The 121,896-nt window shown below is 40.4% G+C and overlaps 1 protein-coding gene and 1 pseudogene across 4 annotated transcripts; one reads left to right on the top strand and one right to left on the bottom strand.

Annotated features, from left to right (window-relative positions):
• The first annotated feature begins 11,261 nt into the window (after positions 1 to 11,261).
• On the top strand, positions 11,262 to 35,416 carry LOC128786521 (centromere protein J-like; annotated as a pseudogene).
• A 4,304-nt stretch (positions 35,417 to 39,720) lies between these two features.
• On the bottom strand, positions 39,721 to 58,125 carry UNC93A (unc-93 homolog A). 4 transcript variants are annotated; one of them, XM_053938375.1, is made up of 9 exons: positions 57,848 to 58,125; positions 55,817 to 55,998; positions 54,791 to 55,020; positions 51,642 to 51,767; positions 49,074 to 49,291; positions 47,807 to 47,942; positions 46,097 to 46,228; positions 41,455 to 41,744; positions 39,721 to 40,769 (listed from the first exon to the last, which is right to left on the bottom strand). In XM_053938375.1, exons 1-8 carry the CDS (start codon positions 57,932 to 57,934, stop codon positions 41,479 to 41,481), a joined length of 1,377 nt encoding a protein of 458 aa, XP_053794350.1. In that variant the 5' UTR covers positions 57,935 to 58,125; the 3' UTR covers positions 39,721 to 40,769; positions 41,455 to 41,478. The 4 variants fall into 4 exon arrangements, with proteins under 4 accessions (XP_053794350.1, XP_053794349.1, XP_053794348.1 ...); XM_053938374.1 differs by lacking the exon at positions 39,721 to 40,769 and adding an exon at positions 40,776 to 40,848; XM_053938373.1 differs by lacking the exon at positions 39,721 to 40,769 and having other exon boundaries at positions 41,227 to 41,744.
• Between the last annotated feature and the right edge of the window lie 63,771 nt (positions 58,126 to 121,896).

The following is a 121,896-nucleotide window of genomic DNA, read 5'->3' as shown; positions in this document are numbered from 1 at the left end:
AGCTCCATTGCCTAACCTGAGTCAAAAGGCATCTAAGTTTTATTTACTCTAGAAAACAAAATCTAGTAATAAAAAAGCTATTTTGAAGGTAAAAATTCTTACCCACCAAATCAAGGCTGCTTTCCCTACAAACTGAAAAACCCATTGCCTGTGCAAATATCTAGCTGATATTCATAGTCAGTTTTCTTTGAATTGATGATATCATGTAACCCTACTGTAAATACTGATGTGCCTTTCATATTTCTAATGAAATCTTCATCTTTCATTTACATTTACTCCCTTTCTGTTGGAAATATATATTGAATTATTATCAATTATATTATCAATTTGGCCTATATATATAGGCTTAGCTAAACAAGTCAAATTAATATTCTTCTACCAAAAGTCTTTGAAGCTCTTATTTCATTTTACTGTAGCTTCATCATTCCCAGATATTTATTAAAGTTAATACAAATTGTTATAATAATACATATAATATGTATTTAATGTATTTAGTCTATAACAACTGGAATTAATTTATGAATTTGTGATTCACTCAGGATTAGAGGAAGTAGAGAACAACCGCTTCTTCGACAAGAAGCAGTGGCTGAACACAGAAATTAAAGGTTTTTTTTCAAAATAGAAACAATGTGATCTGGATTCATGCCAACCACAGACAGTTGCGATGCTTCAGGACAAAACATGGTGGTATTATTTCTGAAGTATTTGTACTTAGTCCTTTCTAGTGGTTAGGAATGATAAAGTAAAAACCTATCTAATTACCAGAAAATTGGTCATTTTTTCATTTTTTTTCTTATTCGGGATTAGATCATCCAGGTACTGTTTTTATTGTGATTTGTGGTTCCATTTTTGAAAAACTTTTACAAAAATATGGAGCCATTAAAGGAATTACTATTGGAACTCTAATTGCTGTTCTTGATTTTCTTTGCTCATCTTTTTGCTATTCAGATTTAAACCTATGAATTTCTTGCAGGTATCAGACCAAGTTTTGCTTCTAGTCCATGTAACTTTTTTTTTTTTTGGCTAGATCAAGAATATTTTTATAAAAGCAATTTCTAGGTACTGTATTCAATTATAAAAATACAGAATGGAAAAAATAATACTAAGATACAGAAAATGTACTGTTGGGAAGAATGCATGAATTATGTGTATTTATGGTTGATAGTCTGATTTCTAAGAGAAGCTTATTTATGAAAAGTAAAATCATCTTATTAATGTATTTCAGGTGAATTATAATATATTTTAACAATCTTTCTCATAAGATTATAATAGAAAACTATAATAGCTTTGTATTTTTTTTTCTGATTCAAATTCAAACTGGATTCAGCTCATAACAACGGTGGTAAAAATACTGCTGTTTTCAGAAGCTTTTTGCAATCTATGTTATTTTCAGGCCAGTGGATAGATATGTTTGGTTTACATTTCAAAAACAACTTCTTATAAGAAAGAACAATATCAGCAAACATACTAATAGTGAAAGCAGAGATCGAAGAACCTGATGTACTTTTTACATTGGAGTTAATTTGGCATGAGCACAGTGTTTGTTATTGAAAGTATTGTGTGCTCTGGGATTTTCATAAAAACAGGGGTTTTTTTAACAGACTTGTCAATGCAGGAAATATTTTCTACTTTGTTTTCATTAACCTCTTGTTCTTGTCTTGGGCTGCATGAGGCAGCATTCATTAAAAATAATTTCTAATTGCTGTTGTTCTCTAAACAATTTTCATCCCTCTCAAGTTTTCTATAAATATCTGTTGATTTGTAATTTGACTTTAAAACATGATACTGAAGAAAGACATGGAAATCATGGTTTTAAGATGGCTTTATTACTCAAACTAGAGGATTTAACTCCTATTCACTTTTTCTGTTCTTTCTGTTTATTTTCATAAAGGTACACCTTTTTTTTTTTTTTTGTCATAATGATACAACTCTACAAAAACTCATTAAACTTATGCAGATAAACATAAGCATTGTGTGAAAAGTATGTTAGGGTGAGATTCTAAAATATCTTTACCTAATTAAGAACCAAGGATCTAGCTGTCAAAGTAGTACTGCTCATGGAAATCCATGTTGCAAAGGAAGTAGGGGTTAGTGATAAGTGGCAGAAAGTCAGTTTTGTTGCTGTGAGCTGTACCCACATTATTACTGTTGTTGTCTGCTACGGCCAGTGTAGGTGCAAAGGCAAAGAATTCATCTTGGGAACTTCGCTCGAGGTGAGCTTCACTCAAGATGGAAAAGCAGAGGCCATGGTATAAAACAACTGAGTCAATTACGTGTTATCACCTAGATCAGAAACAGAAAAGTGCTCCAATTTAAAAACTGTCTACAAATCTTTGTTGCTGTCTTCTTGACACAAGTGTGGATGCTTGGATGTATTCGGAAACCATTAGGGCTTTTTAGCCCCAAACTCATCCCAAACTCAGGATTCATTTTGAGTTTAGAAGGTAGTGTTCCTTGAGTACAAACTCATTGAACTCAATGTTCCTCGAGTACAAACTTTTGAAATTTCACATCTAATATTATAACTTGTTGTGAGACACTGCTACTTTCTTAAGAATCCTTTCAGATTTGTTCAGAGAGTACACGTTTCTTTTAGGCCTAAAATTATTTTCATTGCTTCATTTTAAAAAAGCCTATGTGTGTTTCCAGCTTAATTTATTTGCACACTCAGAGTGGTACAAGATTTCCCTCTGGTGGTTACAACATGCACAAAGTGTCGTATCTGTACTATCTTAGAGTTTCGTCATTTTACACCAAAAAGGATGCACACATCAGACCTTAAATAGATGTTAGTACTTTGTAGATGTAATCGAAGTTTCTGGCAGCTTATATAAGAGAATCATATCACAGAGCACAATGTAGTCATGTGTTTTACTTTTGCCCCAAGTCAGATCTTTTTTCATTGTGGGCTGGAGTTGTCTTTGTCTAACAGAGGATCTGAACCCAGTTATATCAGCACACATTAGCAGTTACTTCAGCTTTCTCCATCAGATGTGAGAGTATTGTCCAGTAAGCATAAATAATTTTTCTTCCTCACAGTAGATAGTAGTGTCTCCAGAGAATTAAATCTCTGCCTCTTTTTCACTTTACCTATACATTTCTGTTATTCTAAGACTCAGCAACATATAACAAAAGGGACAAAACATCACAGGTCCATTTCAGGCTCATATGCTGGCAGGTTTTTGGTGAAGTCCTCTTTTGTTTAGGATTAATTTATAGAAATTAACAATAAGGGAGGAAGTTTGAAATCCATTCTCAAGCTGCTTTTAATTACTATTCTCTTTTGGGGTTAAATTATTACAGAGTCATAGAATGGGTAAAGATGGAAGGGACCACAGTGGGTCAGGGTCCAACCTCCCTGCTTGTACTCAGTTAACAATGCCTATTTGTTTTGTCTTAGAGAGTTACGGGTTTTACTACACTGGCCAACATGTAAATTGATCCTCATTCCACCCAGAAAATTGCACATAAACTTTATTGCCAGGGATTAAGCAGAACCATTGGAAAGAATTGCACTCACCTTGTGGCAGTCCACTGCAGAGGCAAGTGTCTCTATACGTAGAGCTTTCTCTCCAGATTTATTTCTACATGGTACTGATGGCTTCTTCATGGACTCTGTGTAACCAAGAAGTGTATTTATGTATATATTTATATATGTATTTATATATTAGGTATATATTTGTAGACTTGTGTATTGTTTCCTTATTTGTGAACTTCCAGGTCTCATTTTCATCCAGCTTTTATCTTCCTTAAATTTCTTTGTCAGAGGTCTTAAGCATCCTGCTGTTTCTGCTTTGCAGATCACTTCAGGATCACTTCCACTGCTAGACAGCCCCTGACTAACTGTACAGCAGGGTAGACTTCATGAGGCTTGTGACTGAATTTTACTCCCATTATATTAGCACTCATTATATTTTCTTCTTGAATATGAATGTATTTGGATACCAGAGGATTGCTAACATCTCACCATGTTAGTCTCATGGATACTAAGGATGAGCCACTGCTCCACTCTGGGGCAAAAAGTTGATATCAGAAGCTTGGATAAGAAATGGGCAGTGAGAGAAATATAGCACATATATCTGACAGGAGACTATAGGAAAAATGTAGGGTGCTTTTTCATTTCCGGAGAAACCTTTACTAAGACATGCTGACTGATGTTCTTTAGCTTCATGCAATCTGGGACATTTTCAGAATGTTGATCATATTTAACTTTAACAGGTAGCTAAACCATCCTACAATTAATAGAGGCATGGTGTAGAAATGAGGAAAAAAGAAGTTCCAAACCAAACTGATTTGGAAGTTTGCCACTGTTACAATAACTCTGCTGTGGTGAAACTTGAATGGGCAGCATGCAAAACAACAAAAATCTCTCCATGGGAGCTTTTACAGAGGCCAAGATAAATTACATGTAATTCAAGCACCCTGGAGTATTCTAAATGGTAGACAGTAAATGAGCCGTGCTTAAATGAGAGTAGCTCATGTCAACTGAATTATTATACTGCATTGTGGATACTAAGTTGTTAGCAGTGTACATTCAAAACTAGTAAACAAATCACAGTAACAAGTACTAATGCAGGAAGAGCAAGACCTCAAGCTGTGCTGTTGCAGACAGAGGAAGTAGTGAGCTCAGTCTGAAACTGCTTATCCAAAAATCCAGAAGGAAGTACTGGATAAACTACTGAGTTTACTCAGTTTATCCTACTTTACTCAGGATATAGCTGAGTTTGGAGGTCACACCACTGTTACATGCTTGAGCAGGCTGTTTGGGGCAGACAGCTGTCCATGCTACCAGCAGCTGGGTGAAAAAGAGGGATTTAAAAAAAATAAAGGAAAAAAACTAGTCTGTGCTCTACTTTGTGGCTGCTTCTAAAGACTCCAGCTTGCTAGTTAAGCAGCTGGCAGCATCCTGCCACGAGGGGACCTGCCATCCACTTGGAGAAAGAATAAAAAATGTTAGGAACATCAATGTTAAGGTGCTCACACTTTGCAGAAAAATGTTGCAGCAGGCCAAGTCCAGCCAAGCTGCTCTCAGCTAGGAGTGAGGAACAGTGTCACTCCACCACACAGGAAGGGCTCCAGTGCTGCTCCTCTTCACTCCAGTGGCATGATGGATATTCTAGTAGCAAATACTGAGACAAATAACACATGCAGAACTGGGCATAGATTAGAAGTAATTTGCCACTCTTTGATATCAGTGGTCACAGTATCACAGTAATGAATTTTATCAGTTATCAAATGCACGAGCCACTGAGGTCACATGAATCAAATAATAACTTTATACAAATAAATGGCTGTGTTCCTCACCTTAAATAAATTTGTAATTTCTTATTATGTAATCAAAAAATTACGTATTGTATAATAAAACTGAATCCCAAAGTATAATGAAAAAATGGCAAATATAAACACATCACAAACCCATTAAAAACTTTAAAAAGCACGATCAATCTATACACTTTCTAAATGCATTTGTCAGTCCATCTCTTATGACAAAAGACTTGAAGATTATAATTAAATCCTAAATTTAATTAATTCTAGGAACCATCTGGAACTCCCTTTTGCTTAGTTGATACCAGTCTTGCTTTTCACTAAAATCACTGTGAGGTGTGAAATGTTAGATATTGCTCTGATATTACTGATAGTTCTGTTTTTCTCTATAAAAGCAGTTGGCTAGCTAAGTATTTTTGGGAATTATTCAGTACTATTAAAAGAAAATATTTAATGGGATTTTTGTGTTTGTGAATGGTATTTTTCATTGTGTCGGTTTAGACATGTTCCACGGCATACATAAGTTAATACAAATTAATGCCAGATTTCATCCGTTTCATGTTATTGTTGGCATTTATATTGTATGGAATCATAGAATGGGTTGGGCTGGAAGGGACCTTAAAGTTCTAAACGTCCTGCCATGGGCTGGGATGCCAGCCACCAGACCAAGTTTTTCAAATTTGCATCCAACCTGGCCCTGAACACTTCCAGGGATGGGGCATCCATAGCTTCTCTGGGCAACCTGTCCCAGTGCCTCACCAAACTTAAAAGTAAACGATTTCTTAATAATATATTATCTAAACCTTTCAAACCTTTTTATCTTAAGACAGATTCCCCTTCTCTTATCACTATGTGCCCTTGTCCTTCTCCAGCTCCCATGCAGGCTCCTTTAAGGCACTGGAAGGCTGCTGTAAGGCCTCCCCTGGGAGCCTTCTCCAGGCTGAACAGCCCCATCCTTGTCAGTCTGCCTTCACAGCAGAGGTGCTCCAGCCCTGTAATCATCTTTGTGACCTTTCTCTGGACTTGCTCCAAAAGTCCATGTTTGTCCATGTTTACAGAAGGGCAATATAACACATAAAGCATACTTACTTGCTTAAGTAGATAAAATAAAGTGTAATTTTGTTTTGGGGTTCTCTGATTTTCAACACAGAAGGATCAAGATCTGTACCTGGATTGTTAGGTATCACAGCAGTGAAGATGAAGAACGATGAATCATTCATCAGATTTTGGAGAATGCAGTGAGTGCAGGATAAGTCCAGCACTTCAGTGCTTGTTGAATATTTTATATTCTGTGCTACTTACAAGAAAATTGCCACCACTGATTTATGTCTCTTTTTTTTCTGTTTATCTATATGCCTTAAGTTTACTGCTACTTCACTGTTAATAATATGATTTTAAAAAGCAAAAGAGCAATTTACAAATTATAACTTCTCATTGCTATCTCCAGTAGGGAGAAACTTGTGCAACTGCTTCAGAGTTTAGGAAAATTCTTCTCCCCTAAGTCCTTCAGAGAGTGGGCTGGGGAGGGGATTCCCCTGGGTGCCCCTGTCACTGGCAGTTCTTTTGCAGGGCTACGAGTCTGGCTGTGAGGCTTCTGCTGAGGTCTGCAAGCCTTGGTACATGGGGTTAACTTCCTAATGCTGTTTTGGGGACCTGATTAAAAATGTTAGGGCATTCAATTCGGTTTATGCTTTTTTTTTTTTTTTTCAGGGGAATTTGTGAGGTTTCAGCAGTATTAAAAGATCAGGCATTCATAGACATACTGACTTGGTTAACACTTCCAGTTAACACATCAAATGTTTTAAAATTACCAGGGTGGAAGACCTGTGAAAGTGTAAAGTTATTTACTTTGTCTAATATTTATTAGGCAACTGCCTGAGATAAAACATGTTGCTCTTTATGATAGTTTTTAAATGAAAAAAAAAGTCTGTTAAAGCAGAGATTCCTCACAAGCACTTCACAAGCCAATCATCATACCACCATTCCTTGCTTGTTCCTGCTGGCTGCCAAGGCAGTGGTGCCAAGTACAATTTCAGTGCCATGCAGAAGTGGTACTTCTGCCTCACAGGGAGCAGTTGGACTTATTTGGCCATATTTGCTGAAGAACTACTCTGTTGCCAGGAGCATGAGTGGCTTCATGTGGTTTTGACTGAGAGGTGCAGATCAGGAAGAACTGCAGGGATCAGGGCTTTAGAGAACTTCTGTTTATTCAATAATTCCCTGACAACCAGCAACAATGAGAAAGCAAACATTGAAAAGGTTCATCATAGAGCCAGCTTTCCTGTTCAGTTTCTTATACAGACTGAAGTCAGCTACCAGCCTAGGCAGTTTCCAGCATAAACAATTCCTTAGGTATGAAACCTTGTGTGTTAAGAATACATCCTCTGCTTTCCTGAACTTAAAATACATTAAACGGATGAAGAAGGTAAATTATGATGGACAGTTACTGGAATTTCTTTTATTTTTGCTGGAATAAAAGCTGAGAGTGTCACATTTGCCACTCAGACACCTCCCTATCAATGTCAAGGTTGGAATATCTTTTCCTTGATGATCATGTCAAGAAAGCTGCCTCACAAAATCCAGTTCTTCATAATGCCTTACTTGAGGTGCCTAAAGAGAAGTATTTGTTGAGAGAGACTCTTGGCAAATGTTCCCTCTTTCCAGAATGCACCATTCCCAGTCTTAAGACTGTATTTCCTTCATTTATACTTTGGAGAAAGCATGACCAGGACATGGAGTCTCCATGCAGCTGGTACAAAATGTGACAAGCCACGAACATGTTTTTTATTTGTACCTTATTGCAGACCATGACCTTTATGCTGGCAGCTGACAGCTCACCATTTGAACTTGGAGCCTGTGAACAGTTTAGTGGTTTTTTTGTGGACAAGTGTTGTTTTCTATTTAAAAAAAAAAAAAGTGAAAATACCCAAAACAAAACAAACACCAAAAGTTCCCCCCAAAATCACAACCAGCTTGCATACAGTTTCTGGAGTCTGATGATACTCTGCATTCAGCCTGGGCTAAAACAAAACCTGTCTTGGATAAAGACAGAAAAGAAACAACAGTATTTGCTACACCAGTATGACACATTTGTTCATGGTGATTTTTGTCACACTTCCCTAGAATGGATTTTGAAAATGAGGGCATGGAAGCAGACACTATTAAGGAGGAAGACCATCCATCACAGCAGACTGCCAGTGATCTGACAAGCAGGGCACCATTTTCCAGTATGAGAAGATTGTATCTTCTTTGCACCAAGGTTGGGTTGAAAATATGAGTGAGTCCTCCAGCAAGAGCTTTTTAGAATTGAAAATCTACATGTTTTTCAAACTTTTTTTCCTGTGTTCTAATCATAAAGGGTGTGACTAAGTCATCTTGGACAGCCATATCTTTTGTTGTTCCCCCATGCACATATAAAAATACTTCATAGAACATCTAGTTTGACCAGTTTGGATTGAATAATTTATAATCAAAATTCTATTTATTTCAGTTGACATATGAGGAATATCTTCTAACAAATGTTCACTCAAGACAATAGGCATAACTTTAGGCACAGTTAAAGATAACAATAAAAACTAAGACTGTATGGCCATCCCCTTGTCCCCTATCCTGGAAACTCTTGGAGCTGGCACTGTTTTAGGGAAATATGACCTTACATTATTGCTTTCATAAAGGAAAATTAAATTTTAGCAAGTTTCATCTACATCACTCATGAGTATAATACCTGTTGTTAGCTAGCAAAATAAAAGGGACTTAGCTTCATTCCTTCTCAGCTTCATGGGTTCAGAGAACCTTCTGTAGGAATGACAAAATATTGGGCTGGATAAACAATGGACAAGCAGATCATTGCACCATTGGGGTGCAGCAGGTGCTGTCACTGAACATGTTCCCAGCAGCTGGAAAAGCCGTGTGTCTGTCAGAGCTGTGGAGCACGCGTGCAGGCAGGAGGTGTATGCTGGGGTAGGTGCACCAGGTGGGAAGCAAGGGCCAACTACCACCCCAACAGAGACCACCAAAACCCAGGCTTTCTGCAGCTTGGGTTTTCTGCTTGCATTGTGGGGCCCTTTCTGAGCTTCCTGATGATGCCAGCAGTGCAAAGAAGTATGAGACTGAAGGGAACGAGAAACTTGAGGAAGAACACAGCGTCAGATCTGTTTGGAGGTCTTGTTTTCAAATGAGATGGTGTGTGACAATCAGAGTTTTTGGGGTGGGATAAACAGGATTTCAGCCATTGACCCCACAGGCAGAAGCTAAACCACAGCAGCAGTGGGACAAACAGGCCTGGCTGTCATTTTACCAGATTTCCTGATGTGATGCCACTGTGAATTAGCTGTCAAGAGCCACTGCTGTCCACTAGGGAGACAGCCTGAGAAAGAGAGAGGATGGAGACTATGGCTGACTAAATGAAACCTTCATCATCCTGTTCTTTTTACCTGAGAGAAAAGTCTGGTTGAAATGGCAAGCAAAAGCCATTTATTTGTCTGGGGTGACCAGGTGGAACAAGTACACAGTCTGTGGCTTCCAAGTTTTCTATTCAAAGCAGAACCTCCAAGGAGTAATTATGTTGCTCATTAATCTCTGCCCAAATGCCACAATTAGCAAGGTGTTTGTTGTTACTGCCAGCAGTTCATTGGGAGCAGAACTGTTCTGTGGCTGTGCCACTTTTTTTGGGTTCTCAGGAAAGGCTGAAGCATGAGAAGGAAAGCGTCTTAAATCTGCTATGCTTCAACATACAAATTTCTCTTCCCCTGCCCCAGTGCTGTGAATCCTTTAATGCTTTTCTGAAGAAAGCAAGTAATACTATGAACTCAGGACAAAGCTCATACAGTGAGAAATATATTTATAGGATTCTCTTTGGGTGTATTTACATAGCTTTAGCTAACACATAAGGCCACAGACAGAATGCTGACTTGAATTAAAAGGAGGAAAAGCCTGCACTCAAAGTCCTCTTTTGTTACTGGAGGCCAGTATCCTAAACCAGTGTAAGTTTAGGATAGTAAAGGACATTGTATTAATTTGGTCCCATTAAGCTTTAAAGACATAAACCATGAAGAACTAGTGGGGCTATGATGTATCTTATTATGGTAAAGGTAGTTGCTTTGATATTGCCATACGTTTAAAGAAGTAACACAGCATTCAGGAGTAATGAGCTGGGATCTTCCTGAGGTTTCAAATCCACAGGTCAGCCTTCTTCCAAAAAATGCCTTAACTGAGGGGTGAGGCATTTTCAGTCTCAGCCATTCTCTTTCTACTTGTTGAAGTTAGCTCACAGAACAGAGAGGATTCATGGTATAAAGAAAGAAAATAAAAAGCCAGCCTAATTTATAAAGGGCTTTTTTTTTTTTTTTTTTTTCCTGGAAGGAGTAAATGTGGACTTTGGTCACCATGCAGAACTGCTTATGTTTTTTCCACTGGTAAGTCTTCTAATAGAATGTGTAACCATCCAGAGGTAAAAGGAAAACCTTCCCCACTTCTGCATTAATGTGTGCCTCAGAAATATTTTGAGATACCTAACTTTTACCTACTAGTGGACTTGAGGAGTCCCAGGGTAAATGGGGGTTTTTTGCATGCTCAGGAGTACTTTGTAAGTTCTCTTTAATTCAAAATCCCTGTATCATATAATAACTTTTGTTACAATTTATGATTGTGGCAAGAAGTTTTTGCAATTTAAATAAAATAACAAAAGCAAATTTTGATTATTTCATTCTGAACACGCAAACCACCAGGAAACATGAAAGCAACATTGTTGTCATGTCTTAACAGTTTAGCAAGAGATTTCTAGTTCAATGCAAAAGTACTTGTCTTAAGCTTCTCTAGTTTTTCTTCCCTGGTGATTTTTTTTAGGCTTTTCTGTTTCTCCTGGGATTCTTTCTCACCTGGCAGCCACGATGCCAACCCTTTCATGCTTTCCAGCTACTTTCATTCCTGTCCAGTTCCCATCACAAACTTGTTCCCAAGTTGGGAGCCTGGAATTCTCACAGACGTCTCCCTTAGCAATGTGCTCTGCTTGGCGAAGCAGATCCCTGGAGTTCACGCCAAACAACAGCAGTTCAGAAATCTCAGGACAACACGTGCAGCTTTCAGATTCAGGTGGGCAAAAGGTGCTGGAAAGGAAATCTGAACCTAAGTCTATTGTGCAACTCCTGTGAATTTTTGCCTTGGATAGTGATTCTAACTGATTTTATTGCAGGTCAGGGGAAGGTGCTTGGGTTTTATGGTGGCTTGTAATAAAAGCTTTTAAAGTATTGTAAACTTGATTTTTTTTTTTTTTTTTTTTTTTTTTTTACTTCTTGAATCATAGTCATCCTGCCTCTCATACTGAGAGAAGTTCCACCTTGTAGATAAAAATGAAGAAGTCCTTAAGTTAGGAAAGCTAAGTTATAGGAAGCAGGGAATATGTTATATTTAGGGGGAAAAACATAAGTAAGATATAACACAAGTGGCTATAGCTTCCCAAGGTGTGAGAACATGTTTCTGTAGCTAAGAAGGCCTGCTCTCTGTCAGCAGTCTTGGTTTTTCTCACACTGATATATAGTTGCATCACTGAGAGTAAGCAACTACTTGTAAGCTGCTACTTGGCATCTTCTCTTGGCTATACTTGGCCAGCCTTGTCTTCTGTGGGAAAACACCAAAGGGTAAGAAAGAATAAAAGAGCAATTTGCAAGAAATCAAAAGTTGATTTCCAAATGGGGGAGAGGAGCAAAAAGAAGTGGGAATAAACAGTTTTAAAGGGAAGAGAATATAAATGTAATCCAGACATGCATCCTGGATTCCTTTGAACTTCTATAGTGAGACCTGACTGTGATACTGTGAGCCACTCCCATAGTACAATTGAAATTCTAATCTCATATTCTTCAAGCTAGGTCAGGGCAGGTACTCTCACTGAAAGAGTCTGGTCTCCTTCTTGTCCCTGGAACTCTTATTTTCTTGCTGGTTTACACTGGAAACTGTACTGCCCAGTGAAGAGTACAGTAGAGCTTCAGAAATACTTCTGACAGTACAAATGAGGGGAATTGTGAGGCAGCCTGTGGGTGGACGAATCACTGAATCACAGAATGACAGATCCACAAAACATTTAGGGTTGAACCCCCTGCCAAGGCAGGGTCATTTTAAGCAGGTGACACAGAAACTCATCCAGATGTCTTTTGAATGTCTCTAGAGAGGGAGACCTCACGACCTCCCTGGGCAGCCTGTTCCAGTGTTCTGCCATACTTAGTCGAAAGAAGTGTTAAGGTGGAACTTTTTGTGTTTATGTCCATTACTCCCTGTCCTGACTCTGGGCACCATGGAAAAGAGTCTGGCACCTTCGTCTCAGCACTTGCCTATGAGATACCTGTATGCATTGGTGAGGCTCCTCCCAGTCTTCTCCAGACTAAACAGGCCCAGCTTCTGCAGTCTCTCCTCGTAAGAGAGATTCTCCAGACCCCTCATCACCTTGGTGACCACCCTACTGCACCCTCACCATTTAACCCTTGTTTTTCTTAAACTGTGGAGACCAGAATTGAACACAATACCCCAGATGTGGCCTCACAAGGGCTAAAGCTGCTGACGCTGTTCCCGATGTCCTCCAGGATCTCATTGGCTCTCCTGACTGCAAGGGCACTTCTGACTCATGGTCAGCTTGCCATCCACCAGTGTCTTGTCACCCACCTGTCCTCCCAGGTCCTCCTCAGCAGAGCTGCTCTCTAGGTCAGTCCCCAGCCTGTGCTGGTTCTTAGGGTCATTCCAGGACCCTGCACTTGTCCTTGTTGAACCTCATTAGGTTTTTCTCTGTCCGACTTTCCAGCCTATCCAGGTCCCACTGAATGGCAGCAGAGCCTTCAGGTGGATCAGCCTTTCCCCCCCAGTTTTGGGTCATCAGCAAACTTGCTTAGGGTGATTCCTATCCCTTCATCCAGGTTGTTGACAAACAGGTGGAATAAGACTGGACAGCAGAAATCTGACAGCAAGAGCACACTAGGACAGGGGCAGGTATGACTGCTTTTTATTGAAACTGACTTCAACCTGCCTTGTGTGTAAAACTAAGGCTTGAAAGTGCAGAGGCACTGTAATATCAGGGTAATTTCCAGCTGGATCTGGTCAGTGCACTGTCTTTGAAATATGCTTCAGTTGAATTTGCACTAGAGGACTGGGCTAGCTGACACTTCTCTACCTGTTGTGATGAGTCTGGATTTTTATTGCTGGAAACACAAACATGAACATATCAACAGTTTGCTTAACATTTCACATTCTTATTTAAAGGGATAAACACTGAGCCATTGCTTCAGTCTACAGAGAGCCCCACAAAAAACCTTTCCAGACAAGATGCTCAAGAAGAGAAAAAGAAAAAGAAAAAGAAAAAGAAAAAGAAAAAGAAAAAGAAAAAGAAAAAGAAAAAGAAAAAGAAAAAGAAAAAGAAAAAGGAAAAAGGAAAAGGGGGGTGGGAAGGGGAGGGGAGGGGAGGGGAGGGGAGGGGAAGGGAAGGGAAGGGAAGGGAAGGGAAGGGAAGGGAAGGGAAGGGAAGGGAAGGGAAGGGAAGGGAAGGGAAGGGAAGGGAAGGGAAGGGAAGGGAAGGGAAGGGAAGGGAAGGGAAGGGAAGGGAAGGGAAGGGAAGGGAAGGGAAGGGAAGGGAAGGGAAGGGAAGGGAAGGGAAGGGAAGGGAAGGGAAGGGAAGGGAAGGGAAGGGGGAAGGTAAATTACACAGCTGCTTTGACACATTGCTCTTGCCTTTCACTGGGAAGCACTAGTTGAAAATTAAAGAACTTGGGCACCTCTCCTATTAAAGCATTCTGGAGGTGGCATAGCCCCACATGTGAGACCTGTGAGAAGGGACAGGTGGGTTCTGCATCCCTTGCTGCTGTCAACCTACTGTGTCACCTCTGCCTCCTCAGCCATGTTCTGGTGCAAGGCAGGTGGGAAGGTTGCAGAAACAGCATTGCTTTACAAACTTTGGTATTACTGTTTTTGGACCAGAAAGTCCTTCCAGTGTGTTGCAAATTACTCTAGTAGCACTGTCTGTATTTACATGATGAAGTGAGTTATATAGTTCCTGCTTCAGCAACAATGTGTGTTATGAATGAGCAAGTAAAGGCTTTTTGCTCCAGTTGTCAGTCATAACTTGACCTAAAAGAGCAACTTACCACTAGTTGGCACTCAGAAGAAAAATTAATTGAAGTAGAAGCTGCCTTCTACTAGCCAGTAAGCTTAAACAGGAAGGTACACACATTTCCAATTTTGTGAAATAGAACAGAAAATGCCTTGTTAGAAATTCTCATGTGTACAAATACTGCTTATTAAACTGTTTAATGAACTGGCTCACAAGTCATATAATTATAAGTGCACAAGTTGTTCAGAGCTGTCTAGCAGTGCCTTCACTGCCACGTTCTGTAGTGAACAAATTAAGCAAGCACTACAAATCTCTATAGGCAGGGAACATGCATCTTACCATTTATCCTTTCCATGATTCCAGCACTAGATTTGAGGAACAAACCCCTATTTTTTCCCACAGATTGCATCCTTCCACCTACTTAATTCAATTGTATGTTGTAAAATGTTTTCAAAAATCAAAACCTTGTGTATATTGTTGAAAACAAACATTTATAATTATTTTAGGTTGTTTGTTTTTCATTTATTCATTCTGTAAAGGCTTTGTTTACATTGCCCTTTTTCCTGCTGCTTAGAGAGCAGTCAACTAAAAGAAAGGGGCTTCTCTGAAACTTTTCTTGCTGCTAAAGAAGAAGAAGAAAAACCAAAGGAGGAGATGTCACCATTGAGCAGGACGGGACCAAGGAGATTTCTTCATCCTACTTTGGCATAAAGGGGAAGATGAAGACTGGAAATATAGAAGCCAGGTGAGAAATTATCTTAGTCAGTCAGTCAAACTGCAAATACATGTTTTCCATTGGCCACTCTTTGTGTTATATATGCAACACAACAGCTCTTTCCTTTGCTTGAGAGTGGCAAGTGTGCATGGGCAAAAAATGGGCAGGTCTATGGCCTGGCAGCTGATGTACTTCTGTATAATGGAATGCTGATCTAACCATATGGATGAACTGGTTTTGTTCAAGCATAGAAGTAAGGCAAAAGTTGGCAGGGAGAGGTAAAATCTACTGATATGCCATCACTTCTGCAGTGGCCATCAGTTTATGATGGCAGCTCATTCATCCCTGTCTTTCTTCTTCCTCTTCAGCTGTGCCAAGGCCAATTTTTATATGCCTATATATTGAACAGGGCAGTGAAGTAACCCTTGTTAAAATTATCTGGAGAGAAGTGTAACATTTAACTTGGATCACTTTTCTGATCTGGTTCATCACTACACTGCAAAAGGACACTGGGGGGCTCCTCACAATGGGCAAGAAAGGCTGGGCTGGCACTGGTGATGGAAAAAATGCTCAAAGTTGTTCTCTTTCCTCAGCTGATGCAGATAGAAGCAGCAGGTGTTTGGCATGCTGAACCTTTCATCAAGTATAAAAAAGAAGCAGCAAACTTGTAGAAAAGCACAGACTGAGAGCAAATGTCATGAGAATTTTCGTGTGTTAACCATATGGGAGTTGGACAGAGAAGGAAGATAGGGACCTCCAGAGCAGAAGGCTGGGAAGATGTGGCAGGACCATATCCATGTCTGGGCAAGTGGCCCTGTCCATGAATGCATTTTTGGATCAGCAGTGAGCTTCTGAAATCTGTCTCCCAGTCACCCCTACTTGTTGTGCTTTGGTTCACATTGTGATGTTACCGTGAGCCGGATGAAACTAAAGCACAGAATGTTCTCCAGCTCTTCATGACATTTTCACTATGGCACAAGGCTATATTTGGTTTGAAGCAATCCTCTCTGAAATGAGTATTGCCTAATGTTGAGTCCTCTTTAGCAAGAGTTTTCCCTACAAATCTAATACTATTAGCTCATGGTGTGGTAACAGAGACAGACTGACAAATCAAAAGGTTTCCACGGTAACACAGTGGTGCTGGGTTGAGATGGAGTGTAGGAAGGACAGTGCTGCACAACCAGCACTTCTATTAACCCTAGAATTTTTTTAATATTTAGTAGAAATTGTGAATAAGTGACTAAATCAAGGCTCAAGCACATTTCCTTTGAAAAATGTATGCTGTACTATGCTTCATTTTGAGCCAGCTTTCATTTTGGCCCTCTGCAACATTATAGGCATTACTTTTTTCTACTCTATCACTCTTCATCATCTAATTCAAGCCACTCTATCAGAAAGATAGTGAGTTCTTTGTGATTATCATCAACTGTATTCTGAAGAAAATGACTGAAATGTTTTTCCTTTTGAATATTTTTTACCTATTTCTAAGGACCAACTGATACCAGCCAAAAAATGTTGCTTGCTGAAAGTATAATTAATGCTTGGTCTGGACAGGATGTTTTAAAGTGAGAGTTGGATTCACACAATAGGGACATTTTACTAACAAGCTTCACATTTTAAAAGAATTTCAGGGACCGCTTACAGTTCTAAGCTCCGTGTCACCTCCACACAAATTATCAAAAGAAAACTAACTAGAATGTTACAAATAAGTACCTTCTTGTTCCTTGCCTAGGCAAGTCACACCAGCAATTGGTATTAGACAGAAGACTTCTGGAAAATTTGTTGAACTGTTGAAGAGCAACTTAAAACTTTTATCATATAAAAACAACAGAAGGAGCAACAGGTACTGTTGCCATCGGTGTATTCACTTTGTTTTTTAACAAATTCTCATGGACAGAGATATTGTGTGGGCTCTGATTTGGTTCATTACATAGTAGCACATTTTTCCACTGATCTTTGATGTCATAATGGAAGACTTTTCCCCAAAGTAAAAAAGAGAAGGGCTATATTATTAACTCATGATCCATTCATCCATGATTTCCCACTGGATTCCTCTGTTTCCACCTATTTTCTGGGTCATAGTTTGTGCCCAGGTCTTGAGACACTTAGTTAAATGAGACATCAAGGTTGACTCCATTTGCTCCATAATAACTGGTCTCTTGTGTGCCACTGCTGTGAGAATGGGGGCATTTCCAAATACAGGTCTTGTACAAAGGTCAAGTATAGTGAGAGTGTTCTGCTTTTTGCCATGGGTACAGTTTGAGATGAACTTATGCCTGACACCTCTAGGTGTCAGACTCAGCATTTGGTTCGGTTTGGTGACTCGGAAGTTTCATCACTTGTGTGTTTCATCACTCAGAAATTTTCTCTATATCTCCCTGGCCAAATAACATCTCAAAATGACGTATTTCTGTAAAAACTATTATAAAAAACTACTGGAAAAACTACTGTAAAAATTGTTGTAAAAACTACTGGAACTTCCTCTGAAAACAAAGAAGGACAGAACTTTTCTTATCTTCTATCATAGAGATATTTAGCACCCTTTGACTCTACAGAGTGAATGGAGGCATCACATAGCGACAGCTTCTAAAAAGGTGCTTCTCACACCTTCCCTGGAATGTCAGGGCTGCTTCTTATGTACTCAGTTATCCATACCATACCCAGGGTCTTTCAGACTTCTGGTGTCTCATTTTTTTCAGTTATTGCATCCTAAATCCATTGGCTTTCTCTTTATGTAAGATCAGTCAGAATAAGTTTTCCTGTCTGCAATAATCACCAGGGCAGAAATATTCACTTCTGATGCCTCTCAAATGCTCTGTCACAATCCACTGAGCACACTATCCTCTGTGTCAGACTGCTGTTAAGAAAGGGGTCCTGAGGCCTCTTTGAAAGTTACATTCGTAATAAAGTTGAATCATCATGTGGCATCCACATTCCTAAAAAGGAGTTCAGCTACTGACACTGATATACCCCCAAATCTGTTTCACTTGCTGAATTTGTAGGGCTTGGATTGCACTACTAAGACCTATGGGAATGGAATACTTGCATAAACAGGCAAAATATATTAATTCTTTTTGATAGATTAAGCAATAAAGCTTACTGCACTTCTGAAGTCTGTGGTTTTAAAAACATAGCAAGGGTTCATAAATATTCACAAGGTTCTGTGTATTATCATAGATAGCTGTCCAGAAGAAACCTGGAACATCCTTAGCAGAGGATTAGTGACTGATATATACCACAGAAGAACCCCTTCACTGACCATGGTGAGAGAAAAACATGAGGAAGCAACGCATTTTTGCAGGTAAATCTGTATACACAAGAAACTGATTTGTGTGTGCAGTGAGAAAAAGATTTCTTTTAGAATCCTTAAAATCGGGTTGCTAAATTCTTACTTATCAGCTAGCTTCTTTCCAGGGGTATCTGTGTTGCTTTTGAACTGAAACACTTATTTAGCCATCTAGATTAAAAGTAAAGCACCTCACTGAGGGAGGCCAGCTCTCAAAACACTTCTGCAGTTAGGGTCTTAAACTGAGTAATGCCAAATGCTTCCCATAATTTGCTGAATATCTTTGGATTACAGTGAAAGCAATAAGAACTCATGTTAATTTTTTTTTTTTTAATAAGGTCAGGCTGCTGATAGAGTAAAGAATATACTCCTCACATTCACATCAGGGTAGCACATATTTCTGAGGTTAACAAAAAGTGTAGAGGACACATCAATGCCAACAGCATTCTTATTTCAGGAATACTAATCTTTAGATCAGACTGAGGATGTGTTTGATACAATATAAATTTAAGAAGTTGGAAATTCAAGAGAGTAAGAGAGTTGTTTTTGTTATTTGTAATTACTAAATGCTGTAAAAGTTTTAGTTTAGTTTGTTTTTTGTTTATATCTTCACAGAAGAAAAATAATTTCTTAACACAAAATCCCTGCAATTAATAATTTTGGAACAATGGGGTTTGTAATGGAACTAACTAATTGTAGGCTATGCAAATGCCTCTAATAAAAATTGAGCTTGTTTTCAATCAAATCAAATAAGAATCTTTAATGTGATGAAATCTGTTAGAATTAGTAGGTGCCATCTACTATAAACACAGGAGAGATTATTTTCCTCTTTGCATTTCAAAACTAGTTCTTAATTGATACAAAATTAGCATAATTTATTGATTTTTATTTTTTGGTATATTATGCAAAGTAAAAAAATTATTTTTCAGATCTACTTGTCCATTCTTCTTCATTTCAAAGATGATGGTAATAGTGCAAAAGGCTATTTTGTATTTATTAGTTTGTATAATTTTCTCCTACACCTGCCTTTCAGCAAAGCGCTTTCACTGTCTTAAAAATTAATGTTTTCATTAAAGATCCTTCTTTGATCTCTAGTTGACCGTGATACATGTTCCAGATGTGAGTGTTTGTGGGATTTGGCAGTTCATGAAACTACTAATGAAATTAAGTGCTGCTTTTACCTTTACTGCTGTAAATTTTGACTGTGGGGTGACGTGCTGGTGCAGAATTACTGCAGTGCCAAATTCTGCCAGCACTGTATTCTCTGCCTGCTGACCGTGCTGCCTTACCGAGGCAATTACTTTGACTTTTTCATAATAATGCATATTTTTAAAAGAACTTGCATGGATTTGTTAATGTCATTAGCCATAGTAGCCCCTAGCATTTCCACACAGATGTTTATCCAAAAATGCCTGCCCAGTATAATGTGTGCATCTTTTCACTCACTTTTTCTAATTTATGAGCTAAAACTAATTGCAAAAGGCAGCTTGTCCTCCCTGGCTATGTTGGCCCTGTGCTGATTTATGCAATCCAAGAATCTGCTTTGCATTTTAAAATCAGTAACCCTGTTAGGAACACAAGATGACTGCCCACTGATAACAGTTCACTTGTGCTGCGTGACAACTTGCGCTCGCTGGAAGCAATGAAAGTCCTTTTCAGAGCAGCACGACATGCCCAAACCTGCCCAAACCTATCCATTCCTTTCTTTCCAAGCACTTTGTTTTCACACCTTTCCAGGCACAAATCTTATAAGCAAGAGGGTAAAACCAATTGGGATGTAGTGTGCTGTGTGTATCTGGTGCCTAAGAGAGCCTGGACAGTGCTCAAGGCATCAGCCTGTGGCTCCACCCCTGCAGCACTGAGGTTGTTCTGCTGGCACTTGGTGTCAGCCAGAGGATTCTGTGATGGTTATTTGTTTGTTCCTTCAAAAAGTGCAGCTTGTTTGCCATTTTTAATGCACAATTTCCTTATAGGATAGAATTTGCACACTTTCTGGACCAATGGCAGCAGCCAACGTGTTGGTGGTTGGTTTATTTTTTCCTACCTGCATCTTGCTGAAAAACCTTGTCTTGGAAAAAAGACTCTTGCTTCATGCATGTTCTTGCCTCACAGGCAGCCCTGCCTCAATTTGCCTCACGCAGAGGTGTGCCTGGCACGCAAGCAAGAGTTTCAGTTTGTGCAAAGTGCTTAGCCATTTCTAATGTATTTCCTATCTGTGTTCTGCACCTAACTCCTATTTGTAATTTACAGCTGGGTTATGAACTGTTTGGCAGCAGCTCCAAAGAAGTGTCACAGGTGCCCCTGGTAGCCTTGGATATTGCATTTCCTCAGGGCAGGGCCTGTTTTCTAGCCTTGACTTAACACAGTACTGTTCAGTCTGCAGTGGAAAATGCTATACATAGATCTTGCATCTTACTTTTGTTCTAGTGCATTTTATTTCAGAGTAACTGGTCTGGATATGGAGGAGTGGTAGGCTGGACATAACCACACAGGGGCTCTATTTGCTCATTCAATTTGATTATTTTGAGAAGAATTAATACTTATATTGACTGTTGCTGAGCCTTTCTCCATCATGCTTTTAACCAGAATATTAGTCAAGCTTATTTAGAATAGAAAACAGCAACAGCAACAACATTAGGTAATTAATTACAAAGAGCAGCAGGATATAGGGAGTTTGTTTTTCTCTTAGTATTTGTGAGAACTTTCACATTTTAGTCCTGAGGTGCTAAACTCTGTTACTGAGAGGGAAACATGAGGTCACAGCTGCCTCATGGCTGAGGTTATATGCCTGTAATTCATGTTTCTTTTCGAGTAATAGCAAAGGACAGATGGTGGCTGTACGTCATGAAGGGAACTGGAAGCTCAGGTTTTTTTTGTTAGGCAGGAAGCTCACAAATAATTTCATGTCAGATTAAAAATTAACCAAAAGTTAGATCACAGTCATATAAATAAGCTCTGCTTGAGGATATGTAAAGTTTTGTATTCTTCCCATATTTCTGAGTGCATTTCCAGATCAGTCATGTCTTGAGCCATTGAGTTCATAGGCAAAATCTCTTCTGAACACCCACATTTAACCCTTGGAGCATATTTACCTGTGGAAAGTAAGTACTTTATCCCATTTCTTTCAGGTCCATGGCTAATCTGACTTGTAGTAATGACTGGGCAGATGAAAATACAGCCCAGTCCTCAGCTTTGCATGATTGCAAGGCTTCACAGATACATTGGCAGGTAACAAGCTGTGCCTTCTACAGGTCTGCCCTAATTTAGCTCTCTAAATACAAAACATGTTTTAAAGCCTCTAAATTAATGGTCATTACGTTGTCAAAAATTTAAATTGGAATTCTTTCAAGCTGCTAAATATAACAAATTTTGCAGGTGAACGGATGCATGAGTGTTCCCAGGGAGGAAGTACCTTAATTTTGACAAGTGCTGATAACTGCTTGCCACTCCCAGCAGTATCAGCATATGAGGGACATGCCCAAGCCCTCCAAAGATCATGCCCAAAGAAGATACATTTGAAGACAGTCCTTCATTGCAGTCTTGTATGCCAATTTCATACTCTTTGTTTATCTTGTGAACAGAACATGAATAGACCAGCCCGAGACTGTCAGGAGCCAGGAGTTGACTCACCCTTTGGAATACAATAGACATCAAGCTCGCTTACTGCAGAAAGAAAAAATTGCCCAGAGCAACTTCAAAGGAGCAGCTAGAATCACTGGAGAACATGTGAAATCAGCAGAAATGCAAGTAAGCTGTCTTCTGTAGAATAAATACGTAGTTCTTATCAATTAATATCCTTCCATAAAAACATCCTGTGTTTTTACCTGTATCTTTCAATTTTCTACACAAGGCAAATTATTCATGCCACTTCTTTAGGATGGTTAGATATATGGTGAAGATTTTAATTTTAATAAGATACTGCTTTGGTTTGTGTTTTAAATGCACATAAAAAAGAAAGTGTTCTTTTGTATTAAAAAAAAATTAGGTTGTGCCTACCATTTTTTAAGGATGTTAAAATGTTCCCATATTCCTCATACTTCTTTGTACTGATTTGCTCAGCTGAGCTGACTCTAGAAAAATTTCCAACTCCTGCGTAGTGAACTTTCCTGCTTGTAAATATTAGGGCTCATTGTGCCACGTACAACACAGTTAATGGCCATCATTCTCATTCCTGTGCTATTTGTTATTATTTTTTCTTTAAACTATCCTGATCTTTGGCTTTGAGGTATTTTTATGATATCTAGCCCTGTGTCTAACAATCTAACCTGCCTAATAACATCCCCAAGTCATTTATTATGGTTTCTTCTAAATTCCTTCTAATTCCTATTATGGTTTCTTCAAAAGGGATTCTATCTTTTCAAAGATTTTATTTCAGACTTCTTTGTGATAAAATCATCTCTGATTATCTGTGGCTATTATCCCTATTAAAAACAGCTGGACATAATATGACTTAAGGGGCAATTTTCTAAAAGAATTGTTGGTAATCAGAGAAAAAAATGGTAAGCCATGAAAAACCAATAACAGAGATGAGGCAGCTGAAAGATATATTTTTACAAAATAAAAGAACGGGCAATGGTAAAGCTCCGAAATGTCTGGAACAATGTTCTGCTGCAAAAGGACGTCTAAACCAAACTGATATATTTGATAGCAAATTGACAATTTAAATTACTCATGATCAAAGAAGTTTCAGAACCATTAAAACTGGCAACATAGTACTTTTGTTCAAAATTTCTATACTTTATTTTTCATTTGTACATTTTTGAGATACATATTTTTGGACTATACATATAGGGAATGTTTTTTCTCCTTATGTTGCATATTTGTCTACAAGTATCATTTTCAATAGGAAGTGTTTCAGTGAGGCCATTTTAATATTTTGATTAAAAATATTTTGAATGTGCTCTCTGCACGCTATTTTAAAATATCAGTTTTCATTCCACCTGGGTTTAGAAAAAAAATTTAGAATTTTTGCCAGGGAATAGTTGTGTTTCTTGACTATGCCTAGCTCTAGAGATGGAATTTGATAGAATTAATTTAATTTTATGTTCCCACCTGAAATACCTAATGAGTGCAGATTCAAAAATTCCATTTTCCACAAAACAAAACCAAAATACTTTTGGGGTTATTTATCTCTATAATTCCCAACTTCAGAAGTCTGCTGCTTCTAGAAAATGGTTGGATGTGCCAAATTCAGAGCAGGCAGCTCACAGCTAAGAAAGGGATGTGATCAGGAAACAAATGGGAAGACACACAAATGAAGGGAAAGTGAGAAAGGGTTGCATTTGACAGTTGGTTGACTACAGAGCAAACTGCACATTTCTAGCTCAACTCCACCAGTATTCTCTTTGCACTATCCAGCATTAGTGCCCTGAAGGAAAAGGACTCAGTGTTTGCATCAGCATGGGTGAAGGAAGAAGGCAAAAATAATGGAGATGGATGCATATGGAAATGTTGTCTCCAAATTTCATTACTTTCATTTTCTTTTCATTTGAAAATTATGTCTTTGCAATGCCCTGCTCTTTGTAAGACGGATCTAACTATTCCTGTGCCCTTTTAGCCACATGAAGATCTGATTACTTGACATTCTTGTAATTAAAATCTACCTTGTATTCTAGCCTTTTCTTAAAGACGTTGACATTTAATGCTGATTATTTGCATGATTAGCTGAATTTCATTATTTTCATCAGCATGGACTTGTCTCTGCTCATTTTGTAACAATTGGTTTGTTTTAAATATAAGAGTTTGCAAAGTAATATTTTTTATTGTTTAGGGGAGGTTTTTTTCTTTGTTGAAAAAATTTCAAACGTGATTTCTTTTTTTTTTAATTGCATACCTTAATACTGTAGACCTTTAAGCAGAACAAAAGGCTCCATGCTTGCTTCTGGATATGTAAGGTGGGCTATGCCTAGCTCAGAGCAGGCAATGGCACAGCACACTTCTATTTTTTCACTGATAGATATTAAAACAGCAGATTGCTGGACTGCAGGAGGAGCTCAAGAGAACTGAGCCCTGCTGGCGTGCTGCCTGCAGCAAACTGAGAGACCAGGCTGAGTTGCTGACAAGGCAGAACATGGAGCTTCAAGATGAGCTCAGAGTTTCAGAACATCAGAGAGGGGAAGCAGAAAAAAACCTAACTAGGAAGGAAGTCTAGGTAACTAATTTACTTTCAGTGCCTAAATTAAAGCCTCCTAAAAAGCGTGCTAAAAATAATTCTACTCTTCATATATATAATGCCATTTAGCTTTTTGATAAAACATCTCTTCAACATGGAAAAAATATAGTTGGACCTTCTATTAAATCTTAGATCTTATTTTATGCTGTAAACTTTCTGGAAGGAAACACCATCAGTGGTCTGCCTTACAGAGGCACAAGTTGGATTCTTGAATAGGAGTTATACTGGCATGAAGCAGGAGGGATAAACAGGGTGGAAAATATAGCTGGCTAATGTAAATGTCTTTGCTAAGCTCTGGAAATCAAAATGATTTAATCATATGTTTACAGAATGTCTTGTAATTTTTTAATTCAATATTCCACTTGTTTAATGTACTTGTAGGATTTTACTTACTTCATTAGTATATAACTGAGTAACTTCTTGTAAGAGAGTTAAAGGAAATTAAAGTTACTCTACACAGGAGAGAACAAGTCTTGATGAAATTAAATGGTTCAGACTAGAATTCAAAAAACCCTGAAATGTGGGTTGAGTGGATAATTTCTTTTCCTTGTGTGTATTCAAGGGAGAAAAATACATGCTTTGAGGGATCAGTTTCATCCTATGTTTGTCAAGGAAACTAGAAAAAATAATTATCTCCTAAATGGTATAGGCTGATGAGATGAACCCTACACTTCCCTAGAATGGCTGAACCTAGAAGAAAATGAAATTGAGCCATTTTCTCTTAGGCATTTCTCTAATTTTCAAATCTAATTTCTAGTGAGGTATCTTTTAAAAATGATAGAACCACCAATGAACTTGACCTTTGCTTTATTGGAGTAAGGAAGTTCTGTGTCTCTTTTTTTATTTGATTGTAATGTACTTGTTAATGAAAATTTTCACCTGACACTTAAATTTCATTGAAAATGTAATTTGAAGTTAAATTTCACTCTATTTTTACCTTTCCCAAACTGAATTGCTCTTATGACTCATCCTTTTATAGACTGTGAAGGTCAGAAAAAAATATCTGTATTAGTCACAGGTACAAAATTAAAATAGATATAAATTCCAAAACAAGGAAGGATAAGAAAGAGCTAATTGACTTCTGCTGTTGGCCAGATTTCTGTTTGATTTGTACCACTTTGTTGATGTAAAACTACTACTCAAGACACTGAATATTTTTGTTGTGTGAAAGTAATACTAGGATAGTGTATATGGAGATGCTAGGACAGTACCTACAAAGTTTTTGTCTAATACTGGGGACTTTCAGACCCTAGCAGAAAAACATGTGGAATGTCATTCATTGTGTTTAAATATCTTAATCTTTATGAAAAGAAAATGGCTTAAAATTTGTATCAGATGGCTTTGAAGGCTGTTTGATTCTACTAGGTGTGACTTGAACTTAAAATTACATATTTATAACAAATTCTCCACTAGGTTTCAGAAGTTATTCTGCGAGGGACAGCATCTTCATCCAAACCAGAAGAAAGTTCATGGAGAGATAATCACAAGAGCCACAGCATCTCTCATGTGGTGCTGAAGATATCTTTGCCAAAACACTTCCTTAGAGATGTGAATAATAAGGTATGTATCTCTACTGCCAGTAGTCACTTTTCCAGAGTTTCAAATATGTATTTAAGAGGATGTTCTTTGGAATCAAAATTTCCACAAATGAAAGTGTATATAAGCATGATCATGTTTTCTTGCTTCTGCATAATTCTACATGAATTGTCGATTTTCTTCTGGTTTTGCAGTAGCAGGGGAAAAAACTTCTTTTTCCCCTCTTTTCTAGACCTAACTGAATTGTGTCTTGCTCTCAATGAGTTTTCCAAACTTGTTGCACCTGCTACTCCACAGGCTGACTTTACAGAGAATCTCCTTGCCTTGGCAAACCATAAATCTAGTATTTTGCCATTCTAGGCTTTACTTGCCAATATGTAGTAGTGTCCTTCTCCCAGGTCATCTCAGTGGGAAAACCACTCCGATTTTTACAAGTTATGACAAGTTAGCTCAGTATGTCAAGTGAGATGCTGATTTCTGCCTGGTGTGCCGATGACTGCTCCTCCACAGCCATCTTATCACATTTCTAACACATCTCAATGTTTAGAATTTAGATATCTAACTATCTCTTTATGCTTTTCTTTCTCTTTGCTTTGTATTTCTTGCTTCCTATTATGGACACCTTGGATATTACAAGTCCCTTTTCTCACTTTTGGTCAGATTTGGTTGAAATTTATGCTTTGTACAAGTGTACAATCTCTCTGAAATTCATCTTCTCTACTGGAAACTATCCCTTTGGCTAAAGGAAAACTTAGATTAGCCAACACACTCTGCTCTCTGCCTGTTTAGGGACTGAATTAAAATGTAAAAGATATCAGATGAGAAGGGAGGCAACCGTTCCACTATAGTGAGCATGACAGCGTGTGTTTGAAAGTCACTAGACAGTAAATTCAGCAAATTCTATACAGTTCCAGATATGAAAAGAGATATTGATAATTTCCTCCTATGGTACACAGCCACGGGCAATAGATATTGTGACTTCAGCGACAGTTTTGAGAAGGGGGAAGTTGAGGACAGCAGACTTTTGGGCTCACTGCTCTCTAGGCTTTCACCATCCAGCCAGGACTGGATCCAGTCCAACTGGAATCCAGCACAAGCATGAGTTAGACTGGTGGGCATAGTGCCCAGATGTCCTGAGTGAACTCTAAAATGCTTGACAGAGACAGATGCTCTTTATCTGATCTGATGGCACAGAAAGGCTTTACAGTGAATAGAGTGGCTGCCAATTATTTGACTCTAGAATTGAATTCTCAGGTAAATGGAACGTTAAACAGAAGCCCAAAATCCATGTCATAGTAGTAGATCTGCATACGGTGACTCACTTGTATTTTCTTTGCATTTGAGCTCTTTTGATAGCAGGTAGATGCTTTCCCTCACAGATCCTGTGAATCTGGATAATTCCGAATTTTGGATACAGATGAAACAAACTATTTCTATCCAAAATTTAGAAACAACACATCAAAGTGAATGGATAAACAGCTGAAGAGTTGTCAGGCATTGGAATGGGCTGAACAGGGAAGTGGTGGAATCACTTGGCATTGTTGAAAAAATGTGTGGATGTGGCACTTTGGGACATGGTTTAGTGGTGGACTTGACAGCTCTGTGTCAGTGGTTGGAACTGATGATCTGAGAGTCTTTTGCAACGTAAAATATTTCATGGTTCTAGGATTGGAAGAAGACATGCATGTCTTCTATAACATATGTAAAACTAGCTTGGACTGATGAGTTTAGTCAGCTGTAACCAAGAACAAATTGCCATCTGACTTTTTTTTGTCAAATCTAATAGAATTTGAGGATATGCACAAAAAGAGTTGGCGAGCAAATCTGAGTAACGATCAACACAAGTTAAAGATACAAATTTTTTGTAGACGTGATTTTATGAAGTAAAAAAAAACCAAAAAAACATAACCAAGACATGATCCACATCTCTGGAAAAGATGTATTCTGGTTGTCTATAATACTTTAATACTTTTAAGGATGATCTCTATTTGTGCTGTAACATGACCTAGCTAGTGAGGAATGGTCCAGTTCAAGTTGTGCTTTAGTGAGACAAGAAAAATGTCCATTTTAACTGCACATCATTAGTGATTCTTTCAGACTATGAAAGAATGAACAGATGAGCCAGAATAGTTATTATTTATTAGTTATTAATATTTACTAACATGGATCCTCTGAAAACAATTTGATTTCTGAATGCAGCTCATTAGCTAGAACACGTTGCCAGTTTCCTGCCCAACGTGCACCTATGAATAGATATTCATTATTTCTATGAATAAAGATGAATTCATTTGCCTGGCAGGGTTGGAAATGGGAGGAGGGGAGGGGAATTCCACTGAAAGGTATACTGGTAGCATTTCTTAATGTTTCAGCCAAGGTCAAATATGCTTACTTCCAATCTTGATGACCTTTTGGGCATGTTTTTGGGAAATCCCAAACCTTTTGGGATTTTGATGACCTTTGAGCATGTTATTTCTTTACCTATGAATGTTCTTCCTGACAAATTACTATCTCTGAAGCAGGGAAGGTCTGTGACTATGTGAACAGACTTTCATAGCATTTGAACTTCATTGCTTTATCCATGAGTCCTTGTTGCTTTTTCTCGACTTTTTGATTTGTTAGGGGGAATATGTACCCTACATGACACAAACTGTGGTATTTGAAGGTAATAAGAAATCCTTATTTATGGGAATTGACAAATGAGAGATTTCTGGGAGAATTTGATGAAGAACTGAAGGTATTAACAACTGGGAGGCAAAAGCTCATTAGAAAATATAGCTGATTCTTGTTGAGCATGACGATCTAGGAGAATGTATTTTTAGAATTCCTGTAACACTCAGTAACAATATCTCCTCCCGTCCTCCACTGCCTTCCTGATAGCACAGATCTGTAGGGCTAGAGAAATTTCAAGAGGTCCCTGCTTTTGCCAAGAGCAGGATCAGTGTCACTGATGGCGATTCAAACTGCATTTCATTAGCTCCCACGACAAAGATACAGAATGAACTGCCTACATGTTCTTTTATGAAGTCGAGTTTCATAACTAAACTACACATCTTTAGTTGTCACCAGCTGATCTGGTGATTAAATGTTTATGTTTTCAGTGAAGACTGGAAAAAAATTATCTATCTTGTGCATGTTGGGACGCTGCTTCTTCCTCTAATCCTGTAGCCCCTTTGCACCAAGGGTCTGCATTTACTGATCATCCACATATTTCCAATGAAGAAAATTGAGATAATTTGATGGCTTTGTTTATGAAAGTGATAGAATTGAGAGACTCTTTATCAAGAACCCAGTCATGTGTGATTAGTCCAAATGCTTAGCATTTGAGTGTCTTAAAAAATGCAGAGCAAAGTTGTAGTGGTTGCCTGGGATACACTGATGGCTCTGAATTTTCAAATGATCTCTTAGAATGACATTCCTCTGAATGAAAACAGAGACTGCATGTGATTCATGTAAGCTTGTCTGGTTTCCTTTGACATTATTGCTTTAAAAATAGATATGCTAGTGTAAGCAATGCATATAAAATGAAATCTGGCTTTTACAATGGCATGTGTAACAAGCTGGAGTACTAGCACTACTCTTCATGGATGCTCCTTCAGCTGAATTGGCTGATACTTCTCATCATGTTCATGGAAACAGAGCTACTTTCTCTGACTCCATCTTGCCATAAAATATCTTCTATTTACAAGTCTTATGTAAAGTTTTTAAAAGCTTGAATTGCAACATTATTTCTATAATAAACCACAAGGAAAACAAATGCTGCCACATGCTTGTGTCTCACTGAAGCTGATGAATATTTGAGCTGCTGTGGCCCTATTGGCACTTTCTGAAGATGGTGAGCCAGCTGGCTCAAAACTAACCAGGCAGCAAGAAAATAGTTCATCTCTGCCTGATTCTACTCAGTGAACAAGGTTAATTCCCCTCTGTAGCTGCTGATGGGAGGGACTGGAAACATGTGGCTGCGTTCAGAAGACAAGGAGTGAGAGTCCAGCAGTCTGGGCTGAAATTGGTTTGAGCTGCTGTGAAACTGATCCAATGGCTTTTCAAGTTCTTTTAAATTATTTGGCAGTTTCAGTCTTGAGATATTTAGCAATGAAATGATGGATTGCGTGCTCTTTCCTTCTATCTCTCTGCAATATCTTAGCTAATATCTCTTCATCAGAAATAGTCTTAAAGGTCCTTAGGTCTATACCATTTATCTCAAGCTGAAGTCCCAGGCATATTTTGACAGTTTGCCCATCCATTTTTATTTGAAAACCTGATTATGTTTGAAGAACTCAGGCATATCCATGGACTCTCCCTGCAGAAAATATCACCAAATGTAAAATATATTCCTTTTAATAATAAATTCTATTAATTTATGTACTTTTTAGCAACCTTGACTGAAAGAGCTAATCAGTTGACTTTCTCCTGCTGAGAACTGTTTTATGCTTGAAGGAAAAATTTAGCCTTTTAAAATCCTGCAGTTTTCTGGTGTTGCAATAGGATTGCTTTCTTAGCTCCTTCCTTGTAAGCATACATTAAATTATAATGTCATTTATTAATATGAATAAGGCATCACCAACCACAGCAGCAGCAGATACCCTGATCACATGGAGAAAATTTTACAGCTGTCAAACATTGACCACAGCTATCAGAGAAGGAGCAGTGCAGTCTTCCTGTCTGTGCTTTGCTAGTCCCATGTTCACTGAGCAATAGCTCATGGACTTGAGTAAATTAAGCTGATGGCAAATATATTCTTTTCATTAATAGCTTACACACATCTTCTCAAGCAGCCACTCTTCAGTGTGTGAGACATTTCAAAATGAGAGTTATTGGTGCGATTTCCAACTTTTTTTGGATTGTTTCTTTGTTTCTTACCATCATGTACTTGGGAGCTGTAAACACCTGAGAGTCTTTGTGTAAATCCTGTAAATCCCAAGTATCTCATGGTGGTCATGCAGGAATATTTTATGTTTTCTCTGTGCTCTGCTCTAAGATCTGCATTAAAAATTGGGGTAGTGCTTTTGAGTCTCCTTGATCTTTCCAGTCCAAATAACTTCTATAGTTTGGTTGAAAATTTTTGCATCTCATTTCCCTTCTGTGGCTCACACATCCCTCAGGGTCCTACAAGTCTTGTGTCAGCCTTGATTGATGGAGATGTATGAGATCAAAACATAGAAAGGTTGGACATCCAGCAAGTAAAAATGAACTGTCATACAATATATTTTACTGGACTCAGCTCAGTTGTGATAACCTAGAGAGAGCTGGCAAGGTGGTGGGACTGAGGGATGAGAGCCTTTCAGCAGCTGCTGGCCTCACCTCTGCCCCTTGGATTAACCTTGGCTTACATTGTTCCAAGCACAGAGAAATGTGGGAAGCAAAATCAGACTCCAAATGTAGAGTTATGTATAAAATGTGTGTGTGTGCTTGAGTGTGTCTTTTGGATATGCCCACACACACAATTAAATATCCTCCTAAAGTTTTATCCACTTAATGATGCACCCGTTGTAGGAGGATTTTTTTAACGCTATTTGAAGATATTTATATTAACTTAATACAAATGTATTTACACTTTTTAGGACACAAATAGCTCTGTGCAAAAAGCTGATCCTTTGAGATTAGTGACCAAGGAACATCAAGAAGAAGAAGCATCTGACTGTTCCAGAAGCACAACACCAGCTGGCAGGAGGACCCTTCATCACATCACAACACCAGCTGGCAGGAAGACTGACACCTTTTGAACTAGACAAAGTAAGCCAGCAGCAAGGTCTATTTAAACTGACTTTATTTTATTTTTATGATATTGTTCAGAATCTGTATTGGGATCCTGATCCCCACTACTTGGCCTTTTTTCCCTGGAACTGCAGATTTTTTTTGTCACTAATTATCTAAGAGGCTGTTCATACATGCTCTGCAACAGTCTGAACCAAGCTTAGACACCTGTACAGTATCCATACACAGACAGCTAAACTCCTAGGAAGGAGAAGTGTATGGCACACTCTTGCCATATCACTGATAGCTCCCATACTGAAGTGAAGCATGACTGTAAGCCAGGGCCTCTCCAATTTCCTTCAGGTTGTACATCAGCCCTCTCCTACTGGAAGAAGGTATAATGGTAGGAAGTCACCTGGAGCTGTCTCACATCAAGTGGTTGTTTTAAGGAGACCAGCTCACCCTCCTGTGTAAAAGGTAAGTTCTGTGGAAACCTCCTGCCTGCTTAAAGTGGTCTGCAAATGCCTTGGAGAAACTGGTCCCCACCTATTGATTAATAAAAAATGTGAGTCACTAAAACACATCTATGATTCTTAGAAGTATTGTCAAGTTCATATTTTACAAGAGAGGGAAAGCATATTGTGCTGCCACCTACTTACTCACTGAGTTTGTTGTCCCAGAGGTTCAGGAGGTGGGAGAATGGATGTGGACTGCATTTCATTTTGGTGCAGGACAAAGCACCTTTGGGAGGATGGACAAGCTGTTAGCAAACATTATCAGTGTAAGAAGCAATGTACTGCAAGACTCTGAGAGCTAGCATCTTCAAAAAGCCTGAGATAGGTATGGAAATGTTATTCAGCAATTTTCATGTGCTTTCAATGATCCCTTTTTCTTTAATTTTTCTTACAGGGACCCTTTTGCCCATTTCATATAGCTCAGAAGACACTTTCCTCTCACATAACTACAGGAAAGACACTTGCAGCTTTGCACCCTGCAAGAACAATGAAGAAGCAGAGGTATTTTGCCATATAACTCTATAAAATATAGTTACAGTGAGTCTGTGGTCTTAGTTTTCATAAACAGCGTGCTAACTCCCATTCATTTGACAACAATACTCTCCTGGCTTTATTATTTTTCCTTTACTCCTTATATAAGTGCAGTCTTTAAAACAATATTGCAATGGCTTCAAATAATAGGCTAGATTCCCTTGTCAATGTAATTCTGCACAGATGTTGAACATTTATGTTGTTAGTTAGCATTTTAATTTTGTCTCAGGAAGAAGAAGCTCTTAAAAAGACAGGAAAATTGTTAAGAGCTCAGAATAAAGTGGCTTTTGTGACCACACACAAGAGAAATGGCATAACTGCATATGACAACAAAGTACCTACAGACAGTTCTCCTGCTTTTCTGGATGATGAAGTAAAGGTTTGAGCTACTTAAAATTCCAGTTCTTACATGAGCAGCAACTGTGTTCTTTCCATCTGTGAGGAGAAATAAAACACACTAAGAAAAAGAAAGTATTCTGTTCCCACTTCCTATGCTATGCAGTAGACAGATTTAGAGATGGATCTGGCAACTTTAAGCATGGTGTTTATAGTTATTTAGTGAAGCATATCATTGCCCTGTGGGGAGCAGTTCTTCCTATTCCTTCAGATGCCATAATTCAAAATTCACCACATCTTCAAACTGTAATTAACATCAGCTCATAACTGCCCTGGACGCTGTGTGCCAGATGTCTCTTGACTTAAGGCTCCTTTACACACTGCCAGATGGCAAAGAGCATTTATGATAATGGTAAACTGGAATTGTAACATCAGAATAGCCCTTAGTTACATAGATAGCACCACCTAACAGCTAAGAGCTGTGTAATTTGTTTAGGAAGAGTGACTCTAGCTAATACAAATACCTTTCTTTGTAAATCAGTAACTCGACACTCAGAGATAGTTCTGCTCTCTGTTCCTGTGCTTATTCTCTCCATTTTGCACAGCATAATTTTGCCAGAATGCACTTTTATCACCTCATTTTTGGACTTCCATTTTGCTATCTTTTGCTTTGCAAATGGAAGAAAACTGGAATTAATGTGCAACATTTCTAGTTACAAATAAAATAGGAAAATTCATTGCAAATACAAGGCAATACCAGAAAGAAGGTAATCTTTCCTCTGTGTGTGAAAGTAATTAAATTTTTTGCACCATTGTTTTAAGTTAGGGAATATATTTTAAAAACATTTCTGTTTATATAACACTGACTTTGAGGTTTTTATAATATAACCTCCAAAATCAATATTATCTAGAAGGTCAAAGTTACATCAAGAAAGGAGAAAGCAAGGGGAAGAGGTGCAGAAGAAAATAGAGTATCATGATGGAAAGGTAAAAGAAAATAGCTTTATTTATTTTTTTTTTTTTTTTTTTTGGTTGGGAGATATTCCATTTTTGTGAAAATTCTGATAAGATTAGAACAATATGACAAAGATGTAGTGCATCTTCTGGTTAGTGTAGTGCCTTCTTCTTTAATGTTACCAAAAGAATTATACCATGGTATTTGATATATCCTGAGTAGAAACAACTGCTACAGTTAACACCAGGCAAAATTATTAACCAGAGGCTATGCTGGGTATGAAGTCTTCTCTAGTGACTCTTCTCTAGTCTCTTACAGACTAGTGCCCTTTCTGTAGAAGAGCATATTAATGACATTATTGTCTGCTCTCAATAAGAAGTCTCAAGCAAATTTTTAGGTCTGTGCATGCAGCCAAAATGAATTCTGTAGTACTGAAAGTCCATGCAGAGTTACTTGGAAATAAATGGTTCTTTACCTACCACATCAGCAATCTGTGTTAATACATCAAGTTCAATCATTTTGATTCACACAGTCCAGAACCAGGCATCTCTCAACTGGCCTGTGCAGAAGATGTGTAAGCATATATGAAATGAATCTGGTCAATAATTCACTAAAGTTGGTCAAGAAGAAACCTGACTGTCTTCCCTACTGCTGCAGGGATGTGCACCTTATTTTGCTTAACATTAAAACAAAGTGGTGGGGTGAGAACTTGGAACATGTTTCTTGTGAAAAGAAAATTTCTTTTGTCCTCTTTTACACACAAATGAGGCAAAAATAATGCCTGTGCTGCAGAGATATCTTTAGAAATAGAAAGATGTAGCATGACTTCTTTCAAGATCCAATTGAATTGGAAGGCAGTGAAGTGCTGCTCATCTCCTTTGACTTCATCTGCATTGGATGCTCTGTGTGTTTGAAGGTAGAAGAGGTGCTTTCTGATGGACTCTAAATCCTCACTTTCCACAATGGTACTAAAAAGGAGATTGGTGCTGATGAAAGGATGACATTGATCAGCTTTTCCAATGGAGATGTAAAGAAGATCATGCCACATCAGAGGGTGGTGGGTAACTTTTTGTTTTGTTTAAGGAAAATAAAATGATTAACTGATTATAGCAAGGTTCTATAATTTATCTTTAGCTATCAATTCTGAGAGAAACTGATGAGGAAGGGTGTTGGTTTAACAACCCTGAACAATGAAAGTTCAGGAGGGGGGAGTACCTGGATGGCACTGTGAAAACTGTGTTCTGGAACGGCAGACAGGAAACCAAGTGCTCCACTGGACAACTCCAAATCAAGGATGAGGAGGGAAATCTCATCCTAGGTAAAAGGTGATTCCTCCCTGCAGAAGGCTGCGCTGTACGTATGTAGTTCAAAGCATTTTTGTGGCAGGTCAGAATTGTTAGGAATATCTAACTTGTGAAAGTGAATGGAGGGATCTGTAGGGCTGAAATCACTTTGGCTCAGCAACTGGTGCTTAGATTGGAAAAACATTACCTGAATGAAATGAAGACTGAAGGAGATGCAGTCATGCCCTTTTTCTGTATTCAACATTAAAACAAATACCCACAGTACTTCTCACCAAAGTGTTTCTTTCATGGTACTGATCACACTTTCTCTAGTTTTTCTGCAATTTGTTGTGAAAATGACTACAATTAATAACTATAAGAACCCCAAATATACAGTTCAGTGTTGTCTTATGCTGGCTAAAATAAATCTACATGGGTATTTATTTTCTGAGTTAATCATCAAAAAATGTGTGGAAGTGATTAATGTTTTCACTTTTTTTGGATTTTTTGGAGCAGAATTTCCCAGCATGTATCAAGACTTATCATGAGCTGGATATTAGACCAAAACCTGAGCAGGAGTGAAAAGAACAGTCACAGCTCTGGATGTTCCTTCTGACCAAATTTATTCAAAATTTATATAACCATAATTTAAAAACTCTGCCTTATGCATTTGAAAATAAAATGCAATGTTTATTCCATCCTAGTGATTATTCTGGATCACAGATCTGGATCTTCTGAATCTTTCTTTTTCCTCCAGCAGTCTTTCCTCTGTGTTGCTTTGTCTTTGAAATAACCTTTCCCACTATTGCTTTTATTGCTCCAGTAGTGCAAAAATATTTCTGGTCAGTGAATCTCTCCATCTGTAAGGTTCTTTGGATGACACTTGATACTTAGAGGGATTAATAATTTATCAGATGTTGCTTTCAGCTGTCTTCCCCATAGACTGCCTGTCAGAAAACCATAGAATACTTCGGGTTGGAAAGGACCTTAAAGATCATCCAGTTCCAACTCCCCCTGCCATGGGCAGGGACACTTTTCACTGGACCAGGTTGCTCAAAGCCCCATCCAACCTGGCCTTGAATATTTCCAGTGAATTTTTCCAAATCACTGAAACTCTTCTCTTGTAGAGCTCAGCTCATTACCTGCCCACTGACTGAGATACCCAATTATCTCCTTTTGCCCTTCAAATTCCTGTAGTAACAAATACACTCTCATAGCATGCTGCTTGAGCCTTTTCTCACACCTAAGTACAAAAATTGCAGCATTTTGGAATTGCTCCCTCTACTCTTCTGTTTCCAGGGGCTCAGACAAACAGCAAATCACCACACAAATTGCAGAGCATCTTTCAAAGAAAGGGCAAGATGCACTGCTGGTATTGATCATACACATACTTCAGTTTATCAATTTAATTATGAAGATGTGATCAGTTTGATATCAGCTGGTGTAATGATAAAATTGTATTGTTTTCCCTTTACTGCTTCATAACACTCCTGCTTTCAACTACAGAAATGGTTAATATATTTTATTTGTTTTTAAAAAGAAAACTCTAACTAAAATAAAATCAAGACATTATTCTTTTCCATGTGTTTCAGTAGGAATTTCAGTTAGTGCTACCTTATGCTGACCAAAATAGATCTATGGTGCTTTTTTTTCCTCAACTAAGCATCATAAATAAAGTGAATGTTGCTAGTGTTTTCAGTTTGGCTGAGAAATTAGATATGATACCAATGTTTTATAAAGAACCATTGTTTTTATTCCCAAGAATTCCTCTAACAAAAGGTCCCTGTTCTCCAGTTAAAATGCTGACATTCTTTTTGTTTCTGTAGTTAATCAGAAAACAGGCTTTGCTCACAGCTTTTAGCCTTAAATCACTGTTTACTATTCAATAACCTGTCACTGAATCACAGAATCCTGTGGATAAGTAATCCCTCCTAATTATAAGCTAAATAGGGAGCAATTTTGTTATCATGCTGCTTGCTCCTTGCTTCATTCATTAAGCACTCTTGACTCTAATTTCAGGAAACATTTTGGAATAATTTGGCCCTGCACAATGTGTGGCACATGGGGAATATGTGCAAGGCACTCCCTAGAGCTGTGCACAAGGGTGACCCTACTGAAGATTTTGTAGCACTTTTGCCAGCCTGTGTCTGACCATTGTTTTACCAAGACTCATTTTTTTCAGGTGATATTTTATAGTATAATAATAAATGCATTTTTGACATAAAGGGCACACATTGGATTTGGAAACAAGGAGTCAGGAAATTCACCCACATGAATGACAGTCTCTGTCAGGTGTGTTATAACTGAGAGTCCTTCATAGATGAGCTCTGACACATCCCACTTTGTTTTTCACAGGCTGATTCTCACACCCTCTCCTCCACCTTCCATTTGCCTCAGTTAACCAGAAGCATGGCTCTATCATTTATAGTTCATAGCTGTAGGAACAAAAATAACCCAAAAATAATCCAAATTAAGTGTGACTGCATATTGTGCTTAAACTGTAGCAAGACACATAGCTGCTTTTTGATGTTTTTTGCCCTGGAGGATTTACAATGAAATTTTCATTAATCCTTCAGGGAGATGGAACACATTTGGGAATTACCACTTTTGTATTTTCACAGGTTTTCCTCATATTAGCAAAAACATGCTACAGCCAGGATTTGGCCTCAGTTTTTTTTTCACATTTAGAATATGCTGTGACTTGGGAACAGAGCTAGTTCCATTCAGACAGCCAGGGGTGTGGGCCTCTGGTCTTTGTCAGAGGAAATATATGTGTGGTTAGCTCATAGCTGCAGAAGTCAGGTGTAGGTAACCACCAACTGAGTTGGGCAGACTTGTGTGGAGAATACCCAGCCTCCTGGGATTTGTTTATTTTTAGCTTCACCTTTTGCTTGGAAGGGTATTCTGGGCACGCTACGTTTTCCTGCATCTGGGAAGTCAGTGTTTTTCTTGGAAGTGCTCTGGCAGTTTTCTTAGTTAGGACAGCCACCTCAGGAATCGATCCTCTTGCAGCCTGCAGGGCAGGTTGTGGAGAAGAAACAGAAGTACATTTGGCCACTTTTTCATAAGCAAGTAAGCCAGGCACGCTCACCAGCTTCGCTCCAGGGCACACGTCTTCTGCCAGCCTTCATCCCAGCTACTTGGTTTGGCCTGGAAGTGTCAATCTGCTTGTAGTTCAGCAGTTCAGCAGTACTGTGGAAAAGCTTTCTTCCCACAGTGTCATCCATGGAATAGCCTAAACACAAGGCTGGATTTTGGTTGAGTTCTAAAAGCCAGGGTTTGAATTTGTCATAAACATTCTCATGGAGATGGAGCTCCCACAGCTTCAAGATATCTCTTGTATCATAATCACCTGCGTTCACTTCCATCTTACTTTAAGAAGTGGCTACACCTGCTCTTGTTAACCTCACGCAGTCATAGTCAGACTGATAAAAGTTACTGTTTCACTGCAAAATGAACACTGTTTTTGGGGGTGAGGTAAGAGCTTGTCTGGTAGTGAAATGTGGTGAAGCAGGGTGAGTCTGCCTGCACCCCGCAGCACAGACAGACCTGTGCTATTTGCTGCCTGCTAGACTGAAGCAGGGCTCGTGGAGTCTTTCTTGGCCATGAGAGAGCAGATGTCTCATGCCACAGCAACCTCAACTATCATTTATTTTCGTGCATTTCAGTGAATATATGTTGCTAGCTGCCTAAATATTTTTTATATATCCTATGCAGCAAAATCCCTATGGTCTTTCCAATATACAAAACCATATAAGTTTTATAACTGTGTATTGGCCATGCATAACAATGTAAGTAGCAATTTTTGTTTAAGTCATATCCAAGACTGATGGCACCTTTATATTCATCCTGTCCCAGGCAAAAGCACGTTCATTGCATTGCTGCCTGGAGCTGTGGCTTTCATTCCCAAGGTAACAGAGTTTTTCCTCATGGTCCCTGTGCAATGGAAGAGTTGTCATTCAGGAAATGACTACATAAAGTCCTGTGAAAAATCAAGAGTGAAAACCAGCTCTTTAAACCACAGGCCATAATGTCCTATCTCCTGTGCTTATTCAATGTCAGTGATACTGAGGTCCTCAACAAGGTCAGAACACCTTTTCCTGCTCCTTTGCCCCAAACTTTTATTGCTGAGTATGGCTTCATGTGGCATGGGATATCCCTGTCATCACTCCGTCTCAGCTGTCCTGGTTTTGCCACCTCCCAATTTCTTGGGCACCTGCAACCTACTCACTGAGGGGGAAGAGTGGAGAAATAAAGAAAACCTGGATGTTATGCAAACACTACTCAGCAATAGCCAAAACACTGGTGTGTTATCAACACTGTTTTAGTTATAAAAATCTGAAACACAGCACCATATGGGCTGCTACAAAGAAAATTAACTCCATCCCAACCAGACTCAGTACAGAAGTAAAAAGAGAAAGTACATTTAAAAAAAGCTATATAGTGTCTAGGTAGGGGTCATCTTTTTGTTCTGAGGTTGTAGAGCATCTCATGTAGCAGGATCCTGACTTCTTTGTTGTTACAAATAAAAAGTTATTACATTCACACAGATGAGTTTTCCATCATGACATTGACCTCAGAAATCCTCTTTGCTTCACTTGCCATTGAACATCACTTTGTAACAGAGAATCAGAGGAGGATTCAGAGATGCAATGAAACACGATGCTCTGTTTCTTTACGAGAGGGAAGCAGTGTGGGGTGAAAATCAGCAGCAGCCTAGAATATCCATCTGTGCATGCTGGGCAGAAAGGAGGCTGTCAGGATCCTTCAGCCGCAATAGTTTTGCCATTTGTATTTCCAACAGAGAGATCAACAGCATGTCTTTGAGCTGACAAGGCAAAGGTGTAAGAGAAAGCTACACACGTGAGGCAGCCCACCTGTCACCTTCTTTTCTGTAGGACGTAATGATTTTTACTTTATTGTATGAGACCTGGAAAAAAGCTCATCATGTGAAAAGCCATGAATCAACACCAGTGAAGTCTGAAGGGGAGTCCAGATGGCTGGGAACAGAAATATAAGAAAGACAGCAAAGTAGCATGAAGTTTGTTGCTGTTCAAAAGACATAACAATTTGGGGATTTTTGTCACACAAATTGTGTTATTGTTGTCACACCGTGTGGTGTCTCATCCTCCTGCTGTGGTGAGTAACTGAGAGGAAGTAGTTTCAAGTTATCTCCATGGCAGGCAACAACTTAGCTAGCTATATGTAGTTTATTTCCAGAGGCAGCACTAGTCTTGGACATGAAGAGCATTTGTCTGCAATTCCTTTGGTGCTGTCTGCCTCACACAGAGAATCTGAATGTGCTATTACCAGTAATGAGGTCTGTACATTGTACCTGCTCTCTTCTCATGGTGAGGTTCCCCATGGTCTGGCTGCTCCTCTTGAAAACAGCTCTTTCCCTGGATGGGAAAGTGGGGCAAGGTCATAATCACTGAAGTATTTTGTCTTGTAGAAGGCATCTCTTTTAGGATGAAGTTGCTGTAAGTGGTGACAGAAATTTTTAAGACAGGAAAATCAAAAGAGAAAGAGTTAGAGAAATGACATGGGCAGATTCACAGCTGTCTGCTGACCTAAGACAGGTTGGTGGACTTGGTGGTTAATTGATTCTGTGGTGTGCAGGTATGAACTGCAGATATAGCCAGTCTATAGGCTGACATAATTTACAGCAGGTGTTAAAGAATGCAACATAAAAACTACATAAATTTTTATAATTAATAGTTCCACGAAATTATGTGTGTTAATTGCAATCAACTGAGCAACCCCAGTTGCTTCTTTCATTCTGCATGTGATTTGACTGTAAAGCTAGCTGACTACCAGGTCTTATCTACAGAAACAAAAAGGTGAGGACTTAAGGAATCTTGTTTACATTTATTAAAACTTTATTAATTAGTTGGTCATCTGCATGAAAGGGTAAAGTCAGATAATCTTCCCTTATAAAGGTGAAATGTCAAAGGAGGTTTTTACTCTTGAGACATTTGCATTATAATGGCCTTGAAATCTGTTCCTTTACCATCTTTCTGGGTACAGTACACACTGGAACACCCTCGGACACATGCCTGTAAGGAGCTGGCCAATTTGCTTTACCTCCATCACTCTGACCCTGTTGGATCACATGTGTGTTTCCTGGGAGTGGGGTCCTCTGTTTTCCTTCTTTGTAGCAGCAGGTGTCCCAGGGGAGCTCTTAGCCTCGAGGTATTCCACCGCTCCGTAGGTCACCATGGACAGCACAAGCACAGACAGGACAATGTACGTTTTGACGTAGACTCGCAATTTGGTGCTGTAAGCAAAGGCGATGACAAATCCAACTGATTCCCAGAGACGGTAATTTGCAAAGGCAGCCTCCTTGTTTTTCTCAAATAAAATGCCATAAAGTGCTGGAAGGAAGGAAGGAAGGAAGAAAGGAAGCAAAAACATGCCTTGTGAAGATTAAATCTGAAACCACATATTTTCTGCAAAGGGAATAAATAGAGCACAATGGGGAAGACAGACACTCCCTCATAAATGTCAGAGAAAGGAAAATACAAGCATTGTCTTGAAAAAATTGTTGTGCTTCTGTGCATTGTAACAAGTGAAATAACAAAACAAACATGACAAAATATCAAACATGGAAGAAAAGGGGAATAAAATGTGAGGAAGAAAGGATGTGATCTATTGAAGTAAGATGGCAGGACTTCTTTTTCAAACTTTTAGCTACAAAAGTCAAGGGTTTTGCACACATGAACAAGTAAGTAAGGAGAAAAAGGAGGCCTTGACATTGTAGAGTCTCTATGTATAACTATTGATAAGCTCATACCAATTCCTTACAGGTTTTCACAACATGGGCCCAGATGAAGTATGCAGGTAAGACATGTCTCTCTTAATCAACCATGTTTTCAAATTTTCAGCTCATGGATGGGTTAGCAAAGAAAATATCCTTGATGCATACAGGCAGCAACTGGAAAACTTACTTGACATAGAGACTCACTTCAGCTGATCATCCTAATGCAGTTGTGTTCACTGGGAAGCTCCCAATGAGCTCAGTCAGTTGCCCACCCACCACTGGGATCCAGGGAGGGGTTCCAGCCTCCAGGTCTGACTAGTGAAGCACACAGGGAAGGGGAGAGAGCTTGCTTTCCTCTGGGTGATGAGCTAGCACCAGCAGTGATAAAGAATAGGGCATTTACTCTGACTCAGATGTGGTGTGGGCAGAGGGAAGCAGAAGAATATAATAAACTTTGACTCTTTTCATCCACTTGTCTAACAACACATCTGTTTGAAATATGTACATTCAGCCAAAAGGCAAAGAGGAATGCAAAGTTCTCTGGAAATCTGAGTAGACTCAACTACCCCTTCAGTTTTGTTAAGCAGGGGGAGACTTCATCTGTATGAAAAAGCTTATGTGTCCTGATGACTGCAAGAGGACATTTACTGAATTGTTTCAATTTAGGCATGATGGAAAATCTGGACAAGTGCAGAACAAGATGTACTTGGTTCATTAAACTGGCTGAGTGGAGTGTAGATATGATAGTCCTTCATAGTTTTACGTAATAAATGAAAAAGTAAATGTTGTTCATACTAATTCCCTGATATGCCCAGTGTTATCTTCTGGAAAGATATTAGGAAGGTTTCTGATGCCATGGCAGTTCCGTGTCTAAAGGGGTTGTCTGGTTTTCAGCTAGTACATGTTTGGTATTTTGAAACAAATTGCCTGGATGAGCTTCAGCAGAATCTGCTGGGCTGAGTGAGTGGAGAGGCTGCTAGTTCTGAAATTTCACAGTTCACTTCCATGGAAATTATCCTGGATTTTGCCAATGCCTGTTTTCCTACTTGTTCCCCTGGTACTAGTAGGCATGGGTATATAACAGGACTGCTGGAAATTATTTGAGTCTGGGTTTATTCACTCTTTAGACTCATATACTTTCTAAATACACAAATCAGCCTGGAAAGAACTTGCTTTTACTGTAGTCCACCTGATAGTTCCGTGCTACACAATTGTTAGGTTCCAGGTACAATTTTTGTCAGTGGGTAATATCACCATCTGTGCTCAAGTTAGGTAAGAAAGAGCACCACACGCTCTGAAACGAAGTAGCTTTCATTGGAAATAAGTGACAACATCCACACATGAACACAAACATGTCAGGAAAACTTTATAAGATGAAGTGACTCATCCACCGTGAGCCTACATCTCCTCTAGGGGGTACTCGAGTATTAAGTATCCACAGGAGCACAAAAACCAAAGAATGCCTTAAGTATGTGGCACTGTGCCATTTATGTATTCACTGGTTAATCTACTGGAGCCCAAGCAGCACTCGTGGGAGCTTAGCAAAGGAAGGACCACAGACCTTGTAAACCAAGGTTATTTTGGAGGTCTTATCTCACCTCATAGTCTTTGATGCTGGGAATTTCTTATGTGATGTACATCTGTATAAAATTTTTGAAGGAGATAAGACAATTAGTCCTACGTGGGTAGGTCAAACTGAAGATCCTATTCTGGGATGCAGCATTGTGGGGTAATGTCCCTGCACCTCTCATTAAGGTTTCATGTCATCACTTGATATTTCACTGTGACAATGTGACAAAGTGAACTTTGTGTAATTTTATAAATGGGAGCTGTGAAACAGCTGAGTAAGGTACAGACCAAAAAAAGACACTATGCAAGGAAAAAGAACATTTGGGTGTTTTCCTAAAGTGAAAAATTTCACACAAATGTGAAATTTTCACAAGTATCTTGCAGGAATTTGGGAATGGCGATGACCTGAAAGAGTGCTGTAAATAGAGATTAATCCTGTCACATAGTTGCAGAGCTCATTCACCATCAAGCAAGCATGAAGCATTGTCCACTGTCTTTACCTCATCTGGGGGGTTTGGAAACTACAGTCACTTCTCAGCCACCCTCTCCAACACTTAAGTCCTCTGTACTTAACCCTTTTTTGCCTAATGTGGGCCTCAGGTACATTTTTGTCAGTTGTGCAGGGACCTTACTGAGGAAACATGCTCCTCAAGGATATCTCAAATGTATGTAAATCCTAGAAGAGAGGGTACAAAGCCCAGCTCTTTTCAGTGGTGTTCAAGAAAAGTGGGCAAGAGGTGATGGGCATAAGTTGAAATACATGTGGTTTCCTCTGAACATCAGGAAAGTTTTTTTCTACTATGACAGTGACTGAGCACTGTCCCAGGTTGCCCAGAGAGGGTGTGTAGTGTCCTTCTCTAGAAAATATCAAAGTCTCCCTGGACATAGTCCTGAGTAAGTGGCTGTGCCTGTGTCTTGCTTGAGCAAGGGAGTTGAAGTTCAGAGGTCCTTTCCAGCCCTAACCCCACTGTGATGCTGAAAGAAGCACAGTATCCAGGGACAAGACTTTCTGGATAAGATAGAAGCAGGACAAAGGACAGGTCCTTTATCCCAGTGGAAGACTAAGACAAGTTCTCAAAAGTGTTAGGAAGAAGCTTGCAGAGCAGTTAGAAAGACTGTGACTGAAGAAGCAGGCAAAGAATGAACAGCTTTACTTAAGAGAGAGCAAATCCTCCCTGATATTGTCCTTCCATGACCTTGAGTATTATCAAGAGCACTGATTTAAAATTTTTACCTAAGGCACAAGCCTCTGGTAAGGATGCAAGATGGTGAGAGGGTGTCCCTTGATGTATGTACTAGCTCTCCCCTAGGGGATATGAGCTAGAGCTGCTGGAGGGGCAGAGAAGGATGCTGGCCCTTGTGTGTAGAGGCAGGGACATGTGCTTGCAAGGAGATCACTGTCAGTGCCAGGCAATGGACTGCCATGTTTTCCATCTGGCTCTCCAGGAGAAACATGACACTTTAGCTAGTGGGTGAAATCTTCTAAGGCCCTGAAACAACCAAAGGGATCAGAGGAAGGAAGGCCAAGACGCATATACTGATGTGTGCCCAAAGGAGCACTTTCCCCTGAAGTGATTTTGTAATGATGTGATATAATTCCAGCTTAAAATTTTGGCAATGAATTCCATACTTTGCTTATGCATTGTGTGAGAAATGCTATTCATTTTGATTTCTATAAAGGCTTCTGCCTGATAACTTTGTCTGGTGCTACTAAGTCCTGTAATTATGGAGATACAGTGAATTTCAAGTCACCTTTTCCATACAATCAATTATCTTACTGACTGCTTTCCATACTTGACTCTTGTCCAGGCTAAAGATTTCTAGCTTTTTAGTCCTTCTTAAAGGAGAAGTGCCCCATGGCCTTGCTCCTTTTTATTGCCTACTTATGCATTATCACATTGGATTATGAGTTTTGAAATGGAGTAAATCAGAGCTGTATGAAGTTACTTGGCTGCATAATATTGCTTTCTGTGGTTTTCTCCTAAATTTTTTTTCAATATCTCATAACAGACAATTTTCTTCTTCTTTTGTTGCTGAGCTTTGAGTTAATTTTTATCCAGAGTGCTCTCCTTTATTGCAAAAGACAGACTAAATGTATAATTCTTCTTAGTTTCTAAATTACTTTGAAATACTTATACTCCTCCAGAATATTTATTCTGAATACCCATTACCATCTTCTGCAGTATTCTTCTCTCTTCATCTTGGAAAAATTGGTTCAATGAGTATTTTGCGTTCATACTCCCACCTTGTTCTATTTCTTCTGGTTTCCAATGAGTTAACATTTTTTTGGATGCTGTCTTAAAGCCACTATCATTGTTATGCAGCATTATTTCATAGATTCAAATCTGCAGACTCTTATATCTCAAGAGAATACATTTCATTGTCACTGGGACTTACCATTAGTTTGTGTTTGCCAAACAGCATCAGATACGCCCCAAAGACCAGGGATTACAAAAAACACAGCAAGCTGCTTGGGATCAGGTTTCCAGAGCAGTACTGTTATTATACAGCCTGTGTTCAGAACTGCAGCTGTTGATTTAGAAGGAAATAAAGAAGAGAAATATAGATGCAATTATAATCAGGACGGATTATGGTAGATAACACTTTTTTATTCTACCCCCAAAGAAACCACAAGGCTATCTTAAAATCTTTCTGGTTCATTGAACTTTGTGCTGATAGATTTGATATCACATGAAATACAAGACAATGCAAGCCTTTGACAGTGTCTAATTCATAATTCTGAGCAGTGTCCTGAGCTGAGAGATCCTCAGTGCTGATATGGTTGTAGCCCAAAGGACACGAACCACTGAGCAGGAGAAGGAGCCTCTGAAAGGCTTGCAGTCACCATGTGAGGCATGTGGGAAGGGGGAGCAAACACCCTTCTGCTCTCCTTGTCTTAAATGAAGTTTTCATTTAGGGCCAGAAGGGACAATTAAGGATTTCTAAAGGGTGGCTTTGGGTCTTTCTTTTGAAAAGTAGTTTGTAAATGAGTCACAGATTTCCCCCCCACCACACACACACAGGTGCACATTCACAGGCTGAGTAAAATGACCACTAAACAGAATTGAGAGTTTCAGAGGTCTTCCATTTCTAACACTACAGTTCTGGGGGAGATTTAATTGTTTATTGCTACTATTAGGTGTTTTTGGTTTTTTGTTTTTTTGGTTTTTTTTATATCTGAGTTTTATAGACTGAGACACACACCTAGAACAGACAGAAGAATCTTTGAGCTAGTGACTATGGCAGAAAGTGCTTTAAATTTCTTCTTCCTTGACCAGGTCTAAAATTTCCTGTGGAGAATATGCCTAGAATGTCTTGATGCATATTGATCTATTCAGTGATGTTTCTAATAATACAAATTATTGCATAGTGGAAATAAGGTATTAGTCCACTTCAATATGCATAATGCATACAGAGGCACAAAAGAAATATTTATTGGTATTTTTTTATGCCTCCATTACTCATTGGAACAATGTTCTCTGGAGGGGGAGATGTTCTTAAATATGCAAATCTTTTCTCAAGGCAACATGAAAATTACTGTCCCACACACAAGCTCTTAAATTATTCTAGCCTGATACATGTCTTTCTTCTACTTTTCTCCCTATAGAACAGGTAGTAAAAAAGACAGCAGGCCAACCTTTAAAATGCTTCCTAAAATTTCACTCAAATTTCCAAGTTTGTAATTTCCTGAGTCTCAGGTCAACAGTGACTTGCTTTCACGCCATAAGGGTGAGGAGGTTTCAGCCCAGTGGAGAAATCCTACTTATGATAGTGCAAGTCTCAGCATCTGAATTGTAAGATCATTTGTCATTGGCTGCATCACAGCTATAAAGCATCAAAGCTATAGGGCACTTTCTGCATAGACAGAGCCCTCAAAAGCAGGCTGAACTTACATCACCAGCAAAGTGATGCAAAGACAGCAATACAGTGCTTAACTGTGAGCTGAGCTGCCTCTCTTCTCATGAATGAAGTTTGTGAAGTCTGCCTCTAGACTGACTTTGGTTTTAATTGAAAGCTGACAGTAAGCTATCCCTTTGTACATGCAAAGGAGGGAGTAGTGGATGTGATTACATGTGGTGATCAGTCATTCAAGAAATCTTTACATACCTAATGCAAATAGAAGTTTTCTACCCGTGAACTGGGAGATCTTTCCAAAGAGCAGAGAGCAGAGGGAATTTATGCCTGCAAAGCAGATCATCATATAGCCAACGTAGTGTATCCCCAGGGCACAGGTCATAAAACTCTGGGAGAGAAGGGATAGTGGTGTCACATTTTCTTTGATAAAAATAAACAGCTAAAGTTCAAAGATCTTAGCCTGAGTGTTTGGTAAATAGACAGAGTGGACAAGATAAAAAGAGCACAGATAGAGAGTTTACTGACAAGTCCCTGGTGCATTGACATAGCTGGCCTTCAGCAGCAACTTTGCTACCCCAGTTCCCAATCAGACTGATGCCATGCAAACAGGGGAATAACAAGCAGAACAAATCTGAGCACCTCTTGCTGTACAAATAAAACTCCTGGAAGTAGCATTAGGAATTTTCTGCCCTTCCAATCTTAGCCCAGGAGATGAAAATTGACAATTGACACTCTGGTCATGACAGAGCAGCTCCCAAAAAATAAGAGGACCTCTTCTATAAGAGCATATAACCAGTGGAGGTTGCCATGGAGTACCCCTTTCAATCTGTTCCAACACAGCAACAAGTGCACCTTTCCATCTGAGTTATATGCAAGGTTTGAAAGCCTTAAGCATGAAAGAAGCAGCTCAGGAAGGTTGCCCTCTTTCTTTTGGGGCTTTCTCAACAAATGCCAGGAGAACACACCTGCTGCATGTCTAGGTTTGTCGAGAAATTGGAGGAGCAGAGGTTGTTTCAATCACTTCAATCTGTCAGGCTCTGGACCTGTTGCAGTAGTGGCTGGTGAGGGCTTTCAGCCAGCCATGTTGAGGACTGGCCTTCTTACCGTAAAGGTTGTCAAAATAAAATATGTGGAATGTGGCTGACTTGCATTTATACAAGCTCTAGGGAAACCAGAAGAGGAAGGAAGATATGAAAGCTTTGCTGGCTTCTGGCTTTTCTCCCAGTTTGTTATTTACAACAAGGTGAAGAGTTTGAACCTGTAGCTCTCTGCTGTGGCCTCCACTGGTGAATTAAGCTCTCTACTGCATTCATTTTGAGGCTGTTCCAAGAGACGTATTTACTGCTGTTTGAAGATGTCACTCAGAGGTCATTCACGTGGAAGTAAGCGGTAATTTTGCAATCCACAAATCATCATTAAAAACATCTTTATTTGACAAGTAAATATTGATCAGACATAATAGTAAGACGCAACAGCACAAAGAAATCAGACAGAAATATATTTTCATTTACATCCGTACCTTTGAGTAGTCACCAGCAAGAAATGCCTGTTCAAACCCACTGTACATTGTCAGAGGTATTAGAAGACACTGTCTTTTATCTTTAAGATGACGGAAAGTTGCCAGGAACGTAGACCAAAAGGATGACGCCTCTAGTTTTTTGTTCTCAGTCTCTGCTTGGTCAGATTTGATCTGGTCCAGAAATATAATAACCAGCAACACAGCTAGCACACCACTAGCTGCAAAAAAAAAAAAAAAAAAAAAAAAAAAAAAAAAAAAAAAAAAAAAACCAAAAAAAACAAAAAAACAAAAACAACAAACCCACAAAAAAAAAATCATGAAAACCTGAGGAATGCTGAAAGAATGATGGAAAGTTGCTTGCTGCTGTTACTGTTCTGACTTGGTGTTTAGCTCTCTGTGGGATATTTTGGCAGCTGCCTCAGATTCCGCTTCAGTGTAAAGGCCATTTCTGTATAAACAAGAAGGCCTGATCTACATTCACATCTCCTGCATACAGCTGTGCACTCACAAATCCCCTCAGCTTAGCTGTGGCTGGCCTGTTGTGACAGCCGCCAGGCCAGCTGCACAGCCACAGAGGGTGATGGCTCACCCTTCCAGGGCTCTCCAGGGGCATGGGGATGGGAGCTGGCCAGAAACAGCTCCCTCAGGAGCTATCAGAAGGCTTTAAATCAACAAGAGAGAGGAGTATTCACTTCCAGTGCCAAGGTTTTCATGGCTAGCGGGGCTCTTCTTTCAAATACATGGAAAGAAAAATAAATGCTGCCTTGAAACCCAGTATATGTTGTGCCTTTTTTTTTTGTTTTTTTTTTGGCTCAGAACCATGCTTTGAGTATGGAATATATGCTGTTTTGAAGATGATAGTGAGCAGCTCTAGTTAACTTGAAAAGATGGAAGTTACAGCTTTAAACCCATAATTTCTGAGCAGAAGCAGCATATAAAAGAGTATATAGAGTAGTTAATCAGAAAATGATCATGCATCTATCAGTCCAGATTTGTTGCTTGTGTAGAGAATCAAAACAATTTTTTTTGTGCTATTAAGAAGATAACCATGCTTCATAATATACATGAGACAACCATCGGTTCACAACTGATTGCTTCATTATGGATGCAGGGCATGATAATGTTTCCTCACTTATGCTGACTAGAATTCCATCCATGGAAAGAACTACAGTTCAGAGTAAGATGAGAACCAGGCACCTCTTTCCACTCACTTTGCTTTTTTAATGTACCCCTATGTTATGTGTATGGACATTGTCTCTACTGTGAACTTTTAATATCCAAATACATCAGCACATTTACAATAAATTGCCTCATTTTTTTAATTGCTTATTATTTTTCATCCATGTCTCCTAGAATTTCTCCAGCATCCTGGTTCTCTACTGTGGCTGAGCTGTAAATCCTTCATGTTTCAAGTCATTATTGGTTCTGCCAGAATGTTTATTAACACTTATGGACTAATTGCTGGACTTAAATGGGTGAGAGCAGGACATCCACATTTTCAGAAAAATATATATAACAAATATGTTAAATGAATCAAGAGCAATTATAAGAGATAATGGCATGGCTTAATAGTGGTTGGTATGATCATAAATAGGAATATTCACAGTCCTTGAGAAAGAAAAACAGCAGAAGAGTTATCCATTACTGTCTCCACCCAAGCTGGGCAAAATAAGTATTCAGCCACCAAACTGAGGACACATTTTAAAAATGTCTGTGAATGGAATATTTAGCCAGTTACTTTCCCTTGAGGTAAGAAAAGACATCTCTTTTATTAAGAGCTTAAAAGAAAAACAAAACCCCACTGATGCAGGGTCAGGATGAAGCAGGGTTGCATTCACTTTGCATGCACAAAGCCTAAGGGAGTGTTGTATATGTTAGTCATCAAATTTAAATTTAAACTTTACAGACAAACATGCCTTTAGCAGAAAGTCATAGGCTCCAGTACATTCTGGGAGCAGATTGGGGGCATATTTTTTACACTTTCCCACCAATAATGAATGGAGAATGGGGACAGAGGAAGAATTTTCTGCAATGCCCTTGTACACTGAGACCTGGCCCTGCCTGGATCACACACACTGTTGGAGTGTGTGACAAATTCTATGCTTCTGTCTCACCACAGAAACTACATCTATGTTCAGAGGCTGTGAAAATATTTTGACAGAGCTAAGGTGCACATTGCCTTACCAGATACTTTCCTCTATCCTTTCCTGTATTTAATTTTTTTCTAGCCTTGTGCAAGGAAGGTCTATAGCAGCTGTAGTTACTAAATGGGAGATATGCCAATTTGCCTGGCTGAATTGGGGTTACCACACTGGGCTTCAGCTTTATTCCAGGTGAAAAAATGGTAAAGAATATCTTTCTCCTTTATATAAAAATTATACAGCTCTGGCAAAAAGCATTAGAACTATTTAGGAAGGAGTTGTTTATAGCTGTCACGTATCTCATTTTCCTTTAGCAAATTGGATTGAAGGAGAAAGTCAGAAATGTAATCTGCAAAGCCATGCTAGATTCCACTAGTACTAGGCTCTCCATCAGTGATACTGATTAAAGACTGTGTGGACTACTCACCAGTATAGACCCCCACCAGTGTATAGATTAAGGAGTCAGAGGGTCTTTCTGACCCAGTGCTGTTAGTGGCATCAGTCAGGCAGTCGTATGCTCCACAGCATTCCAGGTCTTCTTCTGAGATCTCCCCTAATTAAGAACCAAAAGAAAGGCAGGTCAGTGAAGAGATAAGGTAAGAGCACACTATGTGTAAAGATATGAGGATATAAGGAATCCAATGCTTAGTGATTGGTCCTGGATTCAAGTTTTTTCTGATTATTTAACTTCAGAATCCCCATTTAACACACAACAATTTAGTTTAAGAGAAACAAAGGAGACACTGAATTAATGGTTACATGAGGACAGGGTCTAATGTTAGAGGCTGAAATCTGAATCCAAGCTCATTTTCCAGTATTCAAAGTTTGGGTATATATTTTTATCTCTCAATCATAATACCTCACGAGATAGGTCTCTAAGTTTACACCAGCAAGGGACTGATGGACTTCAGTTCTTACAGCCACCCCACATTTTCCCTCTCCAGATAATTTCTGTATATGTTATAGGGACAGAAACCACCTCGAGACATCTTTTTTTTTTTTTAATACATAAATTCAAATTATGATTACTCAGTATTGCAGTCTTCCAAATAGTCTGCTTTTCCTGACTTTATTATTTTACTACTGCCTTTATAATTTTCTGAGAGCACTCTTGAAACTAACAGGTCAGCAGGGTTTGGAGTAAGACCTTTGCTTTGTGCAGTCCTATCCGTTTTTGTGCAGGGCATATGTCAAAGCCACAAACACACATGTACTCACCAGCACACTGTGCCCACTTCCTCCAGTACCCTATTGGTAAAGAATAAAGATAACCCAAAGTGTAAGCCTGAATAAACTGTCTACAGGAGGAGGATGATCCAAACCCCACACAATAATTTTAGTGCTTTCACTGCAGAATTTGTCTCTGGTCCAAGCACAATAAAGGGCAATACAGCTGTACCTTGGCTGATTCCTTAAGGAAGAGCTGATCCATAATTTTTCAATTAAGCTTATTGTGTAACTACTTTTAGTGTATTTTTCTTCATTGCTTCCCATCAAAGCTGCTGTGATGTGAATCAGCTGCCTAACCAGCTTCATAAACAACTTTAGGTTCAACATAAAATAAAATTTAGTAATATAAAGAAAATTATTACCTTATTATAGTCACTACTACTACAGACCTTCCGCAGATGGTCTACTACAGACTTTCAGCAAAATTGCCATATGCAAAGGGTGAGTCACATGATTGAAGTGTGGAAGTATGTAAAACAAATTTTTTATTGGCTCCTGCATCATCTGAAGATGAAGCTGCACATGTAATTAGTCATCTGCAAGCTTCAAGGCAGGATTTGCACTGTTTCTCTTGAATTAAAACTATAATACTGTTGAGTGAGGAAGGATGACTCTTGTAATTTACACTGATTACTGTCTTCAGTTCTGGTCTTACCATAAGGTGTAACTTTGCTTTGCTGTGTCTGGATGCAGTGATGCAGGCAATACGTCAAGAGTAGGTACGTGTCTGAATTTTATGTATTTTGATTCTCCAGATGCATGCTTTATCTTTCCTACTGCTCAGCGAAATGATACATTTTAAGTACATGAAAATATGAATGGATGCCTTTGCACAAGTCTCAGAGGAGTGAAAAAGAATTGCATGACTGGAGAGTCTTACGCCCTCGCCCCAGCAAAGAAGTTCCCTCTAGATTAAAGCTGTGTCTCACTGAGAAGGCACATCAGTGAAACTCATGTTATAACTGCTCATCACTGTCATGAAGATGTGCAAGGCCTTTGGCTTTGAGAGCTGTTCACAGGAACACAGCATTTTTTGAAATTCTATGTAATAGACAAAAAAATAAGTGTCTTTAGAGTTTGGAGGAACATCCTCAAAAGTATAACTAGGAAGGGATTTACAAGACCAAAAAACAGTGTTTTATTCCTCTTATTAAACTTATGTGTGCTGTGAGGCAGAGGAGAGTCAAATGGCTGCAGTCTGTACAGGCCCCACAGCTGCACCACTGTCTCTACCCTGCAAGTGAAATCAGAACACAGTCCCTCCTGAGACATCATGTGGCTCTGGGATCAGGTCAGCAGAGTTCCACTGCACTTGAAAAAGTCTGCCAGCATTCTGCTTCAATGGTGCTTCTATAGTTACTTAGGTTTAAAGGAAGCATAATTCTATGTAAGTAGCACACCTTGTGACAACTACTTTGACATAAATCCAAAGATACAAAGATTAAAACCTGATGCCAGCTTCCTGACATTTAGCTTTAACCTAGTAGCTATTTGAGAATTCTTCAGAGGATATACTGCTTAACTGAGATGGGAAAGAGCTAACTTCTTGCTACTCATAGTGGCAGTGCATATGGAAAGCTCTCTCCATGTCTGGAGAAAGACCCTGTTTTGATTTTGAGAGGATGAGGAACATACAGAAGACTGCAAAGATAAGACACCACAGCATTTTGAATCTTTAAGGTGGCATCCAAATATTAATTTATCTTCACAACTACCCTTTTAAAATTGATGCCAATTACGTGCATGGGAAATGAGGGCACTGCTGCTGAGTGATTTCTTCAAGCTACATTGGCATCTGCTGTCTGAGCCTGAAATACGGCATAGGAGCCCTGGCACGCAGGCTCCTGCCAACAGCTACTGCTATTTCTTCTTGACAGCTCTGTAGAGCACTCATTTTCAGCAAGCCCAGCAACCAGTCTGACCAATTTTGAATGCATAACAGCAAACTAACCCAATATTACAAGCTTTGCAAAAAGGTTGGGTCAGTATTTTGTCTTTTGTTTTAAACCACTTTTAGTAGAAGCCAGATGTGAAGGACTGTCACTGCCTGCAGCCTATCTATGCCTTGCAGTACAGGGGAAGAATTCAAAGACAATTCAATAGTGTTATATTTTTTAGCTATTTGTCTGAACTCTCTTTATGGCTGATTTTTGATAGAAAATAGACACTTTCAGAGAGAAATTTATCTCATCTATTTCAGACATCTATCCTCAGATGGGCTAACTCTCATCTGAAGTGCCTGTTTCCACTGACTATGAAAGCTCAGCTGCAGAAATCTACCTCTCATCTATCCAGAACTAGTTGATGTTTATAGAAAGAAGTGCCAAAATTTTAATTACATTTTACCTTGGTTGGAAGATTGGCTAAGGATCAAGGATGAGATAAGATTTCCCCAGACGCCGGAAGTCTGAAACACCAGAAAGAAGATCCCAAAGTATTGGTTGATAATGTCTTTTGCATTTTTTCCTGCTTTCTCAGCATACAAAGTGCCAGCAATAGTGAGGTATGTGCATTTGGCAGACCAGAGTGGTGCTCCTCCTAAGCCCAGGATCACAGAGGTAGGGATTAGTGTGTACCTGCCAAAGAACACTTTATTTAGCATAGTTGTTATCATTAGCATAATAATCATTTGCCCAAAGATCCAGCAGCAAAAATAGACATCAAAGAAATAGATTCATCCTTTTTATGATACAATAAATGTGCTACATGGAACCAAGAAAAGGCCAGCCTTGTGAAGTTGAGGCTGTGCAAGCATATGCAGGTCTGTGCAGGGACTAGGCCTAGGCCAGGCTGGCTAGGTGTGTGTTCACGTGCCTTAACTTCTCATAACTGAGAACTAAATTGCAGATGCACTTCAGAAGATGGATATTGACAACTTTCCCCTACAGAGTTGCAACCCTTGTCTGGGTTGCAGAAGTTGGAGAGCAGAAGTCATTCATCCACTTTTAGAAAGAGCTAGGCAGGATTTAGCCTTCACCTGTGGTCCGCTTCTCCCAGAGCTACTGGCTGGAAGATAGTCTTCCCTTCAACCTTTTCAAAAACAACCCTAAAAGTCTTTTGACTTTTAAATGAAATTTCTGTGGTTTTTATTTTCCCCAAAGCTGAATCTCTGCTACAAATATGAGTTAGAGAAGCAGCTTCAGGTGGGTAGATGGATGTATTCATTCTGACTCTTTGCACATTTTCACCTCTCTGGTCCACCTAAAACTGGATTTATTCATCTCGATTTGTTCCAAGTAGCACCTTTTGCATCCAACTTTCCACTCTGAAACACAGAGCTAGAGTAGGAATGGAGAAGAAAAAGAAGAAAGAACTTTGCCCCTACTTATTTTGTTTGAACACAACAGAGAGTTTAAAGTATTTAAATTGTACCAGCTAGCATAGAAGTTCCCTAAGGAGTAGGTGACATAGCAGCACATAGAGGCTGCAATGGTCCACTTGCAGCCCAGCTTCTTGATGATGACTGGAGGGAGGAACATGGACGATAAGGTGAGCGCAGCAAACAGAACGCTTAGGGAAGCAACGCCCAGGCCTTCTTCTGCGTTGAGACTGCTCTGCAGGGACAAAAACAGTGATTGAGACCAATTTTATCACAGGTACATATTGCTGTGGTGTACAGAGAGTGGCTTTGGACAGAAATAAAGATACACAGCATCTGGGGCTGGGTATTACTGTCTCATCTCCCCAAAACAGCCTGATTATGGACTAGTTCTATGACTAGTTCTATGACTAGTTCTGACTATGGACAGTTCTCCTCTTGTCTTGAGCTCTGAAAGTTGAAATGAGAGGATTAATTTGGGAGACCTGGGCAAGCTTGAAAAATGGGTCCATGCAAACCTAATGAGGTTCAGTCATACAGCATGCTTGGAGACAGCCAGGTACCAGTACAGTGAGATCAGGACAGTCCCTGTTAGAGCAGGGCCAAGGCATTTGAGAATTGGAATGGTTGTTGTGTAAACAGTCACATGATTTTTACTGTCCGGGTTTTTTTTTTGTTTTGGTTTTGTTGTGGTTTTTTTTTTGTTTGTTTGTTTTTTGTTTGGTTGTTTTGTTTTGTTTTGTTTTGGGGGGGGGAGGGTCTGGGTAGTGGACTATTGAAATGAATGATGAAAATTTTTAATATTCCAGTACTTATAGGTTCACAGATTCACAGAATATTCTGAGTTGGAAAGGACCCACAGGATCATCAAGTCCTACTCTGAAGCGAATGGCCTGTATGGGCATTGAATCCACAACCTTTTTGTTATTAGCACCAAGCTCTAACCAACTATTTCAAATGATGGGACTGACTTACAGCTTCTAGGGTTTATTTTCCCCTGCCTCATCAGTCTTCCCAACTCATAATACCTCCAAATAATCAAGTTTTGGGACTGTTTTTGCAGAACAGCCCTGCGTTCCGAATCTGACAATGCCAGCAAAGAAAATCTGTTCAAGGAGAGAAGAGAGATGTACAGAACAAGGAAGAAGAACCTCTTCCTCAAATGAGGTCAAGCCATCATTATTGCAAACAAGTTCATCATGTTATGTACCAAGTTCCACCTTTAAGGCATACAGATTCCTACTCCCGTTGGAAAATTCAATACAGTTGATCATGATCATATGTTAATACATATGCTAATATCCTGCTTGAAGTTACTTGTCAATGTCTTCTATTCATTTATCAGCCATTAGACAAGCAGAGCCTTTAAGGCTGAGAAGTTTCTACTTGTGATTATCTACTCAGAAGCATTCGTAGACAGCAACAAAAACCCTCAGTCTTTTATTTTGGATGAGCAAGTGAGCTCTAATGGTAACCTGAAGATTCAAGTCATTCTAGAAACCCATCTCTGCTACTATGTTTTAGGATATTAATGCCAGTAAAGCCACATAAATGCCTTATTTAAAAAAATAATATTTTTTACTATTATTTTATATCATGATCCTAGAAATTACTGTATTATTTTATACTTAAACTACTTAATTGTTTGGGCATAATTTTTAATTATTTCACATTACTGTACAATAATAATTATTATAAATTCTTAGCAATTTAGAAATATTCAAAATAAATCCTTTCCAGAAACCAAATTGTTTTCTATTTGGTAATATCTTCTTTTGAGAAAAATCATCTCAGGTTAATTTTTTTTCTGTTTCCATTGAAACAGATTTTGTGGATCTAGAGTAGTAGCATGACACAAATATGTGAGCTATTTGAGAAATACTAGAATCAAATATTTAGTAAATGCTGTGGATCTGGGTGAGGAATATTAACCTGCAGCAAATTAATGTCCTAACCCACCTCATAAAAAATACTGTGCATGCCTTCCTCACAGACACCGTGGAAAGACTGATGTGTTTCACACACAGGCCTGATGCCCTTCCAGACCAGCTGTCCTGACAGCCAATGGAAGATGCCCCTCTTACCTGTAGACTTTGGAGTCCTGAGTAAGCAGTAAAGAGAAGTAAAAATCCGAAAGAAATGACCAAAACATTCTTAAGATTCCTTTCCATGTTGATTCATAGAAGACAAAAGGTCTGCCGGTGGGCAAAGCTGATCCAATTATTCCAGGGGATGATTTGAGTTGGAGAAAAACAGCTTATGCCTTGTTGGAAAAGGTCAGTTTTTTCTGTGTTTGTAGAGAAGAGAGTTGCTAATTATTTGAAGATTGACCAGTGAACTTTAGTTTTAACTAGTACTGAAAATTTCTTATGGAGCTGTTACTCATTCACTTGTTACTCAGCAATAGCCAGCAGTCCCAAGGGCACCTATCATGTTTTTGTACAGAGGTATATGTGTCTTGCAACACCTGCACCTATTTGAGTACTGAAGTAATATATTATATGGCTCTCCACAGAAGAAAAAAATTGCAAGCTGTGAAATCACTTTCTGTAAGATACACAAGTCCATAAGGGACAAAGATTAAATGCTGTACTGAAATCTATGTCAAACCTCTTGCTTAACTGTGGTTACAAAAGCATGGCTACTTGGTAAGTGGGACAGCCTTCATTCAAGGGGAACCTTGGGGCTTTGGCCCCTCAAGTTTACCAAGTCATACTCATGAAAATTATTTTTCCCAATCTTTCTCATCAATGCAGAAGCCAATAGAAAGAAAGGTGGATTGAGCTGATAACTGAAAAAGCAAGTTCCCCTCCCCTTCTCTGGCCCTAAGACTGGCAGGGTGAATGGACCCTTCCTGCATCTGTGGCAGAGGAGGGATTTGAACGTGGGAGCAAAGTGGGATCCAAACACGTCCATGCTATGATGTAAACACGTCTGTAGGATGTCCACAGCGTCCATTGAGAATGCACAGCTAAGACTTAGTCTAAATCCCACTAGATGGCACAATTTTGCTTCCCACGGGGACATTCATGGATAAGGGGAGGAAGCTTTAATGCATAAATTCATTTAAAACATTTAAGAGGTCACAGCCAGTTTCTGCTTTGGAGAACATTGCAGTATGTGCCTTTTCATTTTCTTCTTTTGCCTTATAATCGTCTCAAATGAAATAATGCAGAAAACATAATCTTTTAATTCTCTATTGTTACTGGTACTTCTATGTTGCAAGTCTAGATAATGGCTTTTTATTTTACAGGCTACTATGCTCAGCATGCAAACTCCTTGAATGAGATCACAATGCTGCTCTTGTTTGACAGTGTTTGTAAGCCTCTACAAGGAGCTTAGACCAAACTGGTGGTACTTTCCCCCATCTTTTCAGGTTTATGGATCCCTGCAATTTTCATGTGACAATATTTCAGAAGAAATTTACACCTAGTGATAACATGCTTGTTTATGTTTTGGACCCCTTAGAAAAAGTTTGCAACATTCTAGGAATTTGCAGTCACAGGTCTAAAACAATTGAAAAAATTATTGAGAATATGTAAGAATAATACTTATCCTAAACAAAAGCACAATTATCACCCACTCTGGCACAGGCAAGAACCAGGAATAGTGCAAAGAGCACTCTTTATTTTAGTTCTCTTTCTTGACATTAGCAGTAATAATAAGAAAGTTTTAAAAATCATAATTAACTGGACAGTATTTTTAAAATGCAGTGTTGGACAGGTTATCTGGTCAGCATTTCTGCTCTGGAGGAATTCTTGACTCCTAATTCATCACATCTTCTTAGCAGCATAATATTGGAGTGCATATGGGGGATAGTGGTAATTTGTGTGTGTAGGTTTTTTTTTTCCTCTTCTTTCCACTGATCAAAGGCATTCAGCCTGTTCCACATCCCTTGCCCAGAGCTTTGGGTTATCCAGCTGACTGGTCCCAAGCCCCTCCTCAGGAATGTGCAGAGTCTCTACCAAAGGGATCTGATAAGGCCAAGGATCTTTTCCTTTGGTACCAGGCAGCTAAAGCTCCAGCAGGCCTGCTGTGTATCACCCTTGACACTTCTTTCATTCTTTCTGCCAGTCCAAGATTAAGGGAGCCTCAGGAGCTGTGTGCCGTATTTGGGGATTAGGTTTCACACAGAAGACTGCAGCCACCAAATGAAAACTACTTGCAGAGCACAATCATTAACACGGGAGATGAAAGAGGTTGGTTAGATTCATTACTCCATCCCACAGGTGATTACATTTGTTTTCACCTGTTTATTTTCTCAGGGTAAATGAGGGGAGTCTTTGCTCAAAAGATTATAGCATGAGAGACTAATCTTTGGAGGCTTTTGTGCTTCATAATTACCATTTCCCTATTTACTCTAGTCTAATTTATTGTTTAGGCAATTGTTTACTATTGTTTAGTAATTTTAACAATAACAGAAGAAAGCCCCACAACACCCAGGATACTCATCATAGGATTTTCTGTCTTTTAACTGGTTATTTCCTTGTTGGTACACAGTATCCCTAGCATCTATCTATAGAAAGGATGACTGCTTACATAGCATTTCCTCTCTTGCTGTGAAAGCCTGGCCATGTTACTTCCTTATTCTCCTCCTCCTTCACCAGTGTCTGTGCCCTGCTCATTTTGGATTTGGAGCAGGAAAAGCAAAGCCCAGCCATTTCTGACAGGGGCATTGGAAAATACTACCTGTTACATGTTGACAGAAGGTCACAATCTGAAAGTGAGGTAACAGTGAACTGAACAGATCAAGCAAGAAAAACTGTTTTCTTCCAGGAAGGGGGTTGTAAGGGAGCTGCCAGTCAGTGAACACATTTTACCCACAAAGTTGGAGCAAAATAATTTTTGTAGTGTCAAAGGCTCAGGAATTGTAACTTGCTCCTTTTTGTCTATGAAGGTTTGAACACCTCACCCTTCTTCAGCATTTCAGGTCTCATTTCCAAATTTCCTGTATTTCCCATCTCTCCTTTCAAATACTTCTCTCCTACCGTGCAAAGCATCCACAGATACTGTCCTTTCATGTCTTCTCCCAGGACTCCCTCTGCATGCATAGCTGTATAGACATGAGTATGCCACTTCTGTCTGAACCCTATCTGCTGATGTCCTCTGTCTTTCTTCGGAGGAACCAAACTGTCTGTCTCAAACTTCCTTTATGCCCTTGATGTATGCCATTTTTCCTTAATTCCTGCTTTGCTGTTCCCTAGCCATCACCCTGCCTCTGTCTCGCTGCTTCTCCCTTCTTACCTCATCTTCTGAGTGCCAGCAGACTTTTTGATTCTTAAGGGAGTGGCTTGAAAACTGCAGGTGGTGTTCTTGTTTCACAGGTTATTACACTACTCTTAGCCTCACTGGCTGTAAGGTCTCTGTCTCTCCTCCTTTAACACCACTCTTAATTTCTCATGAGGTGAGAAATTTTCATTTTCATTTTCTCCAGCTCCACTCCCTATTACTTAGGGAAGAGGAGAAGAGACACTTTTTCTTCTGGGTTGGGAGAAAGGTCATGGTAGAAAGGGAAAAAGATCCTAGAAGGTACAGGATTGAATGAAATTGACTTTTTTTTCCTTAGGGCCATGTAGGAGACTTTCCCTGCAGGACACTTGTCTGCTCTGTTGAATGCAGCTCTTCAAATAACCAATATTGTCTTTATAATAATGACAGAACTCAGTTTAGGATCGGATAATGTGATGCCAATCCAGACTCCAGAAATTTTGATGACCTGGAGAAACAGTTCCTTTAATTGTTGGACTTCTTATAGCTGTTACTCACCCCCTGAGATTTGCATCACTTTTGGCTGGAGTTTACAATGCATGAACCTGTGTATGAAAGTGTTCACAGACACTAATTCTAGCCTAGGGAGAAGTTCAAGCATTTTGAAGGTAACACACTGCCCTGTAGAGCAGCCAACCTCTCCACAGAGGACAGCCAAAGAGGTTGGACTCACCAGGTTGACAGCTGCCTGTGAACAAGCCCCTGCTTCTCCACCAGAGTGGCCTTGCATTCATTCTCTTATAATAAAATGCTTTTATCTGGTTCAAACTCAACCCAGTAACATTCTACTTTCTTTAAAGTGTTGCCTGAGCACTGACATAGTACTTGAGCCTTGTCCTACATTTTAGATGTTTCAGAATAGCTGCAGTAATCCCATTTCTAAGCCTAAAGCAGCGACTGTGACTCAGTTGGTTAGACTTAACACCCTGCTAAGATAAACATGCCACTGTTGTGATCTGTGCTTTTATAATGAATGGGTAGGGAGGCAGATCCTGCATATGAACAATGGACTTTTGTAGGGCAGTGGCTCTGAAGTCTTTAGAGCCATTTACTGGAAACTGCCTGACTGCATACTGGTTGTACACATGAGCATGCATGAGAAATTCCTTGCACACACCCATTATGTGTGCTGGGAGGATGGGACTCAGCAACCCAAATGATACACATTTTCACCTTTTCTCTTTTGTTCAGAGGTGGCAGCTCATGTTATTAATGACCTTTGTGAAGCTAGCTCAAAAAAAGGTCTGTAGTGATCAGTCAGGATGCCCCTATTGTTGAAAGGCTATCACTAAGATTTGTGATGAATTTATCAGCCAATGGAAATAAAAAGAAGAGAAAAGAATGGGGCTTGATCCCAGAGAGCAGGGCTGCTTAAAGGCATGTTGGTGTATATGTCCTGGAATGTGGAGGTTCTCATCCCTGGTGCCTTCCACATTTCTTTTGTATATTGGTTACACCCATGACTGGACACTGCCATAAGGGGAATATTTACAGCCTATTTACCACCCACCTGCCATCAGTGTAAATATCTATATAAAGATATCTAAGATAAAAGGGAAAGTAGCCTGAGTCTCTTCTTCTGAAAGCCTCACTTTTGCTTTCTTTCTCTGAATGTACTACAACTACCTCTAAAGGCAAGAGCTACAAAGCAGAAGTGCAAGCAGGAGCTCTTGAGAGTGAAATATTAGAAAAAGCATCTGTACAGGCTGGTATGAGAGAAAGGTGTTGTTATGGACAAAATAGAATATCTATTAATCAGAATAGGCAATCCTGCAGAAAATTTTGATGATAAAATTTCCTCCCTATTCCAGTAGATATGATCAGGTGCTTGGGGCTGGTGATTACCAGATTTACACAGCCTTTTCTCTGACACAAAACATGGGGAAACTACATAAGCTTCCCCTAGGGTGACAGGGAGTCTCTCCCAGGTCTGAAAAATAGACACTTTCCCTTGCCAGTGTCAGTAAATCATGCAGCCATCCAGGACATTGTTTATCTACCAGCTGTCCCTGACCCCTTTCCCCACATCTGCAGCCCTGCCTTCTCCCTCCAATCACTGGCCCATTAGTCTGCATATCCTTGCATTCAAACAAATCTAATTACCTTTTTCCAGTGGCTTCCTGTGCTTTGAAATTATGAAGCTATGATAGACCTCCCTGGAAACAGGTACCAGGGTCCAGCTGGAAACATCTTGATGGTTGCTGCTCTGAACAAGCTGTGTGCTTCTAAACTTGCACTGATCTTTACAGAAACTGCCCCAATATGCTCAAGAGAGTTGCAAAACACCTATACCATCCTTGTTTTGAAATTCTTCATCAGTTTTGTCAGTCCTCATGTGAAACTTGAACCAAGAAGCAAACAGTATGTAGGAAGACAGGTCATATACAACTCCACCTCTGACTTATCATCTGATAAAAGAGTAATTACTATTTTATTTGCACTCTTGCTTGCATAATCACTCACTGCAAAATGTTTTTTTTTCCACCAAACTGCTCCCACTTCCAGAGAAGTACTAAGATTCCTAATCAGTTGCTCCATCCATTTCACAGAAGCTAAGTTCCATAACTTCAGGATGGTGGGGACTATCAGTCACCCACACCACAGTATGATGGGCACACTGTGAGGGCTTGAAGGTGAAAAGTGATAGCCAATTACCATCAGTTCCTTTGTCATTTAGCAGAACCACAGGAATAGTCACTGCATACAGAGAGTTTCAGCCTTCATTGTATCGGGAAAGTCATTCTGCTTGGGATTTTTCCTATAAAAGTCACTCATGGAGCATGTTCCAGTATCCACTGCAATCACTGGAAGACTTCTTACTTTGACAGCAGTTGCTTCATCTCTTCATACTCCCATTGATGGATGCCCTTGGCTTTCCCACATAGGAGAGTTAAAGTTTGATGAAGTCAGTTTAAGCAGGAGGCTAAAGAGTTCTGAGCATTTTAGGACAGCTCTAAAGAAATGTGGAGGAAAAACTTTGAGAGCAGTGTGCAGGAAATCTAGGTGCAGCATCTAGTTCCTAACAGACTGCTGACTTCAGTAGGCTATTTGTGAGAAAAGACATTTCTATTCTGTTTGCTGGATTCCCTAAGGCCAACAGAAAGTGGACTGATTATGTCTGTAGCTACTTTTTAAAAAAATCCGTATGATCAACTTTCAGAAATTACAAAAATTATGCAAAACATAGATTCCTCCATGCCAGACCTCTGGAGGCACAGTAGTTTTAATTATTCAGCATTAAAGTTGGGCTTAATTAAGTTTTATCTGAAGCATTCTCTTCCAGAGATAGCTTTTTAAGTGACTATAAGTGTTTTTCATAAACGGACAAATAGAAAGAAATCCAGAGTATACTACAGAAAATCCCAGTGTCTTTTTATTGTGAGATCTCTTCTCTGCAAGGGAGGAGGAGATTAGGGAGTAAAACCTTATGGAGAAGAAGCACCAGGGAGTTTAGAGAAAAGCAAATAAACTAGTGGCCTGCTGTTCTGATTACCAAATACTTCACTATCAAAATCTTCATATCCTCTTTAAATCTTCTGAGGAAGATACACTTTCACACTTCTCTATTAAAAGAGCAGAATGCACATGAAGAGGCTTTCAGTAAGTGCACAAAATCCATGCTACAAAAACGTGCAATGAATGGCAATTAATTTTGACTTTCATAATTAGTTACTTTTGCTTTGTTTGTAAATATGTCCAATTCCCCCTGCTACTGTCACTTTCTTAAAGCTGAACTTTGTTGAGCCTTGAGGCTATTTTAAGCTATTGCCCCTGGGACAGCTGTGGTGCCTTTGATCAGCAGGGAATTTAGGCAGTGCAGGGTGCATGGGCCATTTCTCCAGAAGGCATTCCTATAGTGGGGAGAAATTATAAAAACAAGTGAGTCTTTCATATGAATCCAGCTGTTCATTGTGGCTTTTGCAGGAACTGGAGCTGTAATGAGACATGGTTTGGTAGGTAATGGTGCAGACTATAACCTAGCTGTCTGATGTGCAGAATCCCTCTGCAGAGATGAAAACCCAGCCAGGAGAAGTCATCTGTTTCTTGTCCTTGGCATTGCTATTGGAGAATCACCAGGACCTTAATCCCAGGGGCTTGGTTTTGCAACAAGAAGAGCTCAAACCTATCTTTTGGTTGCAAGCATTCTTTTACCCTTTAGAAGTCAAGGTCCTGATATGGGTTTTTGATTAATTATACTTTTAAATCTTTCTCCTTTCTATTTACGTTTTGAGTGTAGGTGCAGAATTTCAATGGAGATTGGCTTCTGCTAAGAGCTCTTTGGCAGCATAAGTAATGCAAACCTCAGAGAAATAGATTAAATATTGCAGCCTAAAGAGTTTGCTGAAATTACAATTCAAAATAAGTAAAAGTCCTTTAATTTCAGCTTTTAAACAAGTAGGGGTCTCCAAAGCCCTAATATATGAGGCATGTCAAAGGTTTTTGACATTTGAAATTATAGCTCCAGTACTGAAAAGAGGCTGCCAGTTTGTAGCTTTGTACAGGGAAAAAAAATATGAGTTATTTCTTTTATTCCTCAATACATCTCCAGTATATTGTTTGTGGAGCTGCTTGACTTTAGTAGATGAGAATCAATAAATGAACCATTTACTGACTGTGAAATTGACTTTTATAATTGAGAGACTGCTGGAAATATATGTATATCTGAGGGAAGCAAAAAATCAAACTGCATTGTATTGTTCATTCACAGCAGATCCAAAAGCAGTTCTTTAGGATAAAAGTTATAGAATCACATGAATCTTGGAAGAATGTACCACTAGACATCAGCTAGTCCTGCCTCCTGCTCCAGCACTAAGTCAGATCAGCCATGTGGCCTGGTATAACAGAGCCTGGACTGAAGCTGGTGTTCCTGTTCCAAGGACTACCACAACACTTCTCTCCAATGACAAAACACAGGACAGTGGGAGTTTCCCTTGGACAGTTCTCCTGATGAAATTTATTCCTAAGGCAGGAAGCCCTGCTGCTGAGACATTTCCTAGAGACACAAGTGACCATCTTGCTCAGACACAAGATGCTTACAGAGAGAGCTTGCTGTTTCACAGACTCCATGGGTACCCTTTGCAGCCTTACACAGTAGGCAGTGCAGTGTCCTCTACTTGTTAGAATTGACTGTAGTGCAAAATTCACCTTATAGCCACAAACTGTGCCTTAGTCTTCATTTGAGTTCATACCTTCAATCATTTTGCAAGTAATGGGCTAGTGAAAATTACTATGTTAAAATAACTTGTTCTTTGGAGGACTGAGAATTCTGATCTAGATTGAGATTTAGAAAACCGATTGTTAGTTTTTGTGGGGTTTATATTCTTTTTTAATATAGTTGACAACAGAGCCTTTTCTCTTGAGTGGAGCAGTCTGATGTTCCAAACACTACAGGAGTTTATGACTCCTTTAAGAATTCAGAGGCTGTGTTTGACTTGCTACTCAGGTGTGCTCCTTCTGTCTGGTTGAACTCCTTCCACCAGATCAAATCTCGGGTATCAAACTTATTTGACACCTTGTCTCAGTAACTTCTCTGGACTTGCTCAGTGTACTAATTTTCCTCAGTGATTGTTTCCATATTTATTCAGAGGTTGACAGTCTCACCTCTGTCATGGCTGATCTCTCTTTTACCCTGCTTATTTTATCATCTTTGCCCCTCCAGTCTCTGAGCCATGAGATGATAAAGAGAAAAGCTGAACATAGCAGTGCAGTTGACCTGTCAGCCTGAACCTGGAAACCTGATTCTTCAGCATCTGACTCTGTTTAACAAAATTCAGGCATTGCAAATTACCAAAGAGAGCTCTGCCTATGACTTTCTGCTTTCACTAAGAACTTTCTCTGAGGATTTATTTAGTATCACAAAGCGTATAAAATGAGAGGTAAAAAAAAAAAAAAAAAAGGCTGACTTCTAAAGGCTCAAAGGCTCCCTTAGAAGTTCATTGGCAGATACTTTGTGAAAAAGGAAGCCAGAGATCATGTCAAAAACTACAAAGTCAGCACGAGTATCCACGAGGGCCAATACAGCTTTTAAAGGATGGGGGGGTGTGGGTGGCTAATATGTGGGTACTGTGTCACAACATTCTGAGTTTGTATGCATTTCCTACTTCTTTGGCACCTAATAAGAAAACCCTTTATAAACTGGTGCCAGGGCAATCAAGTGACCTATTTTTTATCTAATGTGGATTAGTCATTGAGTTTAAAAACCAGGTAGATATTTGGCAATTTGGTAACATGAAAAACTACTTTGTGCTAAAATTGCACTGTATTTAGAAAATACCTATTTTACCTAATAGGTGATCAAACAGCATTTTTGAGTCTGTTTTTCCACAGGAGAGAGAATGTGGGTACCAAGGAAAAGAGTGGAAAGAGAAAAAGAAATGTGACCTGTGACTTAAAGAGCTCCTCTAGTTCATCTGTCTATCCCATAGCAGTAACATTTTTACCAAAGTAATTTTTTAAACATTTGTCTAATTTCTCCCTAAAGATGACCAAGTAGGAAGCTGGTATGGACCTCCCTTGGCAAGCTATTTCAGACCTTTTACTCTTACAACCTTCTTTTAATAGATAATTTTTGTCATTCTTCCTTCTGTAGGAATCAATTACTGGGGCCTCAAAAATGCCAGGCAGAACTGAGAGGTCATTTTGTACGACCTGCAGATGACACTCCTGTCTATAAAGTCTTGCATAACACTTGTAAAATCATCTCAGATTCTGATCCTGTCTTACTTGTGGTCTCTTCCAGTTTCTTCTGAAGATGTAGTCAGCTCCTTCTGTGTTCAGACCTCTAGATGCTGTGTGAAACCAGCACACAGGAGGAGGAGGTCCAGGATAGATACCAACAAAACCTCACTCAGTTTGTCTTTCCACTCCAGTTGTGAACCAGGATATGTGGTCACTGAGCGTAGCTGTGAGCTTGCACACAACCTGCACTTGCTTCATCAACACTTCACCTGGCTTATGAAAATATCATGTGAACCAGGGACAGGAACATAACAAAATGAAGATAAGTGACTCCTACTTTTTCTCCTCTAGGTACTAGAGGCCCGTTATGCACTATAGGAAGGAAATTCTACCAGTGGGACATACTGTTTTGTTCTTAACAAATCCATTCTGGCTGTTACTCTTTTCCATTTTCCCTTCAACAAATATTTGGTAATAAATAGATCTACTTTTTCTTTCTTTTTTTTTTCCCTTTGAAAATTGAAGTCTTGGTGAGAGACAATTATACAAATTTTCTTTCATTTTTCCCCATCATTTTCTGAAGACAAATGTGATCTTTACTCTTCTCCTGTCTCCAGGAAAAACTGGAAAGAGAGATGGTAATATGCAAAATTTAAGGACACATAACTAAATGTACTGGTGGAAAGAACTGTCTTAGTAGAACAAACCATGTGAAATATGGTTTATGGAAAATCACTTAACAGACCTGCATATTGAAGCATGAAAAGAAGTACTAAAAGCATTTCTTGTCATGAAATATCAGTGCTAAATTACGAATATAGAAGTGACTGTTCTTGATGTTGTATAGAAGTTACTGCTATTGACGTTGGCCAACACAACTTCATCTAGAAAAACAGGTTTTATTTTTGCTTGTTTAAACATAATTTCTCTCTTCTTATCAGGACAGCCAAACTTCTGAATGAAAGTATGCAGAAAATGCAGTTTAGCCTGTCAGTTTTCAAATGAACCTTTGAAAAGCAGTTTAGTCTGCATTGAAAAGATACAGAGGATGCCCATAATCCAACCTTCAACAAGATCCATGTGTTTCCCCTATAAATATATCCTCTTTTCCTCCATGGCAGGTTGAAGTTTTCCATTTGTTACCTAGTTTTCTGCATCATGTACTGTCTCATGTGTTATCATGCATTTGCATCACATGGCCACTCTCCAGGAGAGCTGCAGGGAGCAGGTGCAGAGGAATTCCCAAGACTCAGTGCTGGGTAGAAAGGAGCTACAATGCTGCCCTGTTTTGCAGTACTGACCATTTCCAGGCACTGAACATCCCTATGCAGAGAAGGGCACTTTGGGCCAGAGGGAATCTGATGGGGTCTGAACCCTGAAGCTGGGCAACAATGGCTTGGCACAGCATCAATATTGTCTCAAACACATCCTCACACAAACTTATCCTCTCTAGGAACAGGCACTTACCTATGTATCTCTTGCATTGGGCAGCCCTGCCTACCTAGGCAGCATTGGGCCTTCAGTGGTTCACAAGAAAGTCACTGCTCAACAAAGTCAGCAAATTTGTTTGTTTTCTCCAGATGGAGATCTTCAACTATCAAAGGAGTGTTTAACACCCAGTGCTAAATGCAGAAATTGTTGTATGACTTCTGCTTATCCTTGGCTTCTGACAAAACAGTGGGGAAAGCTCTACAAGTAATTGTGTTCATCAGTACTCAAGGTCTACTTTACCCAAATTTCCTGCTGTCAGACATCTAAGATTGCTTTATAAGCAAATAAAATACAAATTGTTTCTTTGTCCTACATATATTAAATCCTTCTGGGAATTAGACACTGTAATCTTTCTCATATGTTTACTCAGATGCTCCCCAATGTCAATTTTTACTGATTGCCCAAAACACCCATTTGCACAGACCTGCACACACATTTTGGGTGTTTGTGCTGTGCAACCCAGTAGATCCAGCGAGTTTAAATTAAGTGGGTTGTACACCACCAAGTGCACAAGGTCATACCTGGTGCTTCCTCTCTGTTACTCTGGAAAGTTAACAGATGGATGGGAATCTGTGTTGCTGACTGATGAGCTGTTACTGTCCATGGAGAGGCACTGCTTTCAGAGGGAAATCTAGGTGATTCCAGTAAGTTTGTAATAAGAGGAAAGTAATCTCAGATTTTTTCAGTCTCTAAGTTCACATCTGTACCCATGTGAACTATTGTACTTTCACTGAAGTCAATGAGTCCAGGCTGATTTACCATAGCTGAGCACTGCCTGGATGTAATTAATCTGTGGGGTTTGGGGTTTTTTCTGCCTAATCTGGAATCCATTGCAAGCCAAAGCACATTAATGAGACTGTATGAATTGCCTGCAAAAGCAGGCATTTCTTCTTGCCTTGTTGATGAGTGCATTGGAGTGCTGTATTCTTAGTCTAGCCAAAATACTTCAAAGGGTAAACCGTTCTCTCTTTTTATATTTGACAGGAAAACATTGGGCAGGTGAAACAGCATATTACAAACCATTTTTTAAAAATTTCTCATAACTTAGAAGCAGATCCACAGAACAGCAAAAGGCTTTGCAAGTCTCTGGAAACACTCTTACAGTGCTTGGCAGAGAAAACATAGAGGTGGTCCCTGTTCCATGTTTTGCTTTTTCGTATTAACCACCACACATCATAAAACACAGGATCCAGTACCCAGTCTGCCTCTTTCCTCCTTCCCCAAGGAGTGAATGTCTTCATGACTGGTTTACAAAACCATCCACATGTTTGCTGCTTTTCCCCTGTGTAATGCATGGCAGGGGTGGATCACAGGGCTCATGAACTGGCAGGCTGGGCACCCTTCTAGCAGGAGGTGAGTGATAAGGGCTTGAGTCTGCAGAAAGACGAGCAAATGGAATGTGTTTCTCACAGACAGTCCTACAGAGGTGTATTAGGCACATCTCAGCATACCTGGGTAAACTCCCTGTGAGGAGACAGCCCTATGGGAAGCATTCCCTAGCCTCTTACTGCTAATTATAGGTGTAATCTACTAAATGCAGCCATCTGGGAAGTGAGGCTATTTAAAGTACTTTAAGACTCTCTAGCTCTGTAAGGTACTGTGTAAAATCAGGTGCTATCCTGGTTGACAAAGACTGTGCTATGTTATCCATACATTTCATTGACTGTTGGGTGGGACAGGTTTTAAAAATTCTTGGGGTCCTTTTACAGATGGATGATTTGGAATCTGAAACTATTGCTTCTTCTCTTCTACCTTGCTTCACTACACTGCTGAACTATCAAATATCTGAGTGTTGTCAACTGGGATTACTTTTTTTCCCCATCCTAAAACCCACAGAATTCCAATGTGCTGAATTTGAGGAATGTTGATTGTCAGCAGAAGAAAAAAACCTAAGCCCCTCTTTTGGAGACATCACATGCAATTCCAGCCAACCACGCTGAAGAAAAAGGCAAGATGATGAGGTGGGGAGGGAAGAGAGGGTTAGATGGGAAGATACACAGAGACAGCAAAATAAATATTTTTTTTTAAAGGCTGAGAAGACATGTGCTTGCTATCTACAAATAATCAAACTGCAGAGAAAGTTTTATGAAGGTTAAAGGACAAAGATGGTGCAAGATCAAATAACTATGCCACAGTTAAAAAGAGGCTGCATATAAGCAAGCTGTCAAATCATCTGGGAAAAAAACATTCTGGGGTATTTTTCAGAGCAAGTGACTAGGGAGAAGCTCAGATAATTTAAAAAATAATGGTGTCAATTTACCAAAGTGACAAATGGCACCTGTCAGACTGAATTCAGTAACCCAAGATGTCCTGCTTAGTCCTGTATCAGCTTTTCAGTAAAAGCATTGTGAGGTTTATTTTCTCCTAGGGACAAAATACACATTCTGATTGTTGTTCAAGGTGCAAACTAAAACTTTCAGGTTCAATGTATGTTATTCATTCAGGAATGCACATTCATGCAGGAAGATACTGTCCTAGCAGCTGGTAAGTCAGAGTAGAGTCTGTTCTGCTTTGAGCCCCAGGATGTCTGAAATTATTTTTCAGTGCCCTCCATTCTCAGTGCTCATGAAAACCAAAAGACAGCACTACTGATTCTCTATATTCAAAATTATAACCAGAATCCCTGATATAACTGCTAATACAATCATTTTGTCTTCAAGGCAGTAAGATTTCAAGAATCAGAAGTATAAGATGTCATTTGACACCTAGTTTTGGAGATACAAGCTTCACTTTTTTATAGTTATGAGGGTAACAGCTCACTGTGTTTTTCAAAGTGAGAGCTGAGATCCTTGTACATAATTCTGGAAACTGGGACTTCACAAAAATACCAAATAGCATGACAGAAAAAGAGAGTAAAAAAAGCCTCTATCAGCATGCCACTTCTTTTTCGAGACAAATTCATAAACCAAACCAATCTCTCCAGGAAGTATTTTGGTGTCATGTGTGTTTTTACAGCCCACCCTTGCTACCAGTGGGTATGGAGGAAAAAGCAGGAATGTGGAGGTGAAAAGTCAAAGGAGTACTGGTTTCTTGTGGGACCAGGGATCAGGAAGGGCACAAAGGGTGAGAGGTTTCCACATGCAATCTCCATTCCTGGAGGCACCCAGGTCTGATTTTGCCCAAAGAAGAGAGGGGACTATAAGAAGTCAGGAAAACTTGGGTCTGGAGGAAGTATAATGAAGAAGGCAAGTGTTTTGCAGCCACCTATGACTTTAAATATTTGTTTTTAGTAAACCAGATCCAACTGCCACCAGCACAGTCTGGAAACAAAGGCATTCCTGTTTCCAAGTAGACTGACCAGGCTGACACTCCTCAGCTACTTGGAGAAATAAAAGTAGCAATGCTGGAAGCTCCCCAGCTCTGGACATCATGTTCCAAAAATCAGCCTCACACTCCTGGCCATATCCAAAGAATTGGGGGGCCTGAACACACAAGTTAAGTGGTCAATTAGAGAAACATAACATTGCATGGCTTCTTGACCTTTCAGAGCTGGAATGAATTTGCCAAACAGGAAAGAGTAGGAATGAAACAGAACGAGTAATTCAGAAACCCTCTGGGTATAATCTGCTGATGCCTTGCACCTCCAAACTCATTTCAGGTCTCTTGGCAGAGGAATTCATGAGTGTCAGCACATTTCCAGGGGTGAGAGCAGAATCCTGCATAACCTGCTCCACCACTTCTGCCTGCGTGAATGAAAAGAATGTGGTGTTTTATCCCCAGTCTACACTGACAGAAATGTGTATCCCTATGTACCTCTGGCACTTGCCTGTCCTGGCTGGGTTAGTAACCAAAAGCCATTGCTTGCTAGCAATGCACCAAAGTAAGGACATCAGAACAGCAGTACTGGTTCAGGCCTTGGGTCCCTCTGCCCATGATTTGTTTTCTGACTGTGCCATAGGCAGAGACAGGTGGAGGAATAAGGTTGGAGCAAGAGAATTCAATGCTCCTCTCTTCCAGTATTGAGTGGTTTTCAGACTATTTTAAAATCTGACATACAACCTTTTTGTAATCCCCCCTGGTGACCTCACTGATCTCTTTTAGCCCCCCAAAAGGAAAAAAAAGTGCTTTGGGTCCCCAAAACTGTGTCAACATAATGATGTTTGGGGTTTTTTTTCCTGTTTTATTTGCTATATTTTTCCCAATAATTCCTAATGCCAGATTTACTTTTGTTGCTGCTAACCCAGCACTGAGTTTACAAAATACGCCTGGATCACCTGTCCTAGCCATGCTCCCTCCCACTTCTTATGGACCTGCTGACTGGCCGAGCATGGGAAACTGAAAAGTCTTTGACTTAGAGGAAGCAATACTCAACAACAACAAAAACATCAGTGTGTTACTAACATTTTTTCTCATTCTGAACCAAAATAACAGCACTATATCAGCTACTAGGAATAAAATTGACACTATCCCAGATGAAATTAGGACAGGATGAAAACTCATGGCTGGGCAGCACAGATTTTACATTCGTGTTCTTTGAATTCACGTGGTCCTACTTCAAGCTTTCCCCTAGCAAGGAATACTTGCCTGAATTAAGGGAGAGATGCAAGACCTGGGGAAGCCATAGGAAAAAAGGGAGAAGCAGCTGTGCCTGGAGGTGGGAAGGCAGCTATTGTTGTGCAAGCTGGAGGGCAGCATCCAGTTTTCCTTCCAGCTGCCTGTCCTGTGACTGCATGGTACTTCATTGGCAGCTGGGGTTAAACCATGACACTACCTTCACTTTCCTCTCAGAAGGCTCTTGAGGAAACATGGGCAGCAAAATGTAGAGTGAGGTAATCTGGTGGTTGCTGAAGGCAGGATGACTTTTCCCAGCACCTGCTGAAAGCTGCTGCCATGGCAGCTTACCCCTGGCCCAGGCACACCACCCTGAACAGTGCTTGCACAAAGCTGCCAGATCTGTCCTTTGGGAACAGTGAAGCCTATGCCAGTGAGACAGCAGCTCTCTGGATCTGTTCTCCTTTTTTTCTCACTGCATTTTGCATGTTCTTCCTTGATAGCTGTTACCTTCTGCTCTCAAAACTGTGTTGCAGTGTATTTCCCTGTGTGTATAATTTGGGAGCATTTCCAGGGATGTCTCCAGAGCTGCCCACCCTGGCCCCAGCACCCCATCCCTCCTTTGTACCCCTAGGTCCCAGCCACACCCCTTGGCAGCCCTGCTGCTGGGACCTGCAGGCATCCCCAGGTACAGAGAAAAGATTTACAATAAGGAAAAAAGCGAGTCGCTCATGAATAAAGAGAGCTGCATCCACTTTAGTCTGACAGCCATACAACTGCTTTCCCTGGCTTCTGACCAAGCTCCAAATTATTTTTGCCAGTCTGCCCCTGGGGAAAGGCTGCACAAGGAGTCAGTGAGGGCACCGTGAGCACTGAAGCTAACTCCCCATGCCAGATCAGATCAGTGACTCAGTAGGAAAAGTTTTTCTTGGTGTGTTACCAGCAGTGCTATGAATGACAACATGATCAGGCAGGGGGTTTCCTAGGGAAGATTCCTCCCTGACACTGTCATTGTGTCAGACCTTCTTTGAATGCCCCAGACTTTGGAAGCTTGTCTGTATAATGTGTGGTAATGAGGGATTTCATTTGTGCTTCTCCAAGGGAAAAATAAATTATAAAATAAACTTTAAAAATAGAACAAAAGCTGGAGAGTGATTTAAATCCCAGGCCTGGGCACTAATTTCAGAAGATTTGAACTGGATGCTCAGACTGTCCTTCACCTGAAATGAGAACAATGAACATTTGTTCAAAACCCAGTCCAAATTTGTCTGTTAATGCTCAGTGATATGGGCCCTGCTGTGTAACTATTTACTACATCCTTGCTCAAAATGAAAGCTCATCATTGGCACTGCAGCTTTTGGGCTGTGGAGAGATGTGTGCAAGTGGAGCATCCAACAGGGGGATCAGCAGCGTGACTGGGGAACATCCAGCTTCTCTGAAGCTGCCACTGCTCACACACTGCACTGATGCTGTGCAGCTTCTAATATTTTGCTGCTCTAGGCTTGTTATGCTTTTTTGTTGCAAAGCCAGTCTACCATGGAAACACTTCCAGTCCACCAGCAATTGCTCTGCATTAGGTCATTGCAGAGATGCTAAATCGTGGCTTGTAGATGTCTGTGTTGGCATCTGAAACATGAAGTACAGTATTGCTTTGGGATTAGATTGCCTTCACCCTTGTTCATGACAACAGAGCCTGGTGTTAGTTCCTCTACATCACCTGAGCTTCTGTTTATGCTATGGCAGGTAGAATCATGCACCCAAACCCTGACTTTAATAACTATTGCTGTCTTTCATGTAACACAGTACTAAATACTGTACAAACCAGCAGAGCGATCACCCCCATGCAAAGAGCTGCTGCCCAGGAGCCCAGGATGAGTGAGCTGCATGAGCTGCTGTCCTCAGCATGGCCAGGAGTGGGGAGTGAAGTGTGTGAGCTGTCACTGCAGGGCAGGCACTGACACAGTGGCATTGTTTCACAGGATTGCAAACCTTGCTCATGAGCAGCAGCGGAAGGATGACAAGGATTTGTCCCACTTGTTCTGCACACACAGAACTTGTGGCCCTTTAAAGCCGTCCTGTCTGAGCTCAGTGACTCGTCAAGAGGACACTGGAGAGGCAGAAAGGAAATAGCACAGCAGCACACGATTGTTTCCAAGTGAGAGGGTTCCTGGTAGAGAGCCAGGTGCTGATGCCCTGGCTGCGTGGCAGTCGATGGAGCTGTGTGGGGCCAAGTGCTTCTCACTGTGCTGGTATAAGAAGGGTGCCTGTCCTTAGGCAAACCAAAATAGGCTGTACTTATCTCTGAGGGGAGGTCTGCTATTCCACTTGCGTGCAGGATACGCAATACATCTGGAATAATTCATTTCTTGGCCTATTGTTAGTTTCTTGTGTATCAGATGTTTGCTGCTTCTGAAGCCTGTTGACTGTATTCAATATCTCTTCCTGTTTAACTTCGTTATTCCGGTCTTAAAACTTTTTTTTTTTGGGCATGTCTTCTTATTTTCCCTTGAACTAGAGAATTTGCCTGAAGTATGGATGAGTCACAGATACCATATTTCCTTTTCTCTGAAGCACATTTACATTTTTGAAGAATTACAACTGACAACAATCAGCTGTACTTCCAAAATATCCTTTCAGGGAGGAGAAAGGAGGAAGAGTGATGCTGAAATCAGCCCAAAAGGTAAATGACTGAAAAGGGAGGGAGAGAGAGGAAACACAGAGTCTTAGAAGGGCAGCCGGATGCAGGCATTCACTGCACAGCGTTTGATGGTGGTGCCTCAGCTGATAACCTTCCTGCTATCACAGACACTCTGTCATTCCTGTCAGCAGCCATTCAAGCATATCAGCAGCAGCTCCGATTACAAATATCAGAAGCAAAAGGAATATATATTGAGAAAGTCAATTCATTTCCTTGGCTCCGAGACCAGTATTTTCTGAAGTGAAGGAAGCTTAGTTTATAATTGGGTGTAAAAGGTGCTGCCAACCCTGCATTACCCCATCAAAGCCATTGTACTGGTTTTAGCTGAAAGAGAGTTCTAATTCTCCTCACCACAGCTGCTGTTTTGGATTTGTCAAGAAGACAATGTTGATAACACAGGAATGTTTTAATGATTGCTAAGCACTGCTCAACATCAAGGCCTTTTCTGCTTCTCACCTGTTCTCCCAGCAAATGGACTGAGGGTACTGAGGAGGCTGGGAGGAGCTGACCCCAGCTGACCAGAGAGATGTTCAGTACCATATGGTGCAATGCCCAGCAATCAGAGTTAGGGAGAAAAGTTTGCCAGAGAGGCTGTTGCTCGGGCTGGCTGGGCATCAGTCAGCTGGTGGCAAGCCGTTATGGAGGACTTTTTTGCTTCATTTATTTTTTTCTGGTTTTGCTTTTTAAACTGTTGTTATCTCAGCCCATGAGTTTTCTGGTTTTTGCCCTTCCCATTCTCTTCCCATTCCCTCTATGAGAAGAATGTGAATGAGTGGCTGGGTCACACTTAACTGCCTGACAAGTCTACAGATCCAGAGCTGCTCCATGTTGTGGCTCTCATCTGAAGCATTGCAGTAATGTATTTTTAAAGCCCTTCATTTTTGTCTCAAAAACCAACAAAAAATTGAGGTTCCCAGCTTGTCTTGTGCCTTAAGCTGTTTCCTAAATCAGGTCTTGTGGGTTTGTTCCTGACATTCTATGGGATTTTTTTTTTTGTTGAAGTTTGGTTGGTTTGCTTTGGGTTTTTTGCATAAACTTGTAAAAAGTACTTGTCTCATAAAGAAATCTGCTACTGAGGTCATTAAGGGCTAAAGTTTAAAGGGCTGCTACTGTCTTCTGTATTTTCATTCCCAAATTATAAGGCTTTAAGGAGTTCAGTAATGGAAGTCCTTTCCATGAGTATCAGAGTGAAAATCGGGCTTCTCATATGCAGTCATTGACAAGACAGGCTAATTCCAGCTGTCTCTTTCTGTGCATGAGAGTGCCTTACATAAAAGCCCATCAAGCACTCACCCCTATTAGAGAGTCCTTGTGTCGTGATTGGTGATGGCACACTGCAGATGGCTGGAGCCCCACAAAGGGTCCCCCTGACCTTCACTCCCAACTGGAAGATCATGTTACAATCTCACTGCACTGAACTAGTTATTCCAGCAAATCTTTTGTATTCTACTTCAGGACAAGGCAGGCTCTGTAGCTCTCTTGTGAAGAATCATAGGTTGGGAGGGCTCTGCTCTTCGCTTCTGCTTCTGTGGGACTTCACTGCACAGCTGAAAGGTGCACATAACCATCCTGCTTCCTGGTTATCTCCTCATTCCATGTCCTGCCTTGCCTCACCTGAAGTAACCAAAATATTATTAATTGTTCTTATTACCTATAGGCAGCACACAGGATTGATAGGACAGGAAAGTGTGAGCACTCAGGTGCTGCGTTGTGGCAGGCTGGTTCCCTGGAGGTTTCCTTGGTGGGACACAACCTGGGATGGAAAGGACAGGACGGCAGAACAGAGTGACATACTCACTATCCATTAAAACAAAAAAAAAATATCTCTGTACTTGCTTTCTTCGCTGAAGATCTGATAAATTCTGATAAATTTCAGAATACTGAGAAAAGCAGTGATGGAATGGTAAACACTGACTAATTAATTTTCCTTTTTTCAGGAGTTATCAGTGACCATTCACGGGTCCTGGTGTCAGTGACAGTTTTTTTCCCCAGGATTTAGCAACCTAAAGCACAATCCCTAGCCACTGTTCAAGAGCCAGGAATAGTGGAAATGCAAGTGAGTACCAGCAATCAGCTGCCCAACCACCTCTGACCATAAGGTTGTTCAAAGTGGCACATGGTTGAAAAGCAGCAGGCAGTGTCTTATCTACGCTACATTTTCTTCTTGACAATGCTGGAGATATAATGTGGGAAATTTGAAGAAGATAAAACCAAACTAGACAAGGGAAATCAGCTTTTCTCCTGGGATTTAAACCAAGAGGATCTATTACTGCCAATTAAAGTTGTCATGCCAGAGTAACTTGATGTAAACCAGTGGGGTAACAGACAGTGCAAACAGATAGTTACAGAGGAAAGGAGAGAGAGAGGAGAGAGAGGAGAGAGGAGAGAGGAGAGAGGAGAGAGGAGAGAGGAGAGAGGAGAGAGGCCTACGACTCTCCCGTTCACAAAGCCTTTGTCACAATCACTTGTCCATTGTCTTTGTCATCTCACTTGCACTGGTGCTGTAAAAGCTAGTAAGGTGCTGGGACAGGGAGGATAGGACCCTGGTAGTCTGAGATGAGAGAGGTGGAGTTGGAGCAAAGGCTCATGCAATGCAGCACAGCAAGGCTCAAGGTAGAGATGGTCTCATCAGCACAGAGGAATGCCAAGCTCCCAGGAATGACAGCCCAGCTGCTTGACAGGGTTCACTTCCAGGTGCTGAGGAGGTCAAGATAACAGTGGGCTTCAACGTACCCTGCTTCATTGCTACTCTCAACTTCCTTGATGTTGATATTTCTGTGTCCTGTACCTCCAGTTTCTCCTTCTTTGCTCCTTGGACAACATCATGCCTTCTCCCAGAAGGTACACCAGGTAGCTTAGCAGCTGGGATAAGTTTTTGTGCCTGAGGTTGCATTGCATGATACCCTGTCAAGGGCTGCTATTTACCATTGTATCCCTTTGTAAAAAGTGTCACCCTGAAGGGTGGTTTTCCTGCAGCACTTTTTGGAGCACCGACAGCCCTGATGTGTCAGCTTGCAATCTGGTCAGTTCTTAATTTTACAGCAGTGCTTACCTGTGGTGCACTGATGTTCTGCAATTGCTGGCCAGCTGCATAATAGGATTCTTTACAAAGTAGAATGGGGGATGTGCTCCATTTACCTCCTTTAATTAGGTCTACCACTTCTGACACACACGTTGAAGCGTGTCTGTGTGTATGTACAATCCTGAATGAATTCCTGGTTATAATGTGCACCAAAGGTGTCTTTTTTCACTAGGGGACAGCCTCCAATCAAGACCTCAATTCTTTGGAACAATTTTTGAAGTGTTAAATTCTGTCTCCAATTCTGCTTTGGAATAAATTCAAAGCTTTTCAAAGGAAAAGATGAGGTTTTCAGTTCATGCTGTCTCTGAAGAAATGGCTAGACTCCACCTTAAATCTTCAAGACCTCCTGTTACAACATTTTTCAATATCTATATATTTTGATGCAATATTCTTGCTTTGACTTAATCAACATTTTAATAAAATGGGTGAAAACTGAAAATGTTTTTATTAGTGGTGCACATCAATCAAAGTTTAGCATATCTGTTTACACTCTGTGTTTGTTATGAGTTTAAGGGATCACAAAGATCAGCAAATGTTTTAACACTTCAGATTGAGAGACTTCTTGAACTTCCTACTCTGCACAAATCCTGTTCTTCCCCTTCAAGTGGAAAAATTAATGCAGTGATTAACAAAGGTACATCTGAAACTGGGATATCTCTCTACAGACTGCAAAGTTTTCAGGAAGTGTTGTTTCCAGTAATTGAATATGGTGATATAATTTATAACTCCTCAGACACAACTTCGCACAAATCAGACAAAATGCTCCTGATTACCTAGATTATCTGTTTATCACAACACCACAATCTTCTGACCAAAGATGATCTTTCCCCTTTTATTTACAGCCTTCCAGGAGGCAAAAGGTTTCCGAGAACTGGAATTGCTTGGCTTCTTACATCACTACCAGTCAGACGGGCTGCCCTTCATGCTGCAGCATTTGCAACACCAAACATCCTGTTGCTAAATCAGCTGTCCTCTGATGCAGGGATACATGCAATCTTTGCAGGTATATGCACGAGTATGTGCCCACACACACAAGAAAATGATTTGATGGTATTCTCTGTTTGAAAGAGATAATGTTTTCTTGTTTGTTTGAGTTTCTGAGGTTTTTTCAATCTGAATTGAGAAAGCAACTCCTATTCAATAAGAGCAGGGGTTTTTGTAAATGACTCAAAAATTGGTTTGTGGTTTGGTGGTTTGGGGATTGGTTAGTTTTTTTGGTTTTTTTTTTTTCCCAGCATTTAATGTCCTTGGGTAATATAATCCCCATGCAAAATTATATTGCTTGTTCTCAAACAGGTCTGATTAGCTCCAGTGAAGCAGAACATTGATATGATAGTCTATTACATCTACTTTCTGTGCTTTAAAGCACTCGCATTGTGTTTAGCATCGACTGAAACACAGGAGATAATGGGCAGCCCATTGACTGTCTCTGAGCTCACTGCTCAGAGTGAGCTTGGGGTGGAGAAGACAATCTGCTCAGTTCCTCACAACACTGCAGCAGCTTTGCTGCTGAGCACTGTAGCTCCTTTCCTGTGTCATAGGTGCACCTGTCAAGACCACCCCTGCATTTGTCAAGTCCTTCGTCATTTGGGTTCTGGGGAAGGAAAAAAATTGAAATGTGACAACTCTGGGATTTTTCCTTTAGTAAAGCAACATCATGTGAAGTACCCTGATATGGCCTTGTAGTCCCAACATACAAAACATTGTTAAAAAACCTAAACAGAAATCCTGATTTTCATACAAAATCAAAGAAACACGAAGTCTGTGCAGAGATTTAGGAGCAAGTGAGCTGCCTTCCCAGGACCAAGGCTGCCCTCCAGCTTCACAAGAGACAAAGAATTCAATTCAGGAGAAGCAGGTGGAGTGGTTAGTATGGAGTGCCAGGAGAATGCCTTCCTCACTGTGCAGCTTGGTGGCCTGCTCCTTCCATGGCAGTCCTGGAAGTCCCCAGAAGAGGGGAGTGCTCTCTGCTTTGCTTTGTGGGAGCAAGTGGCAATCACAACTAAGCTGCAGCACTGAAAAATAACCAGGTGATATCAGCCTTTTTTCAAAGCAGGGAAATAAAAGATAAGGAGAACAAAAAAAAAGTTCGCTGCATGGGAAAATTTACCAGCATGTGTAGAAAAGGCGGAACTCAGTTCCATCAAGGAAATAAACTAAGATGTACAGCATTCTCTGAAACTTTTCATTTTGCCATTCAGGCAGGGCCTTTTTGAAGTCAGCGGGAGTCCTTCCACTGCTTTCAGGAGTTTTTGGAACAGGACCATCTAATTGTTTGGGTTGCTGACACATAACTGGCCCTTTCCCTGTTGCTTTAAATGAATACTGCAAGGGAAAAGTATTCAATACTTTTAGGAGGCACCTAAGGTGCTGTAGCTGCACCCAGATGTGTTGAAGCAAAGAGGTGGGCCCAGCAGCTCAGTGTTTATTCACCTATACTGGTGCTGAGTTTACATCAGCACAGGAGATTGTGCAGAGGACGTGGCTATGGAAACTGGAGAGCAGGAAGGAATGACCTACCCTGCTGAGCAAGGGCTGCTTTGGAGCAGCCTATTGCACTGGGAGCAGAGGCATTCCTTAACCCTACCCCTTCCAGTAAGGCTCCTTTTCAACACCTGCAGCTTTGGCAGAAGGTTCTGATCTGTGACCAGCAGAGGGTTAGAGGTGTTTGCATGGTTTGAGGTGGGGTTGAAGTTGTGCTAATCTTTAGCTTAGAGGTCACAACTCTTCAGGAAAAAAAACAGTTGCTCAGCTACAAGCTCAGGGAAATGCCATTCTTTTCTCTGTCCATCTACAGAGGTAAGGGGGAGAAGAAGAAAGGAGATGCTCACAGACTAGGTTAGCAACAAGGTCAAGCCTGCAGATTTCTATCACACTGCCCGCTCACAGTTTTCCAGATAGACTTTAATGAGTCTGAGTATCCTAAGGAGGAAAAAAACAAAACAAGTATTGGAATTCTATAATTGGAATTATTTTAAAAATAAAACAAATAACTGAGCTTTTATTTTGAATGTTTAAGTGAAAAGTGAGAGGTCAAATGTCTGTCTAAATGTAGAATCATTCAGTGTGCCCAAAGTTAGAAGTGAACCTTTGTTTTTCCTTAAGATACAATAAGCCACAGAATGTGTTGTTGGTCTTTGGGTGTTACAGGCCTGCAGCTTCAGACTATCCAGTGGTAAAATACTCTGCTGTAGTGCTCTGCTGCACACTGTTTGTTCTGTCTTTGCAATGTCCCTAGTTTGGGATTCTTCATGCTGATATTTTAGTGTGTCCTTTCTGAAATGCTGTTACTGAAATGCTGTTGGCATTTTACTAGGTGCTACTCAGTTCAGGCCAGTCCAGCTGCCACTGAAATAAAGGCCACCTCTCTTTTGGGTCCACTGCTCTGACAAAACACAGGGGACTGGTGTCACAGCTGAAGAAAACTTCAGCTGTTATGACTTCTTAGGGCTTACAGGTAATAAGTATGGAACTGTTTTTGATAAAGTGCTTAGCTGTGCAGAGGGTCAAACAAAACACCCCTTCCTCTCACTACATAAATGATGAAAAAAAAGCCAAACAGAAGGTTTTAGAACTAATGGCTGTGCTGTGACTGGGACAGGCTAAGAACAGCACCAGACTGGCAGGACAAGAAGAGAAGCCCTTGTCTTCAGAGGGGAGTGGCTCGGTTCCCTTAGAAGAGACTCCAGGAAAAGTTGTATGTAGGAGGACTGAATTGCTTAAAGGGTATGAGATGAACCTCAATGAACCAAAGGTGATTGAGAATTGCATACAGTCATGATTACTTTGAATGACTGTGAGGGCCACAAGCAGGCTAAGCACAGGTCTGTTCTCCAGAATGGCTTATACATATCCAGCTAAAGAAGGATGCCAGAAGTGAAGGACAAAACTGTTTCAGCAGCCTCCACTTGGTCTGACAAGAAATGTGCTGAATGTCGAGCAGGGGATTTCTACAGGTGTGGTCACAGCTCCAGTGGTAGCACGATGTAGGGTGGTGGGTGTGTGTTAGGACACGGCACCCCGGTAGCTGAATTAAGGAGCAGTGTTTCACTCAACACTCGTGTGTCACCTAACACAGGTTTGTAGCCAGGCAGGCTTCTCTTTCAGCTGCCGTGCTGCTTGGCTTGTGAGCCAAATGTTGTGGTGCAGAAAGGGGAAAAAAATGCCTTTTGAGGTGATACCTATCTAGGAGTTTTAATGTATTCATCTCTCTATTATCTGAACAGACGTTTTCCAACCATGTGAATTATTTTCTCTCACAAGGTGTGGTTGTGTTTTACAAGTAGCCTTGTGCTGGCTGGCTGAAATATGAACTCACAGCCTTTAGACCAATAATACCATAGAAGTTGTAATGTTTTCCTCAGACTCTGGGGTATTGGTTAGCTGCAAAGCTGCCAAAGGACATTCCACAGTCAGAGGAAATTGAGTGTAGGTGGGCAGCCCAGAGCCCAAGTGCATACTTAATAAACTCTCCATTATTATACTTAAAGGGGTGAGTCACACAATAATCATTCTGCAATCAAATTCACTGTTGAGTGTGTTGTTTTTTTCCTTTTAAGTCAAATGTCATGTAACAGTTGCCAATGCCTCCCAGAAGTTTAATTTCTGAAAGTGGGAGAAAATGAAGCAAAGGTAGCTAGCTGACACATCTACATGTGTGCAAATGTCACCTTAGCTGTGCACTGCTTGTTGGTTTGATTTTGGTTTTTTTTTTTTTAATATGCCACAAATAAAATTTTATTTTGTTGTCTGAGGCTGAGAGACTCTGGCAGAAAAAACAAGCTGGACATCTCTCTTGCCTGGTGCCAATCAGAGATCTCCCATATTAAGCAGGCCTTCAGTGCTGGGGAAGCATGCATAATATGTTTATAACTGGCAAGCACCACCCACTGGGTAAGTAGGCAGTCACTCACAGGAGGCACAAATAAAATATCTATATATTGTGTATATACAAAGTATTTTTCCCCCAAGGATTAATCCAGTCTGGTGTAAGATAGAAATTGTTGAGGTTTTGTTATGACTAAGTCAAGTTTTTAAAGTAGAGAGCCTTTTCCAAGAGAACTCCTAGGACTGTGCCTGGTGCAACCAGCACTGATTATGACAAACTCCAAGTGACTGGCCCGTGGTGGCTGCCTCTGATCTCGTGCTGATGATCAGCTACCCCTCTGCTGTTTTGGTGGGGTATGATGACACTTCAAGTAAATGGACATGGGAAGAGCTCCTCAGAGATTTTGAAGGCTTTGTGTGATCCTTGAGCATCACTGTCTGCCCAGTACTCATGCCAGTCCTTTTCCAGAGCTTGCTATCCATGTTGCACACAAGAAAACCCCATCCCCTTCAATTAACAGTCCCAAGGACAGTCTTCTGGAAACCTCAGGGTTTCTATTTCTCCCGGATTTGTCTCCTGTGGTATTTCAGGCAGGGGAAGGGTGGAGCGGTGCTTTAGTCAGGAATGTCTTCCAGCTCTTTTCTTCTCCTGTAATGGAAGAATTTTAACTCAATGAAGCCACTGAGGTCTTGCCCAGCCCATTGCAGCCCCCATGAGTCACAGGCCAGCATCAGCTGACACATCTCCTTCAGCTATCAGGAAACAGCTTGTAGTCACAGAGGCAGAAAGAGGAGAATACAAGGAGTATTCAGCAGTGACAGCTTTTTACTTGGTTATTTTTTTGATTAACCTGTTTAAAAAGTCATTAATATCCTGACCGCATAAATGAGGAGAAGCTTGTTTCATTTAGATGATGTTGGGAATTCGTTCTCTACTTCGAAGCCACTTTTCCTCCTCTCTGCTTTGTCCTTCAAAGACATCCTAGAAAAGCCAAACCTCTTCATTCCATTGCTCAGTCTCCATGTCCTGCTTCATCTTTTGTCCTAAACTACACCCCAAGGGAGCAGTAAGGCTGTGAAAATGCTACCTAGCTCTGAAAAAGCCAGAAAACTGGTGCCCTTCTCAGCCAAGTGCCATTCTCCTTTCATCCGGGGGGCACTCAGTAATTTTATTGTTGGAACCAAGTGGTTTGCTGACAACATGAATGCTGAGGTGTGGGGAGCTAATGACTCTTTTACTGAAGATAAAAATAATTTCTGATAAGTGTAATGTGCTAATTATTAAGAAGGAGACAATCACTGCCTTTGTATTGTGCACATAAACATCACAGCAGGCCTTGACTACACATTGGGGTCCCTTGAGAAGCACCTATTCTGGTTTGGCAATCCCACATTCTGTACCTGGATGCTACTTAAGCCTGTCCCTCCTTCATGTCCTCCTAGTGCTTAGGAGCTATATCAGCAGGAAGGAGCTATTTTCAGAAGAAAATACCTTTCATTTTTTTGTGACTCAACCCCCCTCCTCCACAGGGAAGCTGTGCAGGTGTCTTCTGGATGCTGGCTTAGGTGAAGGGGGCCTCCCACTCCTGTGCAGTCACAGGGCACTTCCTGACATTGTTCATTGGAACAGCTATTTGTTTCACCATCTTTTCACCAAACCCACTTTTTCCCTCTGCCACTTCAAACAACATTATTCTTGAGGAGGCTGCATTTCAGTGGTTCAGTGACCACTGTATAAATTATCCCTTGTACCAAAATGTTTAAATGGCTGTTTTTAATTTGAAATGAGCAGTGCCACAAAAACTCCAAACATTATAATTTGCTGCTTTTACTTCCTTCCTTTGGAACAGGAATGAATGAAACAGGTGGGATAAATAAGACTATATTACTCATGCCTTGTGCTCTTAATTAATCTGAATCTCAGATTAATGTTTTTCCCCTGCAGGACAGACATGGCTCTCTCTCTGGCCAGTCTGCAGCTTGAGTATCACATTCTGTTTGTTGCTTCTCCCCATGGATTCAAACTGATTGGCTATTGTCCTTTGCTTGCCTCTCCACCCCCAGCACAATGCCTTGTCTTACATGCTGCACCAGGCAGTGCTTTGAGGCATTACCTTCTGGGTTTGCTTGTCTCAGAGTGCCTAGCAAAGCTGGCTCTGCTAGGACTGTGTCCATACTACTGAAGATAATAAAAGCTTTTCCATTAACATTAATGGAAGTTCCTTTAACATGCTGCTGCATATCCTGAAATCCTAGGGAGGGGCTAGTCCATCTTCCAGCCACCTGAGTTGTAGTAGGTAGTAATAGCTCACCAGTGCAGTGAAGCTTACAAATGTACTATTTTTTTTAATACTCTTACATCACTTTTAAGAACTAAAAATTCTGGTGCCAGTTGTTCTTGCTTTTTTGTCAGTGGCCGATTCTTTTGCCTTGGCAATGTTTGCAGGGCCATTAAGTTGTGCCACTCAAATGTGTTCCAGTAAAAAACCACTCGCTGCTGGCACAAAGCACAAATGTCCTCCTCTGATCTCAAAGTGATCCCCATTGTCACAACCCAACAGACAAAGTGAGGGTTGTTAAATGATGAGCAGAGAGGTTTTCAGGGAACCATGTTTCAATTTCAGTCTTCCATGAGGTGACTTGTAAAAGCAGCAAACAGAGATGGTTATTTTAGGAATTTTGAAAGACCTCTTGTCTGCATCCTTTTAAATAAATGTTGTTTGTTTCCATGTCTCATGTAACAATCATAGGCAACTTCTACTGTTCTTGCTAAGCCTGTTTCCTCTTCACCAGGTGATGTTTACCGATTAGTGCAGCTTGCACTAGAGGTTATTCAGTGCAGCTGAATCCCAGGGTCCGCTCATTTTGTGGCACACAGCTCATTAGTCAAGATGAATGATGATGTCTCTGTTTAGAAGACCAGGTCAGTGCTGCCTCATTTTCAGACATCCAGTTTCTGTGGTCACTGAGATTCCCCTCGCTGTTTGTTACCTTTCCTCTTAGTGTTATCTCGTCTTCTTTCAAGGGTATGATAGTCACCTCTGCAGGGCAAAGGATCTCAGCAGGTAGATTGTTTTGCTGATGGAAAGCATAGACATAGTGTAGCACATGGTGAACAGACTCTGAAGAGGTGCTTTTACATCAGCACTTAGTGCTGAAGGTATGTGGAGAAAGAAAGATAAAATGTTGTCACTAGCGACAAAAGAACTTATATGAAATAAAGACAGAAATATACACTTGTAATCATAAAGGTAAAATGCTTAGGGTTTTTTGTAGGTCAGATGGATGAAATACAAGATGAGAGTTTGTAGCCCTAATGTTGGATGCAGGTGTGGTAGAGAGCTGTGACAGGGTATGACTGCTCCCTCTTTATGTAATGGACACGTAAAGCTGTGTTGAGTGGGGGAAGTATTTTCCACAGGATAATGGGATGAGAAAGGCACTGCAGCTACAGCCTGCTTATAGTCACACAGAGGACAGCTGGTGACTAGGATTTGTTATTGCTCCTTCTCACTGTGATATCTTAGTCTCTCTGCCAATGGCCATTTCCTTGCTAATAAATATCCATGGTTCCTTCCTGTGCCAAACCCTACCTGCACCCTGCTCTTTAACCCCTTGAAAATCCCATTTGTAGAAGTTGCACTGCCTATCCTGAAGTTTCATGTTCTTTCAGGCGTGAGGAGCCTCTTTCCTATATCAAAATTTCTCATTTTCATTCTGAATTGAGGAAGTCATAGCCAACTCTACTTCAAGGAGGCAGTTGTGCTGGTAGTGATGGAATTTATCTTCTTTTATGTGAGAAGGTCAAAACCACTAATCATGCTGCTTGCCTTTCTAAAGCACCCCTTACCATCAGGAGCTGAGAGCTCATGCATTTCAGGAAAGCAGGTTCCACTAAGGTACAGTAGGTCATCCTCAAAGTGATGTACTCCAAATTGTCAGGTGCATGCTTTCTTTGCCCCTCAATAACAAACAAACCTACTTCACTGCTTCCCTCTTTCACTCTTTATTTGCTCCCTCACCTTCTTTTGCAGAGTCTTTTTCTCCTTTCCATATGTCTATCCTTCTTCATGCAAACTAGATGTCTGCATACCATCCTCCTTCCTCTGAGCACTGTTTTCTCATGACAGCTTGTATATATTTTGACTCTCTTGGCCTGGGTGACTTAGTTCTTATCTCACCACTTTGTCAAAAAATATTTCTCTTTTTTTTCTAGACGTTCCCCTCTTGGTCGTGACTGACTTTGTTTCCTCTCCTCCTCCCACAGAAGTGACAGTTTTTGCAGTTCCTCAAAATTAAAGTTTTAAATACCTGTAGATGATCCAGGGATCAGACTTCGTTACCATCAGGTCTTATTCACAGTATTCCCCTGTAGGAGGAATCACTCTTGAACATAAAAATTTCTGAGCTGATCAGGGTATTGTCCATAGGTCCATCCATGAGCTGGTCCAGATCTGCTGGTTTAAAAACCTGTAACAATTGCAAACCATCAAAATCAGGATCCAACTCTGCATTTTAGAGGCTAGGTGTGTTCCTTTCCAGGCTGCTGGAAGCAAGGAAAATTTCAGATGTTCCCACTGTGCAATGTACTTTCATTCTTCTCCACTCTTTCTGCAACATGGAGAAACCAGTTTCCCTTCTGGACAATCCTTCAGGAATAAGGATCAAGTTAATAGTAACCCAACTGGCAGGAAGAGAGAGTTGAGTCTTTATTCTCCAGTTGTCATCTTTCAGGTGGCTTTTGATAACCCACTGTAACTCAGACAGGCTAAACCATCCTTGAATTAGCACATGGCTGTTCCAGCAGAGACAACAAAAATGTGAAAGCAGAGTTCTTTTACAGAACAGGACCCCCAGGAGTGGATGGACAAGTATTTTCACCAATGTTCAATGTTGCAACTTAGATATCAGTGAACACTTCGAAGAGCATTTTTGTCATGGCTCTGCATACTCATGCAGTGTTGCTTAGTGCAGAGGAGGTAAGCATTACAGTAATGTACTGGAGATAAGTGAGGAAATCTGTCCAAAATTCCTTTTCTATCGTGTGAGAAGAAAGGGAAGAGGCAAGGGAGGGACCCCTGTGCAATGAAAACACATTTTACCAAGCTGACTACAGATAGAAAGAAGACAGACATTTAAAAGCCTACTGTAATGTGCATTTGAGATAAACTAAAGAACAGTTCAAATTCATTTTTCAAGGTTAATTGAACACAGTGAGTACTTTTTCTTTTTTTTTTCTTTTTTTTTTTTTCTTTTACAAAAACTGTTTTATATCTTAGGTTTGAATCTTCTCAAAATGTGATGTACAAAGCCAGTGCATTTCCTGCCTTTAAGGAGAAGAGCTATTGGACTCCACAATGAAGGCAGGTTTTCCTTAAGTTCATGTTCATTCCATTCTTTTCACTGGACTTTTATCTGTGTATATGGGTGTGCTGAAGCACATGCGCTGCGAAGAGGGAACACGCTCCCACTTCTTTGATTCCTCCTGATCACGCTGGAGCTGAGAGCTGTGTAAAGTGCCAGCAGATTTTGATTTCCCACTGCCCTTGCCAGTACAGTAAGATAACAGCCAAGCTGTATATCTCTGGTCTCCCACTGTAACTCCTGCTGAGATAAAGAAAAGGGGCCACTTCAGCAATTACACTGGAAGTCATCTCAAAAATGAGTAACATCTCCATGGCTCCGAGCCCCAGAGGCTCCATATGGACTCATCCAGCTGAGCATCTGTGGGGCTTTGGCTCTAGTTCAAGAGGCAGAACTGCTACTCACATGTGTGTTTCTGGATCTCCATTTCCCACCCCCTTCTCCCATGCCCATGAGCCATCCCAGCATTCATGTCCATGAAGTTTTAATGTGGGCTTTCTGTAGATGAAATATGGATGTCAGCTCCAAAACCAGTGGATTTTTTTCAGTGGATATAATCCCCTAAAAAAAATCCACTAATATTGGCAAGAAAGCCCCTAGGGAAAATATCTTCTGGAAATACAACAAATAAAAGAGATGGTCAGGGTAATTGCACTTGATTGAAGGGAAAAATACTTTTTGTAGCAGAAAAATGAGCACTTTAAAATGTTTGGCCAGCCAAGAACAATTATCCAGCTGGTGATGTGCGAGAATAGAGGGCAGTTAATCCATTAAAAATCATTCTTTTAAATCACTCAGAGTGATGGGGAAATGCCAACAGGATGGCTCTTGCTCTGAGTACAGTCAGGGGGATTTCAGTGATGGCTGGGATCAGGCTTGTTGGGCACAACCCCTCCTTTCCTCATCCTGACTTCTCACCAAGAATCTTCAGCTGGTAACCAGGTGCTGTCTTCCACTCTTACAAGCCTGCAGAGGCAGCCTGGGGCCTAAGTGTGATGAGGGGAACCACTGCCTTCCTCCCAAAATGTTGTCTGTAATACGCAATCTGCTTCCAAGGTTTAGCTGACAGCGCTCGGCTGTTTCGGGAGCGGAGCCCACCCCATCCACCAACTGCATTCAGTGGCAGCACTGGTCTCAACAGGAGGAGCTGTGTGACTGAAATGACAGGCGTGACTGAAATGCATGCGGAATACACCGGCTGAGGAAAACAAAGCTGTTTCTGTGGTCTTTCCCCCGCTGATATGTTTTAAATATTGAGTCACAATTTTTTTTGTTTGTTTTGTTTTTTACCTTGGTTCCATTGGGATGATGAAAGGAGAGTGAAATGTTTTTTGAGTGATATAAAAATTGTAGTTTCCTAAATTTACTCAGAAGCTTTCAGAACCAGTCCATCCTGGGATTTGCCTATGGCAGGATCCAAAACATCTGCTTAGATTTTGTTTAACTTGCATGAGTAAAAACTTCGAAATCACTTATGTGTTACAAAAGATGGAAGGGAAGAAAAGCTTGAGCAATGGCACACTTTCCCACTGCCCCCCTTTCCCTGTTACTGTAAAGATCTGGATTCAAATGCTCATTTGTGCAAGCAGAACAGACAGGGAAGCCTCCCAGTTTTGTCTCCTTTAAGGAGAATTACAAACCACCGAAGTGATGCCTGGAGCATTCGATGCAAGCATTACCTCATCACCACACAGCGTTATTGGCTGGAGATAACGGGAGGTGGGGTGTTGGTGCTACCCCCTCGTGTGAGCTGGGCTTTCTCATTATCTCTTTCTCTTTATTTCAAAGCAACTGACCCTTTTTAATGGATGTCACCTACAGGGACAGCCTGGTCTTTATGGAAGCATCCTATAAAAGAAGGAAGGACCAGCCCAAGGGTGATCATAACAAGATTGAATGAGATCAATAGAAACAATTTTAAAATAAACGCCCTTTAAATGCAATAAGCAATTGCATATTCAATGTGGCGGTTTTAACCATCCTTTTAAAATTACTATTAAATCCCTCAGAGCAGCTCTAAAAATTATGCAGTCATTAGAATCCATAGGCCTTCTTGATTTTAATTTTTTTATCAAGTCTCTGTATGCTTCCTAAGGCTAAATTATGTCATTTTTATTCAGGACCACCCTCTGTCATTGGTTTTCAGAAAATTCATTATTGATTGCAGAGAGCGTGAAAATTCTGGTGATGATATTACTTACCTCTTGTGAGGAGCTGGCTTTTCAGTCACTGAGAACATATTGCCCTGTTGGGACATACCAGAAAATTAGAATTTCAGTGCTAAGGTAAATTCCAAAATACTTTTTGAGGGACAAAGTTACCATTCCTTTTACAAACAAGGAGAGCAAGAGCAGCTAAAGTCACCTGCAAACGTGATAGCTGCATGAAAGTGGCAGAATCAGGACTAGAGGCGTTGTGTTAGTCCAAGCAATGTTCTTGCCACTGGCCTTGGTTTTCACATAGATCTCACTGCTGCGAAATTCCTTTTGGCATTACAGCAATTCAATGTAAATTAAGTAAGAATCTCAAGGTTTATCTTTTGATGAATAACATGGCCAGGTGCAGACACAGTTCCAAGAACCTCTTCAACATCTGTGCCATACAAAGCTGTATGCCATGTGTGCTGCAAAAGGCCTTTAATCCTTTATTTCCTTTATGGTGGTTATTAATAGGGGACTGAGTTCTCTCTTTGTCTCTCTGATGTTGTTTCCTTTGTTTCCTTTTAGGAGCAGCACAAGAGGATAGAGAGCAGACAAACTGCAATATCCTGGTAATTAACTACCTCAGCAATATAGTGGCATCAGGGCAGTGGCAATGCTGTGTAAAAATTTGCATACATTAGTTTTCATGTTCCAGGAAAGCAATTTCTGTAGCATTTGAGAGAAAAATGAGGAGGAAAAAAGAGTGAGGGTAAAGGTCAAGCTGGGATCAGTATAGGACTGTAATTGAGATTGCATGCAGAGAGAGAAGTGAGGCTCTGAAAGTGCTTGGACCCTTATTAACTGGGTGTAATTCTACCTGTAAACAGGTGTAATTCTACCTGAAGCAGCTGGATGACAAAGCTGATTCAGTTTGGAGAGATATTTCAGCACCTTTAGGACCCACTGATTTCAACCAGAGCCGTAGGTGCAGGCTGTCTCAGTGTACCCAAAGTCGTGGGTCTGCATTTGCAGAACTTGTGAGGCTGCACAGGCACTGCACCCTCCCTGCACTGATGCCTGGCTTGTGAGTTCGATTCCTGAGCAGAAGAGAAGACCCCCAAAACCTGTCACCATGTCAGATGATCATGTACTAGCAGTGTTTTCATTGGAGAAACAGAAGCTTTGGCAGTGAAAATTTCTGTCTCTGCCAAGCTCCTTTACATTCATGCTTGCAAAGTAATTTATGATTTCAGATGAAAATTGTTAGAGATGAGCAAAGCACATTATAGTTAAAACTCAGAGGATACAAAATAATAATAAGCAAAAGGCCCTGAAGATTGCTGATCACTCTAAAAAAGGGGGAGTATTTATGATTGACATTACTAAGAAAAACATCAACCACTGTGTTACAAAATAAGATCTTTTAGCTATATAACATTAGTTAATATTATGGTATTTATTATTCTGCTTAGTATTTCCATTCTCATTGCATGAAAAGAAAATCTATTAAACTGATCTATCCTGGATTTATTTCAAAAGGACATCAGTGTTTGCCCAAAATACATCAGAAGAGTGCAAAGCCATGGCATGTTTACTTGTGTGGCTTTACTCACAGCAGAAGTCCATAGAATGACTTACCTGAGTGAGTCCAGAAGTTTCTGTGGAATCAGGGCTTTGGCATGAAGGAGCAAGGGCTTGAAAAATTGTCTTGCCACAAAGAGTAAAGTCCACAAAGAATAAAGTTCACACAGAGTACCAAATCCTTGGAAAGAAATTGTGTGACATGTTCCAAAGCCTTTTCAGCAACAAAGATTTCATTCTGTAACACAGAAAACAGGGATTAGTGTGACCTTCCACACCTTTGTAAAACAGAGGTTGCCTCTGCACATGTCCAGGCAAAAGCTGAGGAGAGGAAGGCAGTAACTCTTGTGAGGTGTTTCAGAGAAAGCTGTTGGAGAAAAGGCAGAGCAAAACCACAGAAGACCAAGAAAGAATAGAATTTGAATTCCGTCTGTCAGGATACAATCCTTTTGTGTTTGTAAACATTTGGGGTTTGGTCAAGATACAATCCTGTTTTGTCTTGAGCCAAAATCCCAAAAGTTTTGGATCCCAAAAGCAAGACCAAGACTACTTAAGGTTTGCACCAATTTGTTCAACTGTAAACCCTAGAAAACCTAACCTTTGCTGTGCAGCCTGTGTCCCCCTTCAGCTTCAGGCAGCTGGTTCCTTGGCAGGGAGGGTGCAAGCTGGGTAGGAGGTGTAAACTCACCTACCTTACAGATGGGAACAAATCCTCAGATAATTGAAGTGGTCATTGGTTTCTGTGCTTCATGTACAGCTAATATCAAATGAAGGGCTGTGCAATCTTTTAAATAAAGTTGGTTTTCCTGTTACGGGACAAATTATGAATTATTTACCTTCAGAAGTCAATGCTGAACCGGGGACAAGAGACAAGAGAGTATTTTGACTATTTGGAAATGTAAGGCCAAAAGTTGGATTTTGAATTTCAGTTTCCTAGACATATCTATGATGGCTCTCATGTGGGGGAAAAAATGAAGAGCCATTTTTACTGTACTTTAGAAACTGAGTTTATTTTCATGAAGCTGTACTTGATCTCTGCTGAGATGAATCTCAGAAATTGCCTGTTCTGAGCATGGCAAGCCTGAAGGGCCTCTGGGTAACCATTAGGATTCTGGCTGACACCAGATTCTGAGTTTTGAGAGCACTCTGGCCTCAGCTTCCCATTTTGCAGCAGGGGAACTCAAGCGGTGCCGGTCTTGGGACAACAAACAAATCAATTCCTGGTTCATCCTCACATGAGGATGAGCTTCCAGAAAAGCAGATTACACAGAGTGTCCAGTTTAGGGAGGACTGTAGATTCTCTATAGCTCTTAACATCCTTGGACATTGTGTTTTGATGAAGTATACATTTTAGGGACTTAACAGGGAATGAGAAAGAAAGGGATAATCCGTCTCTATTGAAAAGACAAAAGGGGAAATGTGGGAAGTATTCCAGCCCTCAGCCACAAAAATACCTCAATGTATTAGTCATCTGAGTGACTGCAACATGTTCTGACAGTTGTAATGCCAAATATGTGACTGAAATATCAAGGAAAACCAGGTGTCCATAGTCTTTTTCGCAATGAGTAACACCTCAGATATATTCTTTGAAAAAGCCCATTTTGTGTTAGATAGTTTGGGGTTCAAATGTTTACAAGCCCAAACTCTGACTTTATGTGCACTCTGAGCAGCATTTGTGGGTCTTAACAGTGTCTGCATTTCTGGAGTGGTACAAAAAGCCTCAGCCTCAGTGCTGTGAAAGTAAACGTGTGGGTGCCTCCACCCAGAGCAACTTCACAAAATAAGAGGTTTTCTTAGTGCTGTGGGCAGGTCTGATCCAGCTGTGAAGTTGGGACTGTGTTACATGAAGTAGTTCATGCTTTCAAACAAATGAAATTATCTGAGAGAAAGAAGGAATCATCTTCCCATTAAATCTGTTCCTGCCTAGTGTATTTCAGATATTTAGCACTCAGATTTCTTCTTTTCCTGTGGTATGGACAGATAGGAAAAAAAAAAAAAAACCAAAAACAAAAACAAAAAAACCAACCAAACAAACAAAACAGAAACAAAAGCAAAACCAAACCAAACAAACAAAAGTGTGCGGCAACTGGATATAATTCTTTTAAATTATGCAAAGTATATTGCAAAGGTGACAAAATGCTCCTTTCCCATATTGTCAAAAATATAAAAGGTATAAAGGCAAAACTCCTGCAGGAAGAGAGTGATGGAAGAGGTGTTCCTGTTTAGTTCTTATGTTCTCTGTGTCTCAGCTTGCTTCCCTGCTAAGTGTTGTACTGTGCCAAAGGAGGGAACTTCGGAAAAGACACCAAAGTGATCATAAGTATCATAAGTATAGTGTTAGATATAGTTCTTGCTTTGATCACTACATTGAATGTTTACTTCTTTTTTAGCATTTCAAGTTGTCAATAAAACACTTAAGTGTATATATATACATATATAAAATACATATATAGATATTAAAAAAAAATTATATATATATATATAAATAATATGCTGGCTGTGGGGAACTACAGATGTTAAACCAAAAAGGACCATGAAATATTCGGGGTTTGACTTCTTCCCTATAAAAGGCTCCTAAACTTCATCCAGTTATTTGCATACTGATGTCAGTAGCTTCTGTTTGGCTAATGCAAATTTGATCCTCATCTGAGGATGTCAAATATGCAGGAGTTGCTGTTTCCTTTGGTAGTTCATTCCATGCATTTGTGTCCCCTACTGGAGAGACTAGGGATGAGGCTGGTAAGAGGAAAGACTGAAAATAAGGTTTATTTATACCTAACTACATAATATTTTAATGTTTGTCCATTTACTCTAGAGTTTTTCTAGCTTCTATTTTATTCCAGGAAAATAATTTCTGTATATTTTTTAAAATAACTTCTTGATGTTTGTCCCTTTATCTGGACTTCCTTGTTCTAAGAAAGCTGATCTTCATTTTCCCAGTGTAACAAATTTTCCCTGGCCAACTGAAAACATTTCTGTCTCCTTTATACCTTTTTTTTTTCAATTTCAAGTATCTTTTTAAAACTTAGATAACAGATTTGACTACAGTATTCTAGTATTGGTCTTGCCAGTCTCATATGCTCAAAAAAATTGTTCATCTGCTCACTCCACTCTTCTTGTACAGAGTGAACAATGGAAATGAAAGTGAAAATTTTAAATTCCAAATATAGCTGACTCTTTGGAATTATGTGGTGTGGATTTCTCAAAGTAGAAAATGAAAATACAGTAGATAAGTAAAGGAAACAAGACAAGAGCCTGAAAATAGCCAACTGTTCTAGACTAGCTCTGAGAATAGCTTGTTTCCCATATCTCTAAAGGTATTCTTAGCTGGTCATTTACTGCATGAACTCTGAGTGTACTCCTCTCGACAATGTCCCAGTTAAGGAGGTCTAAGTGAAGTTTGGATAAAACAGAGTCTGCCCCTGTTGTAGCTCTGTGCTTTCTGTTTCTGCATCTCCATTGGGATTTATGCTCATGTGCATGTCACAGCAGAGCTGCTGATTGTTCCAGTTATCCAATCTCTCATCTTCCCACTGATTTGTGAAGTACATGGGTGGAGCTTTCCTTTTCATTGGGAGGAGATGTTGAGCCATGAATGTGCCTTACTAATTTTACGACAGCATCGCATAAAACTAAACACTATTATTTCATCACACTAACAGTGAAACACCTATGTTACTCTTCACAAAGAACTCAACTTTAGGATTACAAGCAACAGCTACAAGCAGATGTTTGAAGACATTTTAAAAACTTGGATTTCTTCTGTCTGAAAATAAGACTGGCCAAACTGATACTGATGAGCCAAATTTCCAGCAGAAATGTTGGTGAAATTCTGAGACTCTGGTAACTTCACTGAGATGCTTAAAGAGAAGCAGAGATCTTCTGAGTCAAAAAACCTCAGAGACAATGAAGACAGTATTTCTTTAGTTAATTAAAAGTGGGGTAAAACAAAGCTGAATTATGAAAAGATACCAGAAGGCAAAAAAATTCTAAAGTCTGAAAAAGGCAAAATTCTAGAGTCTGGAATTAAATATATGCCAAATTATAAATCCTTAGTTTTATAAAAGAAGAGTGGATTTTTTTATAATTGGCCGGTGGACTATCCTTTCTCCCACTGTGGTCAATAGAAAAAACTTCAGGGAAAATAAAAACTGGAGTAATTTTAATGTCCCCACGGTTTATATATATATGCACATATATATGTATACATACATGTATCTATACATATCCACTTTTGTTTTTTAGATGGTTTTCAAGGCTGGCCAAAACATAGTTCTAACAAAATAAAATCAATCACCAAGTTCTAGCCATCTTTTCTTGTCTCTGAATTTTACTGATTCTTTGCAGACTCCCTAGCTATATCCCTAGTTCTAGAGCAGGAGAATGAGGGCTATTAGCCAAATTGGCTATTGTTTATTACAATCTCTAGTGGGAGTGATGGCAGCTGTTGGTGGTAGTTTTTCATTAACAGCTAAGTAAAGCTAATAAGTGTTGTAATACCCTGTGCAATGGCAGATGGTGAGCTGCAGAAAGACTTTCTACCTCAACCAGTGTTCATCTTCACTTTAAAATATCATTTAAAAAGAAAAGAGTTTTAAAAAGGACCACCTCTTCAGCTGCCTTATTCCCACATAAATTTTATGTGTCTGGAAATGTAGTCCAAATACAAACTGCTAAGATAAAACAGGCTGCTTGCAATAAAAAGGAGGAGAAAATATCCCTTTCCATTTACAATTTGACTCCTACCTACCATGCCATTTCCAACCTATTTTATCCTTTCTTCCTTTGCAGAATTGAGTGGGTGCCTACGTCCAGAATAAAGCATCAGCCCATGCTGAACCTCAAACTTTTACAGCTTTCTGTAAAAAGAATCAGCAGTGTAGGTTAGGGTAGAAATGCTCTTTCCACAATGTTCTTCATGTCCCTCTTGGCAATTCTCCTGAACATTTGCTCATGTTCCTGGTGAGTTATCTTTATGCTCTGCTTACACCATAGGTGAAAGGGTGACCTCGCACAGAAAAGCCGAAGCCTGACTGTTTGAATTGAAATATCTGAAGTAGAAAAGCAATATTTTATTCTTGAATCTCAGTGGTATAAACCTCTAGGAAAAAGTCCTTTTTTATACCAGTATTGGTTTCTACAAGGTCTATGATTACTGGCAGAAAGTTCTTGCTGGTATCAACAAATGCATTGTTTTGGATACTGTCATGGATATTGCACAGCATCTAGAGAGGTGTCGTAAATGGTTTCCTAGGCATTTTGTAGTGTCTTGCATATCTAATGATGCTTATGCTCTTCTAGCATTGTAGTTTTTACATTGAAGAAAAAAGAATATAAATAATGGATTGGACCAGAGTACTAAACCGTTAAGTAGTTCCTGAGTCTGCCAGAGGTCCCTGATGTATTCTGAGTCAGGAGCTAGTGAAACAGCCGAGCAAGTTTAGGCCCTCCCTGCCAGTAAATAGGTTATCTGATGCCTGAAGCATCAGTGCAGTTTCTGTACGTTGTTGCTCTTGTAGAGTGAGAGTGATGCAGCACTGTATTTCCAAGTGAATGCATGAACTTTGTGAGTCATAGCTATGCTCTGAAGGGAGGGACAGAAACTTCTTTTTGGTTTATCTGTTCTGCTGTGACTAGAAAGTTAAAGTAAAACAATAAAAATATAAAGATAGGGTCTGGTAAATCAATATATCTGGTAAATCATAAACTCTTCTTATTTATTATTTTCTGCGAAGGGAAGTTATGAGAAATCTGAAGGGAGTTTTCCATGAGGGAAACTGCCATGCATATTGTCCATTCCAAGTGGTTGCAGCATTAGTGAGAGTAGAATGGTGCCTGCCTTTGCATGTGATTGCAAACAAAATATCTGCAATCCCAAATCAAAAGGGACCTCACACAGGCACTTTAAACAACTCTTTGGGAGCTACCTATGCTGCATGGGCAAGCAGTTATGAGCATCTGCATTCAACCATCAGGAGATCTGTGCCTGCAGCCCAGGGCACTATAGAGGGGGTTCTGAAATATAGCACTTGGACCCAGACTGCAGAACAGCCCAGGCTGTAGGAGGTTCCCAACTTTGATTCAGATCTAGACTTCTCACTCTTTTTAAATTGAAGAAACACTGAGAGTTCTATCATTTCCATGTGGCCCTCCTATATGAAGAGCTCCTTACAACTGATATTGGTGGAATGGATCTTAATGAAACAATTACTCTCCTCTGCGGTGCCATTGCTTCCTTCTCCTGTGGAGCTTGTGGGCTCCTCCTCAGGGCTCCTCCTCATGAGGAACTTCTCAGTTAAATCTAGGAAACAGCACCAGACACCCTCAGCAGGTGCAGCAGCTCTCCCAGCCTCTTCTGTGTGTCCAGCCCCACACAAGAGGAACAGCTCACATCTGACCAGGCATGTGAAGCCAGAGGATGCTCTGGTCCCTGCCAGTGCAGCCATCCTCTTGCAGCTCAGTGGCACGTGGAAGGAGCTGTGCTGCCCTGAGCCCATGCTTTGAGCTTTGAGCTTTATGGAGAGCCTCGGCACAATTCCTCTTCTGTGGCTTGTGATTTGGCTGGGGGTGATGGGGAAAGGGGAAGGTGTTGCCCCTTTTTTTTTTTTCCTCAGCTAGGGACTTCCAGTGTGTCATTTTCTTCTGTGCATCTTAAGCCTCCAATCAGGATCAATTATGATAGCACACTATGTAAATATTAAAGACAATTCCAGAGCTTTAATTAAAGCCAATTCTGTTTCTTTTTCCCCCTCCCTTCCTCAATCCTCTTGACTTAGTCAGGAACACAATAAACTTAATCAGCTGCCTCAAATTATGCATGCATTAGCCCGTGAGATTCAGCAGGCCAGGCTTCTCAAGGACAAAGAAATATACTGAGCTCCAGCACCTCACTTTGTTTTCTCCAGCCATCTTTTGTGGTGTGTCATGGGAAAAATTCTAATGAGTCTCTCCATGCTGCTGGAGAAATTCCTGTCAGGCACAAGCCAGTTGCTCTCTTTCTACTCTTTATTTTCCAGATACAAATTTTCTGTTACCCTGCCCTCTCATGAAGAAGAAAAATTGCATCAGGACAGACTGGACTAGCACTGCCTGCTGACAATATGTAACCGTTTTGTTTTTCTGGAGTTGATTTTCCTCCCTTCTCACACAACTTGAAGCTTTTTGGCACTGCAGCACACTGATGAACATGTTTGCATCTACAAAACAGTTTCTCTGCATCTACTGGCACTGTGCATGGATTTGATTTTGTTTGCCACATAATATTTTTTAAAATATGTTATCAAACTGAGGATATGGTACAAAGTCTTCTGCTTCTAGGAAAATTTCTGGCACAGTGAAGATGCAAAATTTGCTAGCTCTCCCTACCTCCAAATCTTCCAGCTTGTAAAATTGCTCAAATTAACAAAGCTTCAGGAGGGAAATGCACTCTGTCCTGACTTATCTTTAGGTGGAGAGGCTGAACACTAACACAGGGGGTTTATCTAGGATTTTTATTTCATCTCTATGCTGTGGATTTGAAGTCAAAATTATTTTCATCCTTGAGTTTGGGGGTCTTTCTTCTGTGACCCATACGGCTCCACTTTGTGCTTCCTGATAGTTTCAAAGGTGAGCATGCTTCAGATTAGCCTGGTTCTCTGGGTGTAAACAAAGGAATTGTTTCCTGACGCTGGGTTCAGAGCTGGCTGCATTCCTGCTGCATCTACCTGCAGGGAGAGGAGGGATAAGGAGGGGTCGAGGAGAGGGAGCAGCTGGGGAGTGTGGCCGTGGTGTCCTGCTGGGCTGCCAGAGCCGCCTGGAAGCAGGAGCTGGTGCTCTGTGCGTGCATCCTCAACTCGGCTGTCGTTTTGAGCATGTGCTGCATGGTTGTGGCAGGAAGCTGCTCTGAACAAATGTCTGTGGGTGTTTTTGTTTGCTCATTGACAGGATAATAACTTGCTGCTCTTTGTATTAGGGGGAAAAAGCCCTGAAAATGCAGCTTTCTGGAAATATTTGTGCTTATTTATGTTAGTGTGTCAGACTCGATTTAAGAAGGCAAAACAAAAATAGAAATTTCGCCTAGTCTCTGGCTGGCTTGCTCACCAGTCACACAGAGTTTAACAATAGTCAGACTCAGTGTGTGCTGGGTCTGGGAAAACACCAACAGGAAATGAGGACGTAATCTGAAGCATGACATCACCCCACCAAGAGAACCAGCACCCCTGCTTTATTTCTCCAGATCAAAGACAGATATTTACATATCTAAATTGAAGCTGTGTGCCAAGATAAGAATTAAATCTCTACCTCTTAACACCCTATCTAAGACATTATCCACTATTTTTTTTAGCAAATAAATACATTAGCTTTGTTTTGACCTTTGTGTGATTCTGTGAGGAAGCTGTTCCTCCAGCACAGCCCTCTGCCCATGGATGATGGAATGCCCCTCCTCTGAGTGCAGGGAACCATCCACGAGCTGGACCGTTTCAAGACATCACATCAGGAAGGGAATCCAGCTCTGGAGTGGGGAGAAAGGAAAAAAATCTTTGCCATGCAGGCAAATCAGCTTGTGTCCACCAAGGTGCAATTCAGAGGGGCTCCCCACACAAATCTGAGAATTTGGTGTCTTATTTTCATTGTGTACTACTCAGACTTTTGTTTTCACTGCCAGCACGATGTTAATTTTAGTGTACATTTGCTCACTTCAGTTTCCCAAGGTCAGTTAGGTGTAAGGTGCATTCCACTAGTTTGGGGCGCAATACTTACTTTATTTACCTATTAACAACAAAATCTAACGATGCCTAGGCCCTATGTAGATTTTAAGTAATGTAGATGTGGCTTACTAGTTATTTCCTTCTAACACTTCTGTTTTTTTCTAGTGAAGGCATAATCTTTGCGTTTTTACTGCCTCAACCATGCAACAATATACTATGAATATACTAATTACTGACAGCCAATGGATTTATTCTTTTAGTTTCACCTTAAGTCCCAACTTTCTAAGCTCATAAAATCTGTGTTCAGTAGGATACAATTGCCCTTCCTTTGCCAAGGTGTATTACATTCCTCAGCAGAAAATAGTGGCAAATGAGAACAAGTGAAGAAATGAATTTTCAATCAGAAGTGAATTGAATCCTTAAAATTAGGGAGACTAAGATGATTTTAAACATAAGTAGAAAAATTTGTATTAATTTACCCAAGTAGTGACCTTCTTCCTCTTAAGCCTAGAACAAATAAAAACACAATAGTTACTAAGTCTTTTGACAATCTCCTCTCCATGTTTTAAGGATCTGCCATTCAGGATTTACATTTAATCTTCTGTTTCAGGGGAAAGGTACCCTTTGGTCTGGCTGGGTCCCTTTGTTTATAGGCAAGTCTTCAGAATTCAGTGATAAATAAGAGAAAGAAAGTCTCAATAATAAAGTTGCAAACATTCTTCATTTTAGACCTTGGCAATGTCTGCTTGCCTGTTGTGTAATGTATTAAACTGTTATTTGTTTGGGGGTTTTAATGCTCAGCTTTCCCTAGCAGGACTAATGCACTGAAACCCCGAAGGATTTGACTTTGTTTTGATAAGCCAAAATCTCCACTGAAGGAAATGAAATGAATTTCCTGAATCTCTGGACAAAAGTTACCACAAAAGCTGTAGTACAGTTTTCTTAAAGAGGCTTATTGAAAAAAGGCAATGGAGAATTGTCCAGTGTACTACTGCACCACTAGAAGGTAAAAATTCTCTGTATGCTACTAAATATCCAGTCTTGTGGAGCAGGTCTTCAGTATCCCAGGTGAAGGTAGTGAGAAGCAGCTGCCTCATAGGGAGATTGCAATAGCACTGCAGGTGTGAAGGGAGACCAGGGGCCTGAGCACCAGGGCTATAGAGAAGGAAAGAAGTGTTCTCTTACGTGCCTATGAAAGGAATAAAGACAACAAGCTGGTGTGTGACAGCCAAAATCCTCAAAACAGTTTAGTGGAAAGACAAAGATTGTTTAAAAAAAGGCAAGGTTGATGCCAGATCTACATTTAACAGCCTCTGTTATGCAGAGGGTGACTGAATACTAAACAATGATGCACCAGATAATAGTAAAATACTGTTATATGCAGTTAATGTTAACTCTGATATATGGTTAACAAAATAACTATCACAAGACATTGTAATTTGTAGAAAAGCCCTCCAGAGTGGAAGAAATAGGGTAGCAGAAGGAGTGCAAGACAGGTTATTACTATCATCACAAGACATAGGCTAGATGGTGAGCGGAATAAAAAGAGAAAGGAAAAGTGTCTGAAGCGTTCAAGTAGTTCTTGTTTGGTCCTAACATCAAACCTCTATAAAACTAGGGCAAAATGCCCATTTATTCATCAAAGCACTTCCCCTTGCTGCCACACACTAGTGGATAAACTATGTAAAATTAGTGGCACTGTCAGAGACATGAGGAATTGTCTTATTTCTGCATTTCCACAAAAAAAAAAAGGCAGGAGACATATTAACAATTTATTTGATATTAGTCCTAGTGTAGTATTTCTGCTGGGGGGTGTGTTGGGGGCAGGAAAGAATTAAGAAAGAAGGGCAAAGGAAGGAAAAGAAAATGATTATGCTTCAGAAAGGAAAGAAGTGTGGGTTGAAGGTTACACCGGGTGCTGGGCTCTCTGTCTTCCATACAATAGAAGAGATGGTCTGGCTAGGAGCCAGGTAAGAAACTTGGAACAAAAGGAACATTTCAATTGAACTTGAGGTTGAATTTTGCCAAAACTTCATGAAGAAGGAAGCTATTTCTGCAGAATGTAATGGTTTTGGAGAATTGGCAAATTTTAACAGCTCCATTTTCTCCATCTCCACACTCCCATGACTGTAGTTAGGTTTAAAAAAAAAAACCACTTCCTGAATTATCTGATATTATATCTCATCTTTTCCTCTCCTCATCTGGATCTGATAATACGACTCCATCACCTGGAGTGTCAGCCTCTGACATTCAGCCATGGTGAAGCACAGCTTGAAGAGTCTTCCTTTTCAGTCACCACAAACTTGGGAGCTCCAGATCTGGTTGGCCTTTGAATTAAGACATTCTGTTCCTTTTGGACTGTTCACATACCTATGGTCAAAAAAAATTTACCAATGACCTGATGCAGAGTTTCAGCTTCTTACTGGTTTTAATTTCTCTATTGTGGAGACATAAATGCAAATTTTAATGGTCTCTCAGACTCATGTGGAGGATATATAACACTTGCAGGTTGTGAATTAGTTTTCCTAATGTTATGTTGCAGTTTTACAGAATGGGAAGAAAAATTTGGCTCTTCCTTCGGCCACAAACCACCTTTTTTTTCTTTCTCTGTTCTTTCATTCATTCGGCTTTGACTTCTATATGATTTTTGTGGATGGCATACAAAGGTACAAACCTGTGGACTATAGTCCACTTGCAGTTGAACCTTGGAGAAGAACATAAGGACCAATGGCTTCCAGACTCAAAAACTAAATGACAGTAGGGAGACATCAAGATTTATAGGGGAACATAACCAATTTGAGCACTCATATATGTTTACATTTTTAAAATGCAAATGACCTTGGTAAAGGTGTGACTTAGAGTTGTAGGAAACAAAGAGTTGATTGTTGAGATCTGTCTTGACACTGATACTGCATCTGTTGGGGAATTGCAGCTGCAGTCCTCCAGGCCACAAAGGGTGTCTTTTCTTATCCAGCTAGTTTCATTGTTGGCTAGGCTCTTTAGGTTTCTGGTTCACAAATACTCTACATGTATGCTGAGTAATCCAGCTGAACAGTTGGCTCATCAATATTTACATGGGAGACCTTTATAAATAACACATCAGATTTACACACAGAGCTTTGTTAAACTAACAATTATGACTTCCACCACCACCCCCAAGAGCTTGCCTTTGCTTTGGAGATGGCTGATAGAGGCAAGTTTGTACACTGGTTGGAAGAAAATAAGACCCAAGAACCTTTATTGGCTGTTACATCTGTAAAATCTGCCTTCAGAATTACTCTATTGTGTTACTGCTGTGCTACATGGTTTTCTGTTGCCATTTGGCTGTTTGGAACAAATGAAAATGAGCTAGTCAATGAAAAGGCTCCCTGGGTTTTAATCGTGTCAGTAAAATGAGATAATTTTCTTCTGTTACCATAGAATATCCCCAGCCAGTACCCCAGTTGCTTATTCATAGAGAATAAATAATAAATTGAATTTATTTCATTATTTTACTCAAGTTGATAAGAGCTCTTCTTTTCCTAATGATTTGCAGGTGATTGTGGTCTGTTAATATAACCTTTTTTTTTTTTTTTCCTTAAATGAGAATTGCTAATCCCAGGCTGCAATTCTTCCTTTGGAAGAGATGCAAAGAGCAGCATGGGTATAAATCTGAAGTGGTGGTTTGAAGGCAGCACCAGTGTGCCACCTGCAATGGAGCCCTGCTTCTTGGAGTGTTTTCAGCGATGCTGAATTGCAATTTGTATGTGTGGTATATCATCTTTGCTGTCTCTCTGTCCCTGGTTTGAAACTGATGTGTTAATTCTTGATGACTGCACTAGCACCTCCTGCTGTGTGCAAAGCTGATCAACCTTGCCTGCCCTTCCTGCTGATTTCTATTTAAAGCCTGCTGAGGAACTCAGACACTGTGGAAATGGGGTGGAGGGAAGGGAGAGAAGGAAAAACTCCCTAAGAGTGACTCTAATCCAGGGAGACCTGTCTCGTTAGACTCTCTTCACTGATGAAGAGAAGGGGGTCTTTTTTTCCTTGAAAATTCCTCTGGAAGCTTCAGGCACTGGGGAGCATGCCCTGGGGGAAGCTGGCAGGAGGACAGGGTGCCTGATGGAGTCACAGTGACCTGATGAGCACTTAACTTGCTGAACCTTCTGCTTGACTGCGTTGTGAGTCGGGCTTCATAAGCATCACCGCAAGGTGGGGTTTTAAAGAGGGATTAAAACTCCTTAGATGTTCACAGGGAACTCCTCACAGTTAGCAATCTGAAGTGGAAAGAGAAATGCTAACTCAGGATACTGCCTTCCTCTCATTGTGTCCCTGTGGCTTTCAGAACAGAGGCATGTCATGTGAAACTGAGGCAGACTCATGTCCTGCCATGAAAAAGGGGTGTGTGGTTTGGGAGCCAGAGGAATTAGACTTCATGACAACCAGAATGACCAGGAAGGGGTGAATGTCACCACAGATTGTCTCAATGAGATCTTTGATGAAGTGAGAGTAATGATAACTTTGACATTTTAAGGAAATCTGCCTTCCCCTGGCAGCATTTCCACTGATGATAGAGCCACTTCCAGTGCAGGTATTGTAAACAACAAGCACAGTTAGCTTGTTCAGTGCCATGTGTCTCACTCAGAACTTATCCCCTTGGAGAAAAAGATCCTACACAGCCAGTGTGCACCGCAGCAAATAACATTTGGTATCATGGGCAAAAAATGAACTTTCAGCTGAAGCAGCTTTGATCACTGCTGATTGCTGTGCTGTTAAATGTTGCTTGCTCCAGATCAGAAGAAGCCAACCTTCCAGAGCCTGACAGGCAAGAAAATAAAATGTGTAAAGGCAGAGAATCATTGATTTTATATGCTACTCAATTTAGCATTTAGCAGGTATTTTTACATAAAAACTAATACAGACCTACTATGCAGCACCCAGTATATCTGACTTGCTCTTTCACAATTTTAGTAAGTGTCCAAACATGCATTTTAGTATATTCTACTTGCTAACCTTAGTAGCATGGCTATGGCTTATTATAAAAAATAGTAACAATAATAATTCTAAAATTTTACTCATACATAGACCAGTTCTGGCCTCAATGGTTATATCTCTACCAGCAAATAAAACAGGTCAGGGCTCCTTCTGCAATCCTTACAGTAAGTGGCACACCTTATAATCATATAAGGAAGCTGTCTTCCCCCAAAATGGAAGGGACCTCATCAATGGTGAAAATTCCTCAGCATCAAAACATGCCCTGGCACTGCCTGGAACTGTTGGCACAGATCAAACCTGTGCCAATAAACACATCAGCAGTTAAACAGCGCAGATGATTCAGTGCCAGTGATGGGATCCATGCCCTGGACCATTTCAGCTTGCTACTGCAGTTGTAGCCACTGTGACGTAGAGGGCTGTTTATGTCTTGTGGTGATTTTCCCAAGAGGTGGCTCGTGTTCTGCTGTGCACACATAAAGATATGCAAAATGCATCACCTTTTGTAGGTGGCCTATGATAAAGTAAGAGTCACAGTAAAGTTGTATTCCCTTGGCTAGCCATGGAAAAATAGAGCTGTCTCTCCTCTTGCCTTTGCCAACTGGTCCTCAATTCCTGTGGAGAGCCAGGAACCATCCGTTCACTGCTCATTTAGTTGGCAACTCCCTGCACTGCATGGTAACTGGAAGTTCCTGCCTTCCCTTCTCTGCCTCATGGAGGCCATTTGCATCTTTGGAAAGACACAGCAGCTCCGTGGTGCTTCAGTTGCTCCTTGTCCCTGGCCAGGCTTCCCCAGCTGCTGGGCAGTGGGTGCAGTTTCCACTGCAGCACACAGAGGGATGAGGGGCTGCTGCCCTGCAAAGCCCACTCATCCCACCAGCTGGTCCAGCATGGACTGGTGGGCTGGACAGGCAGACACAGAAAAGGATGCCTGATATGCCAAAGAACTGCAGCAAGCTTGGGAAGTACATTTTAGCCAAGCCCTGCTGATTCCCATCTACTCCCTTACTACCTGCCATATCATGTGAAGTGGGGCATAGGAAGCCAAAAAGCAGCAAGATCTTGCTGTGCTTATCTAACCTGACCATTGCTTCCATTCAAATTACTTTTTTCATGTTTTACAGAAACTGCCTAGTAAGGTCTAAGTAGCAGCTCAGGGATTTTCCGAGGGATTGATTAAGCACAATTCATGTCAAGCTTCAGCAGACTTAGCTGTTGGCTCCAGTCATGCCCATTGCAGGGGGTGAGACCTCTTGGCAGGTGCTTCTGGATAACATTGCAGCACAGGCTGTCCAAGCCCCTCCTATTGCAAAGGAACTCAAGAGGCTGAAGGATGAGTTTTGCAACTTCTGCAAAAACAAGCTGCTTTCACAGAAGCTGCAGTCTGACTCCACTGCTTTGAGCCACTGATGAGGATGTGATTTAGAGGGCTGTTTGAGCAGGTACAGAGAGGGTTCTCTGCCAGTTCCAATCTGTATCTCTTTAATAGGCTGGGGAGAGAAGGCACTTCTGCTTTTGATCAAGTTAATGAACTCTCATACTGCGCTGGCTGGAGCAGACAAGGGGAAACAAATATAGTCCTGTGTCTGCCTTTCCTGAGCACTCTACAAATGTTGCAGCATGTTGTATGAGAAACGTGCAACTCTGAGACCAATATATGGGATTCATAATTTAATTTGTTTTCAGAGGCCTATTAATAGTAAATCAAGCATCAATTTAACATAACCAGAGCGTGGGTGCCAGCTCTCCCTTTATAGCACAGCATATGCACATCTTCAGTCAGCTTACTTATTGCAAGGGTAGTATTGAAGCTTGAAAGAAAGCTTCCACCAGCATTATGAAGGTGGATGATCCTGTAAAAAATTACTTTTTGCTGAGCCATTTGGAGTTCTCAAAAGACTTAAATTCCATAGAAAACCAAAAACCTTTTTGCTGTCCACTGAGACTTGATTGTTTGATGACAAAAGAAAACCTGGCGAAGAACCATGGAAGTGGGGAATACCAGTTAAAGAGCTTGGGTCTGTTTGTGCCTTTTCATGCTCTTTTTCAAGAAACAAAAGACAATGTTCTTGTCAGACAACATCAATGCATCTTAGGGCAGATTAGAAAGTTTTGCATGTGCTTGACTTCCCCTAACTTGCTGCCATGGTTTAGGAATGGTATTCCCTATTTAGTGTTCCCACCGAAACACCCCAAACCACGTACCAATCGTTCACTCTCTCCTTCCCCTGCAGCAGGCTGGAGAGGAGAATTAGAGGCACAAAAGGTAAAGACCACATTGGAAACAACAATGAAATGAGAAATGAACAGTCACAGCAATGATATTAATAAAAGAGTGTACAAGAAAGGCAAACTATTCCCACATGAGTACCTACCACACAGAAAGCCCCAACAGCACTTGACCATGCCATGCTATCCTGACTGGAACCACCAGTAAAGAGAGCACATTGCTTTTCATTTTCTGATTGCTGATTATATGGTGGAGGGGAAGGAGAGAGTGATTATATGATGGAGCCTTCTCAGTATGTGTCACCTTTCCCTCCTCTGACGATGATGATGCTCCAAAATTTTTGCCTTCATGAAGAATTCCAAGATCCCTGGGCAAACTGGATTTTCCTATCTGAGCTTGCTGCGTGGTCAGCATGACCCACTTATTCCACATGGCACCAGTGGCATGATGTGTGGAAGGGACTTTCCCTTTGAACATCCAGCCCAGCGCTGGTAGTCAGGGTGCCAGAAGCAGCTGCACTTCAGTGCCAATAACCTGGCAGCTCAAACCCCTTCAGAAGCTGCCAGAGTTTCTTTCTCAGTTGGGGTGTAGCTGGCCACAGATCCTCTGTATCCCTGAATCCAGAACCCCAGAGGTCATACTCATTTCTCCAGATACTTTTTGCCAGATACTCCATGAAGGACCATTCTCCCTGGCCACAGAGTAAAGCACATTTTTCACAACTTGTCCTGTCCTTTCTGGCCCAAGAGCTACTGCATGAACAATCTCCTGTTTAATTTGTTCAAAAGCTTCCTGTTGTTCAGGACCCCACTTAAAATTGTTCTTCTTCTGGGTCACTTGATAAAGAGGGCTTGCAATTTGACTGTAATCTGGAATACACTGCCTCCAAAAACTCACAGCACCAATGAAACCTTGTGTTTCCCTTTTACTGATTGGTGGGGACATAGCTGCTCTTTTGTTAACCACATCCATTGGAATCTGATGACATCCATCTTGCCATTTACTCCTAAAAACTGAATTTTCTGGGCAGGTTCCTTGACCTTAATTTGCTTTATGTTAAAACCAGTCTTCAGAAGGATTTGGATTATCTTGTCCCCTTTCTCAAAATCTTCCTCAGCTCTGTTGCCCACACAATGATGTCATCAGTGTACTGCAAGTGTGCTGGAGCTCCACCCTTTTCCAGTGCAGCCTGGATCAGTCCATGGCAGATGGTGGGGCTGTGCTTCCACCCCTGGGGCAGTCAGTTCCAGGTGTACTGCACGCCCCTCCAGGTGAAAGCAAACTGAGGCCTGCACTCTGCTCTCAGAGGAATGGATAAAAATGCATTAGCCATGTTGATGGTGGCACCACTTGGCTGCCTTGGGCTCCAGTTCCTACTGAAGTTCCAGCAGGTCCATTACGGCAGCACTCAGGGATGGTGTGACTGTGTTCTGGCCTCAATAGTCCACTGTCAGTGCCCACTCTCCAATGGACTTATGCACAGACCACACAGACTACTGAAGGGTGAGTGAGCCTTGCTGACCATTCCCTGTCCCTCCAGTTCATGGATCATCTCATGGATGGGGGTCACGGAGTCCTGGTTGTTGCAGTTCTGTCAATAGTGCACTGTTGTGGTAGCAATTGGTACCTGCTGTTCTTCCATCCTCAGCGGTCCCAATGCAGAAGGGTCCTGTGAGGGAACAGGCAAGGTTTTCAGCTGTCTCATTTTCTCTGTCTCCACAGCAGCTATTCCAAAAGACCAACAATGATCTTGGCTTTTGGCTATCTTTAAAGAGGGTTTTTTAATAATAAACTCTTGAAATGAGAGTGGCAGGAAACAAGGAAATGTGGTCTAATATCAAGACATGGAGAGGGCAAGCAGCTGGTGGGAGGAAGTGGCCAAAGCTAAAGGAGGGATTGGTTCAGTGGTCACATAGAAAATAGAATGGAAAATAAATTTGACTGCAATAAAATGTTGGTTTCCATTTGGGGGATATTTTGGAGTATTTTCACAGTGTACTTCACAGTATTTTTATTTCTAAATTCACATCAGCATCACCAGAGATGCCTGGTGAGTCTTGTGGAGGCATCAAAGAGAGACAATAATAGAAAACGCTTATCTCTAGCCATTTTTGATAGAAAAAAGGAAAAATACAGATGACTAAGTGTAAATATAGAAGAATAAAAGAAACCACATGCAGCCAGGAAGGGAACAGAATGGACTCTCAAAAAAATCTGACCTAGGCCTAAGCACTAGCTCAGAGTCATGGGGAAACTAGAGCAGGAGACAGCATGAGGTTGCATTTTTTTTTTTGGCCTGAAACTTGTTTATGACTATATCACCTAAAATTCTGTGAAATTGTGTTAGAGACCTGTGCAAAGACTTTGTGTTATGTGCTTCCAGCTAATGTGTGAGGCTTGACAAGATAATTGAAAACGGTTTCCCTGTCTCACAGAGCTCAGCTATACATCCATTCCCTGCTGACATGCAGCACAACTGTTTGCATGAGCACCTGCAGAACAAATCCACCTAAAGACTGACCTCGGCAGAAAATCTTTCAGCCAGATCCATTTCTCCATCTCCCAGTGGCTGAGCTGGGTTGTGCCTGCCCTCTGCACTCATCACCGTGCACGTAATATCAAGATTATACACCATGATCATCCACCACACACCCAGCGAGGGAGGGAACCCTGGTGGGGAGGAAGCATCTGTTGCTGGGGTGGTACATGCTGCACAAGTGGTGGGCAGAGAGCTGAAGGTGGCATTGTCTTGAGATTGTCTTTTGTGCCAAGATTTTCCACAGGATATTTTAAAAAGCCCTGATATATAGGGTACAGAGTAAGATGCAAGCAAAGAAACATTAAAAATTGTAAAATATGGTAGACTGACAAGTGTGGAAATACTAGCAAGGACTCATATTCACATGATTTTTTTTTAATAACTCCTTCATTTTTTCAGATTTACTCTAAAAGCTGTAGTTTCTTTCTCTGTACTGGGGATGCTGTTGCTTTGGTTTCATATTAGATATGATATATTTTTAATCTCCGGTTCAAGTAGAATACAGTCCTTTGCCCTGGGTCACGTGTGGTTTTCTCCTTACCAGATGGATGTTTTTTTTTTGTTGTTCTATTCAGCTAGTGTTTTATATATATATATATATATATATATATTTCACCAGGTTTTGCTCTCCTTTAAAATTTGTGGGACTGAGATTGGTTTGTTACTCACATATAATATAAACTGACAGGAGCCATAATATGGGAGTGTGATTACAGAGAATAATTCATATTTTTTTCTTCGAGGCAAACAGATGCAGTTGGAAAGTATGTCTGTTTGCAAGCATGGCTGTCTTTGTTCAGTCCACAGCAAGCCTGAGCCATTAAGGAGTTTTAGCATGTAAGAAGGTTCAGGCAGCTGCTCTGGTCATTTTCAGACTCTCTTTTCTTCCTGCTGAATATATTAAGAATAATACCTTGTTAGAGGGAAAAGGCACATGCTAGAAGTAGGAAAATATTAAAGGAATGAACAAAGGGAGGAATGCTGTTTTTAAACTCTAGTGGTCTCCTTTTTTTTTCTATCCAAAATCAAGGATAAAAGTATTTGTATTCTCAGGAGGGATTGGAAGCATCAAATATTTTATAAAGCATATTTAAAATAAGTCTAGGCAAAAGAAAAAATCCCTACAAATGAAATCCAAGAACCAGAAAAAGAATTTTAACTTCTTAGACATAAAACCAGATAGATTCAGTGTGACTAAAACTAGATACTAAAACATGAAATTATGATGGCCATTTTAGGGACAGGAGGGGAAGAGAAATTTTTTTTAGGGACAGGAGGGGAAGAGAGATTTTTTAAACAGAGTCTACTTTTTTTTTTTTAAATTTTTTTTTTTTGGCTTTCCTAACCAGGCATCTGAAAAAAAATTAAAAATGGCTATATTCATATCTCTGTATGAAATGATGAGATATAAATGCTGTCTTCCCTGTAGGGGCTTATGTGCTCAGGATCCTTACACTCTATTGCAGAGCTCTCCCTAGATCAGTAGAAAAATGGCCGGGTTAGGCATAGGAAAAACCTTTCCAGAGCTGAGAATTAATACTAAGGATTTGGACAGGTGAGAGAGGGTCCAGAGAAGGGCCACAAAGATGCTCAAAGGACTGGGAAGCTTGCCATGTGAGCAAAAGCTGAAAGAACAGGGTTTGTTCAGCCTGGAGAAAAGAAGATTTAGAGGAGACCTTATCACCGTGTTCCACTGTTTAAAGGGTAGCTACAAGGAGGATAGAGACTCTGTTTTTACAAGGAGTCCCATGGAAAAGACAAGGGGCAATAGGCAAAAGTTCCTCCTGGAAATACTCTGATTGGACACAAGAGGAAAATTTTTCACAGTGAGAAACATCAGCCATTGGAAAAATCTCTCAGAGGAAGTGGTGGTTTCCCTAACATTGGAAAACTTTAAGATTCAGCTGGACAAGGTGCTGGGCTATCTTGTTCAGACCGTGCTTTTGCCTACAAAGGTTGGACCAGAGGATCCTTGAAGTCCCTTCCAACCTGGCATTCTATGATTCTCTAATTCTGTGATTCTATGTCTCTGTGGTCAGGAGCACTGGGGGAGCACTAGAATTTGCTGGTTGCATGTGGTACAAGGGCACTGTCTACAGAAATTAAGTATGGATTTCTCACATCAGTGGGAATCACAATCTAACCTGCAGCTTCTCTAGTGGCTTGATAGTTATTTTTGTCTACCCAGTAACCTCATCTCTTCATTGTTGCCAAATAAAAACCAAGAAGTGTGTGAACTTTTGCTTGTAAAAAACAGGTATAATGAGTTTTGCATCCAGACTCTGTAGATGCTCATTCCCTCAGGAACTGTCACTTTAGAAGCTCATAGTTATTGCTGAAAAGGAAATCTGTGAAGCACTTTTTAAATATTCTTGTCAGTTATACAATACTTTTACATGGTGTCTCCACATATCTCTCTTAGCCAGACCTGTGTAAAGCATTTTAAACTGAAATATCCCTATGCATTTGGACGGACTCTCACATAGGTCCTGCTGAGTTTTTCAGGGGTTACAGTCATCCAGAATATTCTTCTTATTTTTTTCCTTTTTTTTTCCCCCCCTTCAAAAAAAGGATGCTAATGCCATGCCTCCTTTACAGCTTTTGGGACTGGAGAAGAAGTTGCAATCAGTTAGTGTAGGCTCATCACCCTGTATTCTCCCTGCAAAGTGCTAAGAACAGTTGGAAATGACTCCTCAGGGGAGAGAGATGGCAGAGAGGGAACAGGAGGAAGACTCCACAGTCAAAGACACTCTTCTGACAAACAGTCCTTACTACTGCCACAGTTTGCCTTTCTCTCAGCATGCAATACCCAGACAGGGACTGTGGCTCTTTTCAGTTTTCCTCTTTGGAGGACTTGCTCAGGAAAAAAGCCTCCCTTAAGAAAAGCTGTCTGAAGGGCACTGAAAAAGGAGAGCTAGCTGGTGGACCACTAAAAAGGAAGCCCCACTGACATGAGATGGCAACACAGGCTTCATGTCAGGAAGGCCTATGTGTCAGCTGTATCATGCTGCCAGTCACTGGTGCTTGTTCATGCAATTAAATTCTGCAAAGCCAAGATAATACAAAGAAATTGCATATTGTGAAGCCTCAGCCAGGGATAAGGATTAAGTGAAGGTTCAATAAACTACTTAGCAATGAATGCTATGGCACTTCTTCAGGAGCAAAATATGGGTGGAACAGGCAAGGGCTGGGCATGTTATCGTTTCTGGTATTAGGTTAATTGCCTTGCTGATACTCTACAAACTGCTGACTGAGTGGCTTTTTGCTGGACTCTGCCCTTGTTGATGCCAGAGGGGAAAGTCTGACTCCCACTTCTAAGAGTGCCTTGCTGAGAATAGGAAATCACTGGCAAACGATTGGGAAGGTATATACAGACAGACAAGTATATATGAGGGGAGATCACTCAGCAGAGGAACGGTGGAGACGGTGTCAGGAGTAAAGTGGGATATTTAAGAGCATGCATGAAAGAGAAGGGAAGAAAATTAGTGCTGTGCAGGGAGGTGTCCTATGGATGGACACACTCCACTGAACTGGGCACAGCTGTAGCACCATGCTGAACTACAATTATGGTGATTCCTGTTTTGCTGGGTTTACCCCTGCGTGCAGTGTGGGATGTCTACCTACAGCAGCTGCTGGGTGTAAGCCATGAATCCATCGGTGGGGCATTTCTAAAGCTGCTCAGGAGAATGTGGTACCTTATTCCTTCATTGTGACAACTCAGTCTGCTCTCTCAAATCAGCCTCAGGGATTTTCAGGGTTGTCAGGCCTCTACAGAGAAACACATGAGTTAAAAAGGGTTTCTTTACCCTATCTTGTCACTCACCCAGAGAATCAGAAGGCAGCTTTGCTTTCCCTGTTGCGCAGCCATGGATTGGCATAATTTTATTTCAGATAACACAGCCTGACTTTGTTATCACATCAAGTAAATGAAATATGAACACCTCGGGGCAGTGAAGAGGATATCAGAAGTTCTTAGTGTAGAAAGCATGATAATAATTAGAATTATACAGTTATAGAATTTGGGATTTGAACTCTAACACTGTTTTCAATAATAGCCTGACCTGACCCAGACCCCTCTGTAGCCAGTTTGCAGATGGTAATAAAACACCACTGCAACAAACTATAGTGGGTAAAAATATTGTGGACAGTGTTTTTATGGAATTTGTTTTATGGGCTGATGTATATGGAAATCACCTTAGAAAATATAGGTATTTAAATGCCCCACAGGATATTAAAGTTTTGTTCTAGAGGCACTTTAATGTGATGATGACAAGGATGAGAACTAACTCCAGCTCTGCTGAACACAGAAGTGAAGCCTATATACTGTCAAGAGAAAAGTGTTTTGGCAGAAGGGTCTTACAGAGGTCACCTGAGACCAGCTATAAAGTGGCAGGTGAGAGCCCCTTTGGTGAACATAGGATATCCTTCCTCTCTCCTTAAAACACAGAATTACCTGCTTTAAAACACACTTATGCATTCACAAGAAAGGAATCTATTTGATCACTCGGATGACAAGGTGATTGTTCTGCATTCCTTTTCAGTTTAAAATAATAGGTTGTGTTTCAAGCAAATTCACATGTTCTCCACTATCTGAAAGGTAGGAATTAAGAAGGCTGGTGCTAGCTATCCAGCTAATTGTGTACTAATTTGTAAGAGTATAACAGATTTACAGTTTTGGACCATAAAGAGGAAGTCTAGAAAAGGTTGAGATCCACCCTAAAGAATGCCTTGCTGAAGTATACAGGCAGGCCATGAATAACTTTTCTCTTTTTTTATTTTTCTTTTAGTTTGAACCTGTGAGGAAATTGACTTATTGTAGAACTCCAGATACCATGACATCTTGCAATTGAACTTGAACGAGATCAAAGTATCATTATGTCGATATAGAAGGTGACAAATGTCCTTTATTCAGCACCTCTGAGTGCCATTTATAATGGGACAAAATGAATCAAAAGCACTGCAGAGGTAGTGATCTGGGCATTTTTCACCACCTCAAAAGGAGTCTCTGTAGAAAATGCCAAGCAGTGTGGACTAAGGCCTGGGCATATTATGTAGCATGTCACACAGCAGTCACTACATGGGGACAGAATTGGCAATGATGAGACACCATGGTTTACTATTTTAAAATTTTCTTAACATCTTCGCATGTTGAAGAAGATGGGGAGATTAGAGCATGACTGCCTGTGGAGCCTAGTGAGGCTGCAGGGGATCTGGCTTTCTAGCTACACCAAAATGCAGAGGCAATAAAACTAGGTTTATAAATTTGGCAGAGGCCAGAAAGGTCATGACAGTGCTCACAAGGTCTCTGCAGGAATTTGAGATGCTTCAGATGTAGGGACCTTACTAAATCCCCATGTAAAGGAGCATTTTAACTCAGAAAGTTGCATCCTATTCCCTAAATTTTGTGATTAATTTTAGGGTTACATCTACTTGTATTGTTCACACTCTTCCTCTTGAAAACCATTGCCCATCTATACATGTTGAAAGAGAGCATTTATTTGTAATGATTTTCCTCTCCAACAACCATTTATTGACTTACCTTGAATTACAGAATTAGAAAACAGCTGACTGTGAGGCTATGGAAGTAAATACTGCATTGCACAATGAAGTGAAAAGTAACTGGCATAAAAAAAAAAAAAAACCACTCTGAGCCTTTGCTGAATGGTGCTTAGGAACTAGAATTTGTTTCTGTACAGCACAGCTGGTGTTTGACATGCCATGTGGAAGGTCAGCATGCACTTTCAGCTAATGTCCAGGTGCCACGTTTTCCTTTGCTTGACCTTTCCTGGGTTTCAAATCTGGTTTAATCCTTCCCTTGAGGGAGCAGCATAGCAGCAATAATAACTTAATTTATGCCCCCCACAAGTGACCACAGGGGAAATACACACAAAAAACTTTCTATTGCTTTTACTGGGGAACAGGAAAGATTATCTGAGATAAGGAAAAAGAGGGAGAGAATGAGAGAAAAACAATCTCCCCCCCGCCCCCATATTGGGATTGTTGTATCCTTCAGGCAATTATTACAATAGCCTAAAGTATTTGGGTATATCTGGCTGGCAGAGAAAAACAGACTTTTTAGACTGTAGAGAAGAAAAAAGATTTGTCTCACATTTATGAAGACTGGTATTGGTATTTGAAATGCACCTTGCATGTGGTACCTGACAAGTTTCTTGTAGCAAGAGTTAGAACCCCAAACTTTTGGCAATTTCCTTTGCTTCAATTTGCTCCTACCTACAAAGATTCCAAAGAGTAATTTCTGAAAAGGTATTTTTTCTTCTGAAACCTTTATCAGAATGAAATCTTCCAGGTAGCTCTAAAAGCACAGATGACATTTACCTCTATACTGCATTGCTCATCTAATGGATTCCTATGTAAGTAAATGGAAAGATATTCTAAAACACCAGTTATTTTCTATTTTACAAGCTCTACAAGTGCTTTAAATATTACTCAACTGTATCTCCCAACTACTCTTTTCTTTTTTTGTTTTTTTGTTTTTCTTTTTCCTAATAATAGCTGCTTTGAAAAAGCTATTTGCAGGTTTTTGTGTGTGTGGTTTTTTTTTGTTGTTGTTTTTGTTTGTTTGTTTGTTTTGGGGTTTTTTTTTTGGGTTTTTTTTGTTTGTTTGTTTGTGGGGTTTTTTTGCTTTTTTTTGTTTTTTTTTTTTTTTGTTTTGTTTTTTTTTTTTGTCAGAGTCTTGCTCTGGCCAATTTGGAAAGCAACTGCAGCTTAAAAAGCAATAATTTGCAATGTCACTGGGACATTTAAAGAATTTTAAAATATGACTTTAGTAGAGTATTACATTAAAAAAAATTAAAAAAACCAACAAAGCATTGATGAAAAAAGCCCCTTACCTTTTAAAGTTTCAAAACAGAAGTGTCCTTGACAAATGCTTGGAGGGTGGCTACAAAAGAAAACGTTGCCTTAGATAGGAAGAACTAAGCTGCTAAAAACAAGAGATGCAGACACTGCACTGCAGGCTCTTGCAAGATAAATAGGGAATGGTGTTTAGGACCACCTGCTTCCATTGGCAAGTTGTCCTAGAGGTCCCCCATGGAGTTAGGACCTTCAAAGAAGTGACAAAGCACCTAGGAAAATGTGTTATCCCCATATTCACACCTGGGGCAAAAGCCTGCTCACTGCTCCCTGCCAGAGCAGCCTTTTGGAGCAGTATGGGGTTTCCAAGGCCAGAAAGACACTATTAGTTTTCATGCATGAGTGTGGGGTTTTGTGAAGATATGCCTTGGCTACAGATAATTTCTGAAAGAGAGATCGTATTTAGGAAGACCTGTTTCATGCAATGTCGAGTGATCACCCTAGAGGTGATGGTGGTGGTAGTGAGGAGAGGAGAGGAGAGGAGAGGAGAGGAGAGGAGAGGAGAGGAGAGGAGAGGAGAGGAGAGGGAGAGGGAGAGGGAGAGGGAGAGGGAGAGGGAGAGGAGAGGAGAGGAGAGGAGAGGAGAGGAGAGGAAAAGGAAAAGGAAAAGGAAAAGGAAAAGGAAAGGAAAGGAAAGGAAAAGGAAAAGGAAAAGGAAAAGGAAAAGGAAAAGGAAAAAGGAAAGGAAAAGGAAAGGAAAAGGAAAAGGAAAAGGAAAAGGAAAGGAAAAGGAAAAGGAAAAGGAAAAGGAAAAGGAAAGGAAAAAAAGAAAAAAAAAAGAAAAAGAAAAAGAAAAAAGAAAAAGAAAAAGAAAAGAAAAAGAAAAGAAAAAGAAAAAGAAAAAGAAAAAGAAAAAAGAAAAGAAAAAGAAAAGAAAAAGAAAAGAAAAAAAAGAAAAAGAAAAAGAAAAGAAAAAAAAGAAAAAGAAAAAGGAAAGAGCTGTATCCTCCTTTCCTTGCTTGGAAGAAAGCTTGAAGGGGATGCTGTAGCTAATCCTCTTCCATGAAGTCAGGAGTGGGACTGTCCTCTACACCTTTTTTACTAGGCAAACTAGATCTATTGTTCTACTCCACCTCCAAATATTTTATTTTGAGACTTAACCAGGGAGTGGCTGAAAGTTAGAGATCACAAGAAGGCTATCAGGGATTTCTCAGTCCAGATCCTTTTCTTTCCTTCTCTCAAAATTTGCCTATTCCTGTTTTATTTTAGAATAAGGTTCACAGAGTTGGCTCAAGACAGCAATCAGCTAGCAGAGCACAGCATGAAAACTATCCCAAAGGGCCTCCAAGGGCCAGCTCTGCATCCAGGAAAGTGCCAAAATCCTTGGAACAATGGCCATGAGCAGCTGCAGTGGATTTCTGCCACCTCAACATTTCTCTGTAGATGAAGAGAATCTGAGAAAGGAGTAACTATTACTGTAACCTTGCTTATGTCTCAAATGTCATGGAATCCTAATTTTTCTTTAAAAGGGGCCAATTTCACTGAGATTTTAATTGGAAAGGACTGTGATGCAACAGAGCAGAAATTAACCCACAGAATGCATAATTCATCTCATTTACAAAGGTTTTTATTGATGGTCCCTTAGGCCCTAAGCACAGCCCAGACTGTGTTTGGGATAAGAAATACCTGATTTCTCTTGTCTCTCATCAAATTAGGCTAGCACAGCCAGTACTTAGAAGGTTGCCATTCCCCAGAAAACTCCATGTGTGGTCTTTGTTTCTGTTCAGCAAAAAATCCAAATGTTTTCAGGCAAAAAACACCTGAGGTTATCCAATCCCAGGCTATTATCCCCATATATTCTTAAGGTAGAACACCCTGTTGTTATGATGGAATTAGAAAAAAACTGTATAGAAATACATTCCATTGCCCATCCATACATAACCCACATCACCTAGTAGAAAATTATGTTACTTCACCAGAATGAAGTACCAACTTCCATCTTTCCTCTTGAGCTATGCTCTTTCCCTGGGAATGTCATGCCAAGAATATCTTTGCAAGGCTGCCACCTTTTTCTGTGGCCCTGTTACCACCATGAGAAGGTGTGGTATTGTGCAGTATGAGAGTCTTTCCTTGCCTTTGTTAGGTGAGCAAAATAGGCTTGTCCAGGGGCAAATGAGCTAAAAGCTCCCTCCTCTTTAGTCCTCGGCATATTAATTAATATCATTGTCCTTGTTTTCTTTCAATTCCTTAAAAACATATTTATGAAGTGGCTTAGTCCAAGCCTGATGATGTATCTACCCTGCTCAAGTTTTTTTTGGTTTTTTTTTTTTGGTTTTTTTTTTGTGTGTGTTTTTTTGTTTGTTTGTTTGTTTGTTTGTTTTTTGTTTGTTTTTCCTTGATCCAGAGCTGCTATTAACTCCACCATTTGCATGGAGATTGAGATGCTGGAGCAGGCTGCTTCTGCTCCTGTAGTGACACAGCTTTTTCTGGTATGTCCTTGCTGTTCAAGTAACCTGTGTCTGCCATCCACTCATGAAATGGCTGTAATAATCTTGACTCCCAGGTAGGATAAACTGCCCTGTATGTTTAAGGCCCCATGGACATGACCCTGGCTTGTAACAGCCCAACAATAGCAGCAAAGTAGCTGAAGCATCCAATGCTACAGAACATGAAGGGCAGCAGGGTGAGTGGAAAGTGCTTGGCTCCTGGCATTCAGTGCACAGGTTTCTCCTGAGGTCATGATGGTAAGAGGGAAATCCTTCCAGGGGAATTCTGAATAACAGAAACACAACACATCAGCATTGTAGGGCACAGGTGGAATACCTCAGGAATAACCTCTCTACCCATTTCAACAGTGTTTTTGCTGTTGTGTGAAGCTGGAGTCCACAAGCATGGAGAGCACATGTGGGATTTTCAAATATTTCCTTCTGTGTATTGCTCTGCAACCTGCTCTTACTTACCAAGCTTTAGTTTGAAATATAGAGTCAAACTGCTAAAGCTCAAAGAAGGACTAAAGTTGGAAAGTCAAAGCTCTAATTAGCAGTCCACAGCCTACAGCAAAGTAATAACCTGGCCATGCTCTTTCCTGTTCCATCCACCTCTCTAGCTCCAGAGCTCTTTCAGTCAGCCCACCCTAAGTCATCCCATAATTTTTCTTGTCTTGAATTCAGTGTCCTGCTGTTTCTTCCCAGCTCTTCATTCATCTGTGTTGATCAGTCAATTAGGTGTTCAGCATGGATAGCCACCACTCATTTCACTTCACGCTCTTATAC

This window comes from Vidua chalybeata, chromosome 3 (assembly GCF_026979565.1).
Source record: "Vidua chalybeata isolate OUT-0048 chromosome 3, bVidCha1 merged haplotype, whole genome shotgun sequence".
Taxonomy (NCBI): Eukaryota; Metazoa; Chordata; class Aves; order Passeriformes; family Viduidae; genus Vidua; species Vidua chalybeata.
This window is presented reverse-complemented; position numbering and strand designations above follow the sequence as displayed.

Bases quoted from the DNA above. Each gene is read 5' to 3' on its own strand.
- UNC93A (XM_053938375.1), bottom strand. From the start codon at position 57,934: ATGGAAAGGAATCTTAAGAATGTTTTGGTCATTTCTTTCGGATTTTTA. The intron at 49,292-51,641 runs GTGAGTAGTCCA...TTTTTTTTGCAG, and splicing joins ACTGGTGGGGGTCTATACTG to CTAGTGGTGTGCTAGCTGTG. The intron at 41,745-46,096 runs GTAAGTCCCAGT...CCTTCCTTCCAG, and splicing joins TTGGCAAACACAAACTAATG to CACTTTATGGCATTTTATTT.